The sequence below is a fragment of the Scardinius erythrophthalmus genome (assembly GCF_964197995.2).
Source record: "Scardinius erythrophthalmus genome assembly, chromosome: 8".
In the NCBI taxonomy this organism is placed as follows: domain Eukaryota; kingdom Metazoa; phylum Chordata; class Actinopteri; order Cypriniformes; family Leuciscidae; genus Scardinius; species Scardinius erythrophthalmus.
Genome location: NC_138228.1, coordinates 23409811 through 23541224, shown reverse-complemented (window position 1 = coordinate 23541224; position 131414 = coordinate 23409811). Strand labels below are relative to the sequence as shown.

The following is a 131414-nucleotide window of genomic DNA, read 5'->3' as shown; positions in this document are numbered from 1 at the left end:
TTTCCCTAAACCTAACTACCTGGGTCTCGTCTCCTGGCGACGTCCCCACTCGGGTAGCTGATATCTGAGTCTCGTCTCCTGGCGACGTCCTCACTTGGATATCTTACCTAATCTAACTTGTTCCCTAGATAGACTATTTGGTTCTTTCTATTTATTGGGTCTCGTCCCTGACGTCCCCACTCTATAAATCACCTGTAACTAACTTGTTTTCCCTAAACTAGCTTACTTCCTAAACTAGCTTCCTGCGCAGGAATAAATCGATAAACAGACCTGCAATTGTCCTTTAAATGCTTTAATCACGGCCAGGAGATCTCCCGAGCAGTTCTCAGGGAATCTCTCCCAAGAAGCAAGGCCGGAGGATCTCAGACAAATTCCATTGAGAATCCCACCGAAAAATACATATACAACAGTTTTTATAGTATAGAGGTATGGCATAAATTTCAGGCTGCATTACATAATTTCCCCACTATTTGATTGGTTCTTCATATGCAAACCCCTCTGTTACTAGGTAAAGCAAACTTTGATCTTGTGATTACTTATCACAAGGTTTTAATGATGACTTCATTTGTTCTAACAGACTGTCTAGTTTAACTTCCCAAAACTATGTTATTTTTACCCATAGACACATACTCAAAGTCACAAGTTTTTCCCCAAAGAGTTTGGAAACATTAAAAGCATATGAATGTTGTTCCTGCAAGAAAAGCAAATGTTAGTTGATTAATTAACGTTGATTAATTAAAATCCACCACAGGATCCTTACAAAACTTACTGTGTAAGTAAAGCTTCCTTTATATAGAACCATTTGAAAAGGTTTAACAAAGAGACATGCTGTATATGTTTGTAAGGCCCACTATATTGGTCCAACGCCGGTTCGCCAATACACGGGGAAGGTTATCACGTGTTCTGTCCTCACTCATGCAAAGTATTGGTTGGTTAAATTTGTAATACATTAATCATATGTATTTACTCGTTAATTCATCTGACTCCATAAATGAAAGGTTTTAATAATATCTGTGCCTCACTAAAAGTGAGCGAATGTTTGACTATTCCTTTTAACCATTAAATGAACAATGTCAAAATTAGTTAGAATAATCACATGTAACAATTTAATATTTCAGATATCAGAGTTCAATTCCACAATCAATTCAAATATCTAGAACATGGTTATACATTGATTACACCAAATAATCTTACCCAGCTAGTGAGAGGGAGAGAGAGAGAGAGAGAGAGAGAGAGAGAGAGAGAGAGAGAGACATAGAGACAAAGAGAGAGACCACCTATTCCATTCCTGTCCAGCCAAGAAGAGGCCAGAGAGAGGGAGCACACCTTCCTTTATTCTCTCTTGACCAAGTGACATGGGGGATGGGGGAGACCACCCTCAAATGGCTTCTATTCAACGAAAGGAGGGTTGCTAAATCTCTAAACCAGTTTTCTCTAAACTTCTCTAAACCTTATTTCCTTTTATTTTATCTATCTGGATATGAGATATCTGTACCACTCACTTTGAGACATTTCAAATGACACCAAAAACATAACAGTCAATGTTAAATATTCACATTAAACCATGTTCTTGTGTGAGTTCCTAGTTGTTTTCCGAGAGGAAGTGAGGCCGCAAGGGGGAGGTCCATAGACCAGGCCTCGACCAGTATTTTCAGACTTACAGATTTCCCTCCTTGATCCCGTGGGTCACATTCTGATAAACACTTACCGGGTCACAGTAAGACGTTTGTTTTAATCCTTGAAGATGTAGCACAAAAATTGTCTTTGCAATGTTGGCATCTGTAGAAGCTCAGTGGGCTGTGTTCACCTGCAGAACACCTGTTCTCACCAGGTGTATAGCTTGAGTCCAGCAGGTGGATGAATGCGTTCAGGTTCTCTTCCTGTAATCCTGTGACGTGAGCAAAGTTCATAGTCAATCTGGACCTTTTGTGACTTGTTCAGTTGACGTGTCATTCCTTCATGGAGAAACTTCTGCTTCCCTGGCACCTTCTCCACGATGATGATCTAACCCTTCCTGACCAATCCTGTCACCTCCAGCGGTACGGGATCTGGGCAGACCTCAGTGGATGAAGGGGTTCTCCTTTGATCCACACTGCTTTGTGTGAGACACCTGAAAAGCATCTTAAATGTCCGCTTCACGATTGAACACATATGAACTTACAGTCGTAAGGAAATACATAGGAACGCATAATGCAATAAAGCAAAATCATGTCATGTTCAATGTAAAATACCATGTTCATGTCAGCAAATGTGAGTGGTACATTTGGTCTCATTAATTACCTGATTTTTAATTACCACGCCAATAGTACTCCTATAGAGGGTCAAGGAAGGACAAAGTGTGTGTATTGATCTGGCTAAGTCACAGTCGATGACAGAGTTGTATATTTTGTAATTGACTGAAGCGGTCACACTTCAGATTTATCGTTTTTAATTATGTTTCTGTTATCAGTAGGTATGTTGAGAAATCAGGGGCCCTCTGATTTTCCAACTCCCACCAACAATCAGAAAGTTTGAACATTTTGAAATTTAATAGCAGGTCTGTCTCTGCTTGATAATTTGCATCATTGACTTGTGACTGTAGTCATTCATATGTGTGTCTCTTTTAGACCACGATCATGAGATCAGCTCCATCCTGTGTGTGTGAAGCTATCTGGATCTGTTAGTGTGAAGATGACACATCTTCGTATGAGGTGTAGTGTTTAGCCTGGATAGACTATCTACTCCAGGTGATGATGTTGTGACGGTATAGTGATGGAGGTGTGTGTTCAGTGTTCATGTCTAGGAGATGGGTGGAATCTAATCTATAACAATTGTGTTGCGAATTTCGATCCAGTTCTAAACAGGGAGGCCATATTTATGCAGTAATGTAATAGTGTGACGTGTGAAAAGGCCTTTTGTAATGTCTTTTCACCCATCTCCCGAGTCTCAGGTTATGTTCTAACAATTCCGCTGTCCTGGATTTGCTCCAGGTGGGCTCCTGCCCCTCCTCCATCCGTCTTCCGAGGAATTTGCAGAAGTAAGCCTGAGACAGAAAACAGAGGAGAGCGAACCACAGATAATTCCAATATTTCAAAAGCATTAAATTCAGACGTGTGGAATTCTTTTACTTGTTCCATTATCATGTCAGTTGCAATTTTAATTCCAGATGTCACATGAAACCGAGTTTCATTGACCAAGTCTGAATTGTTGCTGTTGTTTCAGTGTGTTGTGACACCTGAAGCTGCTTTTCCAGTTCATCCTTCAGTCCACTGCATGTGCAATGCTCATTGCTTTCTCTCATTACAGCCAGATCTGTGGGTTGTCTGGTTAGCATTTGCTGTTTATGGTGTCGTTCACACATTTTACTTTGTGCAGATATTTTTCGACTTGCAAAAAACTGTGGTACTTCTGTCTGCTGTTTAGCATTTCACACCCTCCTCATAAATTTACTTCTCTGATTAGATTACATTTTAGTTGTTGCACAATTTGTTTTGCTATTACCTGTGCCACACAATTCTAGCCGTGTTTTCTAACGGTGAAAAATAAAGGCATACCCCTCCCCTTTTTGGCACTGGGTAGCACACAAATGAAATTCTGTTTCAGAAATTCAATTTTAATGACGAAAGTCACACTTCTCCAATTATTGTCCTGCTCTGCGAGTGTAATATAATGTTTATTATAATTCAAGTTATAATATAATTATATTCTTTAACAATACAAGTCAAATTATATTGTTTTCGGTCTCTGAAGAGTCTCTGGAACAACTTAACGCATGGTCAAATCTCTACTTGTTCTCATGTCAATACATTTGAATATGAAAAGGCTTTTTGGCTCAGGGCTGATAAGATGTACATTCGCTGTTTCTCGTTTTTCTTTGCTAGGTTTCAAATACCTTTTCTTCTCATTTAGTCTTTTTAAATGGCCATTTTAACGTTTGATTATTCTATTTACTCTTACTTTATATTTTTCCGTTTATAGATCAGGAAAACTATATCGCTTTGCAGTCCTTCTCCTAAGGATGCACGACACAATCTCGCCAGTCTGATTATCAAAACAGAGGTAATTGGCTAAATATCTGAGATTTGCCGTATTCACACGTACAAAATAACAAGACACTTACATAGCCCCCTTGAATTCCACCTCAGGAACAATTAAATTGTTTCACTTTAGTAGAGGTCACGACCACCATAAAAAGAAGTTAGTCGATCAACTTACTTTTCTTAAAATGGCTTTAGTCTAGTCAAGCCCGTGGTATAACCACGTACACGTATCTAAAGGAACATTTAAATTAGAACAGAGGTTATGGAACACACCCGAATCCAGGTTGATCAAACAGCATTTGCTGATTCTGGACGGAAATAACTCGTCCCCCTCATTCAAGTACACTTGAATCTGATATCAGTATTAGTCGTCACTTGGAAATATACAAATCCGGTAATCTATTTTGGAAAATAATTGCAGAGCAATCCAGAATGAGTTCAAACGTGACAATATTTAGTTCTCTGAAGCCTTAAATATGAAAAGGTTTTTGTTTCAGGATTAATGAGATGCGTTCGCTGTTTCTGATTTTCAAATTCATTGTGAATCACATTATAGCCACCAAATTCAGCATAGACACACGTGTTTAATTCAGTTTACACAGGATACATGGCCTAGAATACAACATCTACAACCTTTACCTAAGTGTTCCAAATACACCCACAGCAAAGCAATAGAATACAACATCTATATCACCTTTGCTTAAGTGTTTCAACTACACTTACAGTAAAGTAATCCCGTGTTTATAGAATAAACTTTAAATTAGCCTATGGCATGCTGTAGCACAGACGACCAAATTGTGTTCTATGTGCATGATGTGTTAAGCACAATTTCAATTTTGAAAATGCAGACAGGTTCAATGAATTTAGACTATTAAGCTATTTGCTATTGGGATGCTGTCACGGTATCAAATGAGGAGAAGGATTTGCAGGTTAACAGTGTTTAATAAAAACATAAGACTCACAGCCGTACACAAAGTGATAATCCAAACAGGTGACACAGAGAAGGCAACAGAACAACCAGTGACATCAAACAATGAACCAGTAAAAGACACACACAAAGACACAGCTTATATATGCAGGTTAATGGGAAACAGCTGGTGACAAATGATCAATGATTAACAGACAGGAGTATGGGAAATGCAGTTCATGATACATATGACAGTCAGGGGAAGAGACATCTGGTGGCAACTCAGGGAACAACACTAATATAATACAATAAACACAAAACACAGTCTCACACTGTGACAGTACTCCCCCCTAAAAGGAGTGGCTTCCAGACACTCCATAAGACCAAGCACAAAAGTTCAGGTGGGTGGAGGAACGGAGGTGGATCTGGGGGAGGGATGGAGGGTCTAGAACCCCAGGGCGGGGCCGCAGGCGGTGCAGGGAGCCAGGGCGGGGCCGCAGGCGGTGCAGAGAGCCAGGGCGGGGCCGCAGGCGGTGCAGGGAGCCAGGGCGGGGCCGCAGGCGGTGCAGGGAGCCAGGGCGGGGCCGCAGGCGGTGCAGGGAGCCAGGGCGGGGGCGCAGACGGTGCAGGGAGCCAGGGCGGGGCCGCAGGCGGTGCAGAGAGCCAGGGTGGGGCCGCAGGCGGTGCAGGGAGCCAGGGTGGTGCTGCAGGCATCTCCAGACACCAGAGCCGAGCTGCAACCCATGGTGGTGCTGGCGGTAACAGGAACCTGGGCAAAGAAGCACAAGAGGCCCTATGGGCCAGGTTAGCTAGGGCAGACAGTTCAACTAGCTTGGGGTCGGCCATCTTGGGCCAGGCAGAGAGTTCAAGGAGCTCGGGGACGGCCATCTTGGGCCGGGCAGAGAGTTCAAGGAGCTCAGGGACGGCCATCTTGGGCCGGGCAGAGAGTTCAGGGAGCTCAGGATCGGCCATCTTGGGCCAGGCAGAGAGTTCAGAGACCTCGGAGTCATCCATCTTGGGCAGGACGGAGAGACTTTCAGTCGTGACAGGAAGTGCAGTAGACTCATGTTCAAACCTCTCAGCTGTGACAGGAAGTGCAAGAGACTCAGGTTCATCTTCCTCAGCCGTGACAGGAAGTACAGTAGACTCAGGTTCATATTCCTCAGCCGTGACAGGAAGTATAGTAGACTCAGGTTCAGACCTCTCCGTCATGACAGGAAGTTCAAGAGACTCCGATTCAGACTTAACGGCCGATTCAGGTTCATGGGCTTGAGAGACATCTTGCTGAACAGAAGAGCAGAAAGCAGACCACACACACCACAGAGCCATGGTAAACACAGGAAATACTGAGTCCAATGAACATACCTCTGGTGCCTTCCTGAGAACAGGTGCAGGCATGATGATAGCCCTCCTTAGAACAGGTGACGCTGAGACAACAGCCATCTGGAGTGTAGGGGCAGGTATAACCCCAGCAGTCTCAAAAATAGGTGCAGGCATAGTGACAGCCATCTTGGGTACTGCTGCTGGCTTGGCGGCGGCCATTTTGAGGACGGGTGCAGGCTTGGCAGTGGCCCTCGTGAAAACCGGCATCGGGGTTGGAAGGCCAGCCCTCCGCACTGACCTTAATGGAGTCTCTGCCAGACTAGACCTCAGACGCTGGGTTCTGGCATGGATAGGAGAGAAAGGTGAGGCAGCCATCCTGTGAAGTGGCTCTGATGCGGCAGCCATCTTATGAAGTGGCTCTGGTGCGGCAGCCATCTTGTGAATAGGCTTGGGTCTCCTCTCCATCTCCCTCTCTCGTGGCCGACGCTCGGGAAAGAGTGAAACAATCATGTCTCTAGCACTCGCTACATCCATAATTGGCTCGGGTGTGGCAGCCATCTTGTGAAGAGGCTCAGGTGTGGCAGCCATCTTGTGATATGACTCGGGTGTGTATTCCCGCAGGCCCAGAGTCCCAACACACAACGACCGGTGCGCACTACCTCCCCTCAAAAAATTGCTTGGACGGGGTCTCCTCCCTGACCTCCGAGAAGAATTCACCTTAGTCTTGGAAAAGACCCGAATCATCTCCCCGGTAAGTGCCTTGAAAGAGGCACAGCATGGGTCCCGTCTCTCCCACACCTCTGTTCCCCATGTGGCTGCTGGACCGGTCAGCAGCAGTAGCACGAACGCTACTTTCGATTCCTCAGTTTCGAAAGTCCTGTGATGCATATCTAGATGCAGAGAACACTGATTAATAAAGTTTTCACATAACTTAGGCTCACCAGCGTATCTCTCAGGGAAGTCCGTGCTAGGCTCCGGCTGACCACTCGACTCCGTGGGGTTGGGGGAAATGGATGGTGTGGGCGACACGGAACCACTCTGCAACAACAGGAGCTGTTGTTGCAAATCCGCCACCCTGGTACTCAGTGCCTCTCTCACCCGCTCCAAGTTGCTCTCCTGTGTCAGATCCATAGCAGTGATACAAAAATAACTCCGGCTACAAATAACTCCTGTGGCTGATAACCCGCTCCTTCCTTAATGGCTGGTTCATTCTGTCACGGTATCAAATGAGGAGAAGGATTTGCAGGTTAACAGTGTTTAATAAAAACATAAGACTCACAGCCGTACACAAAGTGATAATCCAAACAGGTGACACAGAGAAGGCAACAGAACAACCAGTGACATCAAACAATGAACCAGCAAAAGACACACACAAAGACACAGCTTATATATGCAGGTTAATGGGAAACAGCTGGTGACAAATGATCAATGATTAACAGACAGGAGTATGGGAAATGCAGTTCATGATACATATGACAGTGAGGGGAAGAGACATCTGGTGGCAACTCAGGGAACAACACTAATACAATACAATAAACACAAAACACAGTCTCACACTGTGACAGATGCTACCCGACTAGCAAACGACGCTAATAGCTGAAGGCCTTGAGTGACCAAAGTTGATAGGTCAGTAAGAGTTTTAGATGCATTTGAGCTTTGGTTACTTGCAGAGTGCTGGTTCGTGTCATTAGATTGTGATTGTCTGCGTTTTATGAAATAGGGTGGAGGTCTGCCTCTGCCCAGTGACCAGCACTTTTCCTCTGTATGGCCTGTTTTGTGACAGGAATTACATAATCTGTTCAGTTTGACACAGTGTGGCTTTCTGAATTCTCCTGCAGATGGAGGATTTTCATGACATTCTAACACAGCTACCTCACCATGCATTTGTTTCCGTGACTCGATTCTTGTTGCCCAGCTAACAATACCTTTGAATGTATTTTGTGCTGGAGAAGCACCACACATGAGTGATTGCTGTACACGCGGCCCTGCATTTGTAAGCAGGAATTCAAGAAGAATTACATTGTTGTGGTTAACACCTTCAATCCCAGAATACTCCTCAAAAAGTTCAAAATATTTTCTGCATATGTCTCAAACGATTCTTCAGTACTCTGTTTTCGATTGAAAATCAATTCCCATCCAACAAGACAACAACCACGCTGCTCGCGAAGGCATTGTTTTAGTCTATTCAAGATTTCGCTCTCAGGCTCATTTTGATGCATTGACTGCACAATGGTGCCTGTCATCAAAACCTGTGGTATCTTATAGATCAGAACATCTGGAATTGAGCTGATAACAATTTGCCAAATATCTTTTGGTTCGAGTTGAAATGCATGTTTTAGACTAACAATGCGTCTCCACCATGGTTCGAATGGCCCTTTCAAAGGGAATGGTCCGATCTCTGCTTTAAACAAGCTACATTCAGTTACTGTTAAAGGACGCCGAATGGTTGACTCTGTGCCGTTTGGGTGCCGTATCACCTTAAGGGCAGAAACAGGCACTCTTTTCATAACTTTATCACATGCTTCATCTGTCTGAAAAGATACAAGATTATTAGAGCAGGCTGCCTCATCTAAGAAGTGTACATTTTTAGCCCAATCGCTGTTAAGCTCGTTGGGAGACTTGCTTTTAGCATTTAGCTTAGACCAGGGGTTCTTAACCTTTTTGATGTCGGGGCCCAAATTTTACAGTACAAAGTGGCCCAGGGCCCATTCAAATATTAGCACTGTATTGGTTTATTGATCTCACCCTTAGTTTGATTTGTATTCAATAACTAAATGAAATCCACTTGCAGTTTAACAGTTTATTATTCATGTGTATGTAAACCTGCACATACAACAAGATGCCAAACACACAACAATTCATTGAACAAATCAATCTGCATCAAGAACAAATTTAAAGGCTCAAGTCAGGCATATTAATACAAAAATCAGTTAAATTTGACACATTTTACTTACAAAAAATTAGAAAATGTATATAAATCAAAATAAATAAAATAAAAACAAAAAAATGTGTTGCTAAAATATATACATTCAAAATAATATTTTTCAAATTAAATAAATAAGTTGTACATGAAAATTGAAATAAAGTGCAAATGAAAAAAATATAGCTTTATAATCTGCAAAATAATTTGATAATTGTTTCAGCAGTCTACATTTTTGCATGGCAGAACCTGAAGTTGCTCTTCATATCTGTTATAAATGAACACAACAGTCCAGAGAGGCGCCTATTTTCAATTGGTTTCCTATGGCAGCGAGCGTTCTGCACGCTGTTTATGCGCCTGCTGCGCCTAACGTTTTTGCAGTTGAAAAAAAAAGAACTCCGAGCGGAAAAAGCGCCCAACGTTATCGCGGTTTTTTCCACTGTCCAATCGCATGAATGGAGAGGCGGGCCTTCCGTTTTAGAGATGAAAGCTACAGTTGCTTGAACGCCCGGAGAGTGCGATGATGGAAGATAAACTTGTGGTGCTCTCGCGGGTTACCAGGAGCTTAACGACTTCACGAACCGTAACTACCACAATGTTAACAGAAAGTAAATAAAGTTAATAAAAGGCTGATTTGACTGACAGGACAGCTGTTACAGTGGTCGCCTAGCAACATAAAAAACGCAGTGCACTGCTCGTTCTGTGAAATGGTAAGTGCTGTGCACCTCGCGTTTTCGAACCTGAAAAACGCGCTAGGTGTGATCGGCCCCTAACTGAGGCATTACTGCCACTAGTGGTGGGATGGTGTATTGTAACTGTCTCATGGATAACAGTGGTCATTCTGGTGACTCTTCATCGAGTTATTAATTATTTGGAAGATGTTATTCTCACTTTAGGTTTCGTTTCCTGTTGCTTAGGCAAAACAAAGAGATCTTTAACATCTTATACACAAGGTTTTTCATTCTTCATCTGGCTGCCGCATCACGTTTCTAAACAAAGGGCTATAATTTCGACCCGTAAACAATGCAAACATTTCTTCAACACTTCTATAAAGGGCAGAAAAAGTTTACTTACCATAGTGGCGGAAGAAAGAGAAGATGTTCAAACCTCGTGTTGATTTTAGAATCCCAAATACTTGCTGGAAAGGACGTTTCTCGTGAAACTGTTTTGATCTGTTTTGAGATCACGTCTCGAGGTCACCATTTTGTAAGGCCCGCTATATTGGTCCAACACCGGTTCACCAATACACAGGGAAGGTTATCACGTGTTCTGTCCTCACTCATGCAAAGTATTGGTTGGTTAAATTTGTAATACATGAATCATATGTATTTACTCGTTAATTCATCTGACTCCATAAATGAAAGGTTTTAATTATATCTGTGCCTCACTAAAAGTGAGCGAATGTTTGACTATTCCTTTTAACCATTAAATGAACAATGTCAAAATCAGTTAGAATAATCACATGTAACAATTTAATATTTCAGATATCAGAGTTCAATTCCACAATCAATTCAAATATCTAGAACATGGTTATACATTGGTTACAACAAATAATCTTACCCAGCTTGTGAGAGAGAGAGAGAGAGAGAGAGAGAGAGAGAGAGAGAGAGAGAGAGAGAGAGAGAGAGAGAGAGAGAGACAGACAGAGAGACAGAGACAGACAGAGAGACAGAGAGAGAGACCACCTATTCCATTCCTGTCCAGCCAAGAAGAGGCCAGAGAGAGGGAGCACGCCTTCCTTTATTCTCTCTTGACCAGGTGACATGGGGGATGGGGGAGACCACCCTCAAATGGCTTCTATTCAACGAAAGGAGGGTTGCCTTATCTGGCCTTATCTCTATACCAGTTTTCTCTAAACTTCTCTAAACCTTATTTCCTTTTATTTTATCTATCTGGATATGAGATATCTGTACCACTCACTTTGAGACATTTCAAATGACACCAAAAACATAACAGTCAATGTTAAATATTCACATTAAACCATGTTCTTGTGTGAGTTCCAAGTTGTTTTCCGAGAGGAAGTGAGGCCGCAGGGGGGAGGTCCATAGACCGGGCCTCGGCCAGTATTTTCAGTCTTACATGTTGATAATTGTTGAAAGTTTGGCAGTAGGGTGATGATATCAGATGGTAATACCTTGTAGAGATGAAACAGCTACCAATTTATTGATAAACCATGATAAAATTCTAGACGGGATGGTATTACCATTTTATATTTTAATTATCATTAAAACCTTATTTGAATTAAAAGACTGTTGGTGGTAAATACTGTCCAGCTTTAAGTAAAGTTAGCAGCAGTCTCGCACAGATGCAGCATGCATCGTAGGTTTTGCTTTGTGTGAAAACATGGTGGAATGCAGGAATGAGGTTTTACAGCAGGGATGGGCAAACTGAGTCCTGGTGGGCCACTGTCCTGCAGAGTTTAGTTCCAACCCTAATCAAACACACCTGAGCCAGCTAATCAATGTCTTCAGGATTATTAGAAGCAGAGATGGTTTTGTTATTGAGAGATACAAGGGTCCGTGGCTCTACCATTGGAGGCATTGAAAGCATAATGGCCAACTTGGCCAACTTGGATCACTTGTACCTTGATAACCAATCACATTACAGCCTTGACGTCATTTAATTTCGTTCAGAGTTGTGCAACAGTCAATCACCATTTGCAGATACCATAGAAATGAATGAAGTGAGAATAGTAGTGCTGTAAACTAAATCCTACCTGTCGCGCAATTGTCAATGACTTCTCTTATAAAACAGCATTATAAAAATCAAAACAATTCGGATAATGAAGTATCTAGTACGGTGACCGGGAGGGGACATGTTCGGTTTACTTAGTTTAGTCAAGTCTAGTCATCTTCATTTATATAGCGCTTTTAACAATGTAGATTGTTTCAAAGCAGCTTAGATAAGCATATAATTTAAGGTAACAGAGGTTGTTTTGGCTTTATAGCAGTTCTTTAATAAAGTTATTTTCCAGCTAAAGTTAGTTTTGATTGATTTGCTTCCGTCGCAACGATCATTTGTTATTAAATTAGGGGCCGCTAAGACGACACCATTCTCTCTACACAGACTTTAAACTCGAACCTGTGATAAACGCTGATGGCGTTCACATGCGCATTTAGAATTGGTTCTATAGTTATGTGCGTTTTAATATATGTACGCAGGTTTGGAATTCCCTACAAGCCAAGCCTAAACAAAGTACTTGTCTTTCCTTATAAATTTTGATAAAGAATTTTATTTTATTTTGTCAATTCGGGGTAGGAACACGAAACGAATTTTCCCGACAACGCTTTATCTGTAGAGTGGTAAAGGGATCCTCCATAGGGAGAGACTAGTTGGCACTTCAGCACTGTGTTGTCATCGGGTCCAGGCGAAGGTCCTTCGTCAGATCTGGATACGGCCTGGATCCGGCAGGCTGGGGGAAAACCTCGGGATAAACACAGACACTAAAATTAGCGTAAATGCCATTCTTCTCATGATGTAACGAGTACATCATGATTTATGGGAAGTGTTCCCGGTTCCGGCTGACCTAATCTATGCAGCCTAACATTGAATTATAGAAGTATATAATGTATTATGTGAATGCTAGGTCAAAGAGATGTGTCTTTAATCTGGCTTTGAACTGACAGAGTGTGTCTGCTTCCTGGACAATGTTAGGAAGACTGTTCCAAAGTTTTGGTGCTAAATAGGAGAAGGATCTACTGCCAGCAGTCAATTTTGATATTCTAGGTATTATTAACTGGCCGGAATTTTGAGATCGAAAAAGACGTGAAGGACTATAATGCGTTAAAAGCTCACTCAAGTACTGCGGAGCTAAACCATTTAGTGCTTTGTAAGTAATCAGCAATATTTTAAAATTTATGCGAAGTTTAATAGGCAGCCAATGCAGTGTTGACAGAACCGGGCTAATATGGTCATACTTCCTGGTTCTGGTAAGAACTCGAGCTGCTGCGTTTTGGACCAGCTGTAGTTTGCATTACAATAGAGTAGAGCATTACAATAATCTAGCCTTGAGGTCATGAACGCATGAACTAATTGTTCCGCATTTGTTAATGAGAGCATATGGCGTAATTTAGATATATTTTTAAGATGGAAAAATGTGGTTTTACAGATACTAGACACGTGACTTTCAAATGAAAGATTGGTATCAAAGAGCACACCCAGGTTCCTAACCGTTTAGTCATGAGCACTACATCAACTCGTGGGAAAGTGATAAGTCATGGCCTCAAGATAATTTTGTTGAGGTAAAGACATCTTGGCCTATTTCTAATGGCCACGAGTTAAATGCGTAAACAATCCTGCGTGATCAACTGCTCTGAATAGGCCTAAAATAATATTTATTTTAATTAAGAATGACAAAATAAGGGCTAAATTAAGAAATTATTATATTAACCTATATTATAGTTTATCATATTGCATATGATGTTGCCTATAAACAGCATTCGAAAGAAGGTTGTTTTTATTAATAAATGATAAAAGAATAGAGAAAAAGGCCCAGCAGAGGTTGTACTTCCTTTGCCAGCTGAGGAAATTCAACCTGCCACAGGAGCTGCTGAAACATTTCTACTCCGTCGTCACTGAGTATCCTGTGATGGGGCCCTATCATACACCCTGCGTAATGAAAAGTGTTTTTTGCTACTTTCAGCCCGACGCAGTTATCATTTTCACGTCCTACGTCATGTTTAAATAGCAAATGCATTTGCGCCATAGACTGTAAAAAAATATGGACGTAGTGTCCGTGACGTCACCCGTAGGTTTCTGAAGAGCATTTTTGAAGCCTAAAGTGGGCGGAGCCGAAAATAGATAACAGAAACAGAAAATAGACAAACAGGCGGGGCGTGAGTGGAGCTGAGGAGCCTGGCTATCTGAAATCACCTAGCTCGACGTGATCGAGTTAGCTGATGATGTAAAGCCAATTAAACGTTCCTATTTTTGCCCTTCGAAATATTATAATAGTTAAAAGACATGGCTACAAGTGAGACTGTGTATTACTTCGAGAGTGTTTGTGTGTGACAGTGATTTATGTGCATACATGTCCGTCACTCTTTCATGGTCCGTCAGCGCGGCATTGCTCAAGTTCGTAGAGAGCTTATTCAGTCCATTTTAAATTCTGATGTTGGCCGTCTCTCAAATGGGTTATGGTTTAACCGTTAAACCATAGATATATTGCCTTTGGAGTGCAAGTAAATGCGCTAGAAAATCCGCGCTCATTCACGGACGGAGAAAGCGCCGACGCCTGCATGATTTCATCTGACGGTACATAAGCATATAATCCATCTGTTCCATGGGAGCAGAACGAACGAGCATTTATAGACGTTTTAAATTTGAAAACCACAAAAAGCAACGAAATTGTCAGACATCCATTAGTGCATGTTCACAGAGGAAAACAACTGAAATACAGCACTGGTTGTTCTCTCGAACGATAACGATGGAATCCAAAGACGTGGGCTTTGTAACGTTACCCAAGTATTAAATTGTATGAAATAATAATCCCAAAAAAAAGCACAAACACTGCAGAGATGGCAAGTTCAGCAGCTAACATTGCTGAGGTGAAGTGACGGCTAGTAACAGCAGACAAACGGCTAGCACTGACAGCGGCAATCCATCTGTCACTCAAGTGGCTTGGCCACACCCTTAAATTTAAATATTAATCAACTAAACGGACGAGTTATAAAATAATTCACCCCCCTCACAGTTGTTATGAAGGGCAAAATTAGCTGTATAGACCAAATCCACATACAGACACCAGGCTTTAAACACGTTTTTTTCTGCTGTAAAATTTGGCATTTTAACATGGGGGAGATACAGATTTGACTCACTTCTGACAACAGCCTCAAGCGGCCAGTCAACGAATTGCAGTTTAACTCACTTCCGTGTTGGTTTCAAGAGAGAGACGGGGAGGTTGCCGCTTGATTTGCGCCCATTTGTGTGCCAATGGGCATGCTGGTCTGAAAACGAGGTGTGTTCAGGCACATTGCTATTTTGAGGCAACTGAAATAGACCGCGCAATTATTATTATTTTTTTTTGTTATTTAAAGAGCGCGTTAGTAATATGCGCCTATAGGTGGGTCCACAACGCGCGTACACTTTGTCCCGTAGATCCGTTTCCTCGCTAGAGGGAAAAAAAGCCAGCACAACTGGCTTTTAAAGGGAATGTGAGATGAGACTCTGATTGGTTTATTGCACATTATGCCCAAAACACAGCCATTACTCATTAAGAGAATAGGGACAACCCTTTTAGACCATGTGCTGGGCACGCCAACCATTTTTCCCATCGTTAAATTAGCAAAAGTGTGCTTGCGCCGTGAGCTTTAGACCATGCGCTTAGATCATTTAAATAGGGCCCTTTATGTATATACATTACATTAACAGATACACAAAATACATAAATAAAAATGTAAATATAGCTATCCAAAACCGTTAAAGTTGTTCAAAGCACTCATTCTTACCAATTTCGTAATAGTTGAAACAGAATATGTGTTGATTTTCAGTCATTTTTGTAAATTATTCCAGTCTGTAGGGGCAGCAAAATTAAAATCATAACAACCATAATAGCTTTTTCTTCTAGGAACATTGCGAATAATACTTTTAAGGTTTCTAGTGTGAAACATTACAAGGTTGGTTTAGCTAAATATTTTGAAGATGAACTGGTGTTAGTCCTAACAGTGTTCTATAAATCAACATATAGCAATGAAGTTTGCAAGAGATTTGTATTATACAGATTATATCATACAAAACAGCATGTCTTGTAGATTGTAAACAGATTGTAATTTTTCCTACTGAACCTGAACCCTGGTTGTGGGAAAAAGGTTGTGACCAGTTAAATGTTGCTGATATACGTTCACTATCGACAGTATTAATATCAGAATGTGTGTGTGTGTGTGTGTGTGTGTGTGTGTGTGTTCCAGGCACAATGCAGGTTCAGGAGAGGCAGAGGATTGTGGAAAAGAGCCGCTTGAATGAGCTGGAAGTGCCGTCCAAGAGAGAACTGGCCATTGTAAGTAAGGGTGTACTCACACTAGCCAGTTTGAACCGTGCCCGAGTGCGTTTGACCACCAAAGCGCGGTTCGTTTGACTAGTGTGAGTGCTCCGAACCGTGCCCGGGCGTGGCTCGATTAGCCGGCCCTGGCCCGCTTGGAAGAGGTGGGCCAGAGCACGGTTCAGTTGGACTCGGGCGCGGTTCGCATGCAGTGTGAGCGCTAACCGTGCTGGAGCACGGAACAGGACGCGTGACGTCACGGTTTTGCGAAAATTTTCGTGCCACAAAGGCGATAGATCTGTTTAACAACAGGCTGTGAGAGGGCTGTTGACCACCGTGGACCAAACGACTCAAAATTATCCACAAAGTAAACAGAGCGATGGACTCCATTGTGTTCAGTGAGAGCGCCGCTCTTCCTGTTTATCCCGAAACCATCGCACCATAATGACGTAAGCGTGCTCCGGCACGAATGCTGAAACCCTATGTGAGTGCAGGCCAGAGGGGGAGTGGGGAGGGGGGACAATCGTATTCGGGCCCGGTTCATGGCAACCGTGCCTAGTGTGAGTGCTCACTGAGCCTGAGAAAGACTGCAGATTTAAAAGCTGTTACTTAGATTCAAAGACTTGTTTTATCCTAGAGATCATGGAAGTAAAATAATGACAAATGTCTTTGAAAGAAAACATGTTGAACTGCACTAATTAAAAAAAAAATGCATTGCTTTAACAGTGCTTGCAATTCAATGCATTGTATTTTCAGGGCTTGCATTTTTGGGGGCTGAAATTCAACATGGTTTCATCAGCTTCATTTCCAAAATATTCAGTCTGTTTAAAAACAACACTCTATTTTATTTTACTTTACAAATTATTTTTTACAAATTTAGTGGTTCAAATTCGGCTGAATATTCCACTTTGCACATTTGGGACCTGCAAGAATAGCAGTAGAGTACCGATGCTTAATCTCCATCTGCCGTTAGTCACCTAACCAGCAGGTGGTGCAAGTGGGTGATGACGAGAACCAAAGCAACAGGTTGAGCCATTCATTCATTCACCATTCATTCAGTTATGATTATCAGGGCCAGTATATATGCACAAAAGCTGATTAAGACACGAAAGCTGCATGTATGCTTAACTCAAAGTCTTCATGTTTACTCTTTTCCCTTTGTACATTTAAGCTGCAATCTACACCACAAAGGAGATATAATGTTATTCCCCCCGATGTGCAGAACATACATTACATCTGAAAAAGACATATATTGCTCTCATTTGCATTGTTTCCTTAAGTTATAACATGCTTGTGTGGCGTTGTGCTGCAGTACTGGGGTTGCCCTCATATCATACACTCCAGGATTCCCCCCATTGCAGGACATTTTTAAAACATAATGTTTAAACACTGGCTTACTGGACTACCAGTGATATAAAAAGACCAAACTCAGTCAGTGTACACCTTATTGATGAAGCATACTATACACAGGCAAGCAGTTTGTTGTTATTTTACTTCCATCAGAGAGTAAAAGTAAGAAAATAACATCACACATCGCCGACTTAAGCTGACATTCATGGCTTCTGCATAGAGATGGGCAAAACTTATTTACTAGTTTGGATTCAATTTTCTGATCGATTACACCTCTCTATGTTTTCTGTTTTCTCCTATTTGTCTCATTGGTGAACTTTGTTTCAGCTTTCATCATCCTGTAGCTTTTCTGCTGTTAATTTCTTCTCAGATTCAGCTTTGTATGCTGAGATTTAGTGTCCTTTATCTTAATTTTGTACTCCTTTATTCTTCAACTTCTACATTTATACCACTTTGACTGTGTTGCTGTTATTGGTCTTTAATATTTTCCCCTCAACTAAAGAGGTTTATACCTTGCATGCAAAATCCCAAAGACACACTCTTTAAATTCCCTGGCTCTGTTTTTTAATGTATTTATTTTTTTTTCCTAATTATCAAGGATCTTTTCTAAATCAGACCTAGTTTTTTTTTTCTCTTGACAAGCAGTACATAAGATATTAACATATCAGCAAGGATAAAAGTAAAGACATTTGAAAAGTTACAAAGATTTATATTTCAGATAAATGCTGTTATATTTAACTTTCTATTGATCAAATAATCCTGAAAAACAAAATATATCAGTTTCCACAAAAATAATATGAAGCAGCACAGCTGTTTTTAACATTGATAATAATAATTAATATTTCTTGAGCAGAAATTAGCATTAGAATGATTTCTGAAGGATCATGTGACAATGAAGACTGCTGTAATGATGCTGAAAACTTTGCATCACAGTAATAAATTACATTTGAAAATATATTACAATTGAAAACATGTTATTTTAAATGTCAATAATATTTCACATTATTCCTGTTTTTAACTGTATTTTTGATCAAATAAATGCAGCTTTGGTGTGAATAAGAGACCTTAAAACATGTTCAGTCTTACCGACCTCAAACTTTTGAACAGAAGAGTAGAATTTAATAGATGTCCATTCTCACGGCCCTGTCTCTATGCATTTAGGAAGTGGTTGAAAATCTAAGAGAAAATCTAGAAGAAAAGCAAGACATGGTGCTGTCCCTCACAAGCATCATGGATAAGATAACTAAAGAAAACCAGCATCTCAGAGTCAAACAGGAAGAGCTACAGGTAACATGTCTCCATTAACGGTTGCTTTAACTAAAAACAAAGCATAGCTGCAACAAATTTCACCAATTTTTACTGGTTGTTGTTAGTATTATTTTAGTATAATTGAGATACTATAATTATTGTTTTTTTTAAATGTCTATAGTTTTTATTAACTTTATTTCAGTTTTAGTTTTAGTTATTTTAGTACATCAATGTAAACTTAATTCTATTGAGAAATGTTGCTTTGACAACTAGCTGAAAAAAATATATTTTGTATATTTTATTTAATTTAAAGTAACAAAAATGTTACTTATGGTTTTAGTTTTAGTTAACTTGGTTGTATAATGGACTTGACAAATTAACAGTTTGGCTTCCTTTTTGAAAACACAGGCCCAAAGACAAGATTTATATGAGCAACTGACGCAAACCAAGAGTGAGATGGAGTCTCGGCAAAAAGATCTGACCATGGAGAACCAGGACCTTAAAATCACTCTGGAGCGAGAAGAGGCATCTCTCTCGGCCCTGCAGGAGGAACTGAGGTACCTGCGGGGACAGATCAAAGAGCTGGAGGAGAGAGGAGCCGGGACCGACTCAATCCTGTCTGAGAACCAGCGACTGAAGGGCTACTTGCAGGAGGAGAAACAGAAATTACGCAACTTCATGAGCCAAAGGGAAGCACTGATGGCCGAGGCTCAGGTGTTGCGGAAAGAGCTCGATAAAGAGCGGAAGGCAACGGACAAGCTGAAGGAAGAACTGGAGGAAATGAGTCAGAAAGAGGAAGATGTTGAGGGCAAGACGGATCCCGAGACTGAAGAACTGCAGGCTCAACTTCAGGAGCTCGAAAACAAGTTGAAGTTTGAGCAGCAGCGCTCTGATCTTTGGGAGAGACTGTACGTGGAGTCGAAGGAGGAGAGAGCCAAGGGTGACAGGGATGTAAAGACCAAGATTCCCAAGGATGGGATGCTAGGAAAGGTGAAAGAAACGTTTGATGCTGTGAAGAATTCCACCAAAGAGTTTGTGCACCATCAAAAGGAGCAGATCAAGAAGGCCAAAGAGGCGGTTAAGGAAAATCTCCGGAAATTTTCCGACTCCGTTAAATCCACGTTCAGGCATTTTAAAGACTCTGCCTCAAACGTTTTCAACCATGAAAAGAGGTTTCAAGCCAGGAAACCCGAGCATCAAACGTTTCAGCAAGAGCAAGGAAACAAACGTGCCGAAGATTGGCAGCCTCAGAAACCTTTACATCGACATCCTCGCAAATCAACCATTGACTCTTTCTTTCCCGCCGATCGCAACACACGCAAACCTGGTAATCAGAAAGCCTACACCACTATGGGTCAGAAAATGCCACTCAAAGGCTGTTCGGGTGTTTTTGACTGTGCGTATCAGGAGTCGATGAGTCTGTTCAATAAGGCCATGGACCCCATTCGTGCGGATGAGTTTAACGAACTTCTGCGCAGTTATTTGCATAAAGAAGTCAGCCATTTCCACCACTGGAGAGAGCTGGAGAGCTTCATCAATAATTTCTTCCATAATGGCATCTTCATCCACGACCAGATGCTGTTTACGGACTTTGTTAGTGGCGTTGAGGATTACCTTGAGGAAATGGATGAATATCACAGTCTCAGCGATGATGTGTTTGAGGATCTGGACGACTACATATACCGGCACATATTTGGAGATACGTACTTAAAATACTTTGGGCCAAGGTAAGCCATTTTGTGGTGTTGAAATAATTTTCTTTGTTACTAAACTTTGGAGATATAGCTAGTGGAGTTATAAACATGAGCCTGCTTTACTTCCATAATTTGCATATTACTTTGCACATGACATTTTATCCATCAGGAATGGATTCTTCATTATGCTCTGTTTCTAATGTTTTTACAACGCATTAACTACGGTAACTTTTTAGTAAATATCAACACTTAAAAATTATCTAAATTGATAAGTACATACAATTATGTAAAGGTAGTAAAAGTACTATAGTTTGGCAAATGTAGGTGTTCTTATACTGATGTTATAATTGTTAATTTGGGAATGAAGGCAACGGAGTTAAATCCACAGGCCAGTGTTATTTATTTTTATGAACTTTTTATGTACTTCGTATATAAAATTGTATTTATTAATATTTTGAGTTAGCTTTTATTTTATATTTTCATTTTAATTTAAAAAACAAAAACAAAAAAAACACTGTGTCCTCTCTGGATACATTGTGTCACTACTATAAAAGAGCAACATTTATTGTATTTTTGAGATAATATCTGTAAAATTCTGTTTTAAACTATCAAAACACACAGATTGTCCATATAGACTTGTATTAGAGAAATGCAAAAGCCTGTCTGATAACATGGTGGATAGCAACAGTTGTTAAGGGAGAATTGGCCACTGGCCAGTAATGTTTATGAGGAGGAGTTTAGCAAAGGGTCGGTTGGGGTTGGATTGTGAAAAGTGAACATTTGAACCCGGAATAGAGCCAGTGATGGGTGATTTCTAATCTTGTCTGTGATCATTTTTAGTACATACTAGCATGTTGTACTACATTTAGCATGTTCATAACCATGTTCATCTCTGTTGCTTCTCTGTCTGTAGGTCTGAGAAACAGTAGAGTCTGAATGTTGACACGCATGAGGCTTTGTGGCAAACCCTAAACAATTTCCTGTTTGTAAATTTACAGTCGTCCCTTCAAAGCGCCAGGGCCGAAGGGTAAAGTATGGGGTCATTGTCAGCGGCAACAGAGGAAGCACCAGCAGCCACGACCTCGGCATCAGAGAACGAAGAAATGGAGCCAATCAGAACGCGACCCCAATCGGCAGTTCACAGATGTCAAAATAGAGCTGGGTCCCATGCCCTTCGATCCCAAATATTAAAAGAAACATTTTAGTTCTTTGTAATATTGCTCCTTTTTTTTGCATTTGTTTTATCTTGGAGGAGATTAAAGAATGCTTTGGATTTTTGCACATGTAAAATACTGTTCTAATGCTGGTTTAATGATTCTAGTGTGTTTCTCTTTCTGCACTACAGTGATGGAAAATCGTTTTGAACGCATAACACGTGGGTAAATTATTTTGATTCGGGCTAGTAACCAAAAAGTACCACTTTGTATTGTGTCATTTTAAATAATTCATTACTATGGTTTTCTAAACAAAAAAAACGTATGTTCCAGTTTGATTAGGACCAAATAACCAATCAAAATAAATGATATTGAAAAAAAGCTCAGATGTTCAGATTTAAAATAATAATTAAAAGATTACGCATCATTATAAAGGTAACTTTGAAGTGGTCTGGTTTGACTGGTTGTCACTTGGCTGTTTTATTTGAGCATGCTGATCAGTTGTTAGTTCACTATTTCCCCCCTCTTTTTTTGTGTGTGTGGTTATCGGCTAAGTAACATTCCTTGTTTTGAAACAGCTGTAAGATGCACTAGTCATCTGCTCTAATGTAATTGAACACAAATGCACTTAACTGCTTAATGTTGCACTTAAACTGTAGAATAAAAGTCTTTCTATGCTTCATTGGTAATTGTTTTCCTGCTTTGACATATTAAGCTAAGAACAGATCTGGATTTTACACTGGAAAAGTGTTTGTGATTCTGGTGTGAAATTAGAGACAATGTAACAAAACAAAAAAGCAAATCTTTATATAAGCAATATACAAATGGGTTGTATTTGCAATTGGTTGTACATCTTCAAACTATAAAAATGAATCAATCTTCAGTCCAGATCCTCTGGTGTATATTAGTATGTTTTTTCCCACTCGACCTTCAGGAAAGTGAGTGTGGAATAGTTCAGCTTGTTTGGTAAATCTGTTTTCCTCCAGGAATGCTGCAATCTCCTAAAAGAGAAAGAAACAAAATTAGTCTCAAGAAAATAATAAGTATTTAATCAAACCTCTAAAATGAAGTATTAAACTGTAGGTCCTGCAGCATTTGCGGTCCAAACAAAAATGATTCCTCAAGTCACATGAGCAATTGGATTTACGACTTGCAGGGAAGTACCACCTCAGGTTTCTTCAGTAAGTGTAAACATCAAGGGATTTAATTTGACTACATTTAACTGCTTTCGATCTTTTACCTTCTCCAGGAAGTCAAACAGCACTATATGTGATGGTAACGTCGACTCAAATGGAAAGGATGTTTTGAGCCAGTGAAGAGGGTTGGAAAAGAACACGGCTGCTTCATCCACATACTCCTCATTTCCTGTAAGATCAGGTGGACACTCCAGGAAACGCAGTTTGAGGGGACAATGCAGGTGACTAGAAAACACAAGGGGAACCATGATGTCACATCATCATATTGCTTTAACCCTATAAAGCCTACAGTATCATATTTGATATGTAATTTCTAAGGCGTCTAAATGATCAACATGATCAAAACTTTGCTGAAAAAACAAAGTTTTGTACAAAATCTACCACATGCCTTCTATCATGTGATTGATTACTTTTTTAGCAAGTAAAAGGCCTTTTAGTATAATTGCAAAACCATATACATTCAGGTCGTGGTTCACGTGTTGTTGTTTTGTGTAGCGTCTGGACCAAGCGGACACACACAAATTATTCATTTATTTAATGAATAATCCAGCAAACTCACTGTGAAACTTTCACCAAAAAGTAACATCCCAAAGGAAGCCAACACACTGGCAGGATGGTGTCTTGTTACAGGGAACACAAGAGAGTTTTACAATCAGATAAGGTTTTATGGGTGTTAAAGGAGAACTCGGCAACTCTAGCGAACTCTAGTCACTTCTTCGCTGATTTTCCCTTTTGTTGTCGCATGTTTTCCACACGAGCTCCCCCTACAGCTGTGGGGGGGCGTATATGTCACAACACGGTCGTAAAAAACTCACTTGCGGCGGCCTCCTCCCCCTCTCTACCGCTGCTCATGTGCGTTTGTTTTGATCGGAGCAAGCCAACTGAATCGTGTGGAGCTTTGTCTACCGAGGTGGGTAATCTGGTAATACATCATACATGCGTGTGTGTTTATGTCGAATTGCCGTAAAGCGATTCGTGTTTCGCGCTCGTTCTCGTTCTCGTTCCCGCTTCTCACGAGACTTCCAATTTCTATTTTGCCGGGACGCTAGTCCCCAAGTTGCAAGGTTGGTTTTCCGCCTGGGAACGCTGGGGGGAGCGGGGAAAGTCACCAGTATCACCAGAACAGGTTGTTTAACCATCCAAATGATTTCTAGACAGTTTTATTAAGTTAAAAAAGTTACCAAGTTCTCCTTTAAAGAATGTGGTCACATGCAAGAAAGAGAGAGACAATGGGGAGACAGAAACCAACTTCCATGCAGACTTCGCTGAATTATCCAGAAACGAACTGATATAGAATGAAAGTGCATCCCAGAAACTGTGTGAATGAGTGTGATGTTTTGTGTACTATTATGTATATACTTTGATATATATTTGATGATACAACCAAAACGGGACTCACACCTAATTCTCGCTGAGAAGGAGAGATAAACCCTATTAATCATATGTATCCTATGGATAACCTCTTGAGAAATGTGTAGACATGTATCTAATTCTCCCACCTCATGATTTTCAGACTTTGTTGCATACTATGGTTTACCAAAATCAGATGTGTGGCGTATTTGGTCTCTATAAACTCCAATCTGCGTCCCCAATTTGTTAATTTACATTACATTTTGCTAACTTTGTGACGCATTAGAATTATAAGAATCTGGAAGATTCTTTTCTTAAACACCCAATGAAGGTACACATTGCAAGTGAGCATGCTTAAGACAAAGGCTTGTAAATCCTGGTGACAGAGGAAACTCCCGCCAGAAATTCTACCCTTCTCATTGGGTGAACCAGCCTGCATAGGGCTGTCCTTTGTCAAGCTTTAAAAAGGCCTTTTCACAAGATCCGGCCCTCTTAGCTCTTGTCCTCGGACCTAAACTGCAGCTCCAAGTGAATCCTGTGGGGGAAGGGGGGGGATGCAGGCCGAGTCAGACTGCCTTTCTTAAATCCAACCAAGAAGGAAACGGACAACTCTTGCCTTAAGGATGCCGTGTGTTCCAGCATGGCCTCAACAGGTCCAGGGCAGGAGGCTTCGAAGCATCCAGGACATGTGCTCACTCCAGCATCAAGGACAACTTCAGGAATTCAGTGATGTCATTCAACACGGACGAAGTCCCTCGCAACTCTCACCATGTGCTCTTTGTGTCCTGCCGGCCCAGAGCGTGTAGGCCATAATCTGCACTCCAGCCATGAGAACAGCGACAATACAAGTTCATCCTATCTTCTTCATCCAACGGAGAAGAAACGATTGCAACTTGCACCATGACTTTTGACCTTCACGGACCCCCCAACGGACTCATTTTTCAACCACTTCAAGAATTGTCCAGGATTGCAACTGACCATGCAAGTAAATCAATTTAATGAGGTGCTCTGAAAATGATTAGTGATGGTTCTTTTCATACCAAAATAGATCTTGCTCCATAGTTCTATTTCCTGTTTCCGGTTCCATAACACTCACCACTTGACCTATGCATGTATGTATGTATGGATGGATGAATGTATGTATGTTTGTTTGTTTGTTTTGTTTAGTTTAGTCATGTTTGTGATTTAGTTAATAAAACTTGTGCACAATTATGCATTTGGTTTCTGATTCTCTGTTTGCATACAAAGTCCCTTTTACGGTCTTGATCCTGTTACATGCTTTAAGTGCTGTACACGCTAAGGAATAATTAATTTTCAGTGACCATGAAAGATACACTTTTCTTAGAATAAATGAATAATCAAAGAGTTCTTTGGAACTGATAAATTGATTGTAATATTAATTTAGCTTACCTCAAAGTTAATCTAATTAACCGACCCAAATATTAATAATTAATCATAATTGGTAATTATGGATTATTATTAATATTTCCCCTTTGAGTTAATGTCCTTACATTTGTTTCTTTTTTTTTCTTTTTTTGCTGTGAAATCTTTTCTGATTCTCATAAACTAAAGATAAGAACTTTTATATTGCTAGTAATATTTCAAGACGAACACTTACTGGACTTAGACAACTTAGATTTACTTGATTATCCATACACTTTTTTTTCTTTTTTTTTTTTTTTTTTAAAATCATGTTGAAAAGTTAGTATCAAATATGATACATCAGGGCTCTGATTAATGTTTATTTGTTCACCCCTTAAACATCATTGTATTGCTTTGCATTTTGTTTTAAAACTACAGATTTGATCATAAAACTAAGCATTTAAATATCATTATGTAATACGTATTATCGGCAGATACTGAGCGACAACTGATATTTAAATGCATTTTATGGAAGTTGTTGCAAAGTTGTTCATCTTACTTTTTGGTCATATAAATATCAGCAACTGCACCAAATTGCAAATGTTTTTCCTCCATATTCATACTACATCATACTATATGAGCCATAAAAGCTTGAAACATTGTTTCTAACATGTTTGTATTCTGAATATGCAGATGCTCACCTGTATAGTGGTGTGGAGTGACAGGGCATGAGGAACAGCAGCTCAGTTGAGTTCTGCGAGTCGCTGATGTCACAGAGTCGTTGCAGGTCATGCATGACATCCAGAGTTCCACGCTGGTGAATTAAACCAGTATACAAGGCAGGAAACAGATTGAGCACCAGCAGTGCACCAGCAGCAGTTTTCCTCCACGCTTGTAGCTTCGCTAAAGATATACCTGTCAGTTAGAGCACACAAAGACTTTCAGAGCAGTTTCAAATCTTCACAAACTGCTAAAACTTGGCAAGAAATACTCACCGCAAAATATCATACAGAATGGCAACACTGGATAAATAAACCGGAACTCCTTGTGTGCGAGCAAACTGCAAAAAGCATATTTCATGAGATAAATACAAACGTAAATGGTTGTTCATGCAGAAGTTGCTGACACAATGCTATGGCATCTTGGCCTGACTCTATATGATATGTTGTCTCTAGATAAGCGTTACAGATTTTCTCAGTGCACCTGTAAATGGCTGTAGTCCATAAGATGGTTATTAGCAGGATTCTGTGCTTTTTGGTGGCCAGTGAACATCCGTGCATGAAGAACGGTAAGTGAGGTCCGATCACGACCAGCAGACCCTGAGTGAAGTACCAGTGCCACGGATGAGCTCCATAAAACTCCGCCACATTGTGCAGCACATTAAACTTCAGGAAGTTCCACTGGACAAAGATCCACTTCAGAAATACAAACACATGATGGTCATTCTGATGATACATGCAATTCATACTTCGATCAAAGCTTCATGTTTTCAGTTTCGGTATTTATTTTATATTTATATATATCCTAATATCAGACTTTTTTTTTATGCAAAATGCAGTTCTTTATTCATGTCATTGTTATTCTTAAACTATTTTAAAAACATTTTTGTTAATTAAAAATGTAGCTGAAATAAGATCAAATACAAAATATTAGATGACAAACTTAAATGCAACTAAGTTTTAGTTGAAGTGCTAAAATTACTAAAACTGAAATGAAAAAAAAAGTTAAATAGGAAGTGATAAAAAAATGACAAAAGCAAATAGCAAAATAGCTAAAAGTAAATTGAAAAGGAAATCAAAAATATTAATAAATACTATAATAGTATTTGTTATTTATATTATAATATTAAAATTACACTGATTCACATCTTTTGATTTGGGTTTGAAATATGACATCAGCATGATCTTTATGGACTTTGTGAGCAACACTATCTATTCCTCCAAAACCAGTAGTGTTTGAAATAAAAATCAATACGTTTGGTGTTTTGGGCTTTTTGTTCAGTAGAGAAATACACATTTTTTCAATCAGAAAGTCTGTAAAAGCAGTAAAAAATACCTTTTCATAGAACACAGAGTCTATCAGTGTCGAGACAGCCAGTGCAAGAGCCCTGCACAAATGATGGAAACATTCATGACCTAACAAAGACTATTGCTGGTATCCAAATTACAAGTGAAAACAAATGCAACATGTACACAATGGGAATGCATCGCTGTGTGATGAGCTTCAGCTTGTTCTGTTCCCCACAGAAATGATAGAACAGCAGAGGAAGCCAGACGATTAGAGCTGTGGGACGGATGACTACGGCCAAGGACACCAGACACAAATACTTCCAGCTAAAAAGGAGAGAAAACAAAAAAGTTTAATCTATGAGTCTGAAAGGTTTGTGCAATCACTAGTGTGTAGTAGAGCTGCACGATTAATCGTTAAAAGATCGCAATCTTATTCCTAAATGACAAGCTAAATTGCTGTCTGTTAAAGGTAGGGCAGGCAATGTTTTTCATAAACAGTTTTTTGTTATACTGGTTGAAACTCTTCACATTCAGATAGCAAACAATAATAGAAGTGATCTAAATATTATAAAATGTACATACAGTTTATCTTCTGTGGAAGTCTCAGGACCAAATAATGTTCGCCCAATCATTGCATTTGGTCCGAATGCAAAGATATGATGCCCTACCTGCCTGTCAACGTATGTATTTGCATATCTCCAAATGCTCACACAGAGAACACACGTCATCAGCGCGTTCCATGAGGCTATGCAGAGTTGTGGACAGTCACTGAGCGCTGCAAACAAACAGAAGCCACCTTTTACAGTTCCTCCTGAACCAAAACAACAAGTTCATGCCAAAACTACTGTAATTAGGAGATGGCAACCCGTGACGTTCTAGCCGGAGCTCTTCCCATCCTCAGACTCGGATTTATGCATTTTTGTAAACGCTGAAATGAATCTGCAGCAGTCAGGTGGTACAAGTCAGCACTCTTCAAGTTGTTTACGTTCTTTGGGACATGAGGTGATTTAACACTGTGTCTCGTAGCGCTTTGTGCTGTGCGTGTTCATGTGTTTTGGAGGAGGCATGGCTTTGGAGATTTTGCAAAATTGCCTACACTACGTTTAAACCTTTGACAGGTACAATTTCAAATTTGCGCTGGTGCTGCTGCTGAGACAGGGAGAGCAGTTGTCATATATAGGTATGAAACAGCCTCACAAATAGTCTTTTCAACCACACAGTATCAACATTTCTGTGTTACAAACATTCAAATGATCACAGAAGTACTGGGATATAGGTTTATAGTTCAGATATAAACACTGATGTCTACGATAGCGATCAAAATAGAGCTTCAAATAAAGATTGTATCCATTACATCGTTACACCAGTAGGTGACGGCAAGTGACTTAACAATGTATTTGTCATTAAATCATCCATTCAAGAGATTCGTTCAAAAACGCTGATTCATCTAGTCTCTATGAGTGACTCATTGAATAATTCATCCCAAAAGTTTTTTTTTTTTTTTTTTTTTATCATTCAAATTAAAGGAACCGTATGTAAGAAATGTATTTCAATTAATCATAAAATGGCCTGATATGTCACTAGACATTAAGAAATCATGTTCATTTCAAATACTTATATCACAGACAATATAAGGAGGGGGGGGGGGGTGCAGCAATTGAAAGTGATTGCAGTACCAGTTTTGGCCACAATCTTACATACGGTTCCTTTAAATAAATATTTTTTTTGAATAGACTAGCAATTAACATTTTATCGAAACCTCTAGAAAATTACATGTTATTTTGTTTTGGGAGAATCGTGATTTCTATATAAAACAAATAAATCATGATTCTAAATTTATCCAGAATCGTGCAGCTCTAGTGTTTAGATAGGACACTAAATTATGCACCTGTTGTGCATTTTGGAGCCGGGTAACGGGTAAAAGCAAAGTGCCAGGGTGGTCAGAACCGTTTCCATGGTGTTGGTCAGAGTCCGACTGCAGCAGTACCAGGTGAACCATGAACACAGCTGACAGAAACACTAAGAAAACACAGCAGAACTGAGTGGAACGAACACAGAGCATTCAAGCTTAATGCATTGTTTGTGTATCTGCTTGATGATTATCAAGGGAACATCATCTTACTGTCCATTTGGCTACATCTGGGGTTTCCCACTGCAGGATGAGGTGGTACAGCTTCACGTCAGCATATGCCGCCAGCAGTGCCTGGAAAACACGTGGCAAAAACACCTGCAAAAACAGGTAAACATGTTAAGAAAACATTACACTTGCTGTCAATATAATACATTGAAGTCTTACCAATAGATACACTGTGTCATAATTCATCAGATCCAGGAGTTTATACATCAGAGCGAACAGGAGAGGATAAGAGTATCCTCGGATGCCTTCCTTCCATTCCCAGGTCTCGTAGCCATAAGTGAGAAACAGGTTAAGGATTTCATTTACAGTGAATGTTTCTAAAGTATTATATTAAAACTAAACTACTTTTTTGCAGTTCAGGCCATAAGCAAGGATATCTGAAGACCATTCGATGGGAAATCTCAAGGGACTGCCAGTACTCATCTGGGACGAAGCTGGTCTGAACAAGGAGGCAGTTGAGCAGGCGGAATATGACAGTGAAAACTGAGACACTGATGCCAAAGAATTCTGCAGAAATGACAGTTAGCAGGTGCAGATAGTAGAAGCAGGGTCACTGATGGCCAATATAATGCTGATTAATATAATGGATGTTTTACTTTACTTTAGTTTAGATGTAGCACTAATTCTGTAGATTTGAAGATCATGCTTTTCCCTATTATTGTTGAATCACGGAAGCTACACCAGATATTTTGCCAAGAGATCTCTATTTATTATTTTATACATGTATCAGACATAGGAGAGAAACAAGCATAGAAGAATAAGGCTACATGGGAGGTGGTCTTCATTCCAGATTTCTCTATTCCCGATTTCTCTATCCACTCACCCCATCATGCCAGCTGTAAATGGTTTCTCTGTGTTTCTCCTCCCCCTCACCCCCTCATGCCTCTATGTTTCTCCTCCCTCTCACCCCCTCATGCCTTTATGTTTCTCTGAGTCAGTACAGTAAGGATTGAGCTTATATACACCACTGAGCGACTTTCAACTTCCTTGTAAGGTAGAAAAACATGTTGCTTATGTTTAAAAATGGAATGTATACCTCATGCTCACACATGGTACAATCCACTTTCCACATTAAGAAACTATACCTCGGTGTATACATTCATAGTACATTTGCATCAGTTGAAAAACATTCCTTTGCTTGTAAAGAACAGACCAACTGTACACATTTGATGTATCATATCTCTGCTCAGTGAACGTTGCATCGCATGTCCATGCAATCTATAGTCTAACTCATACATTTTAAACTTCATAAGATAATACAAGTGATTATGAATACTAATAAAGAATAGCCTACATAATATTGATACTTAAATATTGATATACAGATATATTTAATAATGAAATTATATATAAAAAAATGAAATTGTAGTCTTGAATTTCTAATTCATTCTTAATGTGAGTTTCATTGGACATTCATTGCAGTTTTAAAAAAAATATAGCGTTCTAAATTCAGTGCAAGAAATACTATCATTATAAATACTTTACCATTTAAATGCAATTAAATAAATATATGATAAATACAATTTAAATAGCCTACATATTTATTATTATTATTATTAATATTATTATTTATTGCAGGCAGTAATTTTGGGAGGGGATAGGGAAATATATTTAATTGTCTTAATAATATACTTCAATATCTTTAGGATTATTATGTCAAAATGTAATGTTTTACAGTATTTAAACAATATTCATGTTATATATATATATATATATATATATATATATATATATATATATATATATATATATATATGTGTGTGTGTGTGTGTGTATATATATATATATATATATATATATATATATATATATATATATTAAATGAACGATCTATGTGCGCAAAACTGTCTATTTATAGAATGCAATATCCATGTTACAGTTCCCAGAATCCAGCCAATTTCTGTTAATTTAATGAAATGGTTATTATCTATTATATGATTTTCTTCCCATTAAAACACTCAGGTTCAGGACTCTCACCAAGTGTTTGAGGTCTCCTGTCATCTGTGCTGTACAGAATGGAGCTCCTCTTCCTCAGTCTCACTGATTCACATGAGGATTTGTTCTGTTTGAAGCGCTCTCGAATCTGTTCCATGTCTCCACATTAACCTCAAATGGTGTTCAATGTTCAGCATTTTGACTCCGACTGTAAATGTCCATTTTCTGACGCTTTTACTGAGGGTTTTCTGCCTTAAATGTGGAACCTGGATTCGTCATACTGTCTATGGGATTCATTTCCGTGTTTGGGTCATGGTGTCTCGTAGAGGTATAAACATAGATTCCTCATTAGCGGCCGTTTCATCAATACTCGTAAGCCATATTGGAGCGGTCCGTGAACAATCGACTGAGCGTCTGCAACCAGACGCATGTATTTAATATCTATACATGAAATAGACTCCAGCAGATGATTTTGCTGAAGTAACACAAATACAAGAAGACGAAGACATCAGCTGACACGACATTAAAAAGTAACCATAGTTAAAGTAAAAATATTAAAAGTACCTCAGCAAAAAACTATTGTTTTAATACTTATAAAACACAAACCAAGACATTCTCACATGTGAAAGGTTATTGCATTTCTTCGGGATTTTAAATCTCGACGGTTTCACAACCAGAAGCTGTGCTATAATGTGGCATCATTGATTCTTACTGTGAGTGACGGCACGCTGACCGTTGCAAGATGGCGGGCGCACCTACGTGTCTGAAGCGGTGCAATGTGGTTTCTACGTATATATATCTATGATGGCGACCGTCCCACAGTACCTAAATGCAGGTTTTGTAACGCTTAATATGTAATGTTTATAATAGTTTTAGGTTAATTTACATATGTTTCGTGGCTCATTAAATATATAGGCTCTGAAACATTATTATGAATGTATTTATAAAAAAAAAAGGCGGAAATGTACCCGTCGCATTTGGCCTGCGTGAGTTGCCGTAGTCGTTCGTTCGTCCTTGTCTTACATGTGTTTTAACCTTTTTTTTAGTCTATGGTTTTGACTGTTCACGTCTGTCAAAACTTAGTTAAATTTTGGAAAATATTGAAAACATCAGGGTGAGTAAGAAAAACAGTAATTAGACGTTAGACGGTAGAAAATTAGACGTGGTATAATGTTGTTATCGTAGTGTTCCTGCGTAAGCTTCAATGTTTAAGTTAAGTGAATATTGTCATCTACTATACACGCTGATGTACTGTAATGTACAGATTGTGCAATTATACATCATTAATGCGTATGCAAAATACTATTAACAGAAGATCTGATAAACAATATGTAGTAACTAAGTTACTGAATTTTCTTTCTTTTTTTTCAGGAGTGGGATGTTTTGTGTCTCTAATGGGCTGTGTTCCTTCATAACATAAGATCATGTTTGGAAGACGGATTCCCTTTAATCAGATAGCAGTTGCTACTCTGGTTGGAGTGGTGGGAGGTGTGTATATATACAGGCCTATATTTGAGGCACCCAGAAAACCTCCAACAACTGCACCAGATCAAGACCTCAAACCAGACTCAGAGGAGCAGAGAGCGGAAGCCACCCAACAAGAAGTACAAGCAAATGCATCTGCAACCAAAGACTGATGTTGAACAACAGTTTGTGTGAGAGTTTTAATGTTAAATGCTTGTTATTTTGATATACTTTGTAAATGGCCACTAAAAGGTTCTAAATAAAATGCCTTATTGTCACTGCAAATAAGCAAAAACAATTCTACACCATTCTGTTCATTTATGGATGCACTGTCTGTATACTGTTTTGACAGTAAATTTGTTTAGATAAATGGCTTTTTTCCATTTGCAATAAAACTAGCGAAGTTGCATGTATACAATAGTATTTTATATGCAATAGTAAAGCTAGAATATAATATATAATTAGGCTTAAAGTGATAGTTTACCCAAAATTAAAATTCTGTCATGATTTACTTTTACATTTGTTTACAGGGGCAGTGCACATTAATAAACATACGTAGATGTAAATGTGTCCAAATTAGCCAAAAAGGCTATTTTTCATCTGTAGACTCTTGACAAAATGTTAAAAAAGTCACCCTAAAAACAAAGCATCTTATATTACTACACACACAAGAGAAAAAAAAAAAAAAAACATTCACATTATCAAAAAAAAAAAATACAAGTGCATGATTTCACACAGAAATCATGCTAAAATACAGATTTTTTTTTTGTCTAAACATATATTGTGCTACATAAGAGGTAAGAAAAATTTACTCACCCACAATTTGTTCCAAACATGTATGAATTTCTTTGTTATGTGGAATGTCAAAAAGATTTTGGAGAATGTTGTGACCACTGACTTACATAAGGTTTTTTTCTTTTTCATACTATGGGAGTCAGTGGTGCCCCACAACAACTGTTTGGTTGCTGACATTCTTCAAAATGTCTTCCTTTGTGCTCGGCAGAAGAAAGAAATTCATACATTTATGGAACAACTTGAGGTGGAGTTAATTATGACAATTTTCATTTTTGGGTGAACTATCCCTTTAAATGCAACTTCAGTGCGAGTCTCGGACTCAAGTTTCCATCTGTTGTACAGTTGAAAGAATAAGCTTGCATCCTGGCAAAATTTTCTAAATGATCATTTAAAAAATAAAGATTTTTTTATTTTTTATTTATAAATAATGATAATAAAATAAACAAATAAAGAGTAATCATCAATCACAAAATGTGTAAACATTCACTGATAGAAGGTACCTTTGACGTCATACCACCAGATGTCGCTACACACAGACTTACGGCTCTGAAAGATTACTCTCCTGTTGCACTATTTGTGCGCATTTAAAACATTAATCTAAATGCAAAAACCAAAGCCTGGCACCAGTCAAATCAATTTAAGGTTTAGAAAGGTTTTTTTCTTTTCTTTTTTTTTTCGTGTTCTTAACAGAAGAAGTGGCGCAAACGAACGCATCCTACTATGTCGAAGGCTTGGCTTATGAATATTTAGAACGCAACGTTCGTCCGACAGTACTTCATGATTGGCTGATTTTATGGTAGAGGCTGGGCTCATAATATTAATGACTTTATTTGATGGGGTGGTCGCTCAACGCTCTAGGAAGGTCTCTAACGTCAGCCCTTACCTAATTAATAATTATGAGCTAAACGGATTGGCGCTGCTGCACGGGAAGTATTGCGTCACTGAACTGCTGCGTACACACGCACTGGTGCTTCATGTAGGTGTGGGAGCAACTTTAGGAAACAAAGTGTCCATCGCTGCAAAAGTATCACACATGTTGTACTTGTTCTCCGTTGGTTAAATATTTTCGAAAGAGCTTTTAAAAACCAACGAGATCAACAGACGCTCGGGTCACTGTCCTGGTAAGTACATATATTCGTTTTTAACTCTTCAAAGGGTGGTAATAACAGTTTGATAATGTCTTGTTAACACGTTTATTTTAAAGTCTTACAATTTGGTCTTTTGATAATGATTTTTTTTATAGACTCAACAAACACGCAATATCTAATGATGAGGTTTATACCTTATAAATATCTTACATATGTTGTGTCCTAGAACTAGTTACTTTAGTCATAATAATGATAAGTGTTTAGTGATAAACAGCTGCCGTTCATGGGTTTGAGTTGTGGCTCTATCCCGGATCAGATGTAGTCATCTCAAACACACATGACCTAAAATTATGATCTGTTCAGAGAGGAAGAATTGTCCTGGGAATTTACCTGCCTCACTTGGGGAAATACACTGCTTCACTCACATATCAGGTTACCTGTCAGAAATGTTTGGTTTAGGGATAATTTTTGTTCTGAATGATTGATTTTCCTTTCTTCCTTGCTTAACTTTGGAAATACTTTAAGTAACTGTAAGACATCATGTCTGTGACTCAGAATTGATCTATTCTGTGTGGATTGATTTACCATGATCATAGTGGTATTCTGAATTTGACACCCTTTATTTGTAACACAGAGTAAAAGTTGAAGTTTGAGACTTCAAGGAATATTTCACCCTCCAAAATTAACATTTCTCAACCTGATGTCATTCCAAATCTGCTATTTTCTTTCTTCCTTTTTTTCAATAATGTTTAGTCACCACCTGAGATATTCAAGAACCAATTGCATTGATGTCACTTACATCAGACATGCACTGTAAAAAGTGAATAGTTGGATCAACTTAAAAAAATTACTTCAATTGGTAACACCTAAAGAAATGAAGTTTTCTCAACTTAAATTATCACGTTTTATTGTGAAAAACTAGACATCTTAATGCACCATATTTGAATGTTCGCAAATTTGAGAACTACAGCAGAAGGGACACTTTTCAATAAATATTTAATATAGACTTAAACATCAGTCAGTTCCACGCACAAATCTCTCATGTAACTTACAAAGACTTGGAATATAGTACACAAGTCGTATGGACTACTGTATTTTTAGAGCTTGACAGCCTGTTCAGTTTTATTGCATGTTGTCAGAATATTCTGCTAAACATTTTGTTTTGTGTAGCATGGAAAAACATTTGTAATGTAGAACATGAAAGTGAGATTTTTGGTTGAATTATTCTTTTAAGCATCTCAAAAGAGTAATCTATCCTCAGAATAACTTCCCACAAAGCTCAAATCATTTAATCTGGCTTATCGTTTTTCCCTCTGTTTTTTCCTCCTTTTCACTTTTCTAGAGAAAGCAAATGAAATGAACATTGGCTTGTGTGTATGCGTGTGTTTTTAAGCGGGGTCTTGGCAGGGCTGGGAATCGAGGGTCACATGACAGGATGCCAAGAGCACATGAGCACCAGCTGATGGTTATTAGATAAGCCTAATGTCAAAACTTACAGTTCACAAAACACCAAACAGAGCCTTTATATAAGGCATGGCAAAAATCACTTGGGACACTTCTATCCAATAGCAAAATTGATATATTTCTTTATTTAGTTAATGAAGATGTTTTCAGCAAATTGGACACACATTTAAGCCTGTAATGTAATTTCAGATAGCTCTATTGGTATTAGTACAATTTGCATCACTATTGCTTGTCTAAGTATTAGAGTTGAGCTTGTGTGTCGTCCTGCAGCACTTGTGTTTCAGACATGAATGATTTCTTAAATCATGTGTGTTGTTGAGGAGAGTGTAGGCTACTACTGCTTTTACTTCACTAAGTGATAGTGTTGTCAAAAATATCGATAATTCGATAAATATCGATACTGAAATAGCCTATCTGAACGGTACCAATACTAATGTGACGTCCCGAAGTATCGATACTCCCATACTAGCCGAGCTGTCACTTTCACTTCTCTCCAAAGGCGCGTTGACAAACACCACACGTGATCGCACTCGTCTCATTTGCTCTGGTTAAATAGCAAAAGCGAAGTGTATGGAAAGATGGCGAGTGCGCGGCTTTCGCGACCGGCTTTGGTTGATAAAGAACACCGCGAGCGGGCATGTCGGAGAATAGCGCGGATACGCGTTAAAAACACACCGCGAGCGGGCATGTCGGAGAATAGCGCGGACACGCGTTAAAAACACACCGCGAGCGGGCATGTCGGAGAATAGCGCGGACACACGCTACACACCGCGAGCAGGCATTTCGGAGAATAGCGCGGACACGCGTTAAAAACACACCGCGAGCGGGCATGTCGGAGAATAGCGCGGACACGCGCTTCACACTGCAAGCGGGCTGCGGGCACCCAAAAGATTGTTTGGCTAATTAGTAGGGAGGTTAAGTGACTTTTGACTTCAAGTCATGATGCAAAGGTCCCCTTTGGTATGGAAGTACCTTAGGGCCATAGAAATAAATTTATCCTAAGACACAAGTGAGATCACATTTTGTATCTTATATACGCACATTTTTTAAAAATGGCCGCCGACCATACTTGAGAGGCCCATATCTTTGCTTCTGTTATATCTATAATGACAAATTTGGTATCAACGTGTACGTTTTTGGGGTCAAGGAGTCCAAAAAATTAGGTTCCAAGACTAAAAAACAATAATGTTGTCCTTACCATGACAATTGGAGGTGAAGTATGCAATTTTTTATCAAAAACCGCATGCCAAACACAACATGTATGATTTGGATGGGGGAGGTGAAGTAGCCTCTGTGATGCTGGCATAATCTGCAGCCCATGAGATCCATACTCCGGCTTCAAGGTTCTCTTTCACGAGAATGTTTCTGACATATCTTATACCTTGGGCCATCACAAGTTGATAACAATCACCCCCAACTCGGCCCCGTTTGGTCTCAGGGGCCAAAAAACACCCTTTTTGGGAAAAGCTTTTGGCAGAATGATGTAATTGTGAATATTAAGGTACTGCAGCTACATAAATGGCCGTATAACCCTACAATCTTGCATGATGTATCCTGACACATAGGGGAAACTAGCAAAAAAAGATTCTGGGGATTGCTGCCTTTTTGCTGTCAAATATCACCCTCAACATACCCCAAAAGACAAAAAAATGGCTGTCCGCCTGACAAATTGTCATCAAAAGTGATAATTTTCAAGCATTTTATTATATATATCACTGCCTCAAATGTACATGAAAAACTTCCCAAGTTTATAAGCTTCAATTTAAGTCCAAGATGACCTTTCTATCTAGAGGATTGTAGCTGGTATAACCAAAGTTATCCACTGTACCTCAAATCGGAGAAAACAGAACTTTCAAGCATTACCATTCTATATTGGATTAAGCATATTTTTTGCATATGCACAATGTCTTAAACAAGAGTTGAGACTTGACTTATGTACTGCTATACTATATGAAGTGAATTAAATAAAGTGAAATAAAGTGAAAAGTGAGTAATGTTATGCCCCTAGGTCAGGGCTATTCAATTAGCTTCATTCGAGGGCCGGATTATTAAATCGGAATGTTGAGGAGGGCCGGTGGTTAGCTTATTTATTGAAACATTATTTATTACTTATTGAAACATAACAGTATCAATAAATAAGCTAAAGTAAACCTAAAAAAGTATTGTAAATACTTGGAAATGTGGTACCCCAACAGTATGCAGATTTATGAGTCTTTCATAAATAACTTATTTACAGCTATGTACAAAAATATGAATTATACAAGATCATAGGTATTGGTAAGAATTATTTTATTTATAATTATTATAGGCTTAAATGAAAATATTCTGACAGTGATACGTGATAACCACAGGTAAAACCATGCATGGCTACTCACTCACTACCACTGTATAACAAAATCCCTAAAAACTATACACAAAATGAATTGTATATTCCTTTACCCACCTAATTAATCTACTGCAATATAAATGACTATAAGATAGTATTCAGTATAAATATTCCATATTTCTGCCCAAACCATAGTAAATTACTACAGTACATTCATGGTAAATGTTTGTAAAGGTGGTGATTAGGGGATTTAAAGTCTTTTAACTTTGTTCATGGCACGTTGAGGCTGCTTCATCTGATTTAAAACTAGTTAAATCATCGAGTGATTTGTGGTCTGTAACAGAGGTGTGACGAATTGAACAACTTCTCACTGGATGTCGCAATGCTGTTTAATAATAGTGTCCAGAACTGGGAGTAAACGCAACTCCTTTAAGCTTGCGTTCCGTTATCCACTGGGCGGTGCTGCGCAGTTCAAAGTAAACTAAACTGCGAGTTGAACTGAAACTAAACTGAAAACAGCGCTATTTGTTCTATATTTGTTGTTACTGACCGAGAAACAGCTTCAGATGATTCAGTGACAGAGCGGTCCGAACGAATCTGAATCGTTTCAGACCATTATGCAAGCGCATTTGGCCAATTCATGGAAAGGAAATAATTGAACCAAAGATAGAACAAAAGATTCGCACCATTCACAAATGATTGGTATCGCTGGTTCAGTCGACAGAAATACGGGACACACATAATAACTGCTGAAATTTTCGGACTGAAAACGTTTCTCAGGTTAGTCGGAGCGCTCATGGTACGCGTATAGACAGTGCGTATAGACGTACAGCTGCACACGCCACTATGGCCCCTCGCATATCTAACCAAATGTAGCCACACCACCAGGAAAAGAGGCGGAGGGAGGTTGGGGTGCCTTTGGGCCAGATGGAGATGATTGAATTGAATAGCCCTGCCCTAGGTGGACTGGGGTCAGGGTGCAACATAGGGTACATTCACTCAAAATCAGTTAACCAAATGTGAGATTTATTAACCCTCTGGGGACCAAGAACGCGCCGGCGCGTTTTGCTCGTTTTTTTTTTTTAGCAATGAAAATAAACACTAAATGCTCTGTTAATTTTGATCTTTCATTTTCGTGTAATACATCAATCGATCCTGTTCAGTTTCTATTTTTTTTCTGTATACTCACAATAAAAATAAAGTGTTTTGCTTTTTGACAAATAAAGAAAAATTAACATGATGCGATTTCTCCCTTCTCTCTGTCAGTAAACTCCCATTTGAAACGCGTTCGAAAATGATCTATAACTCCGCGAAAATTCAGTCAAACAGGCAAACAGACCCACGGGCATAAAGCTTGAGATCGCATCTGTTAAATGAAGTCATTTATATAAAAAACAAATATTCTCAGCTTCTGTAATTTGTATAAAAAGAGAGCGAATCCAGTCGAGCTCATTACGAGCTAATTCACAGTAATGTGACCACTCCCCGGAGAGCGCGTGCTATTCAAACGCAAATTCTGAGGGGTGTGAAACGCCCACATCAGCTGTAAACAAAGCGCGTCGCGATCGAGTGAGGCATAATATAGCCTACCTTATGGAGAAAAGATTCCTCAGAACAGTGCTGATATGAGGAGCAATATCTCCTGATATGAGGAGCAGATTCCGCTGAGGAGTGAGGTAGGCTGTTTTCTTTTCTCACGTGTGGAATAACGTTATGGAATAACGTTAGTGTAGGCCTATGCAAACCGCAAAAAGATGAATCGCATTTCTATAATATGACTCGCCTTTCTGTGAGATGAATGTAGGGGACATATTTGTAAAGACTGTTTAGCCTAAATATGAATCGCGCGTCTGTGTGTGAAAGAATAAACTGCTTTGCTATAGCCTACTGAGATGAGTAAAAATCGAATGGAATAATATTGTTATGTTGAAATAAAATGTATTTGTATAATCAACGTATTAAACTGCAAAAAAAAATACTATTTTTGTCAAAAATAAATTCATAGACTAAGATGTTAGATGTTCCAATGTTGGCTATATTCAAACTAATGAATACATATGATAAAATGTAGGCCTATAATCTTTTTTTTTATATATAGGCTATATATATATAAAGAAAGAGTACAGTTGAAATATTGTTGAAATTGTAATTATTGTTGTAATTGTAACATTTTTAATAAAATAGTAAAACATATTTACAAGAGAGATGTAAGCGAAATCTTAAATGGTCAATATAAGTCTTCTAAATACATCTTTTGTCCTTGCATTGTGGCTCAGTCAGTGTCACACCTGAATGAATGGCTAATTATGCAGAGTCATTATTCAGAGTGGGTGGGACACCTTAATCTAAGGTGTAAACTACTCCTCCCCCTCGCATATTGCCTTTCCAAGCAAAACCTGTTTTACACCATTTAAATCAATGTATTTTTTTTTGTGAACGATAAAGCAAGACTATTTTTACATCATTTTAAAGCTAGAACTAAAAGGGAAAACATCCATTAGTCAAAAGTCTTGTGGACACATATTTAATATGTGTTTTGTGTTCTTAATTCAGCAACTTTCATTTTAATTTTTTCCAATAACCACGCATAAACATTATTCTCTTAAAAATACAAACATCTACATACACGTTGCTCGCATATTATGGTAGCCCTGTTTGTGCTATATAGAGTGAATTTACACCTTTGCCATTAACATGTTTATAATTAACTGAAAAAAGCACAAATGTCAAGGCATGTCAGAACATCTCAAGGACCCCAAAAACAGCTTGGTCCCCAGAGGGTTAAAGTCCACAAAGTCCTCACAACACAAGGAATAAAGATGACCCTAGTGTGCAGTCTGTTATCAAAAACCTTCAATAGAGTAAACGTTAGTAACCTTCTGTACCGGTAAACCTTCTCTACAGCCAAATGGCAAAACATCTCAGTTACATATGGTAACCCTCGTTCCCCGAGGGAGGGAACGGAGACGTACGTCGTGACCGACTGATAGGAATCTCGCTAGAGAGGCCAATCTACTTCGAGTAAAACTAAAATGAGCCAAAACACATTGGCATGCAGTCATTTGCATCAGCTGTTAAGCCTCGCAACGCAGGTATATAATGAGCAGCATGTGCGAGGTGAGCTCCTTTTTTGCTGAGGAGCCAAGCCTGGTAAGCTGGCCGCCCCGATGGGCAGCAGCAGATGTGACGATGGGATGTACGTCTCCATTACCTGCCTCAGGGAACGAGGGTTACCATATGTAATTGAGACGTTCCCTTATCGGTCGGTCACTCTCGACGTATGTCGTGACCGACTGATAGGAATCCCTATCAAAGCGCCACATCTGCTGCACCCCATCCAGTGCCCGGTGTAAGCCTGTACCCCTTCTTGCCTGGATGGACGATAGGAAAGGGCTTACACAGAGCGTATCTGTCACTGTTGTTCTGTGATAACCCATACAGCGAGATTATTGAATAACACTGGGAAACCGTGCCCTTTCTATGGAAGGGGAACGATGCGGAAGCCACTTTCTTCGAGGGAGTTATGTGAAAAAATACATATGGACTAGCCCGAAGGTTGTACTGCATATGAATATTGGGTAACTTAGCCCAAGGGAAAGACACGGGGCTTCGATTAGGAGCAGCCGTGGAAGTATACACATATGGAATCCCCATAGGGTCACACATATGGAACCCAGCCTAACACCTGATCTCTGAAGGGAGTGGTGGGAACCTTGGGCACATAGCCAGGCCGGGGTCTCAGTACAACATGGTTGTCACCCGGCCCGAACTATAGGAACGATTAGTCCACCGAAAATGCTTGCAGGCCCCCTACCCTCTTGATAGAGGCCAGTGCAATCAGCAGCAAAGTCTTCAAAGAGAGAAGCTTTAAGTCTGCTGAGTGCAAAATCTCAAAGGGAGCATCCTGAAGAGCTTGAAGCACCAGGGAAAGGTCCCAAGAGGGTATGGAGGGGGGACGAAGAGGGTTTAACCGTCTCGCACCCCTAAGGAACCTGACAACCAGGTCGTGCTTTCCAACTGATTTGCCATCTATGTGGTCGTTATAAGCTGAAATAGCGGCAGCATGTACTTTGAGGGTGGAGGGAGACAGCCTTCGCTCCAACCCTTGCTGCAAAAAGGAAAGCACGGACCCTATCGAACATCTTCGGGGGTTCTCTCGGCGAGAAGAAAACCACTCGACGAACAGGTTCCACTTCAAGGCACACATCTCGTGGACGGCGCCCTTGCAGAAGTGATGGTGTTAATTACCTCTGGGGGTAAGTCACCTAGAACCAGAGATGAAGTTTCCAGAGGTCCGGACGCGAGTGCCATAGGGTGCCCCGTCTCTGAGTCAGAAGGTCCTCCCTCAGAGTCTTGTCCGTACAGACCAGCACATCTCTGCCCTGTAGCGGCCTCTTTAAGTGGCTCAGAGCGAGACATACTGCTAGCAACTCGAGGCAGTTGATGTGCCAATGCAGTTGAGGGCCCGTCCACACCCCTGACACTGCATGCCCATTGTACGTGGCACCCCAGCCGGTGGCAGAGGCGTCTGTAAAGCCAAAACAATCTCTGTTACCTTAAATTATACGCTTGTCTCTGTAAAGCTGCTTTGATACAATCTGTATTGTGAAAAGCGCTATACAAATATACTTGACTTGACTTGACTTCAAGCAGTTCAGCACCGACTGAGCGCGTTGCTCTGTGAGGTGCGCTGTCTGTGCGACCGAATCCAATTCCATACCGAGAAAAGAGATCCTCTGCATGGGGGCGAGTTTGCTCTTCTCCCAGTTGACCAGAAGACCCAACTGGCTGAGGTGCCTGAGCACGAGGTCCCTGTGTTTGCATAACTGATCTCGAGAGTGTGCTAATATGAGCCAGTCGTCGAAATAGATGCGCACGCCCTGTTCTCTCATGGGAACAAGGGCCCCCTCCGTAGAGCCTAGTCAGGCATGCACAATGATAAACAGCATTAATAGCAACCATGTTACCAGCAGCTAGTTCAGCCAATAGATGCCTGTCACCCACCACCTGAGCACATTCTTTCACTTTTCTATCCAAGCCAAGGGTGGCAGCCCTCCTCAGTTCCTTTTTTTTGCCCACTTCACCACAGAAGAAGAGACACGGTTTATCGAATAGTTCACATGATGATGTTGAGGGTCTGGGTAAAGCGAGTGTGGTGGACTTGTCACTCATGCGCTGTGTTTTTACTGGGCTCACAGACTCTTCATGCTTTTTTCTTTTTCTTTCTCTCTCAACATTTTGTTTATCAATCGCATTTCTGCAGCTTTTGTGCCACACCATAGGATTTTGAATCATCAGCTGAACTACATCCTGACTACCACCACTAATGTCCACTATAAACTCAGGCAGATCCCCTAATGCATTCAGCTCCTGGATGTTATCTAAAGCTTCTTTGTAACATGATTTCAATCTTTCAGTATTGTTTCTCAGTTTGTATGATGAAGAGGGATCTAATGTTTTTTCAATCTTTAGGGCGGACTGACATAGGAAGCATAAACTCCAGTCAGGGCATTCCATTATGGCTAATCTGAAAAAAGAAATGAAGTTGCTTTAACATCATAAGATAGATCATATGAGCATTAACAAGCTTTTTCAGCTTCTAACATTCGTAAAAGTAAACATCGATCAAATAATGAAGCTAACTAACTTGCTTCAACAAAAATGACGCTAACTAGTCACTAGCTAGTTATGATGAAGCTAACCAGTTACTAGCGACCTAGTTATAATGAAGCTAACTAGTTACTAGCTAGCTAGTTATTAGTTATCTAACACATTTTTCTATTTAATGATAAAGTCATACGAACCTCAAAGTGTTAACCTGTCACCTCTGACCTTCAACAGCTGTCACAGCTCCTGGTGCAGATGGGATGTGTTGTTGCAGGAACTGATTTGCTATAGGCTACTCCTGACTGGTCGAAATCTCATGCTACTTAGGACAAATGTAATGTACAGAAGTAGCTGCACTGCTTTAATACAAAATTAAAGTTTTTGAAGAAAAAGATAAGTAAAGTCACTCTGATGACACAATTTTTATGTGAAATGTGCATATTTACCACCAATTGTCATGGTATGGGGAACATTTTTGTTTTTTTAAACTTGAAACCAATTTTATTGGATTCCTTGACCCCAAAAATGTACACTTTGACACCAAATTTGTCATTATAGAGATAACAGAAGCAAAGATATGGGCTCTAGAGTATTTTCGGCGCATTGGCGGCCATTTTTGAAAAGACCTGTTTATTTCTGATACAAAGTGTGATCTCACTTGTGTCTTAGGATAAATTTATTTGTATGACCCTAAGGTACTTCCATACCAAAGGGGACCTTTGCATCATGACTTGAAGTCAAAGGCCTATTTTTTGGGCTTAACCTCCCTACTAAATATCAATATCCCATCAATCATTTTTTTAAATTCTGAAAACAGACTTAACGAACAAGCTCCAGGGGGACCATTTAGCAGCATGTAACTGTATGCTACTCAGCATCAATGGGTCACCGGAATTCCTATAACTAACTGTAACTCCCCTGTAACTTCTCATTTTAACTTTTCTGAAACATTAACCAAGATGGCCTAGTATTGTTGTTATGAGTGTGATAACAACATTATCCAAGATGTAGGTGTCTTTTTTTCCGCAGTAGTTTCAATTTTTATATTTTTAGGTCAAACCGTTCTTGTCTGTCAGTCATATCATGCAGGTCTATGGTCACCCCCTCAAAGAGCAAGCACAGAGTCTAAATTAAAACAATTCCCCGTCGTCCAAATTAAACAATTCCCCATCGTAAGTACACATTGATATGGCCTAAGACACGAAACGAGCGGTTTGTGTGAGAAAACGAACAGTATTTATGTCGTTGTTACCTCTTGAACACAGCCGCGTCCAGATGATCTGAGGGCGCGGGCGGGTATAGAAATATACACTAGATGTCGCCTTGGCTACGGTTTCGTTCCAATGAACTGCAGTAGCGAAGGCGACATCTAGTGTATATATCTATACCCGCTCGCGGGCGGGTATAGATGTATACACTAGATGTCGCCTTGGCTACGGTTTCGTTCCAATGAACTGCAGTAGCGAAGGCGACATCTAGTGTATATATCTATACCCGCTCGCGGGCGGGTATAGATATATGCACTAGATGTCGCTTGGCTACGGTTTCGTTCCAATGAACTGCAGTAGCCAAGGCGACATCTAGTGTATACATCTATACCCGCCCGCGCCCTCAGATCATTTGGACGCGGTTGTGTTCAAGACGTTACAACGACATAAATACTGTTCGTTTTCTCACACAAACCGCTCGTTTCGTGTCTTAGGCCATCAATATGTACTTACGATGGGGAATTGTTTAATTTGGACGACGGGGAATTGTTTTAATTTAGACTCTGTGCTTGCTCTTTAGGGGGTGACCATAGACCTGCATTATATGACTGACAGACAAGAACGGTTTGACCTAAAAATATAAAAATTGAAACTACTGCGGAAAAAAAGACACCTACATCTTGGATGCCCTTGAGGTAAGCTAAAACATACCAAAATTTAATTTCAAAGTGAACTATCCCTTTAATGTATTAACCAGCATTTATGACTGATAAACAATGCATTTGTTACAGTATATTTTAATCTTTGATAACAGTAGGTAATAAAAATACAATGGCTCATGTTAGTTCTGGTCCAATGAAAAAATATTAACAGATAGAACTCAGGACATTTTTGTAAAATATACCTCAGTGTCATGTTCTAGACTTGTTATATTCAGCTTTAAATAAAAAAAAAAAAACCCTTAATATTGTGGCAGTTTTTTTCTCCGTGGTATCGAAAATGGTATCGAATATCGATATTTTTTAAGGTATCGTATCGAAGTTAGAAATTCTAGTATCATGACAACACTACTAAGTGATCTGATTCACCATTTTCACCTGCTGGACCATAAAACAGGTGAAAAAAATCCCACAGACACACATTGAAGGAAGGACCCGAACCATATGGTGCATTTAAGTCCTCCTAGGAAGGTTGTGTTTACAAATTGGGAAGTATAGTAATTATGACATGAGTGTTCAAATAACTGTGGTCGGAGCAAGTTGGTGGCGGTGTACCTTTTCTACAAAAAAAGCATGATTTTTTTTAAACTCTCTTCTCTTTTTAACTTTGCTTTTTATGTTTTTATTTAAATTATGAAAAGTTATATTCTACCGTAATTGTACAATACTATAGTATTTTGATAACGCTTTACTCCAAGGTTCCATTAGTTAACATTAGTTATTGCATTAACTAACAATAACGTTAAAGATAATGAATACTCATTATTAGTAAGTCAACCATACAAGGCCCATTAAATAATATTAACAGATACGCCTTTTGATTTTAATATTGTATTTAATAAATCAAATGCTTAAATTAATATTTAAAGATTAATAAATGCTTTAGGAGTACTTTTCATTGTTAGTTCATGTTAACTAATGTTAACAAATTTACCCTTATTGTAAAGTGTTACCCATATTTTGTACATGCAACTCATTTTATTGTAAATTAAAAAATAAAATAAAATTCATCAAATTTATCAAAATAATAGACGCTGCACCCTCACTGACATGCCTTCAACTTGGAAACTTCAGAAGAGTTTCCTCGTAATTCCGACTTAGTGGTGTTGTTCATGTGCTTTAGACTTGTAAATACGATATTTCTGACATGACTTCAACGCAGACCAGAAAGTCACAAATACCTTTTTCTTGCCAGACAGAAAGAAACCATCTAGAACATCCTATAGATTTAACTTCAAGTAGGCTAGTTCACAAGATTCATCTTCTAAATCTGAAAGGTTATAGTTAAAATGTGATTGTAGTTGTTTTGGAATGGCTACCAGGCCAAAAAAAAAAAAGCCTTCTTGTTATATTTCTTGTAGCAGGTCAAACGTTATGAGCTTCTGTAGGTCTGCATAGTTATTTTGTCTTTCACACGTATAGGCTACAGCTTGAAAACAGGGAAGTGGACAATAAAAAAAAAGGCAACTTGTCAGAGCTTGACTGTCGGTGAAGAAACTCTGGTGTGAAATGCAGAAGAGTTTTCTGTTCCTGGATCGGCGTCTCTCTCCGCTAGCGCTGGCATGCCGCCCAGGGTGGTACTCTGCTGGAAATGATTGATAAAAGCCTCCGTCTCTGTTTCTCATGTTCTTTATCCAGGCTTTCATCAGGGCTGTTTTGGTTGGACGGGAAGCACAACTCAAACTCAGGCATTTAGCTGAGCTGTTGCACAAGGCCAGTGATTGTTTAAGCACTTGTGTTGTGTAGATGTGTCTATGTCTAACTGAAATTAAAGTGTCTGTCGGTCTTCAGAAGTTACGGTAGTGTCAAGTGAACATCACAAACATGTCAGCCAAAAGATGCAGCCAAACACTCACCATTTGTGTCTAGAACTGATTCTACAGGGGTTGTGTGTTCATGCTTATAGCACATAAAGATAAGGTTGTTTTTGCAAATCGGTGCACTTTCCAGACAGTGAAAACTTTCTCTAACCATCTAATTTGTCTGTTTTTCTGTAACCTACAGTTAGGCATGTGCCGGTATCAACTTTTCATGCTGCGATTAATTGATTGAGCTTTTACCACGGTATACGGTATTATCACGATATTTTAATTGCTCAAGAGAAATGGATGGATTGGTGGGGGGGGATGTAGAAAAAACCTACTTGCATTACAATAGTGATTGTCAAAACATTTGGTAACTAAATAGAATTTTACACAATTTTCACGCTTTCAATTCTTGGGATTTGATTTCAATCTTGATTCAGTATTGACTTTTTGGATAAATATTAGGTAGGCTACAGTAGATAGACGTTAATTTTTCTCAAGAAAAAATATATCTCACATAATGCTGTAAACATACAGAGAGCCCTATTAGCTGGTATTATTAAAGGTTAAAAATTAACTAATTAAATTAAATATAATTTGGTTTTCATTATAATAACAATTATGACACAAGTAAAAATATAATACAAATGTAATATAGTGCACATATTTAGCAAAATACTCCTCTCTATAGCTATTTTTTTCTAGTCAACTAACGTGTTGGTCATTAAATGGCTTTCCTGAGGTAAATGTAACGTTCTGTGACAATTGTTGCCCTGCAGTTTTATTGACCTCTTTCCGTGGTTGAAAAACACTGATTGATCGATATTATGTATGAGGCATATATAGGCCTACCTTTCGGTAAGCTGTACTGTATCTTTAAATAAAAAGTAACAGATGATCGGTTTGCTTGAACTGAGGCGCTACAGTGATCTGTCAAGTCACATTTACAAGCGCCAAAACAGTATTTATTGTCTGAATTTCGTAATAAAATGGACAGAACCTGATAGCTGAGAATTGTTTTCATACCATAATAACCTGCTCTGTCTAGTCTGTCGGTCTCCCGTGTCCTCTTTGCTCCGCGATTTTTCTCTGCGTGAGAAACTGCATGTGGCGCGAGAGCGTTTGAAAAGTGTAAATTGCGTGAGTCTCACGCTGAATGCGTATTGACAGCTCTGCTTTTAGAAGGGGGATAAATCGTCGGCAGCGTGCCTCCTTCCGCCATGCTTCTTCTCCATGTGAGGATTGTTTATATTAGACTAGAGTGCGCACTGCCGCATGCACACAGCGCTAATACATGTGGGGTTCTCTTACGAGAGGTTCTCTCGTATTGCGTAGTTGCTACGCTACGGGAAAGCCTTTCTTTCTCGAGATACTGAAGCCAAAAATTATCCTTAATTTTTATAATCTTGTCAACGCAGTGCGGCAGCCTGCAGACCTAGGGCAAGCTTACTAGCGTGCCCATTGGCTGCCCTGCGGCAACTGCAGCAGCCTACCGCTGAGCCCTTGGCGTGACGTCACGACCAATGAGCGCGCTTGGCGCGCTTAATGCGTCACAGCCCGCGAAAAGGGGTGTGGCTTAGCGTATATAAACAGGGCTCGGAGACTGCTTCTCTGATTTCTGTCTTTTCAGCGAAGCTCTTCGCATCGCTGCTCTCTGAGGAAGCCGCCGTCGAAGCAAGCGACCAGCACGCCGAGGATCTCAGCCTGAGGACGCCGGCGCCTTCGCCGCCTTCAGCCTTCCCTGCCTGCTTCGTTATCCAGCGAATATGTCCTTTTACCGCTCTGTGTGGTATGTGTTTGTGTGTTCGCCCCGCGACACACTCTGCATCTAAAAGAGCGCGAGGCGTTGTTGCAAATGCCTCGCTCATCCTGTGGCTCGTGCAGAGCCTCGCTCAGCGACGGAGACCGCCACGTGGTTTGCGCTCTCTGCCTGGGCTTCGACCACGCAGCCCGCGCCCTCTCCACGGGCGGCTGCGAACAGTGTGAGGACTTGCCGATGTCGACCCTGCGGGCTCGACTCGCCATGTTTGATGATCCTCCACCTTCCCCGGCTGCCTCTTCAGGGCCGCGAAAGAAGAAACGCCGCTCTCAAAGGCCTCCCGAGCCGGTGGTTATAGCTGAGCGCTCGCCGGAGCCCCTCCCGCGAGCCTCGCTCTCTCCTTCTCCCCCGCCCTTCACCGACGCGCAGCGGCCGGCTACTGCCCGCACTGCCATCGCCTCAGGGGATGAAGCAGATGACGCTGCTGACAGCTGCTCTCTGCTTGCTTCGGACAGCGAGGAGTGGTCGGGCTCTCACCGCTCCGCCTCCTCGACTCCTGAGTCTGGCAGGTCCCGCTCCAGTGTCGACGCGGAGCTTATCCGCCTCCTCACCAATGCGGTCGACCGACTGGGATTAGACTGGTCCCCACCCAAGGAGCCCGCGCCGAACCGACTCGACGGGTGTTTTCTGCCTAGCCGCCGCCAAGCGCCAGCCTCTAGGTCAGCACCCTTCCTGCCTGAGCTCCACGCGGAGCTATCGAAGTCGTGGAGCGCGCCCTTCTCCGCTAGACTCCGCTCGTCTGTCTCCTCGGCTCTCTCCCAGGTGGACGGGGCCGCCGAGAAAGGCTATACCGGCATCCCTTCTGTTGAGGAAGCGGTGGCAACGCACCTTTGCCCGCCGTCTGCTAGATGGCGCTCAAAGTCTGCCCTGCCGTCCAAAGCCTGCAGGACCACATCAGCTCTCGCCGGAAGCGCATTCGCCGCCTCCGGCCAAGCTGCTTCCGCCCTGCACTCGATGGCTGTTCTTCAGATCCTGCAAGCCGACCTCCTCCGCGAATTGGATGAGAAGGGCTCGGATCACACAGCCTTAACAGATCTGCGCAGCGCGACGGACCTTTCGCTCCGTGCTACCAAGACCGCTGCACAAGCCATCGGCAGATCTATGGCCACGCTCACCGTCATCGACAGACACTTATGGTTGACGCTGGCGGATATGAGTGAGTCAGAACGCGCTGTTTTCCTCAACGCCCCGCTCTCGCCCACTGGCCTCTTCGGCCCTGCGGTCAGCGGGATTGTGGACCGCTTCTCTGAAGTACAGAAGGCGTCGCAGGCTATGAATCTCTTCCTGCCCCGCCGCTCGAGCCCAGCCGCAGGCCGCTCTCAAGCTCAGCCTCCTGCGCGCAGCTCCACACAGCGCTCGTCTCGACCACCAACTGCTTCGTAGCGACGCCAAGGCGGCCGCCCTAGGTCGCGCTCGACCAGCCTTCACAGACCGCCGCCCCCCCGGGGTCCGCGTCCCAAGATAACGCTGAAGTCTGAGCCCGCGAAGTCCTCCTAGCACCCGCAGGGAGGAAAAGATGGCTGAGTCCCGCTGCGGCCGGACCGCCATCGAAACGCCCAGCTCTGTCAGTCCCCTCAGTACAGGCTACTGCAGCAGCTTACACCGCAGCCAACGAGCCAGTAACACCACTCGCTCGCCTGCACACAAACGCCATTTTTACGGCGGCCCAAATAAATCTCAGAGTGTAAATTCGGGTTTTCCGGCTCCGGCCTAAGGTGTTGTAAGTGTAGAAAATGTGCCCACTCCCACGTGCTCACTGCTTCACACAAACACGGTCCCCATGGTAACGCGTTCAGAGCGCTCTCTCATAAAGCGGTCACACACCGCTCGAGTACTAAGTGTAGTAAATGTGCCCACAACTCTGTGCTCACATCTACCCGTAACTCGCTCTGCCACTCGGTTACCCCGGGCAACAACGGCTCAGGCCGAGAGTGTTATAAGTGTAGAAAATGTGCCCACTCCCATGTGCTCACTGCTTCACACAGACAGGGTCCCCATGGTAACGCGCACAGAGCGCTCTCTCATGAAGCGGACGCAAGCCGCTCGAGTATTAGGTGTAGAAAATGTGCCCACAACCTTGTGCTCACACCTACCCGCTGCTCGCTCTGCCAGTCAGTTACCCTGGGTCACAGGCCCTCTAAAGCTCCCAAACACTGGCCGTGTCATAAGTGTAAACTCTGCGCCCGCTCACGAGCACGCGCACTCACTTTTAGACATTATAATCCCCACGCCGCTCTCGCGCCTGGGATGTTTGACAGCAATTCACGCTCCATCCGATGGGACCGAGCTACTGAGCGCTGTACAGTCGGCCAATACTGTTTACCAGCCCCCGTGTTCGAGCACCAGCGGCGCGCGCGCCGCTCCATCCTCTCTGATACAGGTTCCCCATCCCGCGCAGCGCGGCGATCTGAACCCAGAGACCATTCGACCCCTAGCTATGCATGCGGAAGCATGGGAAGCGATTCAGGGCGTGTCAGAATGGGTGCTGAATACTATAAAACACGGCTATTCGCTTCAATTCGCTCGTCGCCCTCCGCGCTTTACAGCACAGACGGAGACGAGAGTGAGTTCAGAAGCTGCGCACCTGCTTCAAGCAGAAATAGCGAAGCTGCTGCGCAAAGGGGCTATAGAACAGGTTCATCCTTCTCTGAGCGAGTCGGGCTTTTACAGCCGCTACTTCCTCGTACCCAAGAAGGACGGAGCGTTAAGACCTATTTTAGATCTGAGACATCTGAACAAAGCCCTCATGAGACGGCCGTTCAAAATGATCACAACCAGAAAAATCCTTGCGCAGATTCGCCCAGGAGACTGGTTTATCTCTCTCGATCTAAAAGACGCGTACTTTCAGATCCAGATAACTCCCCGTCACAGGCCATTCTTGAGATTCGCCTTCAACGGTCGAGTATATCAGTACACAGTCCTGCCCGCCGCATCCGCCTCCTCGCCGCATCCCTCCAAATAGGCAGCCGGGTTCCGCTGAGGACATTCCAGCATATTTTGGGGCATATGGCCTCAGCTGCAGCAGCGCTCCAGCTGGGCCTACTGCGCATGCGCCCGCTTCAACGCTGGCTGAAAGCGCGCGTGCCCCACCGAGCCTGGGCGGCCGGCGGCTTGCGAGTCAGAGTGAATCAGGCCTGCATTTTAGCCCTGCAGCCCTGGCTGGCAGCCGAATGGTATCTCACGGGAGTGACTATGGGAGTGATTTCACACCGGAAAGTTGTCTCGACAGACGCTTCCAACTTAGGTTGGGGAGCGCTCTTCGAAGGCAGACCGGTCTATGGCCGCTGGTCAGACCAGGAGAATCTCCTACACATATACTGTCTAGAGATGCTCGCGATCGAGAAAGCGTTCAAACACTTCCTCCCATTCCTCCACGGTCACCATGTTCTAGTCCGCACGGACAATACATCGGTAGTGGCCTATGTGAATCGCCAGGGCGGTGTCAGATCAAAGACGCTCTGCACCCTGGCGGAACGCCTCCTCGTGTGGGCTCAGCACTCTCTGCGCTCGCTGAGAGCCGCGCATGTGCCTGGGCACCTGAACAAGGGCCCCGACAGACTGTCCAGGGACAACGTTCCCCCTGGGGAGTGGTCTCTACACCCCCAAACAGTCCAGTCACTGTGGCGCCGTTTCGGCAAAGCGAAAGTCGACCTTTTTGCGTCAAAAGACAACGCTCATTGCCCAGAGTTCTTCTCGAAGAACGAGGACGCGCTGGCCCAGACCTGGCCCAGCGGCCCGTTGTACGCTTTTCCCCCGGTCTCTCTGCTGCCTCAGGTCATCGAGAGAATCAGGGAAGCGCGCCACTCAGTGCTCCTCATAGCCCCATGCTGGGAGAACCAAGCTTGGTTCCCGGATCTAATGCAGCTGGCAGACTCAGCCCCCTGGCCGATACCGGTGAAGAGAGACCTTCTCTCTCAAGCCCGCGGCTCGATATGGCATCCCCATCCAGAGCGCTGGTCTCTGCATGCGTGGAGCCTCAACGATTACACGCTGATCTGCCAGACGGGGTCATGAACACGATCATACAATCTAGAGCTCCCTCTACGAGGCGGCTCTACATGTCGAAATGGTCAGTGTTTAACAGATGGTGCACTGCTAAGGGGCTCGATCCACAGACATGTGGGGTATCGCGAATACTGTGTTTCCTTCAAGAGCTACTGGACACGGGCAGGTCCCCCTCCACGCTCAAAGTCTATGTTGCGGCCATTTCAGCGCTCTCTGTTTCAGAGCGGGGCCGCGCATTAGGAAGGAACGAGTTCGTCATCCGCTTCCTTAGGGGAGCCAGGAGGATGAACCCCCCGCGACCCCCCTCGGTTCCTATGTGGGATCTTTCTCTGGTCTTGGAGGCCCTGAGAGCGCATCCCTTCGAACCCTTGGAAACTGTGGATATGAAATACCTCACGCTCAAAACCGTTTTTCTGATAGCACTGTCTTCAGTCAAACGAGTGGGAGACCTTCATGCGTTATCTGTTAACGCCGCGTGCCTCGAGTTCGGACCTAATGACTCCAAAGTCATTCTCAGACCGAGGCATGGGTACGTTCCCAAAATTTTGGGCACTCCCTTCAGAGCACAGGTCATTTCCCTCTCAGCCCTGCCAGCGCACGGCAGCGAGGCCGATAGTAATCTCCTTTGCCCGGTCAGGGCGTTGAGAAACTACATTTCACGGTCCACCGCTTTCAGGCGCTCGGAACAGCTCTTTGTTTCGTTTGGTGGGCGCACCAAGGGTCTCGCCGCCTCGAAACACAGCCTGTCCAGATGGATAGTGGACGCTATTGCTGCTGCTTATGCGTCTAAAGACCTGCAGTGCCCATTGGGCATTCGAGCTCACTCCACCAGAGGCATGGCCTCGTCGTGGGCGTGGTCCAGCGAGATTCCCATTCATGACGTTTGTGCAGCGGCAGGCTGGGCCTCCCCCTCCACATTTGTTAGGTTTTACAACCTGGATGTTCCCGCCTTGCAGGCGAAAGTGTTATCAGTCTAAGTCTCACGTATGCCAGCCCACTATCTGTGCGCGGGCTACGTTGTGTGATTTAGCTCTACTGGTTGAGCTGCACTATACAGGGAATTGTCAGTTCGGACCGGCCGTGCCGCTCCTAACCCCCTAGTGTGCTTATGTACGGCGCTAGCCCTCTTCGGGCCGCCCGGCTCTCTGCTATCACGTTCCCCGGGCTCTCCCTGGAACTCATTCAGTGGATGCTGGGCGCGCACGGCGTTGACAAGGGTGTTCCCGTAGCGTAGCAACTACGCAATACGAGACAACCTCTCGTAAGAGAACGTTTCGGTTACTCACGTAACCTCTGTTCTCTCTAGAAGAGGGAACGAGTATTGCGTAGCCCGCCGTGCTCGCGCCACGAGCTCATTTCGCTTCATGCGACAGAAACCAGAGAAGCAGCCTCCGAGCCCTGTTTATATACGCTAAGCCACACCCCTTTTCGCGGGATGTGACGCATTAAGCGCGCCAAGCGCGCTCATTGGTCGTGACGTCACGCCAAGGGCTCAGCGGTAGGCTGCTGCAGTTGCCGCAGGGCAGCCAATGGGCACGCTAGTAAGCTTGCCCTAGGTCTGCAGGCTGCCGCACTGCGTTGACAAGATTATAAAAATTAAGGATAATTTTTGGCTTCAGTATCTCGAGAAAGAAAGGCTTTCCCGTAGCGTAGCAACTACGCAATACTCGTTCCCTCTTCTAGAGAGAACAGAGGTTAAGTGAGTAACCGAAACGATTGTTTACATCAGAGTGCGCACGTGTTTCGCGCAGCATACGCAGTGTTTGTTTAAGCGGTTGATGGAAAATAAGCTAATGCGTGTTCTATAAATATAAATTCTGATCTATTATTTTTCACGGTATTTTGAAGTGCCCACGATAACAATATCGTGCATATTCATTACCGCGATTTATCGCATTACCGAATACCGGCACATGCCTACCTACAGTATGTAAAAACAGTTGCAGATTTTAGTATGATCCTTCTAAGTAAGAGTCTTAAAGTTGAACAGATTTGTCCTCATAATAGTGATTCTGTGGAGCTAAGAAGATCATGTAGAATCAAGTGACTGTGTTTTTATCCATCAGATTCCAATGTTAACAGTTGTGATAAACTAATACATTTGGTCTCATTGAAACATGTTCTCATTTTTGTGTAAATAATTTGTAAAGCTGGTCTTAAATTATGTTTATTTTTTTTTTTAAATGTTGGTTGGTACAAAAATTTTTTACACCTTCTCCTTGCCATGCGTAAATGGTGCAAAACATCTGAACGCTTTGTTCTTTTAGGCAAAATGATTTCACTGCATTTTGATAACACCGTTGTTTTTGCAAAATTGTTTGCTTAGTAATCTTAAACTCATAAGCCCATATAGGTTAAACGGAGGTGCTTTAGGAAGCGGTTTCAACTCGAACTCTGATGAACTCCCAGGAAATAGGCTACTAGTGCTTGTTAGATAAGTTTGGATAAGTTTTTTTCTTTTGGTCGCTGAGACTGAGAGTTTACAAAAGTTTAGGGTTGTTACAAGTCTTCTAAAGTTTTTGAAAATAAGTTTCTATTACTCACCAGGGCTGCATTTATTTGATAAAAAATGGTAAAAGCAGTAATATGATGAAATATTAAAGTAACTTTTCAATAATAATATAGGCTAGTCTAAAATGTAATTTATTCCTGTGATGCAAAGCTGAATTTGCAGCATCATTACTCCAGTCTTCTTTAGTGTCACACAATGCTAAATCAGCATATTAGAATTATTTCATGATTCCTGAATGATTTCATGAATGATTAAATTGAAACTATTATTATTATTATTATTATTAATGTTTATATATATACTAGGGCTGCACGTTTTCAAGTTTTTCATTAACCGTTAACTTAGCGGTTAATACTCGGTTAACCATAGTGTGCGCGCCGCAACCCCGAGATTGAGCTCGGGCGTAGATGTTATGGAATGGTGCATTGTGGGTAACGGCAGCCATTTTAGAGGCACCGCAAAAGCCGGTTTATAATAAGATATTAGCGTTGCCGGCCGGTACAGAAAGAGTTATGGACCGTGACAAAAAAAAAGTTGGCTATACCATATAGGGACAATCTTCATAATGAAGCCAAACAACGGTACTTAAAAAAATTATGATTATAGGTGGAATCGCTATGAACAAAGTATGGAGTAATAATTATGAAAGTTTACCAAGCCTCAGTTTCCCTGATATTTTCTCCTACCTGGTGGAGTGAGCGCTTACACCTCCGATCCAGGGCCGGATTAACAATTTAATGTGCCCTCGGCAACAACATTCAAGCCCCATCACACACATTTTAATTGTTTATTAATTAACAAGTGATTTTTTGTCACAGTCGGCTGCAAAGATGAGGTTGACGATATGCTGACTCGCGATCTTCGCAGCAGTGAACACGCGAGAGAGAAATGCACATTTCAAACAGATTACATAAGCAGAGAGCAGATCTGTTTTCTTTCGTTTTGAATTGTTTGTTTAAAAGTAGACATTTCAATATAGATATATTTTTCAGGTCTGTGAGGCAAGACTACCTTATATGCTGAGTTTCGGGTTAATTTATGAGACCTCCAGTTCACGCGCCGAAACATTTATTAAAATACAAATTAATGCAAAACGAAATTCACTTTTTAAAAAAAGGCTTTGTGCTTTCTGTTTGAAGTCTCTGCTCCGATCAATTTTAAAAGCTGTCACTGGAGGCTCACTTGCAGTTCACAAATGGATGAGTGCAAGATCTGCAGATCCTCAAAGTAAACGCGGAGAAAACAATCGTTCACACCGTTAATCAAGCATCAGTGGTGACACACACACTTGTCAGATTCTGTGAGCTATGAAGCGTGTCTATGTGGGTTTGTTACACTTCAGGAGTAATTTATCATACGTCCAATAATCCACTGTTTTCGTCCGGTAGTATATTGACGACCAGCGGCGACCCAAGCCATCCGACGAAAATGGGGAAAACTAATATGATTTATGAGGTGTTTGCCCTGTCGATCATGAGACCGATCACAGTAGTTTACAATACTGAACCATTTTCCAAAAAATAACCTAAATTAATGACCAATGTTACCTACTGCCTACTATACGCTACTATACAGTAAATCTACTTCCGTACCGTGATTCCCACAATACATTGCGACGTGACGTAACGATCCCGAACTCTATAGGCGTAATTTGCGTAATTTGGGACATGTGATCTCCCCACCACTATTTTCTAAGGTCGATATTGTCCCCACCACTTTTGAAACATCTCGCGGCACGAATACCAATACAAATAAACAAAACATCTCCAGTTAACTAGCAGAGCATTCATTTCGTTCATTTTTTTTAGGCGATCTAGCGCTGAAATGTTTTTTTTTTTAAATAAAGTGATCAAAGTGCTCGTTGCCGCTGCGATCGAGAAGGGTCTTGTAAAACGTGCTGAGGTATTATTAATTCGTGGCCACGAAACAATTCACCTGAATATTCACAATTCACAAAAAAAAAAAAAAAAAGGAATAAAAAGCTGTAGGATTAGAATAGTCGGCCTTCACTGAAGAGCTATCTTCACAGGTAAATAAATTAAAACAATACATCAATGTTTGTTTCTAGTGGAACGTCCACGTTTGGTAATGCTGATCAATGGTATCGTTGATTGATTAATTCAATTAAATATCCCCAAATATCCCCAACTGAGCAAGCCAAAGGCAACAGTGGCAAGGAACCTAAAAACTCCATCAGGTGACCTAATGGAGAAAAAAAAAACCTTGGGAGAACCCGGGCTCAGTCGGGGGCCAGTTCTCCTCTGGCGTTTATGAACTATAGAGACCGGATTTAACTGTAAGATTAAAAGTATTATATAAATGCCTGGCTGAAGAGATGCGTCTTTAATCTAGTTTTAAACTGGGAGAGCGAGTCTGAGCAACGAACAGTATCCGGAAGACTATTCCAGAGTTTTGGAGCTAAATGTGAAAATGCTCTCCCTCCTTTGGTGGATCTGGATATCCTAGGTATGACCAAAAGCCTCGAATTTAGTGATCTTAAAGAGCGCAATGGATTATAGGGCGATAGAAGATCGGTTAAATAGACTGGAGCTAAGCCGTTAAGGGCTTTATAAGTCAGTAGCAATACCTTGTAATTAATACGTGACTTTATAGGTAACCAATGTAGTGATGATAAAATTGGTGTTATATGATCATATTTTCTTGATCTAGTTAGAACTCTAGCGGCGGCATTTTGAACTAACTGTAGCTTGTTTATTGAGGATGCAGGATTCAAAGACAGCGTCACTGCATTAGAACAGCCTTATGGTCTGGTTGGTTCACGTGAGATGATTGACAGCTTTAGAAACTAATCATATCATGCTGATTTCATAGCTGATGCGAATCAGGAAGAGGAGAGTCATCGCTAGCTCAGTTAGCTGTTAAAAGCAGGAGCAAATATTGAAGCTTCCCCGGGCGCCGCCATTGATTAGCAGACCCCCACCTGCTGTTAGCATTCCATTGACTCCCATTCATTTTGGCGTCACTTTGACAGTGAATAACCTTACATCTGTGGCGTTTAAAGACTCCATTTGTACATTATTTATTTCTAAAGAAACACGAAAATGTATAAAAGGCTCCATTACCCTGTATCTTACGTTATGGCCCCTTGTATCTTATGTTATGGCCCCAACTGCATGGCCCCATGCAGTTTTTGTAAAAATAGGTTAACGATTGCGTCATAACCACGCGACTCTCTGTCACACAGTAGAGAGATTACCGTATGGACAGGAGGAGAAGCTCACAGGCAATCGGGGGGACATGGAGGCAAAGTGACAAAATAATTAATCAAAATACTTAGCAAAAGCTTCTCCTGCTCCAGCTCATGGACATCTCCTACTCACACTCTCCGTCTCTGCAAGTTTCGGAAGGGAATGATTCAGATTTCTCTGGGCACAACTACTAGAAGACAGACAGGTAGTTCACGTCACATCTACGCCGTCAAGCTCAGTGTGAGTCTGCGCAGTAAGCTCGACCATCAGGAAGTTAGTGCTTCTAATTGACTTCACTTGTCTCCGTTGAATCCAATGGGGTCGCTGTGTCCAGTTTATATACTGTCTATGGTTTTAAGCTCTTGAGATCGCACATTTCAATGGGATATGAATAGAAATGTTATGGGGAGGGACTGGGCGTTATCCGCCCAAAATTGCATACTTTTACATACGTGTAATTATCTTAAAAACTGTTAATGATAGAGAGGTGCGGTCTTGTTTGCCATATTTCTCAGATTCCGCTGAAAACAGTGGTATCCAGTTTGTATATACACTTCCTTGTTGCATCATACCACTGCGTAAAAAGGCCAATGAAATCGATGTTTGTTATGCAGATAACCACGCGCAACGTTTCTTCTTCTTTCTTCTGACTTTATTGTACAAAACACATTTGAACTTGAAGTTGTAACTTTATTTTAATGATTTATTTTAATTATTTGAACAAGAAATAATAAATGTGACTTTGTACAAAACAGGGGCATACCCATACTTTTTGTTGTCCAATGGTGTGACGAAATGTCCTGTGGTGTGACAAACTGAATTATAAGTGGAAAAGGCATTTGAATGCACAAATTTATGTAAAAGGTGTTGAATAGAATAATAATGATATCATCACTATGCACATATAAGGATGGAAAGCAGCTTCATTAGGTTTTATACTAATTATAATGAATATAATCCAGACGTTTGGATAAAGTCCCTATGTGTACATCTTATAGTGGGATAATAACATGATTGTGAATTTTTATTGGTTACTTTTGATGTGGGAATGTAATTAGGAGAAATTGATAAGGATTGTGCATATTTGTCTTATCTGTTACACAATCTCTGAATTAAATATTAACATAAAAAATGTTGTCACACCGGTGGACAATATTTGGGACTACCACACAAAAAAGTGAATAAAATGCTAAATAAATAAGGAATTAGAAAGGGACACATTCAGTTTTGAGTTATTCACATATTAAGCAATATAATTATAAGACATTTGACATACATTTTTGAAATATTTTTTTTTTCACTTTGGATTTGAGTTCACGTCAACCACCCTGCTGCAGATTCGTCGGCTGCACAGCCATGATGCGGATCTTCCTTTCCACCACATCCCAAAGGTGCTTGGATTGAGATCTGGTGACTGTGGGGGCTATAATTGAGTATAGTAAACTCATTGTCATGTTCAAGAAACCAGTTTGAGATGATTTGAGTTTGTGACATGGCATGTTCTATATAGGCTATAGATTCAGTGCAGCGTCATGACGGGTATGAAAGTGAGGCTATGAGAGATAGATTTACCGTGTTTTCAATAGCATCCTCTGTAAAAAGCTGTATAAAAACATCCTAGATCACTTATCACTTTTCATAGCTCATATTGTAGGGAGTTTTTTTTTTTTTTTTTTTTTTTGTCTACTGAAATTTCCTGGAAATATATTTTTGTAGTGTTTCGTTAGCAGAGCAATCCAAAAACCCACTGAAGAGATGTATGTCTCACATCCTGGCTGTCATTCCTGTCAAAAATCAAAGATGGTGCTGCTGTGAATAAGGTCTGTCTGTAGGGCCTGATTTTAGCCACTGGATCGCGGGTGTTGCGCATATTTTGCACATTTGTGCAGATTTCATGACTATAAAGGGGGTATTCCTGAAAATGTGCACTATAGCATGTATGAAATGCTTAAATTAATACACAAAGATTATCAGAGCAAATCAGTTAAAAACATTTCTGTGACACATAATTTCTCAAATGGTGTGAGTGATTCAGCAGTAGGGTATACCACATTGCACGCTGCAAAATAAAACTGTCGTTTCAGGACAGTTGACCGAATTGTCACTTGCCCTGTGGGGCCATGTTGCATCGTCACTAAAGTTTTTTTTTAGTTTTTTTTATTTAAAGTTGTAATTTATTTGTTAAATCATGTAAGGGGGAATTCCCCAGCATTTATCGACATGAAATTCAGGCAATGATTGGGGCTGTAATGTACATGTATTCATCCAGAACTGTATGGTACGGATGTCACGGTTCGGTGCATGCAGTCACACTATGAATACAGTGAGTCACAGGTGATCCAGATGGAACTCCAATCCAGAAGGGGGCATGTGTGGTAATGCAACGCTGTTTGCTTACTTTGCTACCAGTAAAAAGCGCAGAAGAAGAAGATGAGACAATCGATTGATGTTTACATCTCTCTGCCAGTAAAAAAAGCCAAAAAAGCTTGAGAATAATATCTCACGTAACATTACATTTATCTCAGGCATTTAGTGTTGACAGCTGGTTAGTTCACTAGAGAAATGAACTTTAGAGAGAAGCATTTCGTATATGCACTATATATTAGCCTATTCATTATATTTAACCTGTTAGTAATGTCTTGATTAAATAAATTTGTCATGAAAATAAGTTATGACAGCCACTTTGTAAATGATTATATTTAAAAAATTAATTGGAGTAGGAAATTAACTTTCTAATTAGCCTAGATTTAGAAGTCAATGCAAAACCTGCCTTATGTGCAGTTTACATGTATTTTTTATTTGAGTGTTGATTATTATATCTAAAAGTAAATAGCAACTAAATTTAATAATCCGGGCTCTGTTGTTAATTGTAACCTTTAATATTATAGTAATGTGCAAGAATGGGCTCCCTATATAGTTTACAGCACTAGCTAAGATAGTTTTTTTTTTTTTTTACCCTTAAGAAATTTGTAATTATAATTGAATGTTTTTAAACACAGAGACACATTTGTTAAAAAAAATCTAGTTTAATAAAAAAGCAATTTTATGTTTAGTTTTCTTCCTCCTGCTGTAGTGAAATGTGACTTCAAAACCGAGGTACGTACCGAACTGTCATGTTTGTGTACTTTTACACCTATAATATACAGTTATAATCGAAATTATTCAACCTCCATTCCAAATCAGGTTTATTGGCAAATTTACTGACTTTAAGCTGTTTGCAATGAACAAATCAAACAAAAGTAATTGAAATAGCTCAATACAACAAATGTTTCAAGTGATTTCTCCAAATTCAACTGAAGATGGAAGTTTTAATGACTTCTGCAGTCTCATTCAATCCCCTGAATAGAATCCCTCCCAACAGCACAAATCTGCAAAACAGGTGTGGTCTCAAACACACCTGATGTAACTAATCAAGGGCTTCATTAGTTGCTCCAGGTGTGCTTGAGCTAGAACACATGAAATACCTGAACAGGGGTGCTTTTCCCAAAAGCATCGTTAGCCAACTAAAGTTCCGTCATTATCAGCATAGTTCAGCGAGTCTGTGTTTCCCAAAATCATAATTCTAACGAACATTCGCAAACAGCATCGCAAAGTTGTGGTTGGAACTACAGATCTCAACTTGTGGTAACTTAGAAGCATACAGTAGTTTCTTGTTTGCATGACATGTGGTCTCAATTAATCCTTATCTTGAGCCAAATAAGCAAGCTGACATTTAGAATACATACAAATGTAATTTACGTATTTTAGTTTGTCAAGAGATTTAAAGCACCTTTTTTGAAGAGTGCGCATGTGCGTGTTAGAGCTTAGATCGGGCCCAAAAAATCAAGCCTGACCCTACCCGAGCACGTGCACGTTGTGTCCGAGCCCAGCCCGGCCCGGCCCGACACATTAACTGCAATCATGAGCCCGAGCCCGATTTATACCCGACCATTTTTTAATATGTGGGCCGTTAAAACTGCCGTTCTCAACTACAATTCCGAGTTGTTTGAACTACAGAAATCTGTTTAGAATTATCTCAATGAATAATGCAACAAGGACGAAGCATGTAAACTGCGTTGTTTGTTTATTCAGAATGGAATGGATCGCAAATGTATCCGAATGAAGAAACGTAAAAAAACACTCGACAAAGCCAACACATATGTTGTCACTGCCCATGACTTGAAATTGTTCCATACCTCCGACTTTCCTCAACTTGCTCAAAGTAAATTCACCTGTTTTTCTTTTTTTTCTTTACATCTTCAAGCTCCATGTTGCACTTAAGCTACACAATACAGCACAGCAGGCCCGGTGTGATGTGTGCGAGTGGAGGAGACGCTGCGCATGACACGTGACATGTTCCTTTGTCCACCCAATTAGGCTAATAAAGTAATGATTAAAAAAACACAAATGCTTGATTAAGGGCCCGGCCCGGGCCGAGGATAGGTGGCAGAAAATATCGGCCCGCGGGTCGGGTCAAGTTCGGGCTCGGGCGCAGGCAGAGAATCTAAGCTCTAGCGAACGTGCTTTAGTACTCAAGAACGAGCCTATGATTGAATCTGGAAACAAAGCAAAATAACTAAGAAAATTTTTAAATAGTCCTCAGATGCCATGTCCATAATTTATAGCAAAACATTTGCCATTTAATTCGATCTCAAACAGATTAATTAAAAGTAGTTATTACTCCACCACTTGCGTGACATCATTAACCATCATGGTTGAACGACCAATTTGCAACAGTACGGTTTCGGGAAACAGTCGTGACTAGCTAGTTGATTTCTTCAACAATGCATCGTACTATGGTAGTAAAGTAGCAAGTTACGTCGTTGTATGAGAAACGCACCCCTGGCTAGGTTTGTTGAGTGTCACGTTTGACTGCATGTTAGCAATTCTTTCAAAAGAATGGTCCAAAAAGTTAGCAAGTCAAAGAAACACCTGCGCAGTTCTCTGATCAGCCAGAAAGATGAACCCAAGAAAAGTCTTCTGTGGTCTCGCTGGATGGATCCGATTGTTTGGGTCAGCCCCAGACGTTAAGCAGCTTATGGTCAGGATGGTCTTTAGCCCTGCCTCGTGTAATAATGTGGTAATTTGTTCGAGTTTTTTATGTTCTTTCTGGAGTCATATGATCCGCTTTAATGCAGTCTGAACTGAACATTCTCACAGCTACAGCTGAGCCATTCTCCGGATGCTTTTCTTTCCTCAGTTGTGTTTGTGGACATGACAAGACAAGATGTGCATCAAGACATTATGAAATCATTGGGCTGTTGAAACAGGAACAGGTTTTACGCACTCAAGATGTGTCTCATTTTGAAGGCTGCGTCCTCCTGAGGTCGCATTTGTCGGCCGCATACATTATAAAGAACAGAGCAGTAACTTATAAAATTGGCCATTATTCCTAGTGAAGCATAAATTGTTGTAATTTTTTTTTTGGAATGTAGTGGTTAGTTCACTGAAATGAAGCAGCCTCCTGAGGATGCATTCTTCAAAATGAGACACAGCTTCATTTTTTTTTATTTAAGCTCACACATGACATCATCTCACAAAGGAAGAATGTTCATTGATACTTTGTGAGAAAATATATTGATGTGCTGTAAAAGCTTACTGTCATTTTCAGGGCTTTTCTTTTTGGGCAAAATGTTGAGGTTATGTGAAACTTAAAGTAAATGAAGTTAGTGACCAGATCACAATTCTGCAGTTTATGTCGACTTGTTCATATTATGAGAGCATATGAAGAGACTTAACAAGCTCCCATCACAGAAGGTCTTGTGATTCCAATGTCACATTAAACCTACATTACCAAGCACTGAAATATTTTTTGATATTTTTTGAAAATAGAGCATGACAATTTTAAAGACTAAAGTGACGGATAATGATTGTCTCTAGTGTTAAATACCACCATAGGTTATGAAACACAACTTTTAACAAAATTATGTCTCTGTATTGTAGAAGGCTAAGGCACTCGATTAACAGTGAAAAGAAACTTGAGTTGACAAATGTGAGTGGAGATGCTGTTGTGTAGATGCATTCAAGTGTGTGAAGGTGCTATTTCAAAGTCTGTTTCCTCATTTAATCTCCAGGATTTCAGCATTAATGGACTCTCATGACCAATAACAAATAAAATGGGTTTAAGAAGCATATTTACTGTTCTAAAACAGATATGCAGCACTTGTCTCAAATTCTTTTTTTAGTTTCCTGTTACTAAATCAGCACTGTTGCATCAATGAAAACGCTCGCCTCTTAACAAAATGCTTGAAAAAGTATAGTCTCTTGATGTTCTTTGTTGATTAATGGTTTCATTTGGGGTTCGCAAAAGTCAGCATGAATGTTGATGACAATAATTTGGCAGTAATGCAATAAGTAGGCTATCAGCTGTGTGCAAAGTAACTCACATTTGCCATCCCACATAACCCATCACAGAAAATGGGTAAAATTCAAATATCTGGACATGGAGCTCCATTGAGATCCCCATATCTATGGGACTGAACTATCTATGGCCTTAAAAATGAAGATTTCAAAAGGAAAGTTTGTTAACAATGAGAATCTAGAATGATATTAAGATATCTTGAATACTTACAAGCATGCAAACTTTGGAAAAAGAATAGGCCTATTTATGGCACTCATCAGGTATGTTCTATGCAATTGTGTTGATAGAAAAACACCTCTTCAGATATTTCTCTTTAAAAAAAAAAAATAATAATGTATACAAATTGACCCACATTTGGTTTTCGACCACTGAAAATGTGTACAATTTACCAATTTACTTGTGGAGCCACATTGAGATGACCAAATCTATGGGATTGAACCATCGAGGGCCTTTAAAATGAAGATACCAAAAGGAAAAGAACCAGAATCTAAAAGGATATTAAGATATCTTTATATATATTTTTTTTTTGAGTTACAGGCATGCAAACTTGAGGCAAAAAAACACAAGTGCTTTTTGTCATTTTTGAACAATAGCATATAATTGGCATATAATGCAACAAAGATTATTAAAGTCAACCGATTTTACTAATAGACCTACCAATCTCTGTGTAAAAAATAAAATAAGGATGCTGCCATCTTTCTAAAGTCATTTTTACACCCCTCTAATTTGGCTCCAAATCTCAGGTGAAAATTGTAATTTTGACCCCCCTCTACAAAATTAAATACATCTGTGACATTTAATATTTTGGCTTTTATCACGATTTCTGTTTATCTTTGTACAGAAAAAATATTTACAAAATCAAAAATTTGAGCTGGGGAAGTTTACGAAATTTGGTTGATTTGACATGGAATGACCCCTAACCATAACCAAGGCTGCATTTATCTGATCAAAAATACAGTAAAAACTGTAATATAATAATATGTAATATTATTTGCAATTTAAAATAACCGTTGTCTACTGTAATATATTTCGAAATGTAACTTATTCCTGTGACGCAAAGCTGAATTTTCAGCATCATTACGCCAGTCTTTAGTGTCACATGATCTTTGGGAGATCATTCTAATATGCTGATTTGCTGCTCAAGAAACATTTCTGATTATTATCAATGTTGAAAAGAGTTGTTGCTTCATATTTTTGGGGAAACTGTGATGCAACTGTGATTCTTTGATGAATGGGAAGTTCAAAAGAACAGCATTTTTTTGAAATATAAACTTTTGTAACATTATAAATGTCTTACTGTCACTTTTAATCAATTTAATACTCCTTGCTGAATAAAAGTATTAATTTCTTTCAAAACAAATCTTACTGACCCCAAACCTTTGAATGGCATTGTCTATCAATGATACTACAATAACACTGCTCTGTGTTTGTCCATCGCAGGTCCTCACTCAGCTTTCAGTATGTCCGATGGGGACTATGATTACCTCATCAAGTTCCTCGCACTGGGGGACTCTGGGGTGGGAAAGACCAGCTTCTTATATCAGTACACAGACAGCAAATTCAACTCCAAATTCATCACCACAGTGGGAATAGACTTCAGAGAAAAACGTGTGGTGAGTATTTTTATTACTTGAACTAAAATGACATTGACATTTTCATAGTTGTATTGATGTTTCTTATACTCCCTTTGATCTGTATATGCATGCATTACTATTTATATATTGAAATTTTAACTTATTTAGCTTGAGTATTCGGCTTTGTGTTTTAGCCTATTTATAGTTCTACATTTACATTACATTTACATTTATTCATTTAGCTGACGCTTTTATCCAAAGCGACTTACAATTGCTATATATGTCAGAGGTCGCACGCCTCTGGAGCAACTAGGGGTTAAGTGTCTTGCTCAGGGGCACATTGGTGTCTCACAGTGGATTCGAACCCGGGTCTCTCACACCAAAGGCATGTGTCTTATCCATTGCGCCACACCACCCCAGTTCTATGCAAATAAGATGCCATTATCAGGTCTCAGGTCTCATTGGTTTAGATGTTTCCTGCTCGATTTGTAATGGAGGTTTAGTGTTTTGGAGTCCCGGGGTTAACTGAACTGTGAAATCCCATCGTCCTGTTCAGCTCTGCACATGGAATCTTGCCCAGAGGTTACAAACAGCAATTCATGTGTAAATTGCAGCCTCAGGTGCTGGGAGATATATACAGGTTCGTCTGAACATGGTCATGAATACTAGATGCAGAAAAAACACATGCAAAACGCTGCACGCCTGCGAACGCAAACAGACGTTCTCTGAGTAATTATGCTTTTTCCTGAATGCAATACGATGCCTAAGGCTGCTTAATTTGTTGGGAACACGCTACGACAAGAGTCAGTCCACATAATTCACATGCTAATAAACACCTTAAAATATGTCAGATAGATAGATAGATAGATGGATGGATGGGTGGATGGATGGATAGATACACAGTATATAAAGGATACAATAATATGCACATTAATAATATTTATTATGTAATATAATATGTGTAATCAACTAATTGTTGTAGTAAAATTAACTCCACTACAAGTGGTTTATTCTCTTAAAGGGCTTTATTTTATGATAATGACTAAACTACATTATCCCACCTATTACATGACTTCTTATCAAATCAAATACATGGGCATAAATATTGATTTAAGTAGAAGCTATTTTATTGGATAAAAAGATGGGAAGAAAGAGTGTGGCGTGATATGCAAGACTTGAATCTAGCAGTTGTAAAGCATTAGTGGCCGCCCAATGTTTTTAATGACCTTGGATTTTTCCTATTAATTTTTCCCATAGGGATTTTTAAAGTTATAAGCCATGAGTTAGACCTTGATTTAGGAGCTCAAAAAAAAAAAAAAAATGGTACAAGACAGTGTGTATTACAGCTTTAGTGAGGGAAAGAACTACAATTCCAAGCCATTGTGAATGATATAATCAAATTCAAAACAATGTAGAAATATAAAACTACTGGTTTAAAGACATAAAATCAGCAAAAAAAAGTATCACACAGTTGGCATACTGTAACGTTCTACTCGGAGCTGTTCACATCCTTGGAATTATGCGTTTCTATGGCACACAGTAAATGCCAAAATGAATCTGCAGCTGTCAGGTGGTACAAGTCAGTGCTTGTACTATTTTTCGTTTATTATATTTGTAATGTTATGTGCTTTGAGACCTGTGGTAATTTTAACGACGTGTTTTGAAGGAAGTGTGGCTTTGGAGATGATCTGAAGGGAAGGTGGGATCTTCCCAGCTAACAATTTTTGGTTCCCAGAACGTTAGTTTTTGGTTCCCAGAACGTTATTTTTTTATGGTTCGTTTTTAGTTAGCCAGTAAAGTTTTCTTATCGTTCCCAGAACATTATTCTTACGTTCAAATATCCTCAATTCATCTTTTTTTTATTTAATAAAATGCAACAGTAAATCTATATAAATAATCAGCCTACAGTCCATGTTTTTGTTGATTCATTGTTTAATTGTTAATAAAAAAAAAAAAAAAAAAAAAAACCACAATCATGGGGTATGCATCACATTCAAAACATGCACAAAAGGTGCAAGAACATTATAACAATTGTTTTATTAATAAACAAACTAACTACTTAAAAGCTCATTTCATTTCATTAAACACAATTTTTTAACACTAACTATTAGTTGTAGATTTTGCACATTCAAAACATTAAATACATTCACAAAGTGTAAGAATATTACAAATTAACAAAATAAAATAAAAATAGCTACTTTTAAATTTATTTTAACTCTCTACTTTCAAACACTTTTATGAGTAGGCTAATGTACAGGTAGATTCTAATTGTAGATTCTGCACTTGAAAGCCTCTTCCATCTTCACCAGTCATCTGTAACAAAGAAAAGTAATATTATAACAAAGAAAAGTAAAAATTAATATTCTTGTTTATCGGCCTTGAAAAGCAAAAAAGGAAATGAGAAAAGCAATAAAAAAGCATTTTTATCAGGCTCCTATAGGAACATATATGTTTAGGTTCTGTATAGTCACTTAAATGGCAATCGGTCATCTATCTATAAATTACAGGAACGTCTGTATGTCTGTCTGTCTGTATGTCTGTCTGTATGTCTGTTAACTGCATATCTCTCGAACCGTTAGTCCGATGGATTTCAAACTCCACAGGTGTCTCGCTACGGGCACGAGTAAGTGCAGTGCCAAGTTTGACGTTGTTTGGATGAGAAATGCTAAAGATATCGTTAAATATATCATTTTTAAAAGGTTGTGGTTTAAAAACAAACATTCTGACATTAGAGGGTTGTATCGGTCAAAGAAGCCCCAAGAAGGTTGTGGTTTAAAAATAAACATTCTGACATAAACACTCTGTCAGCTACACTGTTTACTTCTGAATATTATAGCTTGGTTCCAGAACGTGATAAATCCATTTGGATTAATTTGAGTAAAAATGTGTTTTCTTACCAAGAAACCAACAATTACTAAAAAACACTCACAAAAACTGATTTTGCACGGGCACTTTGCACTGCTCCCTGAATCGACACGCTTATTCATTTGTGGATATAAACTGAATCTATATGTTAGCTATGCTGTTTACTTCTGAATATTATATTTCATTCTGGTGCGCTTAACGTTATCGCTACTGTGTAATAGTAGCCTATGCTATTCACCAACTAAACATATCCTATTCAATGCGTTCACAGTCTCTTACACGGGCATCATTTGTAGTTGCCTTTTCACAAAGCATAAGTTTGCTCAAGCATAGCGTTTTCTCAGAGTTCACTGTGTGCTTTCTACCATGCACAAATAAAAATGTCACTGAACTTTTGCTGTGTAATTGTAACAATGAGCATTCAATCACACCAAACCAACAATTACTAAAAACACACACAAAAACTGATTTTGCACGGGCATTTTGCACTAGTTGCCATTAAAGTGAAATGGCTGAGCCTAAATAGGAGCCTGATAAAAATGCTAATTGCTAAAATGTCAGACCAACTTAGGTTTTTTTTTTTTTTTTTTTGCATCTGAAGTCTTCAATTGTACTGTACTCAAATTATTATTATTATTATGTTCAGATTGTGCAGCTCAAACAGCAATGATGTAATTTGAAACAGTATGCCTAATTTTAAGATTTGTACTATTAGTGTTATATTAAAAATGTTAGATTTTTTTCAAAAACATTGATGTGTTATTATTATTAATAACTAGCACATTTTTGTATCATATTATTTTCATCAACAATATGGTTTGATTAAAATAGTTTCCTTATTGTCCGTGCAGAGGCGATTCCATTTTATTTATCCATGGCACATGCATTTTGTTTCTTTATATGCAGCCCAATGTTATCCAATGACTTGTTTGCACTATTTAGGTATTTTATTTAATTTTTTTGTTAGGCAATAGATTTTTTGGTAACACTTTACAATAAGGTCTCATTTGTTAATGCATTAACTAACATGAACTAACAGAGAGCAATAGCCTTTGATAAAGTTAGTTAATAAAATATGTGTTCATGTTAGTTCACAGTGCATTAACTAATGTTAACAGATGCAACTTTGGATCTTAAAAATGTCTTAGAAATGTTGAGACATTAAGATTAATAAATGCTGTAGAAGTAATTGTTCAGTAATTGTTGGTTCATGTTAACTAATGCTAACAAAATTAAACCTTATTATAAAGTGTTACCATTTTTTAATAAAGAGAGAGTTGGAGTATAAAATTAATTTTAAAAGTTAAGGAATCTTACACTGGTTCAAACAAGGCTGTATATGTTTGATTTATGTTGAAGTGTTTGGGACATGGATTATAATGGTGAGCCTTTTTTTATTTTTATTTTTTATTCAGGCTATCAAAGTATATCAAAATTTGAATTTAGATTTATCGGCCAATATATCGGTATCGGCCAAAATGTTCATATTGGTGCATCCCTAATAAAAATGTATAAACCAGGGCTTGGCATTTACCCTGGTCTTGTACTTCACTTAAATAACTTCATTCACTTGTCAAAAAAAGTTAATTGTCCAGGAATAAATCAGTTTATGAAGTTACGTCAGGCCTCTCTGTGTAACGTGTGTGTGTGTGTGCGCAGCTGTGCGCTTAAATTAAAAGAGCACATTAATATTGTCACGACTACCTGGCTCACAGTAGCAATGACATAGGGGAGACCACACCGTTTGTTAAGTTAAATCCAAAATAATTTATTAAAACATTAAATTATACGATGAAATCATAATTTAAATCAATAAGTGTATCAAGTCAGTAAATGAGAAGCAAAAGAAAGCTAATCAAAAGTGTAGTGCAGATCAGTAAAGTGTAGACTATGTGTAATGCAAAAAAGGCAAAAAGGAGTAGGATGGTGCTGCCACCAGCCTGGAGGCCAGAGCAAAGCAGAGACGCGCAGCACAGAGCAGCCAAAACAACTGGCAGGAGATGTTTTTAAACAGTCCCGCCAATCAGCTGCTGTCAGATGGACCGAAAACAGACAGCTTCCCCTTCAGATTGGGGGGAGAGAGACGGCCCAAATATATTCTGTCCATGGTGGAGTGAGCACACCCAGCACGGCAAAGCCGGGCGTGACATCACTCCCCCCACAAGACAAAGACCCATGTGGGACTCTGTAAAACTACATTCTACTCATTACACCATTTCCCATAATCAATACTAAAAACAGAAACAAACCCAATAACAAACTACACCCAAAAAACAATAAATGACTAAACCCATTACCCTTTTTAACCAGTTACCCCGAAACACTAATGTTAGACTAAACCAAACTCTCATCACCCTTCACCCACACCCTCAATACAACAGCCACCACAAGAAATGACCAAACTCACCCCCCCCCCACCCCCTCCTTCCCACCCAGCAGATCCTGGCGCCTGGATAGCAATTTAAGAATAGGAAAGACAGGAGACAAGAGAAAAGAACCAGAGACTGGAGAAGAGATAGACACCCCTTAACAGTCATCAAGAGCCCGCGACAAGGCATCTGCCATGACGTTCTCGGACCCCTTGATGTACCTAATAGACAGGTTATAAGGCTGTAGAAAAAGAGCCCAGCGCATAAGGCGCTGGTTAGTATTTTGAAGAGAAGAGATGAAAGTAAAAGGATTGTGGTCAGAGAAGACCACCACAGGGTGTAACCCACCACCAACATAAACATCAAAATGTTGGAGTGCCCAAATAAGGGCCAGGGCCTCCTTTTCAATGGTTGAATAGTTAAATTGGTGACGATTAAATTTCCGAGAAAAATGGGAAACTGGTTTATCTATTCCATTCTCATCCTTTTGAAGGAGAACGGCACCTGTCCCTACCTGGCTGGCATCTACTTGCAGTTGGAAGGGCTCCTCCAGCCTAGGAGCAGCCAGGACAGGTGCAGAACTCAGGAGAGACTTGGCGTTTTCGAATGCATGTTGGCAATCAGCAGTCCAATTGAATTTAACTGAACCCTTCAACAGGTTAGTTAGTGGGGCAACAACAGATGAAAAGTTACAGCAAAAGTTCCTGTAATACCCTATCATACTGAAGAAGCGCATCAATTCTTTCTTAGTGACAGGACGTGGGAATTTGTCAATGGCCAGGACTTTCGCTCTCACTGGCCGAACGTTCCCCTGTCCGACCACCTTTCCCAGATACACCACTGTAGCCTGAGCAAACTCACACTTTGCTAAGTTTACAGTGAGGTTTGCAGCCGCAAACTGCTCAAATAATGAACGTATGCAGGCAAGGTGGATTGTCCAAGTGTCTGAATAGCAGACCACATCATCAATATACACAGTGCACTCCTCCAGTCCCACAACGACTCGATTCATGAGCCGCTGGAAACTGGAGGGGGCGTTGTGCAACCCAAAAGCCATTCTCGTATAAGAGTAGAGTCCCGACGGCGTAATAAAGGCAGAGATCTCTTGTGCCCTGGGAGTAAGAGGAACCTGGTAATAACCTTTAAGCAAGTCAAATTTGCTCTCATAACGAGCCGCACCGACTTGAGCAACACAATCTTATATCCTAGGCAGTGGATACGAGTCTGGTTTTGTTACACTATTTACTTTTCTGTAATCCGTACAAAATCTGTACGTATGATCAGGTTTTTTGACTAACAAACAGGGCGAAGCCCAGCTAGAGTAAGACTGTACGGCAAGACCATTGTCCAGAAGATATTGGACACTATCATCCAGACTTTTACGCTTATCAGGACCAGTGCGGTAAAACCTCTGACGGATTGGCTTTGCATCACCGACTTCTATGTCATGCTCGATTAAAGTTGTGCAGGTCGGAGTATCTGAAAACAGACAAGGAAATTCAAAGATTAAAGGGGGGTGAAATGCTATTTCAGGCATACTGAGTTTTTTACACTGTTAAAGTGTTGGATTCCCATGCTAAACATGGACAAAGTTTCAAAAATTACGTTGTACGTTTGGAGTATTTCTGTGCCAAAAATACTCCTTCCAGTTTGTCACAAGTTTCGGAAAGTTTTTTTTCGAGTATGGGCATGTGTGACGTCAGATGCAGCGGAATTTCCTTATACGAGTCCTAAGGGCACTTCTCCCGGAAGGGCGCGCGCGCACCCGTAGACCAGAGCGAGAGAGCGAAAGCAGTACACCCATCAAAGCGTTGTGCTTGCTGCAGTCACAGGACTTTGTTTGTTCCCTGCATTTCGACGATGATTGTTTTATAAACAAGGCCCAGTTCGACGCCGGATTTGCAGATCATCTAATGCTTAAGGATGGAGCAGTCCCAACGATAAAGGTTCACGGTCGTGCGTTGGAACCGCAGGCGGTGAGTAAAACTGCTTCAAATGTCTGTGTGTTGTTAGCTATCGGCACGTAAGCTCCGCCCACACGGCACGCCTCCAGCCGCTCGTTTTTTTCTGGAAAGACTTGGTACAGCATGGTATAACATGGTATAAATATAATAAAACTAAAGACTTTTTGGAGATATGAAGGATGCAATACTACTCTATAGGTACTCCAGATTAACATGAGATTGACTGAAACTGAGTGTTTCACCCCCCCTTTAAAGCTTTCAATTCTGCTTGCTGTTGCAAATCCCAATGTAAAACCCAATCTAAAACTCCCTCTAATTTGCCCAACGTCTCTGAATTATTGAGACAAGCATGCAGCATGGAATCGTCAGGGCCCTGCACATCATCCTCTAACTCTGGAGAGGCTACAGACGTGCCTGCCATGACCAAGACAGACGATTCACCCTTACAACTAGGCGATTGTGACGCTGCATAATATGGCTTAAGTAAATTGATATGACATAACTGTGTCGCCCGCCTACGGTCAGGCGTAGCAACAACATAATTGGTCTCTGACACTTGACGAACCACACTGTAAGGCCCTGAATACTTTGCACCAAAAGGAGAACCAGGTATAGGCAACAATGCCACCACCTGATCCCCAGGGCTAAAGACACGAGCTTCTGCTTTACGGTCATTTCGCTTCATTTTTCTTTGGGCATCAGTCAAATTTTTGGTTGCCATTTTACATGCTAAAAGTAACCTGCGGCGGAAACCATACACATAACTGGACATACTCTTAGGTGGTTCAGATGAATCCAGATCACTTGACAACACAGACAATGGGGTGCAAACCTTGTGACCAAATACCAATTCATTGGGACTAAAACCTGTGCTTTCTTGCACAACCGCTCTAGCCGCCAACAATAGCCATGGTAGACCATCCTCCCACTCCCGTTTCATCTATATGCAGTATGCACACAATAGAGACTTAAGAGTGGCGTGGAAACGCTCCAAAACCCCTTGACTTTGCGCATGGTACGCGCTACTCAAGTTGTGCTGGATACGCAGCTGTTTCAAGGCTGCTGCGAATGTTTTTGATGCAAAATTTGAACCCCGATCACTTTGAATAATTCTGGGAAGACCAAATATTGAAATAAACTGCGACAATGTTTTCACCACAGACCTTGTAGTAATGGTCCTCAAAGCATATGCAGCAGGATAGCGAGTCGCCTGGCACATGATGGTAAACAAATAAACACAGCCTGATTTTGACTGGGGTAAGGGGCCCACACAATCATTGATCAAATGCTCGAAAGGCTTACCAACAGACGTAATGGGCTGTAAAGGCGCGGGCTTAACGACAGCATTTTGCTTACCTGCCACCTGACAGACATGACAAGTTTGAACAAACCGTGCAACGTCCCTCTTTATCCGTGGCCAGTAACAATGTTTTAACAATTGATTGTATGTTTTCTTTACCCCAAAATGACCCGCTGTTTCCCCATGAGCTGTTTTTAGTGCCACTTCACGAAACTTTTCAGGCATCACCACCTGCAAAATCTGATCTCTCACATCAGTTCCCGCAGTGGGTGACCACCTTCTTAGCATCAAGCCATCCTTCACAAAATAACAGCGATCTAAATTGTCATCTGCAGTCAAGTCAAAATATTTCTGTAAGCTCTGATCACTCTTTTGAGCCTCAGCAATGTCAGATTGAGACAAAGGTACTGGTAACTGCGGAATAAATACCTGAGCAGACGTGTGCTTAGATACATCAGACGAGTTGGCATCCTGCTTATGCGCCATAGCGCCACAGTGCATGCCGTAAAAAAATATCTGGAAAATCTTTTTGACACCTATATCTGACTCATCCAATAAAGAAGCTCCAGTCTTAACCACAGGAGGTGGTGAGACCTGATCAGGAAAAGCACGATCATGAGCAAAGTTATTACCCACAATCAGATCAATTCCCTCTATAGGTAAAGAAGGACGCACCACAATGGTTACTTCCCCGCTCACAAAACCAGAAAACAACTGAATTTTGTGCAGCAGCTCTGGAAATGACTGGAGACCAATTCCCCGTATTAAAACACAATTTCCTGTATCAGACTCAGACGAGAAAGGCAAGACAGATTGACAAATGAAACTTTCTGATGCACCCGTATCACGCAGAATTTTCACTGGAACGCGATGTGCGTCTCCAACCAATGCCACAAAACCCTCCGTGACAAACGGTGCATAATCCTTTATACTAGATGCAGGAAATTCAAACTCATCACATTGTACATTGCTCAAACCTTTATCAATTGACACTGTACATTGTGCACGATCCAATGTCTTTGCTGGAATTTTCTTAGCTTTACTCCCTGAGCGCACCGCAGGAACAGATGAGGCGCAGAGGCCAACTTTTCCTCCATCACCCTTCCCCCCATTACGCTCCAATAACACCGGGCAATTTCTTTTCCAATGATTTTTCCCAAAACAGTAGTTACAGTCTGTTTTAAGATCAAAATCTGATGGTTTACCACGTGCAGTTGGATTGGAAAGCACAGATGTGTCCGTATTACCACGACTATAGCGACGTTCTTTGTAATTAATGTTAGAACGCGGACTAAAAACACGAGCTGGAGTCTTGTGTATGAGAGAAAAATTATCAGCAAGAACAGCGGCATCTGCTGCTGTTTTAACGTGATGTTCTCTAATATAAGTGGCTATGCGTTCAGGCAAAGTGTTCTTAAGTTGTTCTAATATCATAAGATCACACAACTCATCAAAAGAATCAACCTCTTCAGCTGTAAGCCAACGATGAAAGAAGCTGGTTAATTCCCTAGCCCATTCAGCGTAAGTTTGCTTGTCCGATTTTTTCCATGATCCAAAACACTGTCTATAAGCCTCGGGGATTAACTCATAACACTTTAACACCGCTGCCTTGACGCATCGATAGACCTTCTTTTCAGAAGATGGTAAAGCCACAAATGCCTTCTGAGCACGGCCAATTAACGTAGTTTGTAACAACACAATTTTATCCTCATCACTCCAATTTTGCTCAGTAGCAATATTCTCAAATAACGAAAAAAACACATCTGGATCATGCTCATTAAACTTAGGCAGGAACTTGATCTTACCGGCCAGGCCAGACTGCTGCGATTTGCCAAGTTTGCCTTCAGCTACTAATTGCAGCCTAGTACGCTCAATCTCACGTTCCTGCTCTAAATTTTTAAGCCTTTCCCATTCCAACTCACGATCTTTGTTTTTCTGTGCAGCTTCTAACCTTTTACGGTCCAATTTGTTATCAAGCCTTCTTTGAGCCAATTCGTCATCTAATTTTTTCCTTGTTAATTATTGTTCCAATTCCAATATATTTTGTTTCACTTGCAAATCATGTTGCAGTTTTAACATTCTGACTTGCTGTTCAAATGTTAATACACTGGATTTTGGCTGTGGGCCTGCAATCAAACTCGGAGTGGGCTCACTATCTAGAATGGGCTCACTATCTGAACCGGACGCTCCCTGACTACAACGCTCCGGCAATTTCTCGTCAGGTAACACGTTCTTGTCAACCAAACACGCAAGAATGAAGTCATGCAGCTCATGCTTCTTAGCTCCCCTCGGCAACGTTACATCAATTTTATAGTGCTTGGCCACACTATGCAATTGTTTAATATTCAACGCCGCAAGGAAGACCACTGAAAGAGCAGCCAAAAACGCCTCAAGTGTACTCATTATTACAACTTAAATTACAAGTCACCAATCAACAATCAAACCAGGCTATGGTCTACAAACACCCAATAGCAATACATCTAGCCAAACCAACGAAAACTAGGCCTATACCTCAACGTCTTTCGGATTACTAAACAATTCCAACCACACAAATTAAATCGGGCAAAGCGGAATGCAGCTCACGTTACAGGACAACAACAGAGTTTCCCCCTAACATTTACCCCCCTACTATTCTGACCTATCTTCACACTAAGCCCAAGAACAAGGCTAATTTACTCACCAATACCGATGGAATCGTACTGTCCCGACAAAAGTCAATTCAGCCGGTGCTCCACGCCGGTGCCCTCGTTCGGACTTCAGTGACCAGCAGCCTAAACCCACAACGCCGTAGCGCACTAATTGGGGATAAAACAGGCTCCGTAAAATGCCATCCTGCAACATAAGTAGGCCTACAAACACACTTCGCCACTCAACTAAGCAAACAAAATATGGTTGGCTAAATTGCTCTAATCTGCGCAAATACTCCCAATTTTTGCCACAACCAAAGGACTAACTTTAGTGATCAAAGTACTAAAGTAACATTCAATTCATTAACTGAACACTCGATGCGGAACTCCCCAACAAACAAACACAACGCGGGCCAGCTGATTAGACTACTACCATCAGCTGATCACGTTTCATTCACAAAATGTGAACCAATGACGTAGCACTACCCATGCAACTAGGCCTACACAATATTGCAAATTATAGTAGTCTACTTACAATTCGGGATCCAAATGGTCGGACGAGCCCCCATATGTCACGACTACCTGGCTCACAGTAGCAATGACATAGGGGAGACCACACCGTTTGTTAAGTTAAATCCAAAATAATTTATTAAAACATTAAATTATACGATGAAATCATAATTTAAATTAATAAGGGTATCAAGTCAGTAAATGAGAAGCAAAAGAAAGCTAATCAAAAGTGTAGTGCAGATCAGTAAAGTGTAGACTATGTGTAATGCAAAAAAGGCAAAAAGGAGTAGGATGGTGCTGCCACCAGCCTGGAGGCCAGAGCAAAGCAGAGACGCGCAGCACAGAGCAGCCAAAACAACTGGCAGGCAGCCGCGGCGCTACCATTGGGCATTTTAGGTCCGGGCCCACCCATTTTAGTCCAGGCCTATGAGTAGTGAGTGATTTTCATTCTAGCGGTTCATCCAATAAGCAGCCAGAGGAAAGCTTTGAGTGAAAGCTTCTCAGCCAATCAGCGGCTTCTACCCCACGTGTGGACTCTGCATCGTCAAGTGATCCAATGAAATGAATGACGTTGGCAGACGTCATTCATTCAAGACAGACACAGACAGTTTTGCTAATATGAAACGTAAAACAAAACAAAGCAGCTTATTTTATTTTAAATTCAGCAAGAAATGCTCCGAGGAACAGCAGGAGGAAACTCCTGCAATTTTAAGTTGTGACTTGCCATCCTGCTCGGCCGCCCTCTCCCCATCAAGTCCTCCCGTAGTAGCCACACCATCACACCAGCAAGGCAAGTAGGCTGCTAAAAGTTAGGCTAACGTTAACGTTAGTGTCTGGCTGTCTATATGCACATTTTCTGGAGGGAAAATAATATTGGCAGTAGGCAGAGCAGAGGTAACTTATGATAGCGTTTTATGTGTTATAGGAGGAGACAGGGTTCAGCAGCCTAGCACAAACGCCGTTCCCCAAGAAGACCTGTCACAACCTCCGCTAGACCTGTCATCAATAGATGAGGCTGCAAGCCAGCCCAAACTCCGTACATTCCCAGCCACACACATATCGGGGAAAGATAGGAGTTTTTTCTGACAGGTGGTACTCAAAATTTCCGTGGCCGTGGCTCAAGAGATGCTGTTTTTTGTAAGTCTTGTCGTCATTTCCCTGAAGCAGCTTATGAGGATAGATTCATTAATACGGGCTTCAAAGACTGGAAACATTTTTCTGAGGGTTGTGGCAAACATGAAGCCAGCAGGGCGCATGCTGCAGCGCTGGGGAAAATGGATGGTTTCAAGCAAAGTCACCAGCCAGGACGGGGAAATATTATTAACCAGCTGAACAACGATGCCAGCGACAAGTCCTTAATTGATAGACATAGACAGCACATCATGATGGTTATAGATCTCGTCCTGTTCTGTGCAAAACAAGAAATCCCATTGCGTGGGCATCGGGAAAACCCAGATGCGTTAAACAAGGGTAACTTTTGGAACTACTTGACCTGGTTTCTAAATATGACCAGAAATAAAAAAGCGACTGGATGAATTACCCAAGAATGGAAAACTACTCCACCACGCTATACAAAATGAGATACTGGAAATTGCAGCATCACTCCTTGCCAAAAAAATAAAGGCAGATTTGCATGATGAGCCAGACACATATTATGCGATTTTAGCAGATGAGTGCAAAGACGTGTCAAAACGAGAGCTAGTGGCAATATGCGTCAGATACCTGCACAACGGCACTTTGAAAGAACGGGCTGTGGGATTTGTGGAAATGGACAACATGACGGCAGATGCTATATCAGCTAAGATTTTGGAAGTGCTGGAGCCATTGCAGCTGGACCCGGGGCTGTGCGTCGGATTTGGGTTTGACGGCGCATCAGTCATGTCGGGGAACAGAGGAGGGGTACATGTGATACTGAAGAAGACGTTTCCCCACGCTTTATATGTGCATTGTAACTCACATAGACTTAACCTTGTCCTGTGCACAGCAACTAAAGTGTCTCCTGGCATTTCAATGTTTTTCGATATTATAAACAGCTTGCATAACTTTATGACTGGGGCGCACAGACATGCCAAATTTCTGGAAATTCAAAAGCAGATGCGACCAGGGCAAAAAACACTGGAGCTGGAGAGATCCTGTGATGTGAGGTGGAGCTCATGGTCAAATGCAGTCAGTAAAGTGTTGACGCTCCTGGGACCTATTTTGGAGACCCTCGCCACATTCTCCGAAAGTTCTGGCCAAACAAAAATTGAAGCTGACTCCCTACTGCACCAAATGCAAACGAAAAAGTTTTTGTTTCTGCTTGTCACATTCAACCAGTTATTTGAAGTCAGCGACTACGCCACTAAGGGCTTGTGATCTTCCACACTATCAGTTACAGATTGTATTGATCTGATTGAAGGGCTCAAGGACAGCTACACACAATTCAGGAATGAAAATGATGCATTTGATAAAGTAATGGCACTGACAGATGAGCTGATGAATAAACATGAGATTGTGCGCTGGGATATCAGTGGATCACGCAAGAGGAAGTTGCCAGCCAGGTTAGCCAATACGCACGTTGATTCTACTCTGGGTAAATCATCACCTGTACAGCAAAACTCGGACCTACAGAAATTATGGAATGACATACTGGACAAGCAGATGATGGAGCTGAACACTCGTTTCAAGCCCGACACATACGGCTTTATGAGAGCCGCTGCTGCCTGCTTGCCACGGTCAGACACCTTTGGTGACAAGGCTCTCATCCGGCCCGCCTGCGCGCACTTTTCCATTCCCGTGGCGGAAGAGGAGCACACTGTGTTTGTGCAGCAGCTTAAAAGAAAGGCAAAGGCCAACAAGATCACAAACGAGAAAAAATAAACACTCGTAGAAGTGCTCGACGCATGCCCCCGTGATATTTTAACTGGCCCATCCAGTTTTCTGGAGGCCCAGCTACAATAAAAATTCTGGCGCCGCTAGTGCTGGCAGGAGATGTTTTTAAACAGTCCCGCCAATCAGCTGCTGTCAGATTGACCGAAAACAGACAGCTCCCCCTTCAGATTGGGGGGAGAGAGACGGCCAAAACATATTCTGTCCATGGTGGAGTGAGCACACCCAGCACGGCAAAGCTGGGTGTGACAATATAAAACGGTGATTCAACTGACTTGGAACTACCTGTGCATTAAGCGGTTGTGTGACATTCATGTTAATACTAGGCATAAGACATTATAACACCCCTTTCATTTGCCCTCCAGGTGGGCGTTCCTATAATGGTGTGAGTCGTGTAACATCACGTGAAAACTATGAATTAACCGTCCAGTGAATATTTATATTAAAATAAATTAGTTTACTTCCATTCACACATTGAAAAATTGCCAGCAAAACCTTTACAAAACTATCAAAATCTCTACACATATGATGTGATTAAAAGCCTAAACTTACAGCTCGAGTCTATAGTTTACCTACCTCTAGTTAGTTACGGTTGAGATGCTAACGGACTTTTCCCGAAGACACTAAATAATTTCTATGAAGTAAATATTCAACGGAAGCGTGTCATTTACATGAAAGAATGTGTCAGAAACTGACATGTATTATTTGTGTAATTTTGGGGACTAAACTTATCTGAAAGTAGTGAAAACAACAGTGAGAGATGGAGTTGCTTTGTGTTTTTTGAGCTTCCAACCCGTTTCCATGGTAACGCCCTCTGCAGCTCCAGACTCCAGTTCAAATGCAGTCTGTTCAAATGCAACTCGAATGATCAGTGCACATGCCCATTAAAACACGTCGAAGTCGCGCAGCATTTACATGAGGTATTATTTGATAATCAGATAAAATATCCTGAAAACTTTGGTTTGTTCTGTTTGTTCCTATTTTAATAAAACTGTTCAAAACTGTTATGTAATTATAGTGTTTTGTTTTTTTCTTGACTAAAAGATTATGGCCCAACAATGTGTATGTAAGGGTAAACCTTGAAAAACTGTGCCTGATTGCCTAACATTTTTTTCCTCAGTGAGCTGAGTACATGGTGTTCCACTCTTTATGACATAGTTTCTTTATTTGTATTATTTTGTCTGAATTTTCATAGTATTTTATAACTCTCTGTACCCTTATAAGACATGATACAGATATATAGCCTAATATGCAGCGTTTGGTCCCTGATGTGCCGTTCAGTGACAGGGCAGTATGTGGTACTACAGTCTTACAATTGATTTCAGTCAATTCTGGACATGAGGGTAACAAACATTTTGTGAGGTTAGGAGAAGTGCGTGCTGCTGGAGAAGAGTGTGTGCTGGAGAGCGTACATTCAAAGAATACAAACATAAATTTATTATTGTATTTTCATTTTTAGGTTATTTAAAAGTAACCACCCTGCAACGTTCTGGGAACGTTATTTTATGATGGCTAAAAAAAAAACTTATAGAGAACGTTCCCTAATGGTTATTTTTAAGTTGTTTTTAGGTTATTCAAAAAATAACCTTCCAGCAACGTTCTGGGAATGTTGTTTTATGGTTGCAAAAAATAACTTAAAAATAACCATTAGGGAACGTTCTTTATAAGTTATTTTTAGGTTATTTAAAAGTAACCACCCTGCAACGTTCTGGGAATATTAATTTATGGTTACATCAAAATAAAACCTAAAAAGAACGTTCCCCTGATGTTAGTATTTGGTTCCCAAAAAAATAACCAAACGGGAACCAAAAACTAACATTAGGGGAATGTTCTTTGTTAACTGGGTTATGCTTTCAAAGCTAGCTTGTATTGCTTGCCTCTACAAAATTGCCTTAACTAGCTTTAAAGAGCCCTTTCTACCGACTACTGAAACACCAGGAGATAGGTGCCCAGGGTCTCTGAGGGTTGTGTGAACATGATAGTCCTGCTGCAGGAGGTTTGAGGACTGCAGATGTGGCCAGAGCTATAAACTGCAATGTTTGTAATGTGAGACAGTGCTACAGGGACACAGGAAAACGCATACTGACTGATGCTACTTTTGATATTGGCCCCACTTTGATCAGGGACTCATTATTATTTTAAATCTGTTCGTCAGATGTCTGTTAAATTTGTTCAGTTTATGTCTCAGTTGTTTTATCTTTTTTTGTTCATACAAATATTTACCTTTGTAGTTATATATATTTTGTAGTTTAAGCGTGTGACAATCACGTCATGACTTTTACCAGGAATTCCACTGTTAAACATGATTGAATAAATAATTGTATTTTTCAAAATATTATTTTAAATCTATATAATATTTAAAATATTATTTTAAAGTTGTGCTTAAGATTACATTTATTTGAATGAATAAATTATAGCATTTATTTTAATTAATTATCGAGAGAGAGAGAATGAGATGAGAGATTTGTTCTTGCGTCTGTTCAGCACATCTCTTTCTATTAACAACGATGCGGATGCTGTGAGTTTAATTACTTCAGTATAGCGTTGTAATCCCTTGTTGCTGAGATAATGTAGCGATTCAGTAGTGAAACTATTTTATTAATAAAAGTCGCAGGGCAGCGTTGATGAGTTTCTGTGCTCCTGAATTGTTCTGTGCGTAGCGCGATCTCCGCTTTGTCTGCGAATGACTGTGATTGAACTGACTTAGAACTACCTGTGCATTAAACGGTAGTTTAAGCCAATCAGAATCGAGTATTCAGACAGACAATGGTAATTATATAAAATGGTATTTATATAATATATATATTTGTTTTTAATTCAACATACTATTTTGAAAAACTTCCACAAAAGCATATACCATTGATTAAAGGGATAATTCATCAAAAAAGGAACATTTTGTCATTACTTACTCAAGTTGTTCCAAGCCTGTATGAGCTTTTTTTCTTCTGTTGAACACAAAAGATATTTTGAAGAATGTTGGTAACCAGACAGTTGACTGTAGCCATTGACTTCAGAAGTAGGAAAAAAAAATGCTATGAAAGTCAATGGCTACCGTCAACTGTCTGGTTACTAACATTCTTCAAAATATTTTCTTTTGTTTTCAACAGAAGAAAGAAACTCATACAGGTTTGGAACAACATTATGACAAAGTTTTAAATTGTGGGTGAACTATCCCTTTAACAACTTCGTAGCTTACAGTAGGTCTGTCTTTAATAGTTTATAAGTTATTGTGAAAAATCCCCCTTTCCAATTCCCTTTGAAAAAAATTATGAGATTTTTACATCCAGACTGTTGCACTCAAAACCATGCAATGGTAAAAAGAACTGACTGAACACTTGCTTTGAGAAAACTGAATCGGGATGGCTGGTATAGATACGGAAATGTGAATTCAGTAGAGCAGATTGTGTGTGTGTTTTAGGAGAATGGTGAATGGCAGGATCCTCCCACCTTCATTCGGCATAATAGAGCAGGGATCCCTCCTTAAGAACAAACACTTCAGCACTTAAGACATCAAACAAATGCTGATCGTTCAGGGCCACACGATCAAGAGTCATACTACTAATGAGACACTTCCAGCACTGAATCATCAAGTGTGCATTTTGTGGTTGTGTTTAACTAAGTCAAAAGTAAATTCAAGTTTCCTGGAACTGCATACCAATGTACTAAAAAAACACATAGTAACACCCTGGTAACCAGTGTTGGGAACGTTCCTTAAAAAAAGTAATTAGTTATAGTTACTAGTTACTTCTCACAAAAAGTAACTGCGTTAGTAACTGAATTACATCATTACAAAAGTAACTAATTACTAGCGAAAGTAACTATTGCGTTACTTAAAAAAAGTTTAAATACAAGAAATTTCTTGGATACCCCCAATGTGAAATGTTAAATGAATGAAATGGACACTAAATAGAACATCTTATTATTATTAAACATTGTACACTAATCTACACTATTTTAATGTTGCTGTGGGACAATGTGAGAGACACCTATTAACTTAAATATTAAAATATTATCATTACTATAGTGGAACAACAAAATAATAGATGGTTTGGAACTTTTAATATTTATTGCACAGGCCACAACTGGCCAACAAATAAGTCTAAAAATAAATCATGCTTCTTAAGAAATGTACCAAAAATAAATAAATAGTAGCCTTATAAAAATATTCATACACATACACTAGTGCATATAATTAAAATAAAACTCACACACCTTTACAAATGGTAGACATTCTGTATAGCTTTTAGTTTTAGTTAGTTTTTTCTTCCTCACAATAGTAAGTTTAACAAAAAGTGCTCTCAATATAATACTGAACAATGTATCAACATACATAATAATAATACAATCTAATCTTTTGTGGGTTTATTTTTATAACCTACAGAGAACGTCATCATCAGAGGTTATTTATTTTAGCCAAATTCTAGTCATGTTTGCCGCACGTGTTCACAACCGCCAAACAAATATGTTTGAACGTTCCCTGCAGGTTATTTTGGAGTTTATGTTATATAAACTAATTAAAACATTGCATATGATACCAATATGCTACATATATTATTCTAATGCTGAAATGTGTAATTTATTTATAAATAAAGTATTTATGCTCAGACACATTCGGTCTCTCTCGCGCACTGTCGAGCGCGTTCTCGGACACATTCGGTCTCTCTCGCGCAATGTCGAGCGCGTTCTCGGACACATTCGGTCTCTGCCGCGCACTGTCAAACGCGTTCTCGGACACACTCGGTCTCTCTCGCGCACGGTCGAGCGCTCTCGCGACATTCGCCTCGCTTATTTTGTCCAGTCCGGCGCCTCATAAACACTCACACACCAGAGAAAAAAACTTTGCAGCTCCTATGGCTGAGAGAGAGCCTACTCGGATGAAAACCGCTTCAGTGAGCTCAACTATAACGCCGCATTTTTATTGACAGTAACGGTAACGGCGTTGTAATGGAGGAAGCAGTAATTAGTTTGATTACTCGTTACTGAAAAAAATAACGCCGTTAGTAACGCCGTTTATTTATAACGCCGTTATTCCCATCACTGCTGGTAACCACCACAACAACTGTAGCAATGTGGTTGTACATCTTGCATCAGGCAAACCTCACATTTTCTGCACAGAATATAGTTACTTTGTCGAAGTGACAAGGATATTCAAGCACTATTATGCACTAATATAGTCTCTTACTGGTCTCTAAATAAGGTGTACAAATCCAACGGTCCTGATGGCACAGCCGGGAGAGGTCAGAGGATCCACATTCAGCTGTGGGATACAGCTGGACAGGAGAGGTGAGTGCAGATCAGTACTTGTGCTTTACTTCCTAACATGCACTCAATGAAAGAAATTGTCTATGAGGTTTTATTTAATGTTCTGGCTGTTTTTTCACTGTTGTGTGACTTGTGTCTTCTCCTCTAAACGCTCATGCAGATTTCGGAGTTTGACCACAGCGTTCTTCAGGGATGCTATGGGCTTCCTGTTGCTCTTTGACCTCACGAGCGAGCAGAGCTTCCTTAATGTGCGGAACTGGATGAGTAAGTCCTTCATACCTTACTGAGACCAGACTCACTGAAACGAACACGTGAGACACATACATATACACACGGCAGACCTTATTTTGTTTTAATACATTTACTTTCTTTTACCACATACAAGAGTAGCTACATACATTTTCTTCATAAATGGTTTATTTTTGCAACAAATTATTTGCAACAAATTTACAAATTGTCCTCCCAAAAATGATTTTTATTTTTATCTAGCAGCTTAGAGTGGTTGCCCATCTAATTGTAAGAATAATAAAAGGTATTTAAAAAAAAGAATTTAATATAATTTGATGAACTGTATTAACTAGCAGCTTAGAGTGGTTGCACATTTTCTTATAATAAAATAACAAAAAAATAAAATATTTGTAAAAAAATATTTTTAGTGATATATATATATATATATATATATATATATAATAGTGATTGGCCATCTAATAATAATAATTATTATTATTAGATGGGTAACCACTCTAAGCTGCTAGTTATTATCATTATGATTATAAATCATTTTTCAAATAATAATTACTAATGAACTTCTGTGTTGTCTTGTGCAGGTCAGCTGCAAACACATGCGTACTGCGAGAATCCCGACATTGTCTTGTGTGGAAACAAATCCGACCTGGGGGACCAGCGCGCAGTGAAAGCGGACAATGCACGAGAACTGGCGGAAAAATATGGGTGAGACGCCCCATTCACCTGATCCATCAAACCTGAAGAAACTTGCCCTGTATCTGTCACACATGACCTTGCCTGCTTTGAAAAGCAATAGTTTTTTTATTGTTGACTTTAGGACAGAAATGCTTCACTACTTTGCCTGTGAAATGATCTGTTGATTGAAAGTATTTAGGTTTCGTAGTATTTAGATGCAGTGGTGCTGGATCAAGTTATGAAGCAGGGGACTGCTGGCTAGTTAGTTATGAGGTCATCACATACTAATTTGATTGTGGTGATAAAATTACATGAAATACTAGGGAAGTTGTACGGGTTTGTCTGAGTCATGCAGTAACGTGACATGGGAAATGATTTGCTGGTGTGTGCAAGTCGTATCTCAATGTAGGTCTTCATATGTGTTCACAGGGTGCGGGCGACTCCAAGGATGTTTGTTTTAAGGGCCGTGTCTGTACCGTGTTTGCCTAAGATGAGGGCATCTCTCGTTAAATGTGACACTTTAAGATGGCGGTATACCGAAAAGCTAATATTTACTGTGTTAATGTGAGGAGTCTTCAGTTTAGAAAAGCACTTGCTTTTAGTTATAATGTCTCACAGAGTTAATTGCGACAGGCTATAGTGGTTACATCATGTTAGATCTCGTGAGATCAAGCAACTATTCAAGAGTGTAAATTTGTTGTTGTCAATAATGTTGACAATGTTTTTATCCCTAGTTCTCAGCAGTGTGCAGTGAGTTTGCAGTGACTCATCTGTTAAATGTTATCATAGTGTACATCGTTGTGTTGACTGATCCTCACATCTAAACTCCTCCCAGGCTTGTCTTTGTACAAACAATAGTCAAGTCAAGTCAGCTTTATTTATACAGTGCTTTTTACAATACAGATTGTTTCAAAGCAGCTTTACAGAGATAACAGGAAAATAATGTTGTAATAATATTGTTGAATATAAAATTAAATGTCCCCAACTAAGCAAGCCAAAAGCCAATGGCGACAAAGGCGAAGAAAGGTGAAAGAGGCGACAGTGGCAAGGAACCAAAACTCCATCGGGTGGCAGAATGGAGAAAAAAACCTTGGGAGAAACCAGGCTCAGTCAGGGGTCCAGTTCTCCTCTGGCCAACGAACGAACGAACAGTGTATGATTATGATTCAGGCAGCATTACAGGTCAGAAGTCAGATTGGATTGGATTGGAACATTATATTATCTAGTTCCATCTGGTTGAAGATCGGAGTCATCATGCGCGTATGGAGACGAGTTTGTTTGAGGATCAGTGCTGATGGCTGTCGTGTCGATGAGGCCTTCACAGGGGGAGTCTAGTTGACCACCTCTGCTGACACTTCAGGGATGCGCTGTGGTCGTGCCTAGGCGCAGGTCCACCATCTGATCTGGATACGGCCCGGGTCCGGCTGATTACAGTTAACCTCGGAATAAACAGAAAGATTAAAATTAGCGTAGATGCCGTTCTTTTTATGATGTAGTGAGTACATCAGGTGTTATAGGAAGTGTTCCTGTGCAGCCTAATAATCATTTAACTGATTTGAATAATAGGAATGTATATTGTTCTATGTGTATGCCAGGTTTAAGAGATGTGTTTTTAATCTAGATTTAAACTGACAGAGTGTGTCTGCTTCCCGGACAATGTTAGGAAGACTGTTCCAAAGTTTTGGTGCAAAATAGGAAAAGGATCTACTGCCAGCAGTCGATTTTGATATTCTAGGTATTATCAACTGGCCAGAATTTTGAGTTCGCAATAGACATAAAGGACTATCATGCGTTAAGAGCTCACTCAAGTACTGGGGAGCATTTAGTACATTTAGTGCTTTGTAAGTAATCAGCAATATTTTAAAATGTATACAATGTTTAATAGGGAGCCAATGCAGTGTTGACAGAACTGGGCTAATGTGGACATACTTCTTGGTTCTGGTAAAAACTCTAGCTTCTGCATTTTGGACCAGTTGTAGTTTATTTATTAAGCGTGCAGGGCAACCACCCATAATAGCATTACAATAATCTAGCCTTGATGTCATGAACGCATTAACTAATTGTTCCGAATTTGTCATTGAGAGCATATGACGTAATTTAGATATATTTTTAAGATAGAAAAATGCGGTGTTACAGATACTAGAAATGTGGCTTTCAAATGAAAGATTGGTATCAAAGAGCACACCCAGGTTCTTAACCGACGACGAAGACTTGACAGAGCAGCCATCAAGTGTTAGACAGTATTCTAGGTTATTACATGTGGACGTTTTTTGTCCAAAAATTAGAATCTGTTTTTTCAGAATTAAGTAGTTGGAAATTACTAGTCATCCAGTTTTTTTTTATATCAGCTATACATTCCATTAATTTCGTGAATTGGTAAGTTTCGTCAGGGCGTGAAGGAATATAGAGTTACCGTATTTTCTGGACTATAAGTCGCTCCGGAGTATAAGTCGCATTAGTCAAAAAATGCATCATGAAGAGGAAAAAAACATATATAAGTCGCACTGGACTATAAGTCGCATTTATTTAGAAATTTATTTCACAAAATCCAAGACCAAGAACAGACATTTAATCTGGAAAGGCAAGTTATTCAACTACACAGCAGCACACAGAACAACAGGCTGAGTAGGTGTCCGGTATGTTAACGCAACACATTAACAGTTATTCAGCTACACAATAGCATAAAAAACATATACCTGGGAGGCTGAATAGGCTAAATTAACATAAGCCAGCGAGTCCGACAAGCAAGTTACCAGTAAACAAATTCACTAAGCCCCCGCGATCTCATTCCACATCACTGAATCCATTGAATTTTCTTCATCCTTGGTGTCGCTTCTGAACAACTCCGCCAACTAGAGCGCCCCCTCGCGGCTGTAGACGGTATTTTTTTCTCTTGGTTCATCTCAGTCTGAATTAATTTTGATATATAAGTCGCACCTGATTATAAGTCGCAGGACCAGCCAAACTATGAAAAAAAGTGCGACTTATAGTCCGGAAAATACGGTACGTATCATCAGCATAACAGTGAAAACTAATGCCATGCTTCCTAATGATATCTCCTAAGGGTAGCATGTACAGAGTGAACAGCAACGGTCCTAGTACTGAGCCTTGTGGTATGCCATACTGAACTTTTGATCGATAAGACATCTCTTCGTTTACTGCTACAAACTTATAACGGTCAGATAAGTATGATTTAAACCATGCTAATGCAATTCCACTAATGCCAACATAATTTTCTAGTCTATTTAAAAGAATGTTGTGGTCTCAATAGAGACATTTGAATCTATGACTGCAGGGGTTCTCAATCTTTTTTGCTCTATAGCCCTATTCGGACGGTAATTGCTTCTCATGTGGATGTCTGTAAAAAAAAAAAAAAATTGCACAACACCTTAGTGATAAAACGTACTCGGTTACTAACGTAACCTCGGTTCTCTCTAGAGAGAGGAACGAGTACTGCGTAGAATACGCTAGGGGAAAATCCTTTTCCATGAGAATACTGAAGCCAAAAAATTATCCTTTAATTTTGTATTAATGTAAAACGCGTTGCTGCAGCATACAGGCATAGGCGAGACAGCTCGCGCGCCTATTGGCTGATCTGCTGGCAACTGCTTGAGCCTATCGAGCGAGACCTGGAGTGACGTCATACCCAATGAGGGTGCTTCGCGCCCTCTGCATCACGTCCCGCCGAAACGGGCGTGGCTTAGGTCTATAAATATCGCTTGCGGGCTCATATCTCTGATTTTTCACAGTGAAGCAACCAGAGCGCGTGCATGCACGGCAGGATACGCAGTACTCGTTCCTCTCTCTAGAGAGAACCGAGGTTAGTAACCGAGTACGTTCTCTTACGAGAGATTCTCTCGTACTGCGTAGAATACGCTAGGGGAACCTAATGTAAAACACCGTGCGTGCTGGGATCTGACTCCATAGACTCAAAGGGCGATAGCCCAGAGTTCATATAGTGCACAATCACCCGGGGGACCCACAGGGAATCCTGGAAGAAGAGGGGTTTAGCCACTATCTTCCATATATGGCAGCTTAGAGCAGCACTGCTATTTACAATAGCCGTATAACTCAAGACTGACAGTGACAGTTTAAGAGATTTGGCCGTACTAGACCGACAGTAGCCTGGCTTGTAGTGCGGGAACCTCTAGGTTGTAAAACCTTATAAATGTAGACGGAGAGGCCCAGCCTGCCGCCATACAGATATCTTGCAAGGCAATCCCACTTGACCAGGCCCACGATGAAGCCATGCTTCTCGTGGAGTGCGCCCTGACACCCAATGGGCATTGCATGCCCTTGGTTGTGTAAGCTAGCGCTATTGCGTCCACTATCCATCTGGATAGGCTCTGTTTCGAAGCGGCTAGTCCCTTAGAATGCCCGCTGAACGAAACAAAGAGCTGCTCCGTCTGTCTGAAGGCAGACGAGCGAGACACATAAGCTCTTAATGCCCTGACTGGGCAGAGGAAGCTTTCGTCCTCATTTCCTTCAGTGACCGGTAGGGCAGACAGGGAAATGACCTGTGCCCTAAACGGTGTATTGAGGGATTTAGGAACATAACCGTGCTTAGGTTTGAGTATAACCCTAGAGTCATTAGGCCCAAATTCCATGCACATCGCGCTCACTGAGAGCGCGTGTAAGTCCCCTATGCGCTTCACTGAAGCGAGAGCCAAAAGAAACGCCGTCTTGAACGACAGGTGTTTAAGATCAGTCTTCTGCAAGGGCTCAAAAGGATGACCTTTCATGGCTTCCAGTACCGTAGAAAGGTCCCATATAGGGACTGTGGGAGGTCTGGGAGGATTCAGTCTCTTAGCTCCTCTAAGGAAGCGAATGACTAAATCGTTCCTTCCTATAGACTGGCCAAGCGTTGTCGTAGAGAACACTGCTATGGTCGCCACATAGACTTTGAGCGTGGAAGGGGACCTGCCCTTATACAGCAGCTCCTGTAGGAAGGAGAGAACCTCCGTCACTCCGCAATTCAGGGGTGACACGCCCCGAGCTGTGCACCAGCCAGAAAACACCGACCATTTGGAGGCGTAGAGACGTCGCGTAGACAGAGCTCTGGCCTGCGTGATCGTGTTTAACACTCCCTGTGGGAGGTTAGCGGGTACCCATTGATGGTCCACACGTGAAGGGACCACAGCTCTGGGTGAGGATGCCAGATCGAGCCGTTGGCTTGAGAAAGGAGATCCTTCCTCAGAGGCACTGGCCACGGGGCGGTACTTGCTAACTGCATCACAACTGGGAACCAAGGTTGGCTCGTCCAGAGCGGCGCTACAAGCAGCACTGAACATCCTTCTTCCCTGATCCGTTTTACCACCTGGGTCAGGAGGGAGACAGGGGGAAAAGCGTAGAGAGGAAGGCGAGGCCACATGTGGGTCAGCGCGTCCTTGCTTTTCGAGAAAAATTCTGGACAGTGAGCGTTTACCTGAGACGCGAACAGGTCTACTTCCGCTCTGCCGAATTTCTTCCACAGCAGCTGTACTGTCTGTGGGTGCAAAGACCATTCTCCTGTCGGAACGTGGGTCCTGGACAGTCTGTCTGGTCCTATATTCAGGAGCCCTGGCACGTGCGCTGCTTTCAGCGAGAGCAGGTTGCTGCGAGCCCATATCAGGAGGCGTCTGGTTAGCCTGTACAGGGACCTGAGGCCGCCCTGACGATTTATGTAGGATACCACCGACACGTTGTCTGAACGTACTAGGACGTGGTACCCCTTTATCAGGGGACGAAAGCGCGTGAGCGCTTTGCTCACTGCTAACATCTCGAGGCAATTTATATGAAGGAGCTTCTCCCATTTTGACCATTGGCCAAAGAGAGGTCTGCCCTCGAGCAGCGCTCCCCATCCTGAGGCGGATGCGTCCGTGGACACCACCATCAGTCTCGAGGAAGTCCCCAGGCTTACACCTGAATGGTACCAGTCTTTTGCCCCCCAAGGGTTCAAAGCTGCAATGCACGCTTGATTGACCTTGAGGCGAAGCCGACCGGAGGCCCACGCTCTGTGAGGCACTCTCTCTCTCAGCCAGAACTGCAGTGGGCGCATGCGCAGCAGGCCCAACTGGAGAACTGATGATGCTGAGGCCATCAGACCTAGCATCCTTTGAAATTTCTTGAGAGGGACTACAGCGCCGCTGCGAAAGGAGCCGACTGCGCTCTGAATGTCCAGTGTGCACTGGGATGACAGGCGTGCTGTCATTGACAGCGAGTTCAGTTCTATTCCCAGAAAAGATATAATCTGTCTGGGGAACAGCGAACTCTTTTCCCAGTTTACTGTGAGACCGAGATTCTCGAGGTGATCGAGTAAAATGGTTCTGTGCTCCACGATCTCTGAGTGAGATTGGGCTAGAATGAGTCAGTCGTCCAAATAGTTCAGCACTCGTATGCCCCGGAGTCTGAGGGGTACGAGCGCTGCGTCCATGCACTTCGTAAATGTACGGGGTGCCAGGGACAAGCCGAAAGGCAGGACCGTGTACAGATATGCCTGGCCCTCGAAGGCGAATCTCAAAAATCGCCTGTGACGTGACGCTATCTGTATTTGAAAATACGCGTCCTTTAGATCTATTGACACAAACCAGTCCCCTCGGCGAACATGCGCGAGGATTTTTCTGGTCGTGAGCATCCTATACTGACGTTTCATAAGCGCTCTGTTCAGTTGCCGCAGATCTAGTATGGGTCTGAGACCCCTGTCTTTCTTGGGTACCAGGAAGTATCTGCTGTAATGCCCCCCTTCGCTTTGATAAAGGGTTATATAGCCCCTTTGCTCAGTAGTTTCAGAATTTCGGCTCGAAGTAGATGTGCTACTTTCGATTCTACCGTGGTCTCGACGCGCGCCATGTGGCGGCGAGGGCGTCGGCGAAACTGTAGCGAATAGCCTACTTTTATGATGTTTAGCACCCATTTCAAAACCCAGGGAAGCTTCGCCCACGCGTCTGCACGGGTAGCTAGGGGCTGGGTGCGAAGCGCGCTCTGATCGGCTCGCGATACAGCGGCTTCAGTGAGCTGTGACAGAAGCGTTGCGTTCGTGACATCTGAGGCAGGGGGCGCGCTGATAACAAAATGCCCGCGCTTGACTCCTCTGTGGTGGTTAACCGAGAGGGGGAGGGCTGGGCGAGTTCCATTGGAACTGTCATGTCTGTGTGTGGACGTGAGCGCAGGGTAGCGGGCACATTTACCACCTTTATAGCATCGCTCGCCTGAGCAGAGCGCCTGCATACTGGTTTCGTTTTTACAGAAACCGTGAGGCATGTAGGAAGTAACGTTTGTGGGCACTGGGTCGTGGGCATGTTTGCTACGTTTTATGCGCAATCGATCTGAGTCGATTTTATGTGTGCGAGCCCTGTGTGAGGGGCTGTGCTTGTGTGTGGGAATGGGCACTGAGTAGTGGGCATTTTTTTCTACACATGAAACACCATCGGCCGTGGCCAGAACACCAGAAAATACACTCTTTAGGGGATTTATCTGGATAGCCATAAAAACGGCTTTTGTGTGCAGGCAAGCGGGCAATGGAACCGGCTTGTTGGCTGCTAAATACGCTGGACCAGTCACATTTCTTGGAACTGGACGAGCGGCAAGCTTTGGTGGAAGTCCGGCCGCAGCGGGACTTGGACACCGTCGCTTTCCTAGGCGTGCTAGGACGTCTTCGGGGCCTCTGGCTTCAACGTAACCTTTGGCCGCGGGCCACGCGGGACGGGGCGGCGGCTGGAAGAGCGAGAGCGCGGTCTCGAGCTCTGGGTCTGGCGGCGTTGTGAAGAGGAGGCGGTGGGCGGAGGCTTAGGCTGCGAGCTCTGGGCAGACGGTTTCGCACGGCCTGCTGCAGAGCTGGAGCGCTTCGGGAGGAAGTACTTCATGGCCTGGGTCGCTTTCTGTACCTCAGCGAACCTGTCGGTGAAGTCTTTGACCGAGGTTCCGAAGAGGCCGGCAGGGGAAAGCGGCGCGTCGAGGAACGCGGTGCGCTCCGACTCAGACATGTCCGAGAGCGTTAGCCAGAGATGTCTCTCAGACACGGTGAGCGAGGCCATGCTTCGTCCTATGGCCTGTGCCGCAGACTTGGTAGCGCGGAGAGCGAGGTCTGTAGCGCTCCTCAGGTCTGGCACGCAGATTGCGTCAGGTCCTTTCTCGTCCAGCTTGCGGAGGAGATCAGCCTGGTAAATCTGGAGCGTGGCCATGGTGTGCAACGCTGACGCGGCCTGCCCGGCGGCGGAGAAAGCGCGGCGGAGCAGGGATGACGTCGTGCGGCAGGCTTTTGAGGGCAGCGCCATCTTAGCACGCCGTCCGGCGGAGGGCGGGCATAAGTGCGCTGCAATAGCCTCTTCGACCGGCGGCAGGGAGTGGTATCCTCTGTTCTTGGCGTCGTCGACAGCGGAGAACGCCAGAGAAACAGAAGATCGTGTCCTGGCCGAAAGAGGGGAGCTCCAAGACTTAACGACTTCTTCGTGAAGCTCAGGAAGAAAGGGTGCTGGCTTGGATGCAGGCGAAGTGCGCTCCCCGGGCAGGAAGTAGCCGTCCAGCCGGTTGTGAGCGGGCTGCTCAGGCGTAATCCAATCGAGGCCGAGGCTCGCCGTGGCCTGAGTGAGTACGCGTATGAGCTCCGCCTCAATTCTCGCTCTCTTTCCCGTTGAGGCACGGGCAGGGGGCGCGAGATCCTCAGAGCTCGCCCAGCCTTCACTGCCTGATGCCACGAGAGAGCAGGAATCCCCTTCTCGCAGCATCACGTCAATCTCATCCGCGTCGTCGACAGAAGCGGCCGCTGTCCGCCGGGAAGCGAAACTGATGAGCTTTGGCGGCTGGGAGAAGGTTCCGGGATTCGTTGAGCGCAGCGCTTTTTACGGCGCGGCACTGCAGCAGGTGTGGGCGCAGTCTCGTTGAAAAATGCCAAGCGAGTCCTCAGAGTCGCAATGGGCAACAGCTCACAGTGAGGGCAGCCGCCGTCAGCGAGCGCGAGAGCTGCGTGTTCTTCACCCAGGCAGGAAACGCAAATAACGTGGCGGTCCCCATCGCTGAGTGGGGCTCTGCACGAGCCGCAAGAAGGCATCTTAAAAAAGACGCAAGCTCTTTTAGTCAGTGTGTGTCGCGCCGGCGAACACACACACAGTGCAGAGAAAAGGATATAGGCGCTGGATAGCGCAGCAGGAAGGCGATGAAGGCGGCGCGGCCAGCAGCTTCTCGACTCGTCCCGCTGAGTTGCTTCTTCAACAGCGCGGCTTCTTCTCGGATCCAGCGATGTGAGTTGCTTCGCTGAAGGATAAAAAATCAGAGATATGAGCCCGCGAGCGATATTTATAGACCCAAGCCACGCCCGTTTCGGCGGGACGTGACGCAGAGGGCGCGAAGCAACCTCATTGGGTATGACGTCACTCCAGGTCTCGCTCGATAGGCTCAAGCAGTTGCCAGCAGATCAGCCAATAGGCGCTAGCTGTCTCGCCTATGCCTGTATGCTGCAGCAACGCGTTTTACATTAATACAAAATTAAAGGATAATTTTTTGGCTTCAGTATTCTCGTGGAAAAGGATTTTCCCCTAGCGTATTCTACGCAGTACGAGAGAATCTCTCTAGAGAGAACTCATGCATTCGGATTTATTGACAGTGGGGGAGTTTTGTAATCCCACTAACCCGCAAACACGCTGCTGTAACAAATTAGCTCAAAGGGGAAATATTAATAATAACTCATAATTACCAATTATGATTAATTATTAATATTTGGGTCAGTTAATTAGATTAACTTGAGGTAGCTAAATTAATATTACAATCAATTAATCAGTTCCAATGAACTCTTTTGATTATTCATTTATTCTAAGAAAAGTGTATCTTTCATGGCCACCGAAAAATAATTATTTCTTAGCATGTACAGCGCTTAGAGCATGTAACAAGATCAAGATCGTAAAATGGACTTTGTTGCAAGCAGAGAAACAGAAACCAAATACATATTGTGCACAAGTTTTATTAACTAACTCACAAACATAACTAAAACTAAACAAACATACATACATTCATCCATACTGTAGCGACAATGCCTGACATGCGGTCACATGCTGTTCCAATTAGTAAATCCTTGTCTCCAAACACATCCTTCGTTGTCTTTTCAGACAACGGGTCTGTCCATGGCGTCGCTAAGTCTACTATGAACAGTCAAAATTGCAATCTGTGGCTCCCCAGTATGGAATGCCATCGCTGCCAATATTAAAAATAAATAAATACATAAATAAATATACAAATAAATGTAAAAAAGAAAAAATAAATAAATAAATATATAAATAAATATACATAGAAAAGCAAAAAAACGAAAATAAAGAATTATTTATAGATTTATTTCCTTATTTATGTATATATTTATTTTTTTCCATATTTATTTATTTATTCTTTTATTTATTTATACATTTATTCATTTCTACATTTATTTATTTATACATTTATTTATTTTTACATTTATTTATTTCAACATTTATGTATTTCTACATTTATTTATTTATTCATTTATTTCTTCCTACATTTCTTCCTGCGCAGGGTAATGAGGAGGCCGTGGTTTACCTCAGACATAGCAATCGAGCTCAGAGTAAGCGAAGGGTTGAGGCCACAGGGACACCCTGTGGCGAAATACAATAAGTATAGCTCACTGACGTTGATGCGGTCTGTAACTGCGAGGTATATGGTCAAAATCCTAAATCTTACTGTCTGTGTGACATGGATAGGCTACTCTTTATTCCGGACATGGCCGTAGAACATAGTTTGGTCTGGATTTGTAAAATGTCCTGGGCTAACAAACATGAAACAGGGACTCTGAAACGGAAGCGCTTAATATTTTCCATTTTTCGGTCAGAACTCACGGAAAGGAAGCAGGGCACATATAGGCTACAGTGAAGTCGACGCAAGCATATTGACCAATGCTTTTGAAACGAGACCATTGCATTTTAATGTAGCCTAATTTCCAAAAACAATACTGACAGCAACAGATTTTTTTTTTATTCTATTAAGCGGTGGTAGTCTTTAGCATAAACTCATGTCCAGGGGAAACCTTATTAAATGTATGAACGTCACGTTAATCCACATCGACAAATTCAGTTAGAGGATAAGACTGTAGGGCAGTGTTAATTTCGAATTATTTTCGTCAACGACATTTTTTCACAGACGAAAACGAGACGATAAATAAAAATTAGTTTTGAATGACAAAAACTATGACGAAAATCTATTGACATTTTCGTCAACGAATAAAAACTAGACGAAAATGTTAGATAGTGACGATTTGGAAAGCGATCCAGTATGATGTCCTGCATTTGTGGTAGATGCGCACAATTGTACTGTGACATGATCTACCCAGCGGCACACGAGTTGGCATGCGCTGCATGTCTCATAAAACGTTAAAACATGTACACGTCTGGGAGAATGAGGAGAGCAGACATGTAGATCTGAATAAGAGTGACGACGCAAAAAAGAGCTCTATTCGGTACAGTTTTCTGTGCGCACACACCCGACCCGAAGCGTGCAGCCACGCACATAGACACTATACAGCGCGCGAGTACAGAATTGAGCTCTCTTTCGTGTCTGAATGGACAAATACACACAACATTATGTCTAAATGTCAGTTTTGGAGAGTATTCACGAAAATTATGTCGGTTATGTCTTAAACAGTTGTGAGTGTATGTATCGCATGTGCATCAGTGCAATTGGATCCGCATGTCATTGGACATGATTCGATGTCTTAAAGTGACAGTGAGTAATAAACTTAATGCGGTCTGTGTCCTTAATATTGATCAAGCAACAAAAGCAAAAGAGAAAAGCATTCATTGCTCATTAATAGCTTTAATAAGGATTAATTATATTTCATTCATACAAATAAATATGTCTGCTTGAAAGAATAGAGAATGATGTATGCAAGTAGTTATAAAGAATGCAAATATCATTCATTGAAAAGAAGACTGCGTTCTACTTTAGGAAAAGTGGTTTTATTTAATTTTAAGGTATTTTTTTTTAAGTTACAGTAGTTAAATCTGTATCTGTATTGCATGTTAAAACTTTAAAATCATTCATATTAGCAGGTTAATATATGTTTTCTCCAGGAGTAGCCTATATGGGTTTGGGAATTGTAGAGAAATTCTAAATTAATGCATTTCAATTTAAACCCATTATATTTTAGTCGACTAAATCTACTGTAGATTTAGTCGACTCAAATCTTATTGTATTTCGTCGACTAAAACTAGACTAAAACTAAAACAATTCAGATGACTAAAATATGACTGAGGAGTTGAAGAAAAGAATAGCTAGTGGAGATTGTAAAGTTGTCGACAATACGTCATCAAAAATCAAGGCCAGTGTGTGGGAGAAATTTGGAGTTATCTGAAGAAAATATTGTGAAAGGCTGCATGCATTTTCGTGTTGGATCCCAGTAAACACAGAACGTTCCCCTAACGTTCCCATATGGTTCCCATTTGGTTATTTTTTGGGAACCAAATAAGAACGTTCTAGGAACATTCTCTGTAGGTTTTATTTTTTATAACCTAAAGAGAACCTTCCCAGAACGTTTCCTGCAGGTTATTATTATAACCTAAAGAGAACGTTCTGGAAACGTTCTCTGCAGGTTATTCTGCAGGTTATTATTTTAATATCATACGTTCACAATACCTACATATGGCATAAATCCAGCAAAAAGCGCTCCCTATGGTTTATATCTCGTAGAAAACACTTGTGCTGAATATTATTACACCTATTTCTAAACATTTTGTTAACAATTACTATTAAATATGCCTATAATGCATCCATAAAAACATTAAACATCACAGTAGTTTAAACACCGAAACAACAGCACTTAAATAGCCTATTAATAACTGCATATTAATATATTCACATACTGTATATGTGAAGCACTGTTAAATATAGAGCTGGTAAGTCCCGCCCCACTGGACCTCTAGGTTGAAAAATCGTCAATGCAAGTGAATGGGAGAAAATAATTATTTTCTGGTCCCGTTTGAATTTTGCCATGAATGTGAACATATGTTGTCTGTGAATTTTTATTATAATTTTTCGTGTAAAGAATGCTACAATTTAGCTTGTAGAAGTTTGATACAGTTAGACTTTGTGTGAGAGCACTTTGTGGACTACAACTCTTCGCTGCTTTCGACGCGAATCTGAAGAAAGAACAGCCCATTTGGTTTGAATGTTGACATTTGGGTACAAAACAGTTGCTATATGGTCACGCAGGTTTGCGCATTAAACTCATGGCCCCGAAAAATAGTCAACAATTATGTTGTTTCCCCGAACATGACCCCTCTCTGCCAACTTTTTGAACATTTGGTAATTTATTTATTATTTAAATAACGCATAGGCCTAAATAGAAATGATCAGAAACAAATCCACAGCTGAACCGCTTCAACACGTCGAGTTGTTTTTGATTCGGTGTATTTTAAGGAATCAAACGAGTGGATTGAACTCACTCATTAAGACAGTGACTTTCTGCCACCTGGTGTCTGTTTTAGTTTCATATTAAACGTAGGCCTATCACTTCATTGATTCCATCTTGTCTTCAAAATGTAAAACACTTCATAATATGTTTATGCACTTGTAGGTTAATTGCTGTGTAAATGCATTAAGATCTGTTCTGTATTGATGGCTCTGATGAAGCTCTGGTTGGATTTTAGTGGTAGGCTAACTGCCCTACAGCAGTGTTAATTTTGACAGCAAATTTTGATTTAGTTTTAGTCATAGTGTTTTGACTAAAATGCCATTTAGTTTTAGTCATATTTTAGTCATCTGAATTGTTTTAGTTTTAGTCTAGTTTTAGTCGACGAAATACAATAAGATTTTAGTCGACTAAATCTACAGTAGATTTAGTCGACTAAAATATAATGGGTTTAAATTGAAATGCATTAATTTAGAATTTCTCTAAAATTCCCAAACCCATATAGGCTACTCCTGGAGAAAACATATATTAATCTGCTAATATGAATGATTTTAAAGTTTTAACATGCAATACAGATACAGATTTAACTACTGTAACTTAAAAAAATACCTTAAAATTAAATAAAACCACTTTTCCTAAAGTAGAACACAGTCTTCTTTTCAATGAATGATATATGCATTCTTTATAACTACTTGCATACATCATTCTCTATTCTTTCAAGCAGACATATTTATTTGTATGAATGAAATATAATTAATCCTTATTAAAGCTATTAATGAGCAATGAATGCTTTTCTCTTTTGCTTTTGTTGCTTGATCAATATTAAGGACACAGACCGCATTAAGTTTATTACTCACTGTCACTTTAAGACATCGAATCATGTCCAATGACATGCGGATCCAATTGCACTGATGCACATGCGATACATACACTCACAACTGTTTAAGACATAACCGACATAATTTTCGTGAATACTCTCCAAAACTGACATTTAGACATAATGTTGTGTGTATTTGTCCATTCAGACACGAAAGAGAGCTCAATTCTGTACTCGCGCACTGTATAGGTGTCTATGTGCGTGGCTGCACGCTTCGGGTCGGGTGTGTGCGCACAGAAAACCGTACCGAATAGAGCTCTTTTTTGCGTCGTCACTCTTATTCAGATCTACATGTCTGCTCTCCTCATTCTCCCAGACGTGTACATGTTTTAACGTTTTATGAGACATGCAGCGCATGCCAACTCGTGTGCCGCTGGGTAGATCATGTCACAGTACAATTGTGCGCATCTACCACAAATGCAGGACATCATACTGGATCGCTTTCCAAATCGTCACTATCTAACATTTTCGTCTAGTTTTTATTCGTTGACGAAAATGTCAATAGATTTTCGTCATAGTTTTTGTCATTCAAAACTAGTTTTTATTTATCGTCTCGTTTTCGTCTGTGAAAAAATGTCGTTGACGAAAATAATGACAAATTATTCGTCAACGAAATTAACACTGCCCTACAGTCTTATCCTCTAACTGAATTTGTCGATGTGGATTAACGTGACGTTCATACATTTAATAAGGTTGCCCCTGGACATGAGTTTATGGTAAAGACTACCACCGCTTAATAGAATAAAAAAAAAATCTGTTGCTGTCAGTATTGTTTTTGGAAATTAGGCTACATTAAAATGCAATGGTCTCGTTTCAAAAGCATTGGTCAATATGCTTGCGTCGACTTCACTGTAGCCTATATGTGCCCTGCTTCCTTTCCGTGAGTTCTGACCGAAAAATGGAAAATATTAAGCGCTTCCGTTTCAGAGTCCCTGTTTCATGTTTGTTAGCCCAGGACATTTTACAAATCCAGACCAAACGATGTTCTACGGCCATGTCCGGAATAAAGAGTAGCCTATCCATGTCACACAGACAGTAAGATTTAGGATTTTGACCATATACCTCGCAGTCACAGACCGCATCAACGTCAGTGAGCTATACTTATTGTATTTCGCCACAGGGTGTCCCTGTGGCCTCAACCCTTCGCCTTTGCTTACTCTGAGCTCGATTGCTATGTCTGAGGTAAACCACGCCCTCCTCATTACCCTGCGCAGGAAGAAATGTAGGAAGAAATAAATGAATAAATAAATAAATGTAGAAATACATAAATGTTGAAATAAATAAATGTAAATATAAATAAATGTATAAATAAATAAATGTAGAAATGAATAAATGTATAAATAAATAAAAGAATAAATAAATAAATATGGAAAAAAATAAATATATACATAAATAAGGAAATAAATCTATAAATAATTCTTTATTTTCGTTTTTTTGCTTTTCTATGTATATTTATTTATATATTTATTTATTTATTTTTTCTTTTTTACATTTATTTGTATATTTATTTATGTATTTATTTATTTTTAATATTGGCAGCGTTGGCATTCCATACCCCAGAGGGACATATTAGTCACAAAAGGAACCCTGTTCTGGACAATCCCCTCTAAAACCCCCATTTCAGCATGGACTCCCTGTGACTTTACAACCTCATGACCCCCCCCCCACACACACACACACACACACACACACACACACACACACACACACACACACCATTCATGGAGCTTTTCAGAGAAAAGTACCCCTAAAATGTTTGATATGTATTCCTGTGTTTCTCAAGTGTCTTCACATGCCATAACGGAAATACTGACCATTTCATTGTGTGTTTAATCAAACTTTATTTGTGTGTAATTATGCATATAAATGTAACGCTATGTTTCCCCAATCTTTACCTGTCATAATTGATATCTCTGTAATCCTCTCCATCTCACGGAGACGAATCTTGACTGCAAAGTACAATAATATGCATTTGTTCCAGGAAATATCATATTTCTAAGTATGAATCCTTTCCCTCATAAGACATATGGTAAAAGGGGGCGGGTTTTTCTTTACACAAAGAAGACTTCTTCCCGCTACAGATCAGAAGATCTGATTGGCTGTTGTCACCGAAAACAGGGCGTAAACAGATGTCTTTAAAAAGCAAGAGACCCTGTTTCCTCTCTCTCTTCTCTCTTCGATCCCGCTGATCCCACTTCCTCGCTTCTCCAGTCCCTGACCTCCTCCTCCTTCTCCACGTGCAGCGCTGCTCCAGCTGGACAGGCCTTGCCCTGGCCTCTGGGACACATGGCCCGCGCCATGTAAAAGCCTGCCGTCTCTGCAACCAAGATTTGAAACCTCTCCCGTCCCGGGAGACGCACCTGACTTTCTCGGTAATATTACATTGTGAGCCTTTTTAAACTTCGCGGCACTGGAAGACCCAGCAGAACCGCCGTCCGCGCTGTCCGCTTCCTGCCTCAACCGCAGCCTCACCAGAAAAGAGCACAGAATTCTGCAAGTATATTGAGTTGATAAAAGCTGTTTCTAGGGGTCTCGTGAACAAAGGTTTCTGTATGTAATAATTACTAATTTTCCCTTCTCTCTATTTCTTTCTTTCATTTCATTTCATTCTGATCACTTATGTTATTGTTTGGTTATATGTTTGTTTGTTTATTGTTTGCATTTTTACGTACGTTTATATTCGTAGCTCATATAATCTCTAGTTTTGCATTTATTAAAATTCATAAATACTTTTCACTGTCTCTGTGTTTGAAAATCCACCTTATAAGTCAATGAAACTTGAAAAGATCCAATTATAAGCTACAAAGCTTGATATATAGACTACTTGAGTAGTTTTAATTAATAAACTCAGAAAGTTTGATGTCCGTGGCCAGAACATAAAACTTTCTCGTAGTTTGTGAATACCCCCTTCTTAACTGTAAAGATCTTACATTTATTCGCTGGGCGAATTAAATGTTGGTCAGACCAGTTACAGAACAAGGTAATCTCGATAATTGATAAAATAAATGTACATGCGACTTATTAATTATGACCATGAGTCATAATTATTAATATTCCCAAAATTCCCCATATTCTTGAGCTAATTCACATTTACCCAGAGTCGTATATGCTACAATACATACATACATGCATACATGCATAGGTAAAAGGGTGAGTGATATGGAACCGGAAGAAGGAAATAGAACTATGGAAAAGATCTATTTAACTATGAAAAGAACCATCAGCTTATCATTTTTAGAGCCCCTCGTTAAATTGATACTTGCATGGTCTGTGCAGTCTACAAATCGTGAAGTGGTTGTAAATTGAGTTCGTTGATGGTTCTGTGAGTGTCAAATGTCACTGTATAAGTTGCAATCGTTTTCTTCTCTGCTGGAGGGAGAAGATATGAAGAACTTGCATGGTGGTTTCGACGCTGTTGTGGTTGAGAGAGTCTTCTCTCTCCTGAGTGAGCACATGGCTGTTGTGAGTCGAAGCCTGCAGCCCGGGGGCCTGTTGAGGCCACGCTGGACAGCATGGCATCCTGAACGTATCGAGAAGGCCAGGAGTTGATCGTTGCCCATTCAGTGATGGTAAGGTTGTAGTTTTCTGGATTGAAGAAAAGGCAGTCTGACTCCCTTTAGGAGCATGAAAGCATGGCAGGCGGTGCCTGAGAAAGGTCCCACCTCTCCGGGTTTGCTTTACCAATGAGAAGGGTGGACTTTCTGGCGGGAGTTTCCTCTGTGGGCAAGATTTATGAGTCTTTGTCCTAAGCGTGCTCATTTGATATGGCACACTGGATTGGTTTCTGATGACAAAACTAAGAAAGATTCTTGTAATACTAATATGTTGCATAGCTATTGGCATATCATGTACACAATCATTTCGATCTTCAAAGTACCAATTTATAGAGACCAAACATGGTATGCGTGGGGTTCTGTAATAAGATATATAGTATCAAAGAGATAATAGTATTGTTGTATTACTAATTTATTCACTACAAAAGTATATAAACTGAGAAAGTGATTATTGAGTTTACAGCAAGAAATTCCTGCCAGACCTGTTTTTCCTTTGTAAGTTAAATGAGTCAGATCACGGAGACGCTAACCTATTGTCTTTAATGGCTCTTGGAGCCAGAGCCACAGTCCAGACGTTGAATCGTTAGGCTGATTGGATTAGCACATATGCGTTTGAATGGTTATGCTTATTGGATTGAGACTGGTAACACACTGGAGTCTGGGGCGGGTTCCTTAACCTGTATACTCATTTACATGCTTTATTCAGAGTCTCCACCTCTATGTAATCCCTCCCCTCTTTGAAAAGTATAATTACAATGAATACTGTATTATGAGTTAGACTTGATGATAATGAACTTTGGACTTGATGAACTACAGACTCGGAAGAATAAATCTCTTCTGCTTATAAGATCCATCTCAAGTCTCCTGGTTTTTGCTTTGATGAAGGAATAAAAAGTTCCCAACAGTATCAACAGATAATAGTATTAAAAGACACAACACAAGACAGTAAATCATTCACAAAGTTTCTGGGATGCATGTTCATTTATAGATCAGTTCATCTATGATTAATGCAGAAAAGTCTGTATTAAAGATTGTTTCTGTCTTCCCATTGTCTCTCTCTCGAGCATGTGGTCACATTTTTTTAACACCCATAAAACCTTATCTGATCGTGGCCATGATAACTAGGACCGTCTTGCCCTGTTTGGGGGGATGGGACCACAGATCCCAGAGTGAAGTCTGAAGATTTTTATGGTACATATACCAAATAATTGTGTCTGATTTGGTCTCAGTCGTTACACTGCTCACGTTGTCAGTCATATGATTATCTGCTGTAAATAAAATTGCATATGCTTGGCATAATACGAATAAATTTATATTTAATTTAATAATAGGAAATAATGTTCTATTTATTTAAAAAAAAATGGGAAGCTAGACGCGCGTACCCTAAATTCGAAATGGTTCTTATATCAGTTTTATCTCAAAAGGATGTCATTTTAAAAATATGGAAATTAGCGGAAACAAGTTAATGCAGCCTCTTATTTACTTGAGGTAAAAATAAAGCTGCCTGATTTGTATTTTTAATGTTGTGTATTATAGCCTACATATTTTAAAATTGTATCATATATTGCTGCCACAATAACTGCCCATTTCAAATGTTTCACGCTTTTTCTTTTTCTCCTTTGTGTTCACTGAGGTGGATCTGTGATGAAGTATTGTTCTTGTAAATATTTTCCAGCATTTCAGTAATAGAAGTGTACATCGTACTTGTAAACCCCACACAACCTTGGTGTTTTTCAAAAAACATAAGGTAATTTGGCCGGGGATTTTTACGCGGGTGGTGGGAGATAAACACTGATATTCTGGATTCGGATGGCAATAAAATCACTGACTAACCCCTGCAAATGTTGAAAATACCTTACATGAGAAACAATTACCATCCAAATAGGGCTTTTGACTTATTATTTTTTGGAACAAAAAAAGTAACAGAGTGTCCCTTTGAAAAAAAATTGTCAATACATCATTAATTATTCTTCCAAAACATACTATGTCTTACGCTGATTCACTGTGGTAAGCCTATTATTAGTGTTTATATTTTAGACCAGACGGGATGGTTTTCACAGGAAATTACGTACTAGCGTCATATCTGTGCGTGTCCTGTCATATCCATAAATAGAGAAAAGTTGCTCCGGCTACTTTGTGTGCATGTTGTGGGAGTGACATAGTCCCAACGGGTGAGAATGGTTGACATGGAGTATGCTAAAGCTTGAACGTCCTGGGAATAACCCATTAAAAAAAAAAAAAAAAAAAAAAACAGAACAGAGGGGAGAGTCTGCTGGCAAAAAGAGAACGCGACAAAGCACGTAATAAAACAATAATCAACATTGGCTTGCCTTTTCAGGTATGGCGAGAACTGAGGGATCTGAAATGTTGTACGAGCGAGTAAGGTATTTTACTGAACAGATAAATTGCCATATGTAGCTCTCTAACAGAGTTCATTTTAAAGCATTATCTATTGTCAGGGTCATTTCGTTATGGTTGTTGTAGCGCTGTGCTGGAATTTATTTTCAAGGAAGTACTGTGTCTATTAATGGGTATGGCTACAGTAATGTCTTCAGCTAGTGAACTTTATATCCTTTCCAACTGCCAGATGCGTTGGCTGCGATATACCCTATCATTTAAAAGACATTCCACATCTGGTGACCCAGTGACCACTAGGAAAGACTAGTTGGCTACCACGGAAGAGTGGTGACAGCAGGGAGAGACTGCTGGCATCTGGGGAAGACCAGAAACGGGGTGCCAAGGCTTGGCAAGCCAAAGCACTTCCTCTGTGAGGAGGAACCCAACTCGAGACGCTATGGAAAAGTTTATTGTAAGATACCACCAAGGTCGTGCGAGAGCGGGGGAGGATGAGCGACCTACAGGACAGACAACTGATATGACCACGGATGACGATCAGAACAACGGAATAACTAGAGTCTGTAGATGTGGAAAGGTCTGCAAAGGCGATAGGGGTCTGAAGATACACCAGAGTAGGATAGGCTGTTTATGACACAGTTGTGTGCAACAAATCTCCATGCACCCAGAATCTCCATGCACACAACGGAGGAGTCAGCATTCCCTCAAATACCTACAGTGTATCAGACGACCAGCAACATCAAGAGAGGCAAGCCAGCCAGGAAACAGGTCAGCAAGTTCGGGCCATTGAGGGAGAGGAAAAGAGGAAAAAGCTAGTGCTGTGGCCAACAGCAGAAGCCAGGAAAGTCTGTGGAGTCTTTCGACAGGGAAATAGACCAAGTCCTGGAGTCTGTCTCACGGGTCACATTGGCAGGAAGATAAAGGCAATGTCCACCATCATCTGGAACATGGGAGTAGAGTGCTTTGAAACAGAGCAGAGACAGACCAAAGGCTGCAGCATGCTGGAGAGAACAGGCACTCAAGAAATTGCAGAAATCAGAGGCCATTTGAGAAGACTGAAGAAGGTTTTTCGGCAGGCTCCTGAAGACGAAAAACCTGCCCTTAAAGAGATGCGAGAGAACCTAAGGGAGCGCATACAAACCTTGCGCCGAGCGGAGTGCCAGCGAAGGGATAGAAGGAGGCTGGAAAAGGAGAGGGTCAAGTTCACAAAAGACCCTTCAAGTACCTGTCAGGGATTCTTGGCGTTAAACGATCAGGAGTGCTAAAGTGCACAGTGACCTAAGGTGAGAGGAAGAGCTCGACGTGGAAGGAAAGCTGTGCAGCCTAGAGGAGCTGACCATCTCCTTTGATGACGGAGAGCCCAGATAGCAGGAAGTCAACGACTTCATCCGAAAGGCAAGGGGAAGATCTGCACCAGGCCCGAATGGAATTCCATACAGAGTTTACAAGAACTGTGAGAGGCTGAGGAGACGTCTTTGGAGGCTACTTAAGGTAGTGTGGAGGAAGAACCATCTGCCAGACAGTTTTCTTATTGCCGAGGGGTGCTTCTTCCCCAAGCAGGAGGACTCTTCCAGTTTGAAAGACTTCTGCACAATCTCGCTGTTGAATGTGGAGGGGAAGGTGTTCTTCGGAATCTTGGTGAAGAAGCTGACCCTGTTTTTGATTAACAAGAAGTACAGTATATTGACACCTCTGTATAGAAAGGCGGAGTACCAGGAGTCCACGGTTGCACTGAACACAACAGCGTCATCTTCAAGATCATCGAGGACGCTAAGAGGAACCAGGGAGATCTAGCAGTCCTGTGGCTTGGCCTAACAAATGCTTATGGCACAGTGCCGCACAAGTTGGTCGATCACACACTCAGAGCCTATCACGTCCCCCAGAAGGTACAGCTGCTTCTCTGGAACTACTTCGGGCACTTCAAGATGCGCTTCACCTCTGGTGACTTCACTACCAACTGGCAGAGATTGGAGGTCGGAATCGTGACCGGATGTACCATCTCTGTGATTCTGTTCACAGCGGCGATGAACCTCCTCGTGAAGTCAGTGGAGAAGCCTAGACGGGGAGCTGTGCTGTCAAGTGGAGTCCAACAGGTCCCAGTCAGGGCCTTTATGGACGACTTGACAATAACAGCGAGGTCAGTCCCAGAGGGCAGATGGATCTTGGAAGATTTGGTAGAGCTCACCACAGCAGCTAGGATGGAGTTCAAACCCTCAAAATCGAGAAGCTTGGTCCTGAAGCGGGGCCGTGTGCAGGACCGCTTCCGGTTTAAGATTGGTGAAGATACCATCCCAACAGTCACAGAGAGACCAGTAAAGAGCTTAGGGAGGTGGTATAGAGCCGACCTGACTGACAAAGCAAGCGTGAAGGAGATGCTCAACCAAGCAGAAGAATGGCTGAAAGCCCTGGAGAGGAGTGGCCTGCCCGGCAAGTACAAGGTATGGGGCTACCAACACGGCATCCTTCCAAAGCTACTGTGGCCACTGCTTGTGTATGAGGTCCCATTGACAACAGTGGAGGCTTCGGAAAGGAGAATTAACAGCTTTCTCAGGAGATGGCTGTCTGTCCCCAAAAGTTTTTGGTCTATAGGGCTATACAGCTCAGGGAGCAAACTGCAATTTCCAATTACATCAGTCGTGGAGGAATTTAAGACAGCCAAAGTTCGGTTGGCCATGATGTTGCGCGACAGTGATGATCAGGCTGTGCGATAGGCGAACATCGTAATGAAGACGGGACAGAAGTGGAAGGCCAGCGGAGCTCTGAGGGAAGCGGAGGAGCGCTTACAACATGCAGACATCATGGGCACGGTGACCCAGGGGAGGCTGGGCCTGGGAGTCATCACCCGAGCAAGCTGGAAGGAGGCAAGGGCAAAGGACAGGAAAGGGATGGTCACTTTGCAGAGCATTGGGGACTCTTGGGGTTAGAGAGGCAACCCCAAGAACCTGGTGAACAATATATCAAAGCAGGCAGAGACAGCATCCAGATGGCTGTGGTTGAAGAGGAGCGAGTGGTGGCTAAACCAGGCTGGCAGAGAGGGCGGGGGTCAGAGCTGAGTAGTGAAGTCTTGAATGACCGAGGGAGCAGTTCCAGGATGCTGGTTCTGCTGTCAAGCCCCATTGAGGTGTTGTGGGCTAGTTTATGAAACACCGGTGAAGTAGGGTGCCCACTTGAAAACCCAGTGAAGCCAACAGGTCTGAACCATGCAGCTCTGCCCTCAGTTGAAGACGTCTGAGGGTAGCGACTTCTATGCTAGCCACCCACGCAGGACGTAACTTCTGCCAAGTGCAGTGGCTGCGATATACCCTATCGTTTAAAGACATTATATCTTTTAAGCCTCCAGTTCACATTAAGCTGGGACTATTAAGCTAAATTCATTTTAAAACATATTCATACAGAAAATGTTTTCTAAAAGAAGTTATTTTAAAGTATAAGAACATTTCACAATATTACTGTTTTCATTGTATTTTTGATCAAATAAATGCAGTCGGGTAAGCATAAGAGACTTCTTTCAAAAACATTTAAAAACAATCTTATGTTATAGCCTACTATATTATATTAAAAATATATATATAATGTAGTATATCATAATTATTTTTATTAATATTATTTTTAACTAGTAGGTCAGAGTGGATGATGGCACATAGAAACAATATTGTTGAAATCCCTTTCAGAACAATTTTTTCCACTTTATGAACGATAAAAACATTGACAGCCAATCAGAATCCACCCTGCCTTAAAAACTCGAGCATTTAAAGTGGCAAACTACAAAACTACATTGTGTACTTATACTAAACTAAGTTATTATGTGGATGCTAATATAGTCATAGTTAGTTACTTTTATAGTTATCGTTCTTGGTGTGAACGCCATTTAGATTGTGATATGTGTATTGAATGTACTATATCAATGAAAAAATCACTGTTTTATCCAATATCTATTTGTATGCTTTGAGAACTACATTAGTAGCTTGGCAACATCCTAGTTCCAAACTCCGTTTGAATCGGTTTCATTTTTCTTCTTCTACTTGCAGTGTCCCGTACTTTGAGACAAGCGCTGCAAACGGTGAAAATGTGAGCCATGCTGTGGAGGTTCTGCTGGATTTGATCATGAAGCGCATGGAGAGATGTGTGGACAAATCCTGGATACCCGACGGAACGGTTCGCACCAACGGTCACAGCACCAGCGACCTGGCAGAGCCGCGGGACACAGACCAGAGCAAGTGTGCCTGCTAATGTAATGATCCTCCATGTGGGCCTCTGCTTCCAGATGCAGCGAAGGCTCTCTGATCTTTTTCATCATTAGTAGTATACATTTCAGTTTAACTCAGTGGATGTAGAAGACCAGAGTCCCTGCGCTGTGTTAAACCAGGGGTCACCACATCCTCACTTAGTTTTTCTCAGAATGGACTAAAGCCACCTACATTGTCATCAAGCTTTCGGCTGGTTACCAGTCTCCACGTTTTGAGAGCACTTTACACCAAATCCTTCATTCAGAACCCTTAATACATCAGACTAGATGTGTATCAAGGGCTTGATTTCTCTCACTGTGTGTGTTTCACTGCTAGTGCACATTTACTGTAAAAACAGTTGTTAGAAAATGTGGTTCGTGTTGATTTCTAAATGAAAACCTCACCTCACAAAATTATATAAATACATTTAAAAAATATACTTTAAACAATTATTGTCATTATTATCTCACCCCGTCATTTGAAACCCATTTGGCTTAAAAAAAAAACAAGAAAAAAAAACAAGAAGAGAAATAAGAAAAACGTGAGATGAACTTGAAACGATGCGGGTGAATTTATTGTGACAGAATTGTCATTTATTGGTGAACTGTTTCTTTAATAACTTGTGCTGGTTGTCCCCCTCTAGTTGACGGATGATGAATCGCACGTCCTTCAAATTTGTAGAACTCTTTTAAATGTGTTACTATGTTATCTCTAGTCTTGTAGATGTGTCAGACAAATAGAATAAGTATTTAGATGTTATCTTATTCATATTTAGATTAGTGGTTGATTTATGTTGTGTATTTGTTTAAACATTCACCAGGTGTTGGTTGTTTTTTTATTTTATTATTATTATTATTTCTAGACTGGTTCGTGTAGCTTTACTGACACTTAATTTAATCATGGGATTTGATTTGGAATGTTGTTTAGATCAAATATCCACATCTATACTGTAAATTATGGTTAAAAGTTCATACTTTATTTCACAAAAAGGGGTTGCAAAGTGCTAGTAGATTCTGCTAATCTCATCTCTTCAGTCCCTCAATTTCACAAAAGCAAAACAAAAGAATTCTAAGTGAATTTGTTTTTAATCTTCTGTGAACATTTTGGTTTAGTTTACAGAATCATTTCCAAAGTGCTTTATTTAACTGTAGTGCCTGTAACACTGTATCATTGCCAAACACTGTCTTTTGTGCCAAATACTGAAACTATTTGAGAAAATAAATATATTTTATTTATTATTAGGATGTTGTCATATGCACCCTTTTGAAATGCAATCCATTACTTGTGAGCTGACTCATGTTGAAATAGCGATAATCTACATGCCTGACTGATGAAATCTGAAATTGCAGCACAGACCCACAAATTACCCATGGTTTTATTTTGCACTTTTACTTAAGACATTGGTTGCCTCACAAAGAGTTTCTGTTTTTAGTTTGCCAATGCGCTTACAATCTTTATCCAACTGTTGCCTCCATCAAAGAAAACTGGAAGTACTTTGAAAGAAGTAGAATAAATTAACAGAATGTGTTTTTTTACCTTTTTGCTTATAACATCTATTCTGTATACTTGATTAATAATAATAATAATAATGATGTATATAGCACCTTCTGAACTGATACATATAAATAAAGAATATTAATCTTGTTACTGATGATGGTAATGATGAACCAATAACGGCCACGGAATGTGATGGATAAGGCACATTTAAACTATTTTATAGATTGTTTGGGTCGATTTCCATCCTTTGCAATCAATATTTAAATGATAATAAATTGTACGATATAAAAATATCCTGAGAATAGAATTAGGTTCTAAAGCGGGTTTATCTATATGAGCCGCAGTCCTGAAGAACAGCGCAATCCAGAAAGTCCAATCAGAAAGCGCTATGGAAGTAAAATAATGAAAAATGTTTTTGAAACAAAAAAGCTTTTTGAATACACTACTTGAAAAAATTTGCATTGCATTAACCCTGCTTGCATTTTAAAGCATTGTATTTTCAGGGCTTGCATTTTTATGGGCTGAAATTCAGCATGGTTGTATATTTAAGCTGTGCATATTTCAATTCAAAACATTTCACACACGTTCTCATTATTAAAAATTCAATAATCCATATTCACCTTTCAGATTTCACTTCCAAAATGTTCATTCTGTTTAAAATATAAAAATACAACCTATAATATTTGACCAGCAATTTTTGGTCCATTTTATTTAGCTTTACAAATTCGCTTCCACAAATTCAGTGGTTCAAATTCGACAGAAAATTCAACATCTGACATCCGGGAACGGCAGGAATATCAGTAGATTGCCGATTGATGATCTCTATAGCTGTTAGTCGGTCTCACCAGCAGGAGGTGCAAGCGGCTGTTGACGAAGAAAACTATAGAGCAACGGGTGAGAGACTCATTCATTCGATGAATTACAGAAATGGAGCAAGCAGTAGGCTTTTTGTGATTATTATCAGGGTGATGAATTGTGATGATTATCATATGGAAAAGCTGATAAAGACACAAAAGCTGTGTTTACATTGAAGTCTTCACAGTTAGGCCTACTTTTGTACATGTAAGTTTTGCACGTGCTTTCTCTGTCGTGACCGAGATATTATGTTATTCCCCGATGCTGATGTACAGATCAAACGTTAAATCTGGGGTAGTAGACATATATTTCTCTCGGTTGTTTAGTTTTCTTAACTTTATATTGCTGTGCTGCAGAACTGTACCCTGGTAATCCAGAGTTCTTGCAAGAGCAAAAGTTGAATTTGCTCAGCGATTTACTCTGGTGTTGAGTAATGATGCTCATTAAATATGCCCCTCTATCTGAGCTGCACCAATCACATCTGGTTATCTGATATAGGCGGGCGAGAGGTGAGATGACGACAGCGCTGCAACGTCGAAGTCATTAGTAAACATTGCAAGATGGCTATGGATGAACATCATTTGTTTGAAACGGCTTTGGCCGCTACAATGAAAGATTTAGACTTTTTCTCTAAAAGAGGAACAGAAGAAGGCGCTTGAATCGTTCTTTTGCAAGAAGGGCGTTTTTGCTGTTTTGCCGACCGGATATGGTAAAAGTCTAATCTACCAGTTAGCTCCGCTGGTAGCTAAGCGATAACTTGTTGTGATTGGTCATAGTGTTATCCAATTGCGTGGAGTGAGATTTTCAAATGCATGCTTGGTGCCGCCCCTCGAGCTGGCCGATTTTCATTAGTCGATGCCAGACCATTAATCTTTTAGATTTAGGTCTGGATTTCCAGGCTAGCAGAACTGGGGAATTCCCTCAATACCTCACTCTCCAGGATTCCCCTGCGGTCTCAGGACACTCAAAGTAACTCAATGGACAAAATACAGTGATATAAAAGACCAAACTCCCACCTTAATGGGGATAGGCTATATTAATAGGCTACAGGCAAGCAGATGGACCAGAATATGAATGTAACGCGCAAAGTTTCACGCTAAGCGATTCCCAGTGATATACTGGCATAAGTTCGCCTGACACTGGATATTCGCACATTTAGGGACCGTCTCTAAAGTTACATACGACATTGGGTACACACGTTTCTAACTTCAATAGCATTTGAAGAGAATGACTTACAGTCATACAACCGAACCAACTGTAAAGTGTTCATGTAGGTTCCAGACATGATGCACACTTTTAGATTTTTGATATTTAATAAAATAACCTGTCAAATGATGACATCATCAGGCCTATATTGCTTTTTTTTTCCTCATTTTTTTTTCATGAGCTCATATTTATTTTAATATCAACTAACCTATCTAAAAAGTGTGCATCATGACACCTACATTCTGAACACTTTACAGTTGGTTCGGTTGTATGACTGTAAGTCATTCTCTTCAAATGCTATTGAAGTTAGAAACGTGTGTACCAATGTCGTATGTAACTTTAGAGACGGTCCCTAAATGTGCGAAAATCTGCAATTCGTTGACTGGCCGCTTAAGGGCTGATGTCAAAAGTGAGTCAAATCTGTATCTCCCCCATGTTAAAATGCCAAATTTTACAGCAGAAAAAAACGTGTTTACAGCCTGGTGTCTGTATGTGGCTTTGGTCTATACAGCTAATTTTGCCCTTCATTACAACTGTGAGGGGGGTGAATTTTTTTATAACTCATCCGTTTAGTTGATTAATATTTAAAGTTCTGCATAATTAAGGGTGTGGCCACTTGAGTGACAGGTGGATTGCCGCTGATGTCAATGCTAGCCATTTGTCTGCTGTTACTAGCCGTCACTTCACCTCAGCAAATGTTACTTGCTGAACTTGCCACCTCTGCAGTATTTTGTGCTTTTTTTCAGGATTATTTCATACAATTTAATACACCCATTAATTCGCCCACGGCTTAGGATTCCGTCGTTGTCGTCGAGTATCGTTCGAGAGAACAACCAGCTCTGTATTTCAGTTGTTTTCCTCTGTGAACATGCACTAATGGATGTCTGACAATTTCGTTGCTTTTTGGAGTTTTCAGATTTAAAAACGTCAATAAAGGCTCGTTCGTTCTGCTCTCATGGAACAGATAGATTATAATATGCTTATGTACCATCAGATGTAATCCTGCAGGTGTCGGCGCTTCTCCGTCCATGCAATAAATCCACATCCTTGAATGAGCGCGGATTTTCTAGCGCATTTACTTGAACTTCATAGGCAATATATCTATGGTTCAACCCATTTGAGAGGCGGCCAAAATCAGAATTTAAAATGGACTGAATAAGCTCTCTACGAACTTGACGAGCGATGCCGTGCTGACGGACCATAGACTATAAAAAAGAGTGACTGACATGTAACGTTATGCACATAAATCACTGTCACACACACTCTCTCAGAGTATTAAGTTACTGCATAATACATTTTCAACTAGCAGAATAGTACAGAATCACGATACACAGTCTCACTTGTAGCCATATCTTTTAACTATTATAATATTTCGAAGGGCAAAAATAGGAACTTTTAATTGGCTTTACATCATCAACTGTCACTTTAGCGCGAGGCCCTGTGCAGTCGCAGACTTGGTACTGTCAGTAGCATAACATTATCAAGCATTACCTCCCCAGCATGAGCTAACTCGATCACGTCAGATAGCCAGGCTCCTCAGCTCGAGCCCTGCCTCTTTGGCCATTTTCTGTTATCCGGGAGTGACGCAAGGCCAAGATGAAGGCCCACTTTACGAAACCGTGACGAAACCTACGGGTGACGTCACAGACACTACGTCCATATTTTTTTACAGTCTATGGTTGTGTGTTAAAGCTGTCAGTAAGCCACTGGGAGACACGGCTCATTCACTGTGCTGCATTAATAGAAAGCCAGTTAATATAACGTATTTTTGACTCTTTTGTGTTGAGATAACGATGACAAATTCCTCCAAACCTGGTGACAAGGTGAAGGTTATTTACAGGGACACATTAGACGATGTTTGCAAGGCAAGATAAGATGAGAAATTGAGTTATATCGATGGAAAGGATCCTTACACAATGTCGAAAGAGGACTGGTTATGTAGGCTAATCCTGCGGCGTACCCCGATATTCAGGAAATGGACATTGCCAAGTATCTCATCCACACCGTTATTGCGTACACTTTTGACGAATTAAGAGGAAGAAAGTCTCTGGAAGCATACAATTATTTTGTTAAAATTTTATGTGGTCGTATTTGTGCGAGTGCATGGTCATGTACTACTCAGGTAAATTCACACATGAATTCTCCTGCATTGAGCTTGTTTTAGCGCCCGCCAAAGTGAATTTTTGTCCTGCCAAAGTCTTATTTGATCGGTGAGTAATGTAACGTTAGATAAACTGGGCGCATGTTTAACTGAAAGAACGAGCAGATAGAGAGAGAGAGCCGGTCGCGCGCGCACACTCTCTCTCTCTTCGGAGCCAGGCGAAAGTGTAAACAAGACTTCACCGTCTCCAAACTAAGCGCTGTCTTGCTCTCTCTCCCTCGTGGAAATGTTAGTCTGGAGCCCTGCATTGACGGTTCACATCGCTGTAGCCAGGAGGATGATATCTGCACAGCCCTTATTATACGGTACATTTAGACTCAGTGTCAAGACAACACCATCTGGGTAAAAAAACAACAACACAACGCTCTGAACTAATTTAGTGTAGGAGAGAGATGGAGAGCAGAGGCACGGAGCGATGTGCTCCAGGTGTAGCCTCTGCCTCGACCAGCTGATGTGACCACAGAGAAAGTGATAAAGTTGGACAATCGTCAGAGTGTGCTTCTGCCCAGCCAACACCTCTCAAGGGCTGTGTCGATAGTAGCCGCCTGGGTACAGCGATTTGACAGCTGATGAGAGCTAGCGCATTTAGCTAGCCCATCTTGGAAATGATTAGATAAAGTGTCACATCTCCAGAGCACAAAACCTCTAAATGTTCACAAGAGCAGCACTGAACATTAACTCCAGCCAAACAGAGAATAATCGTATGATTTTCATGTTCAGAATAATGCCGATTCAGGATATTATCATGCTCCGTAACACAAACGCTTGACCCACTTGACACACAAGATGGCGCCATAAGGAGTTGTGGGAGAAATGTGACGTCATCAGAAATCTATCTATATAAAGTTAAGAAAACTAAACAACCGAGAGAAATATATGTCTACTACCTCAGATTTAACGTTTGATCTGTACATCAGCATCGGGGAATAACATAATCTCGGTCACGACAGAGAAAGCTGTGCAAAACTTACATGTACAAAAGTAACTTGTAACAAGACTTGTAACAATGAAAACACAGCTTTTGTGTCTTTATCAGCTTTTCCATATGATAATCATAACAATTCATCGCCCTGATAATAATCACAAATAGCCTACTGCTTGCTCCATTTCTGTAAGAGTGCCGAAGTTATGACGTCACTTTGTAGGACAACCCGGAAGTTAGCGGCGCATGGGTTCCCTCGATCGAAAAGCTATGCATTTTCCCCATAGACTTTTGGAAAATCGCAAAAAATAAGATCTGTGTTCAACAAAGAGTTGTGACCCTTACACGTTTTGTCTATCAAGATAATCTTTACAAGTTAATCCAAAATGTATACATTTTGAAGCATAAATAAAGCCGTCAGATTTAAAATGCTAACGGTAGGCTATAAACGGACTACAGCACACCATGGTCACGGATCAACGTCATCATCAAGCTTCCTCAAACTTTATTTAAAAAACACGCTCGCTCATTATGATCTGCGCTGTGTATGAACACTTATCCACTTTTTCATGAGAAATATTGCCCATTCGTTTTTTCCAAAAATGTTAGAAACTAATTTTGTTTATGCGTGCCTCTCTGAGATTTTTTTTATCTTTTGTTAATGTTTTATTTATTCGTTTATTATTTTGTTAGTTTATATAAACCTTAATATGATTTTCTTTGTGATTAAGATTATTATGCCTGATCATTGTGCCCCAAATAAACTTTAAAGATTATCTTTCACTGTATTATGTTTGATTGTATGTTTGCATACCATTTGCTAATTCGCCAGAAAAAAAACGCGCTTTTACCATCTCAGAAGCACTAACGTTAGCTATGGCCGTATCAATTTCCAATCTTATGTCCTTTTTCTTAGACGATAGAAAAACCATAGATCGAGGAGAGAACCACTATAAATCTGGACATGTAGAACAGTGCAGCTTAGATGCTGGTTTACTTGCCGGTAGAGCCAGCATGAGGGACAAGGTTTATCGAGTCTCGGTAAGTAAAACTAGGGAGAGATAGAGGAGTTATAATAGTGTTCTATGTATTTAAGATAACTATTCAAATAATCTCTGAACAAGCATAACACAGTTAAATTCCAAACATTTAATATAATAGTTGTATATAATTATATATGTTGAATTTAAAGAGAATTGTCCAATAGCATCAACAAATGCTTATTATAATATATTATAATTAAACCATATATGTTCCCTAAATAAACCATACTCATTTTGTTAACATTTTGTTAACAATGTGAGAGCCAGTGTAGTAAATTTGATCTCACATTCACATTACTGTGAGCTGACTGGAGTGTAGTTACAATAGTATACAAGTAGTATACAATAGTTTAACATTTAATTTTTGGTATTTGTCAGACAGGCGACTTACAGTGCATTAAGACTATACATATCAGCGTGTTCTCTGGGAATTGAACTCGCAACCTTTTGCACAGTTAACAAAATGCTCTAATCACTGAGCCACAGAAACCTTACAGCAAGAGTTGTAGTAAACATCTTTATTTTCATAAAATAAGTAAACTGAAAACAAACGATCAGCCGGAGATGGTTCATCATCTTTGTCAGCCATAAATTGTGTAACCATTTCCTCCTCTTCATCCATGGGTGGTGGAACATTTTTAAATCACACAATAAAATATTTGTATTAAATTAGAATGGAGTTTTTCAGCATTTACATTAATCTTCTTCATTGATCTGTCCACGTTTATATAGCACATTAAATATAGTTAACATTTACTACTAAAATAACAAAGATTAATATCATTGTTACCTAATGCCTTAACTAATGCTGTTTACAAATACAATCATATTATTATAAGTGGGTAAAAGCCAAGTTCACAAATATCAGGGTGCAGGACCCACCCTTTCTATAATTATATCCAAACAAGTTACAATGAAAGTCAATAAACCAGGTATTGTTTTGAATATTTTAATTAAACACATTTCTCGACGTAACGTTAGCCTTTAATAAAACTGCAGCGGATCTAATCTATTAAACAGTGGCAAAGTAAACAAACTTTTAGATATTTTAAGAGAAAGACAAAAGGTATTTTAGCTGTTGATTTGGTTATGAAAAACGTTTATTCTTGCTAGCCTTTTTAACTCAATCTGACCGTCAAAGTAACATTAGCGTGTTAAGCAATATGCACCATTAAAGTTTCGTCGTGGCCACATTAAGGCAGTAAATACGGTGTTCACATGGAAATCATCGTTGTGTGAGCTTACCTTACGGCACAAACCCAGAGTCTCCGCTGGGTAACATCGGACGGAAAACGGTAAAACGAGCATCTTTCATTCGACGACTTGTGGTTGCATCTCGGGACAAAACAAAACACCATTGTCGAACTACAGTCTCTCCACAGAAATAAAGAACTGGTAATCGGTTACCTTAATATCACAGAATTATGTGTACAACAATATTTGGAAAAACTACAATTTGAAAAGACTAAATATATAACGTTATGTATATTAACTGAAAGGTAAACTTCTAAGAACGTGAGGCTGAAACGCGGGCTAGTGAGAGATTTCCTGTTTGTCATGATGACGTCTAAAGTCCCCGCCAAAGGATGTAGTCCCTTTTAGCAACTTGTTAGCAACCACCGTTTTTAAGACACAATAAAGTTTAAAAAATCACAAGCAGGTTATAACTGGTGTGTTTTATGTCATAGATCAAAACGTGAAAATATTTAGAGGCTTTGTTAACCACAGACCTTATTTCAGGCGATTTAGCAAAAACCCATTCAAAAAACCCATAGACTTTAGGGCGAGGGAACCGGAAGTGCTAAAATGCTAACTCACTTCCGCGTTTTGGCCTACAAAGTGACGTCATAACTTCGGCACTCTATTCAGCGAATGAATGAGTCTCTCAGCCGTTGCTCTATAGTTTTCTTCGTCAACAGCCGCTTGCACCTCCTGCTGGTGAGGCCGACTAACAGCTATGGAGATCATCAATTGGCATCTACTGATATTCCTGTCGTTCCCGGATGTCAGATGTTGAATTCTCTGTCGAATTTGAACCACTGAATTTGTGGAAGCGAATTTGTAAAGCGAAATAAAATAGACCGAAAATTGCCGGTCGAATATTATAGGTTGTATTTTTAAAGTGAAATCTGAAAGGTGAATATGGATTATTGAATTTTTAATAACGAAAACGTGTGTGAAATGTTTTGAATTGAAATATTCACAGCTTAAATATACAACCATGTTGAATTTCAGCCCATAAAAATGCAAGCCCTGAAAATGCAAATGCTTTAAAATGCAAGCAGGGTTAATGCAATGCATATTTTTTCCAAGTAGTGCAATTCAACAAGCTTTTTTGTTTCAAAAACATTTGTCATTATTTTACTTCTATAAAGCGCACCGACCCTAGAGAACACAGCCAATCCCAAGCTGCTTCCAACAACACAACCAATCAGAATGCTGTGATTGCAGACACCATGATCAGATGACAGCCAAAGGGTGAGTTCAGAGCCATCGAGATTGTTTTTCCTCAGATGGATAAAATCGTTGCCAAAATCAGGTGCAATGTTCACTTTGTTTTTCTGAATTTCTGATCACCATTATTTGAATTATTTCATTTATTATTACTTTCTTTTCTTTTTCATTTTATTACTTTATTCTTACTGTTCTAATATTGTGGCTCTATCTCTTTAAGGTAAAACCATCCATAAATTGCACATAACATGGTCACTTCACATTCCCTTTCCTGTCTGTGAGATGGTTCATGGCCAAAAAGTAATTCAGCTTGCCACACCAAATTGTTATAAATTGAACAAAACCTTGCAGGTTTTATAATTCTTATTAGTAATTATTATTAGTCTTCGTAATTTTGTCACATCCTACTTTTTTTCTCTATGAAATAAATTTCACTCAATTTCACTAGGAAATATGTAACATTACAGATGTCAAGATTCTATCGTGTATATCAAAGCTACGGTGACCGGGAGGGGACATGTTCGGTTCACATATGGTGCTTTTCCACTGCGTAGTACGACTCGGCTAGCTTTACTTTGGCACGGTTTGCTTTTTCCAGTCTGCAGTTTAGTACCACTTCAAAAGTGGGTGGGATTATAGACTGATTGTTACAGTTGCGTGACATCATTGCAAACTCGACACAAATAAACCCACAACACAGAAGCAATGGAGCATATCGATTCTCGGCATGTGTATGCTTTTCACTGCAAGACGAAGAAGTTTGTTTCTAGAGGGTTTGGTGTCTCGTGTCGCAAATCCAATGACGCTGGTAGTGATGATTCTCTCTGACCAATCAGTGTTTTACACATCACATTTTAGTATCGGTACGGCTTACTTGGATCCTCAACCGACGTGGTACTATTTAAGCGAACCTGTACCAAGCCGTACCATGCAATGGAAAAGCGCCATTAGTTTTGTCATGGCCGCGAGATATTAATTTGTGGGAACGTCATATTAACTCATGGGAACATGGTAAGTCGTGGCCACAAAATCAATTTGCCTTGAGGTCCTATGTTGAGAGAACAACATTTTTCTCATGACCACGAGTTAAATGCGTAAACAAGCTGTGCAACCATAAAAATAAATAAATAAATAAAGACATGATCAGTGAATGGATTTAAGAGGCTGTGAGATGGGATAGATAAAAATGTTTTCTTTTAGGTCTAAATCAATCAATCTTGACGACACTCACAAGAAAATGGATAAGTAGCTACATAATCAAATTCACAAATATTACACTATTTAAACATTATTAAAAATACATAGGCTACTGAGTTACTAAAACAATCTTTGTCAAAGAATGCTTGTTTGTTCACAGTTTGAACGTTCTTGTTTCCATTTGTTTAATTTCAAGATCCGAGGTGAATTATGCTTTTACAGCTACAAAGCTGGGAGCACTAAATGGTATTCAAAGTCACATTGCATGCTTTTAGCATTAAATAAAGCACATAAACAGTACCTGAGATTATCATTGTCACACTTTGTGTTTATTGTTCCAGCCGCGATTAGGACAATTAATTGATTAGCCGTTGCGGCTGGTTAGGACAAAAACTCTGATTTACATGGAAAAGATACATTTTATCGCGCGTCGCGTGTAGGACACGGTGTAATATGACTTGGGACTACCGATTTTTCTCTGAGAGTGATTTGCTCATTTTGTGTTGACCGCGCATGCGCAACATCCAATAGGTTCTGTACTGGAAACAGAAATGATTAATTCATCTCTCGAGTCTTCAGGTTCGGGTCCGAGTCTTTCGTTCTTCATGTCAGTCCCATAGAGACTATGCTGTGTCGGTACCGGAAAGAGAAATGATTAGTTCACCTCTCGAGTCTTCGAGTCTGATTCTTATGAGTCTTTTGTCACATGATGAATGACTCAAACCCGAAGTGGATAGACTCTAAACATGAACTAATGGGAGCCAAGATGGCAGCGGTGTGAATAGTCACGTTATTTAAGCATCCAAGTAGTTTTGAGGAGTTTAAAGTTAACAAGATGAGATTTGAGTTTTGAGTATGTAATGATCAGTTTATGATTATTTCCATCGATTATTTTTGGCAATACTTTACTTTTGACTTGTTGCAATGGGCAAAAAAAGGAAGAATCAGTCCTTTCAAGAAAGCGCTATATTAGCTGGACACCTTGTGGAAGAGAGCTGCATGGAATCGGCCGACCTGGAGAATATTAATATTGAGACAGATGTCGGTGCCTTTGAAGAGGTTTTTGCAAGGCCTGTTTCCTCTACTCCATCCAAGAATCTTGCGAATGCAAAAGGCAAGGACGAAGTTTCTTTGTCTACAATCCTTGATGCGATCCAGAAGCTAACTACTAAAGTGGATGAAACACATGGTAAGGTTGCCGTTTCTTGCGAAAAACTCGACAAACTATCTGAAAAGGTCTCCCAAATTAGTGAAGAAGTCAAGAGGCACGAAATCAAGATCGTTCAACTTGAAAAGGAGAATATTTGATGTTGTACACCACCTGGGGCAAAGGAGATCCGACGGAGCACCCCGAAATATCATCATGCGTTTTACCATGCGAACCTACAGAGACTTGGTATGGCGGGCAGCAAAAGACTCTCGCTTTCTAAAGCAAAACAAGCTTCGCATCAAGGAGGCGTTGATCAAGCAGGATGTGGATGCTAGAGCCAAATTATGGCGGCTTGTCAAGAAGGCTCGTGAGGATGGAAAGGTGGTTTCATGGAAGGGTCCCCATGCTTTTGTTGCTGGAAAAAGACTTGAAATGAACCCCTGAGATGCAACTTCGAGGTGTAACAGCGTTCATATTTAACTCCCAAGCTGTGTGTGGACTGTTTCCTTTAATTCACAGACTACGTGAAGCACCTGCAATCGAACTTGACTCTTGATTTGCGCATGAACATTCGTTATTTGCGGTCTGCCTTTAGGGAGCAACGTTAAAGTTTTTTGCACTCTGCTGTGGTTCCTACAGCATAAGTAAGTTTTTCTCCTCCCTTACAGTTGCACTTTTGCCTAAGTTTCAAGGTATATGTTAGCTTTAACTACCTCCGTGTTAGCTCGCGTTCACAGCGGTAAGCAAAACCTTCTGTGTTCTTGTTATTGTTCTGGGTTTTATTCTTATTATCCAAGTAATATTCTTTCTTGTCTTTTTCTATCTCTTTTCTTTTTTTCTTTTATGTAAATGCAAGACTTGGAATTTAATTCTTTGAGTATTATTTCGTTAAATACTCGTGGCTTGAGAGATCTCACTAAAAGAAAGGCTCTATTCTTATACTGTAGAAGAACAAATGCTGACTTCTCATTCATGTGAGAGTGATGTTTGTTTTTGGAAATCACAATGGGGGGATAAGGTTTACTTTAGTCATGGATCTAACCATTCCGCTGGTGTTCTCATTTTGATTAACAAGTTTAATGGAGATATTGTTGAATCTTTGGTTTCTACGGAAGGAAGATGGGTTATTCTTGTCACTAAACTTGATAATGCTACTTTTATAATATGTTATATTTATGGCCACAATTTAAGTTCTGCCAACAAGAGTCTTATTTCATCATTACATGGTAAAATTGAAGTTTTTTAAAAATAAATATCAACATGCATTTATTATTATTGCTGGAGATTTTAATGTTGTTTTAGATAATTCAGCTGACAGATTTCCTCCTAAAATGGGCCTCAGTAATAACATTATTTGTACCTTGTGTGATCATCTCCATATTGCAGATGCATGGCGCTACTATCATCCAGATGTTAAGGAATTTACATGGAGTAATAAGTTGCTAACTTCTAAATCTAGAATAGATTTTTTTCTGATTTCTCAACAGATACTGCAATATGTGTTTGATGTTAGTCACCAGTATGCTCCATTCTCGGACCACTTAGTAATTAAGTTGAATTTGCAGACAAAACAAAATAAGAATACCTTGCATGGTTATTGGAAGATGAACAATACTCTGCTAAAAGATAAAATATTTAATGATCAGATCAAGGGATTAGTTAAACAAATATTTTCAAAAAATGAGCTTGAGTCACATGATGCTAATTGGGATTTTTTTTTTTTAAAGCTCGATCACTAGCTATTAATAGAGCTAATGTGGTTAATGCTGTTAGAGAATCTAACTTGTTAAGCAACATTAATAACTTAATCAAAAAAGAGAATCTCTCTGTTACAGAAATTAGTCAGTTAAAAACCTTGCAATTAGAATTAGACCAGCTATATATTAAAATAGTTAAAGGTGCCTTCATTAGGTCCAGGGAGAGAAAAATACTAGCTTTTTTTTTTCACTTGAGAAAAGGAATTTTAAAAGGAAAAGCATTTCTGCTTTGCAAATTAACAATTCTGTTTCAAAACACCCTGTAGAAATAGAGAATTTTGTCACAAATCTTTATAGAAAATTATACTCCTCTGATTTTCAGGCAAACCAAAGTAATTCATACCTACATCAAATTAAGAACTTTATACCACAAATTAGTGATGAATTTAAGTTATTATGTGAGGCTCCTGTTTCATTAATTGAAATTAGGGATGCAATGAAATCGATGAAAAAAGGGAAGTCGCCTGGAGGCGATGGCCTCACTTTAGAATTCTTTATACACTTCTGGGAAATTTTAGAGCAACCCTTTTTATTAATGCTTCAAGAATGTATAAAAACTGGAATGATGATTCCCACTATGAAACAAGGAGTGATATCTCTTATTCCCAAACCAGACAAAGATGTAACTTTAATTGATAATTGGCGCCCTATCACACTTCTAAATTTTGATTATAAATTATTTGCTTCTATATTTGCCAAGAGATTAAAACAACATTTACATCATATCATTAATGAAACACAGACCGGAGTAGTTGATATGATCCACCACCTGTCAAAAAAGATTGATTGACAGGTGTCATGCCCCTTCCGGTGACAGGTGCCCGCCCCTTTTGGCATAGGATCAAAGGGATCAAAGAAGATCAAATGAGATCAAAGGGCTAACCTCTGACCCGGTTAGCCCTTGATCATGTTTTTGACAGCTAGTTTTGATTTTTGATTGACAGGTTGTCCCCTCCTAGCCCTTGATCATGTGGTTATTGACAGTTAGTTTCGGGTTTTGATGCCTTTTGAAGCCTTTTGATGCCTTTTGATATTGACAGAATGTGTTATAACAATATGTCATGGTATCTGACAGCTAGTTTTAATTGTTTGATGCCTTTTGATATTGACAGAAGGTTTTGAAGCCTTTTGAACATGATAGTTAGTGTGTGTTTTTAAAGACACTGTGATTAAATAATATGTCATGGCTATGACAGCTAGTTTTTATATTGTTTGAAGCCTAATGAAGCCTTTTGAACATGACAGTTAGTGTGTGTTTTTGAAGTTGGTATCACAGGATTATCTTCCCTACATATTCCTGAACGCATCTGGGCTGTAATGTGAAACTGATAAGGATAAACTGTGGAAGTTTATCTCACACAAATGTTGAAAAAACATTCTGTTCTTTAAAATAATATAAATGATTATAAAATAAATAATATAAAATAAAGATCTTACTAAAACCTCACACCAAAATTTTAAATAAAAAATTGCAATGAGTCTCTCAAAGCACCGTCTCAAAACATAGGAGACGTGGACCATGTGTGTGTTTGTGTGTGTCACGGGATTCCCCCTGCCACCCTTTGCATTTGAGCTCTGACATCTGAAACGTGCTGTTCAGACACTGTGATTAAACAATGTCATACAAAACATTCTATCCTTTAAAAGAATATTAATTATTATAAAATAAAGATCTTACTAAAACCTCACACAAAAAGTTGAAATAAATGTAGAACTATCCACTGAGCCAACCATTTCAGTTTAAATAAAATGGTCACAAAAGATCACAGAGTGTTTACTGAAGCGCCTCTCTAGCACAGCCCCGGCCTGAGTGGTGTGCGCGCCCTCCGCATTCTGACATCCCCCTCCTTCTACTCCTCCACATTCCAGAGCACAGTGATAGTGAGAAACAGAGATTTTATAAAATAATTTATATTTCACACAAATAATATAATATACAATAATATAAAATAACATCTTACTGAAACCAATTCTTTCAGTTTTAGATAAACAAAAGAATAAAAAATCATCTTACATAAAACATTCTGTTCTTTAAAAGAATATAAATGATTATAAATAAATAATATTAAATAAAGATCTTACTAAAACCTCACACAAAAAGTTGAAATAAATGTAGAACTATCCAGTTTAAATAAAATGGTCACAAAAAAATTGCAATCAGTTAAATGTTTAAAGAGTGGAAAAAAAATACAGCTTATGAAACAATGCAATGTATGAAACGGGTTCACGAAAATAAAAAATCATCTTACATGTTTAGAAATCAGGGCCCTCTGGCTTCTCTTTACACCAGCGTTTGACCTGCGGAGTTTTCAAAAAGCACCAGCCAAAGGGGGTGTGTGTATGTGTGTGTGTGTGTGTGTGTGTGTGTGTCAGAGAGTCACACAAATTCAGCAATCAGGATATCAGGTGCTGAGTTTATTTATAAGTTATTTATTTAAAAATTATAATCTTAAAAGTTTAAATTATATGTTTTAAAAACAAAAAGACTGTTTAAATAAAATCTTTAAAGTTTGAATACATACGCATCTTCTATTTACCTTTTAGAAGATTACTGTAATGATTTTGTTTAAATTGAACCTAAGGTATAATTGTTATTAAACAATGTCTGTTCAAAAACTTTAGATGGATGAAAAACTGTACTTAGTCGTCTTAAATCTCATTTATATGAAAAGATTCAATCATAATTTTTTGTCCATGTGGAGTTTCAATTTTGATGGCTTTCCATAGCCATGATGATTTTTGTACCGTAACTGCATATTCGATCATGTACACCTAAACACGACCATCACAGAAAACTATAAAATAAATAAATAATTGAATATCGTTTCTAAGCTGTATTGCACGCGCGCACACACACGGTTCTAAAAAATGAACTAATCTCTATGTGCATCATGTCACAGCGTATGTAATGTTAGTCTGCTAACGCCTTTCCAGAGCCAAAGTTTTGTTCGTACTAAATTTATTTCAAAGCATAATCGTAAAAGTTTAAATATGATCTTTTAAAATTAAAAGACTGTTTAAATAAAATCTTTAAAGTTTGAATACATACGCATCTTCTATTTACCTTTTAGAAGATTACCATGACCTAAAGTATTATTTTTACTAAACAATGTGTTCAAAAACTTTAGATTGTTGAAAAACTGTCTTAAATCTCATTTATATGAAAAGATTCAATCAGTATTTTTGTCCATACAACATGTTGTCAAAGTTTGTCACAATGTTTTGTTGTTGTTGTGTTGTTTTTAAGAAATCCGAGGACTCCATGTTGCTCTTATAGACTAAGTTGTATCATTTAGAAAATCACCACACAATTATATTTTCATCTGTGGGTGGCTGAAGGATTTCCTTTGTAAGAACACCAGCTCAAAGATGAGGGGAATGTACAGTTATTGCTTTACTAATTTTAATTTATGAATTATTAATAAATCAATAACTAATCATACTGGCTATCACTTACACAATTTAAAATTACCCAAAAGGTAATACACAGCCCATATAGTTGGATCTCTGTATATAAACAATCAATCACAACGAATTACAATTAATTATAAATGCACAGAAGGGCTATATCAAATTTTGTGAATGCCTACCAAATCAAATTGCATCAGATGATTCGTCTGTCCGCCAAACGGATCATGCGATGTTCTTATCAACTCTCAAGGAGAGATATTCTTATAAACTCTCAAGAAGAATTATTCACTTTGGCCACAAAGAATAATTTCTCTTGGATACAAAATTGTTAACTTGTAGGTCAATCACAAATTTATCGAGCTTGTAACTATAAGATCGAACACATTTAAGAGGCTTTGTTTCGTGAGCAGCAAACAGAGACAATCAAGAGTATAATCAGTTTTAATAAAATGTGATTATAAAGGTAACGTTACAACTACATCTAACAAAGAATATATGTGACAGTAAAATGAAAGTAAAATAAACAGAAAGGAAAAACAGCAGATTGCAGAGTGGTAAACAAATCACAATGTATAGCCTTTGAGAACCAGCAAAGTGTCAAAATCACCTTAAACAGGTAAATGTAATACGCATTCAAATCTTGGTAAGAGATCAAAAATACTTGCATTGAAAACCTTGTGGTTGGAGGTGGACGGCGAGTAGCCGATGCCTGCGTGTCCGTTTGAAACGGTCTTTGGTTCTTCCTGAGTGCGCTTCGGAGCGGGAGTTTCAAAACGGTTCACGTGTGAGCTGCTAAGACTTGATTTAAGTTTGTTTCACTTTGAGGTGTAAGTGAAGGAACACTAGACTATTAAAACAAGAAGTCGGAGTTACGACTAAAACAAAACAAAGTTTAAGTAAAATAAAATGAAGAGACTCGTACGAGAAAGCAAAATAACGAAAAAGCAGGAACAAAACAAGACGAAAGAAATACAGAACTGAACTGAACGCGGAGTGTAACCGCTTTTCTAGGGTACAGAAACAATTGGAACGCGAAATTCCAGGCGGGAGAAAAGTTCTTTGTCTCACTGTGAGTTTGATTTGCATGTTTTATGGCAGTCTTAGGATCATGCCATTTCTACGTTAAACAATTATAACTGTAGTAAAAATGCATTTTATCATAATTTG

General features: G+C 40.4%; 4 protein-coding genes across 5 annotated transcripts; 3 read left to right on the top strand and 1 right to left on the bottom strand.

Moving 5' to 3' along the window:
* Positions 1–15804: 15804 nt before the first annotated feature.
* ccpg1 (cell cycle progression 1) lies at positions 15805–22480 on the top strand. The gene is made up of 4 exons (XM_081373235.1): positions 15805–16163; positions 18657–18782; positions 19152–20470; positions 21436–22480. The coding sequence occupies exons 1-4, from the start codon at positions 16080–16082 to the stop codon at positions 21626–21628; spliced, it is 1722 nt and encodes a 573-aa protein (XP_081229361.1). The 5' UTR covers positions 15805–16079; the 3' UTR covers positions 21629–22480.
* Positions 22266–31892, bottom strand: pigb (phosphatidylinositol glycan anchor biosynthesis, class B). Of its 2 annotated transcripts, none has more exons than XM_081373236.1 (12): positions 31623–31892; positions 30023–30152; positions 29805–29922; positions 29631–29735; positions 29397–29527; positions 27692–27832; positions 27555–27606; positions 26703–26914; positions 26495–26559; positions 26201–26414; positions 22832–23012; positions 22266–22592 (listed from the first exon to the last, which is right to left on the bottom strand). In XM_081373236.1, the coding sequence occupies exons 1-12, from the start codon at positions 31735–31737 to the stop codon at positions 22452–22454; spliced, it is 1605 nt and encodes a 534-aa protein (XP_081229362.1). In that variant the 5' UTR covers positions 31738–31892; the 3' UTR covers positions 22266–22451. The 2 variants fall into 2 exon arrangements, with proteins under 2 accessions (XP_081229362.1, XP_081229363.1); XM_081373237.1 differs by having other exon boundaries at positions 30023–30084.
* Positions 31893–32564: 672 nt separating this feature from the next.
* Positions 32565–33347, top strand: pigbos1 (PIGB opposite strand 1). The gene is made up of 2 exons (XM_081372024.1): positions 32565–32694; positions 32952–33347. The coding sequence occupies exon 2, from the start codon at positions 33005–33007 to the stop codon at positions 33215–33217; it is 213 nt and encodes a 70-aa protein (XP_081228150.1). The 5' UTR covers positions 32565–32694; positions 32952–33004; the 3' UTR covers positions 33218–33347.
* A 1291-nt stretch (positions 33348–34638) lies between these two features.
* rab27a (RAB27A, member RAS oncogene family) lies at positions 34639–114127 on the top strand. Its single transcript, XM_081373263.1, has 6 exons — positions 34639–34960; positions 67382–67554; positions 87216–87301; positions 87441–87544; positions 88108–88231; positions 112397–114127. The coding sequence occupies exons 2-6, from the start codon at positions 67402–67404 to the stop codon at positions 112596–112598; spliced, it is 669 nt and encodes a 222-aa protein (XP_081229389.1). The 5' UTR covers positions 34639–34960; positions 67382–67401; the 3' UTR covers positions 112599–114127.
* Positions 114128–131414: the final 17287 nt, after the last annotated feature.

Coding starts and splice junctions, on each gene's coding strand:
- ccpg1 (XM_081373235.1), top strand. CDS start 16,080: ATGCAGGTTCAGGAGAGGCAGAGGATTGTGGAAAAGAGCCGCTTGAAT. Junction 16,164..18,656: donor CCAAGAGAGAACTGGCCATT/GTAAGTAAGGGT, acceptor CTATGCATTTAG/GAAGTGGTTGAAAATCTAAG. Junction 18,783..19,151: donor TCAAACAGGAAGAGCTACAG/GTAACATGTCTC, acceptor TTGAAAACACAG/GCCCAAAGACAAGATTTATA.
- pigb (XM_081373236.1), bottom strand. CDS start 31,737: ATGGAACAGATTCGAGAGCGCTTCAAACAGAACAAATCCTCATGTGAA. Junction 29,923..30,022: donor TCCCATCGAATGGTCTTCAG/ATATCCTTGCTT, acceptor CCTGTTTCTCAC/TTATGGCTACGAGACCTGGG. Junction 27,833..29,396: donor GGCTCCAAAATGCACAACAG/GTGCATAATTTA, acceptor TCTCCTTTTTAG/CTGGAAGTATTTGTGTCTGG.
- pigbos1 (XM_081372024.1), top strand. CDS start 33,005: ATGTTTGGAAGACGGATTCCCTTTAATCAGATAGCAGTTGCTACTCTG.
- rab27a (XM_081373263.1), top strand. CDS start 67,402: ATGTCCGATGGGGACTATGATTACCTCATCAAGTTCCTCGCACTGGGG. Junction 87,545..88,107: donor TAATGTGCGGAACTGGATGA/GTAAGTCCTTCA, acceptor TGTCTTGTGCAG/GTCAGCTGCAAACACATGCG. Junction 88,232..112,396: donor GAACTGGCGGAAAAATATGG/GTGAGACGCCCC, acceptor TTCTACTTGCAG/TGTCCCGTACTTTGAGACAA.